The 136,565-nt window shown below is 58.3% G+C and overlaps 4 protein-coding genes across 9 annotated transcripts in view; 3 read left to right on the plus strand and 1 right to left on the minus strand.

Moving 5' to 3' along the window:
• Positions 1–4,359: 4,359 nt before the first annotated feature.
• On the plus strand, positions 4,360–57,502 carry ZCCHC14 (zinc finger CCHC-type containing 14). Of its 2 annotated transcripts, XM_044255593.1 has the most exons (13): positions 4,360–4,927; positions 26,287–26,410; positions 36,137–36,210; positions 43,925–43,996; positions 46,649–46,758; positions 47,372–47,466; positions 47,546–47,600; positions 48,512–48,791; positions 50,592–50,683; positions 51,320–51,447; positions 52,310–52,450; positions 52,537–54,033; positions 55,042–57,502. In XM_044255593.1, exons 1-13 carry the CDS (start codon positions 4,370–4,372, stop codon positions 55,095–55,097), a joined length of 3,282 nt encoding a protein of 1,093 aa, XP_044111528.1. In that variant the 5' UTR covers positions 4,360–4,369; the 3' UTR covers positions 55,098–57,502. The 2 variants fall into 2 exon arrangements, with proteins under 2 accessions (XP_044111528.1, XP_044111529.1); XM_044255594.1 differs by lacking the exon at positions 43,925–43,996.
• Positions 57,503–60,147: 2,645 nt separating this feature from the next.
• On the minus strand, positions 60,148–72,920 carry MAP1LC3B (microtubule associated protein 1 light chain 3 beta). The gene is made up of 4 exons (XM_044255595.1): positions 72,774–72,920; positions 65,494–65,549; positions 62,672–62,778; positions 60,148–61,900 (listed from the first exon to the last, which is right to left on the minus strand). The coding sequence occupies exons 1-4, from the start codon at positions 72,811–72,813 to the stop codon at positions 61,726–61,728; spliced, it is 378 nt and encodes a 125-aa protein (XP_044111530.1). The 5' UTR covers positions 72,814–72,920; the 3' UTR covers positions 60,148–61,725.
• Positions 72,921–79,883: 6,963 nt separating this feature from the next.
• On the plus strand, positions 79,884–119,549 carry FBXO31 (F-box protein 31). Of its 3 annotated transcripts, XM_044255596.1 has the most exons (10): positions 79,884–80,262; positions 91,678–91,749; positions 94,930–95,016; positions 100,763–100,839; positions 106,505–106,672; positions 107,293–107,367; positions 112,857–112,966; positions 113,568–113,721; positions 114,871–115,241; positions 117,968–119,549. In XM_044255596.1, the coding sequence occupies exons 1-10, from the start codon at positions 79,914–79,916 to the stop codon at positions 118,188–118,190; spliced, it is 1,686 nt and encodes a 561-aa protein (XP_044111531.1). In that variant the 5' UTR covers positions 79,884–79,913; the 3' UTR covers positions 118,191–119,549. The 3 variants fall into 3 exon arrangements, with proteins under 3 accessions (XP_044111531.1, XP_044111532.1, XP_044111534.1); XM_044255597.1 differs by lacking the exon at positions 94,930–95,016 and having other exon boundaries at positions 79,885–80,262; XM_044255599.1 differs by lacking the exons at positions 94,930–95,016; positions 100,763–100,839 and having other exon boundaries at positions 80,182–80,262.
• Positions 119,550–127,742: 8,193 nt separating this feature from the next.
• C7H16orf95 (chromosome 7 C16orf95 homolog) overlaps positions 127,743–136,565 on the plus strand; it is an 11,206-nt gene continuing 2,383 nt past the window's right edge. Inside the window, exons 1-5 of one of the 3 annotated variants that reach the window (XM_044255601.1) lie at positions 127,743–127,906; positions 128,678–128,779; positions 129,352–129,492; positions 132,738–132,884; positions 133,598–133,634. In XM_044255601.1, coding sequence (XP_044111536.1) covers positions 129,352–129,492; positions 132,738–132,884; positions 133,598–133,634 — 325 coding nt within the window. In that variant the 5' untranslated portion in view covers positions 127,743–127,906; positions 128,678–128,779. The other 2 variants (XM_044255600.1, XM_044255602.1) reach the window with 2 other exon arrangements.

The raw sequence follows: 136,565 nt of genomic DNA on the forward strand, positions 1-136,565 counted from the left end.
CACTGCAAAACTCGTTTCTTTGGGGCATTTGGGGTGAACTCCCAGTCTCTCTTTCTCTAAAATAGTATTAACGTATATTCCATTCCAGCTCTACGGAAAACATAGACAGACATACTGTTCTGCTCTAGACCTAGACCGTGAGCTCCCGAGGGCAGGGCCCACGGCACTGGGAGACCCCGGCTGGAGTTAGGCATGTGGCGGGAAGGTCCACTCCTGGGCGTGAACTTGCTCTTCCCACTCAGCGTCTTACTGGGAATCTCTCCTGGTCTCAACTCGTGGCCTGCTTCCCTTTTACCTAGAACGCCTCTGATGGTGTGGAGGAACGCCGTGCTGTCTGACTTACCCCACGCCGGCCCCCCAGCCCCCACCCATGGATCCTCAGGCCCCCCACTTTGAAGGCGGTGCAGAAATGTTCAAATCCCACTTGAAGCCAGGGGTCACCTTTTGCAGAGAGAAGGAGAGAGACTAGCTCCCTCAGAGCTGGAGGCTGTTTTAGGGAAGGAGCCCAAGGTGGGAGGGAGGGCAGCAGCGGGCTAAGAGAACCACAGCCTCATGGCCAGCGCCAAGAGACATTGTTGGGAGGGGCAGGCAGGTCAGCATCCGCTCTTGCCTCTGGGAGGCTCCCGGCTGCTTCCCAGGAAGAGGACAGTAGGCCAAGAGAAAGCTCCTGCAGGCGCGTGGGCTATCTGCTCCGGAGACGGGGGTGCAGGCCGTCTGTTCCTTAAAGCGGAGGAGCTGGGCTTCATTCCTCTTGGAGGGGCCCACGTCCTTAGCGGGGTCTGGTCCTGCAGGATTGCAATTCACCGTCCGTGGGGCTGAATCACACGGCGCTGCAGAAGCGTCCAGGCGGCAGCTGGGGGCAGCCGTAGCAAACGACCGCGGGCTGGGGTTTCACACGACCGAAGTGTTCTTCTGCAGTCGGACATCCAAAGGCAAGAGGCCGCAGGCCTGTGCTCCCTCCACAGGCTCAAAGGGAGGGTCCTTCCTCCCTATGCCTCTGTCTTCAGTGGTGTCCCCCGTCCCAAGTCTCTGCTTGTGCTTTCCTGCTACAAGGGACACTGTCAATTTGGTTCTTACCTAAAGTGTATCTGCAAAGACACTATTTGCAAAAAAAGTCCCATCCTGAGGTTCTGGGTGGACATTGCCCTTTTGGGGACCTCACCGTTCCAGCCAATACAGGCACTCAATAGCAAATAGCACACCTGAAAGTGGCAAGAAGGCAGGAGGAGGCCTCCTGCTACGTGTGGCTCAGTTGTCCCAGCTGTCCAGAGCCCCTGTTAGCCCCTCTGACACCCACTGCTGCCTGGGAGTGGGGTCCTGGCTTCCTTCTACTGATGGAGGCCCGAGTGAGTGGCCAAGGTCCCACAGCTGGCCAGAGCTGGGACTGGAAGGTGGGTCAGCTTGATGACCTGGGGCTTCACAGCCTGGGTGGGCTGGATTGGAGGAACCCTCCGTGCTGGAGGCCCCGAGATCCTTCCGCTCCGAGGGACCTAATTAACCAAAGAAGGCAAAGGTGTTGACTCACCTTGATGTTCACATTGCTTTACTTCCACATATCATAAATTTTGGAATGTGGTTACTCTCCTGGAATCACTTGAAAAGGTGAGGTCAAAGAGAACAAGGGTTCATTATTTATAGAAATTAGTCTGTACTGGGGACGTGAGGCAGGAAGACCCAATGAGGCCAGACTTTCCCCTGCTGTCCATGTGGATTTTTTTTAAAAAGATTTTATTTATTTATTTGACAGAGAACACAAACGCAGAGGGGCAGGCAGAGAGAGAGAGAGAGAGAGAGAGAAGCAGGCTCTGCACTGAGCAGAGAGCCCGATGCAGGGCTCGATCCCAGGACCCTGGGATCATGACCTGAGCTGAAGGCAGAGGCTTTAACCCGCTGAGCCACCGAGGCGCCCCCGTCCATGTGGATTTTACACTGCCTCAGGTTGTCCCACCAGATGCTGGCATGCCTGGGACTCTCACCGGATACCAGGATGTTTGGGGCTGTCACCCAGTTCCTGCGATGCTGGGAACTGTCACCTGGTTGCTAGGGTGTCTGGACAGTTACCTGGTTGCTAGGAGGGCTGGGACTGTCACCTGGATGCTGGGATGTCTGGGGCTGACACTAGGTTGCTGGGATGTCTCGGGCTGTCACTTGGATGGTGGGAAGTCTGGGGCTGTCTCCTGGTTGCTGGGATGTCTGGGGCTGTCTCCTGGTTGCTGAGATGTCTGGGGCTGTCACCTGGGATGTCTGGGGCTGTCACCTGATTGGTGGGATGTCTGGGGCTGTCACCTGGTTGTTGGGATGTCTGGGGCTGTCACCTGATTGCTGGGATGTCTGGGGCTGTCACCTGGTTGCTGAGATGTCTGGGGCTGTCACCTAGGATGTCTGGGGCTGTCACCCGATTGCTGGGATGTCTGGGGCTGTCACCTGGTTGCTGGGATGTCTGGGGCTGTCACCCGGATGCCTGCTCCTCCTGTCACTGGCTAAGAACCCCAGAGTGGCTCTGGGAAATCTGCCCAAGGAGTGGAGAGAGGTCAGGGATTGGGAAGAACATTTTCTTCTTCTCCCTAGCGTGGCTCTGCAAAATCTGTCCAACCCTGAAGTCCCAAGGCTGGAGGAGGTCCTGTCCGGAAGTGCCCAGCGTCCTGGACCGTGTCCCGAAGAAATCCGTGCACGGATCCGGTCCTTAGTCCCGCGCGCTGCCGAGAACCCGGGTGTGAGCTCCGCAGGGCCGGGAGGCAGGGCAGGGCGCGCCCCTCGCCCCCGGCTCACACGGCTGTGAACCAGTGAGCCCGCGCGCAGCTCATCGACACCCGCACGCGGGACCTGAGGGCGGGGGGGGTGCGGGGGCTGCACGGGGCAGCGGTCTCCGCACGCACGGCCGCCGCGGGAGGGGCCCGGCCGCAGCCCGCAGCCCGCAGCCCCGCAGCCCCGCACCGGCCGCGGGCGCACCTGCGCCGCCCCGGCTCCCCGCTCGCGGACCGGAGGCTCACAATGGCTCTCCGGGGGCGCGGCTCGCACGGGCGGGCGCCGGCCCTCTCTCCGCTCACGACCTTCTCGCGAGCCCCCGGGGCGGGAAGGATGGCCCTGAGCTTCCGCGGGGGCGCCCGGGGCTCAGAGAGGCCAAGCGACTCGGCCAAGGTCACACAGCCTCGCGGACGGGGCGCCGGGGCCCCACTCCAGCAGCTGCGCGGGGACCCTCGCCGGCTCCCGACGGTGACGCCCCGGAGTCGCCCGGGAAGGCGGGACGCCCGGCTTTCGCCTCAAACAATGCTCGGCGCAAATCTCCGGGAACAAAAGCCAGCGGGAATCCGGCCCGGGTTTTCCGGCGCGCCGGCCCCGCCGACCGCCGAGGGGCGGGCCGGGGCGGCTCCGGCGTGATCGACAGCCCCGAGGAGGCGTGGCCTCGGCGGGGGCGACTGGGATTGGGGGCCCGGGACAATCACGGGCCGAGAGGGGGCCGGCCGAGCCAATCAGCGGGGGGGGCGGGCCCGGCCGGCGCGGCTGTCGCGAGAGGCGGCCACCCCGCCCACTTGCGCCTCGTCCGGGCGCCCGTCAGCAGCGAAGGCGGCCGCGCTCGGCCCGGATCCGTCCGCGGCGCGGGGAGAGGCCGGAGAGCGAGGCCGCGCGAGTGCCGGCGCAGATCCCTCCGCCGCCGCCGCCACCGCAGCCGCTGCCGCCGCCGCCGCCGCCGCGCCCGCCAGTCCCTGCGCGCTCCGCGCCCGCCCGCCGCTCCCGACGCGCCCGCCCGCCGCCCGCGGCCTCCGACCCGGCAACGGCCGGTCGGCCCAGGCGCGGCGGCGGCGGCGGCGGCGGCGGCGGAGGACGAGGAGGAGGAGCAGCGGCCGCCGCGGGCGGAGGAGGAGCAGGCGGAGGCGGAGGAGGGGGCATGGCCCGGGCGGCTCCGGCGGGGGGCGGCCCGCAGTGACAGACCCTGCGGCGCGGGGGGAGATGGGGGCGGCCGCCTCCCGGGCGACGACGACGACGACGACGACGAGGAGCGGCCGCCGCCGCCGCCGCGCACCGGCCGCCGCTGGGGACGGGCGCGGGCCAGGAGCCCGCCCGTGAGCGGGGGGCCCGCGGCCGCTCGCCGCCCCCGGCCGCCCCGGCCGCCCCGGGCCCCCCCGGCGCCCCGCGCGCGCCCGCCCGCCGGCCCCTGGCGGGGGTCCCGCCCGCGCCGCGCGCCCCCGGCTCCGGCCCCGGCGCGGCCCGCGGCGCCCGCCCGCCCTCGCCCGGCCCCGGCCCGCGCGCCCCCGGCCCCGGCGCGCCCCGGCCGCCCGCGCCCCCCGCCCGCGCCCGCCCGCGGCCCCGGCCCCGGCCCCGGCCGGCGGCGGCCCCCGGCCCCGGGGCGCGGCGCGGCGCGGGCGGCAGCATGGTGGAGAAGCGCTGCCCGCTGCAGAGGGACGGCGTGTACCGCTGGTTCTCGGAGCTGCCGTCGCCGCAGCGCGTGGAGTTCCTGTGCGGCCTGCTGGACCTGTGCATCCCGCTCGAGCTGCGCTTCCTCGGCTCGTGCCTCGAGGACCTGGCCCGCAAGGACTACCACTCGCTGCGCGACTCGGAGATCAAGGCCAACAACCCGGCCGACCTGGGCAGCCTCACCAACCTGACGGACGAGGTGGTGCGCAGCAAGCTGCTGGTGTCGCTGGCGCTGCTGGGCTCGGAGCAGCGCGAGGCGGCGGGCGTGCTCTACCGCACGCTCACGCACATCGACTCCATCATCCACAACTACGGGCTGCAGCTCAACGAGGGCCGCACGGGCGATGAGTTTCTGCTGCTCTTCACCATGGCCTCCAACCACCCGGCCTTCAGCTTCCACCAGAAGCAGGTGCTGCGCCAGGAGCTCACGCAGATCCAGAGCAGCCTCAGCGGCGGCGGCGGCGGGGGCCACGGCGGCAAGAGCGCGCTGCCCACCTGTCCGGCCTGCCACAAGGTGCGCGACCCCCGCCCCCGCGTCCGCGCCCCGGGGCCCCTCGTGGGCGGCCGCGCCCGTCTGCGGCGCCTGGGTGGGGGGGCCCCTGCGCGGTCGGAGTGCGCTGCCCCTTTGTGCCACTCGTTCTTGCGTGCTGTGGTTGCGGGCGCCGTGAGGCCTTTGTCCCCTTCCTCGGGCCCTTGGGCGACCGATCAGTCGCGCTTGGCGTCGCCCCGGCTCGCCAGGCCTGGTGTTTCTTAGCGGGAAGGGAGGGCGCGGTGGGGAAGGGGGCCTCCGCGGATGGCGCGGGCGCCGTGCGGGGCCCTCCCGGCCCGCGTGTCCCTTCCCCGGGTGGGCCGGTGCCGCCGCGGGGCAGGCTGCCGCACCCGCACAGAAACACGTCCGCAGCCTTGGAGGCGTGCGGGCTGCCCGGAGTCCCGGGGTGCTGGTCTCTTAAGGGATGTTGGGTTCACGGCTCCGTCTTCAAACTAAACAGGAAGGGCCTTGTGGTCGTCCGCTTGGAAATGCAAACTTTTGTCTACATGTTTTGAAACTATGTAAACACCAAGCGTTTGGGGCTCAAACTCCTTTTTCAGAGCCCCCTGGGACCTAGTGCCAAAATGGTGCTCCGAGAGAAAGGGTTCCTCTGACCCAGTGTGGCCTGTGTTCAGATGACACTGGGACTCTGGGGGACAGACTGCAGTCAGGACCCCTCGGGCTGAGTGCCTTTCTCCGTGTCCGAGCCGTTCTCGGGGAACCCTTGGCTCCTGTCCCTTTGCGCTGGTGGTGGTCAAGCTGTCTCAAGCCTGCGCTGTAGCTCTTCTCCTCCAGGGTTTTCTTCTGAGATGTGCTTGTGCCGTCCGCACTGCTTTAACCTGTGTCTTGGCTTTCTCCGGCGAGGGGGAGCTCCGGGCCAGCGGCTGTTCTGGTCTGTTGTTGTTAGCGTGTGTTTAAATACCAGTGTGCACCTCACGCTGTGCCCTGGTCGAAGAACGGTGTTCCAGCTACCACAGCGGAGCAGCAGCGTCCTGGGGGGCCCTGCGGCTGTCTGTAGGTGCCAGTGCCGTGTCCCCTGCTGGGCTCTCAGGCCCCGACGGTCAGCCGCAAGAGCTGCCGGCCTCCTGTCGTGACGCCGGCCACTGAGGTCTGGGTTTCCCTGCGCCTGTTCAGCTCTTGAAGGCGATTCTTTGTGTCTACACGTTCACCCCTGACAGAAGGGGAAGATGGCGATGATGATCTTGGTGACGTTAGACTGAAAACGTGCTTTATGAGTGATCCCTTCCGTCAAGTGAGAAATCCCTCTGATGACCCCGGGGGCCAGGCTCCCCCTCACCCCGGCCCACGCACTCGGAACTGGTCACTGTGTGACCTTGGCCAGAGTCCCGCCTCCCCTGGGTGTTTCCCTGTGGAGTCGATGGCAGGTTCCCTGCCCCTGGGCCTGTTGGAGGGCGACTTGCTGTCTCGCATGAGGGCCCCAGCAGATGTGCAGGGGCTGCTCCCTTCTCTGCCAGGTCCAGCCCCTCTGGGTTTCTGTGGAGGAGTGCTGGCTTAGGCGAGGCCCGTCGTTACAGACTGGAATATTTATGTCTCAGAAGGTTCCTGTTTTCTAAATTGATTTTTGAATAGTCACTTGGAGCTGGCCGTGTTTTTTCTTCATCCCTGGGAAACAGGAGAATTCTGCCTGACCCTTACTAACGGCCTTACAGTGAGTAATCTTCGGGCTGTGCCTTCCCTGGTTCAGAGCAACCGCGGTGTCTAGCCCTCCCCACGGCCCTCTGTCCGTCTCGTCCGTGTGACTCTTGCTCTGGAGGCCTGGTGCACCCTCTGCGGCTTCCTCTGCTGAACTCTAACGTCCGAGCGGCTTCCCTTCTCTGGGTCTCGGGGTCTCACCTGTGCGGTGCCCCTGGGAGGGCAGCCCCGTTGGAGCCCTGCTCGCATCTGCTCTGGGAGCCGCTGTCCTTCTGTCTGCAGCTCTGAGCTCAGAACCCTCGTGTTTGTCCTTTAGGGATAAAGACACGGGTCGATTTTTTTCTTCAATTTGCTTAAAGCGATAGTTCTCATAACCATGTTTTCTGAGAGAGTCACAATTTGCAATCGCATCTCCCAACCCTCACTGTATTATTTGGTGATTTTTCCTGCTCGGCAGATGAGCAGAAGGCGTGTAGGGGAATGAATGAGGGAAAATAGACGTTTTCACGTCCAGAGAGGAGAGCAGTCGGCGCGGCCAGGCTGATGGTAGACGGCAGGAGCGCGGCTGTGCTCGCTGGCGAATGGGCGCCGGGTGCCTTAGGTACACGGTTTCTCGGGGTTCGGTGTGAGCGTGTGATAAAGGTCGCCTGGGACTCTCCCTCTCTTCCTAGTTAAGTAAAAAACTATACTTTGAGGAAAAGTTTAACTTCACCCTTTGCAGTCTTTTCTTTCTGTAAACGATCATGGATTAGAAGTACATGCTGGTATTTTTTTAATTTTCGAGATTTAATTTTTAAAAGTCATAAAACTCACCCTTTGAAAGTGTACATTTAAGTAGTTTTTAACATACTGACAGAGCTGTGTGTCCATTCAACCGTGTCCTTCCGGAACATCCTCATCACCCCCCAGAGAAACCCCATACCTGTTGGCAGTCCCTCCCCATTCCCGCTCCCCAGCCCCTGACAGCCAGGCCTCTGCGCGGTGCATTTGCTTGTCCCGGACGTTTCGTGGAAGCGGGGTCAGCCGGTGGGTGCCCTTCCGTGTCTGGGGGCGCTCTCAGCATCATGTTCTCCAGGTTGACTCCTGGGGTAGCGTGTGTCAGTGCTTCTCTACCTTCTTAGGGTTGAGTACTGTTCATGGTGTGGGTAGACCTCGTTTTGTTTCCCCACGTGTCCGTGCATGGACACTGGGGCTGTCGCACGAGCTCATTTGTGCCCCCGCCCCCACCGTGGGTGATAGGCGCTCGCTCTCCCCCTTACCCCGCACACGGAACCGGTCGTCTTCGGAGCGTCGCGCACACCTGGCCGTCCGAGGGACCTCCTGGCGGTGATGCGAGCCTGCCTGGGGGGTGCGGGCGCCGTGCAAACCATGGCTGCGGGTGGCGGGGAGGGCGCCGCTCTGACAGTCGAGGCCTGGCGCGGTCTGGAGTCCACATCGCGGTCCAGAGCTGGGTGGCCGCGTCTGCTGTCGGGCAGGGTGGCGGGAAGCTGCCCCCAGCCTGGCGTTTCAGGATCCTCAGGACAAGGATCATAGCCGAACACCCGCTCGAGGATTTTGCCGGGGTGCGGAGCCTCTCTGAAGGGCTGGTGGTAGGGGCCCCCTTGGGGGGGGCTGTTCTCTGGCGCCCACGTGGGGCGCTCTGGGGTAAGCGCAGTGGGAGCGGGTCCACACATCCCAGGAGCAGCGGCTTGGGTTCAGAGGTGGAAGCCTGGTAGTTTCTGCGTGGGTTGCCATGTGAGGTCCGTGTGGCCCTTTCTGGTGCTGCCGCTGACAGTGCCGCGGCCCTCCCCGGGCAGGACTTTGTCTGGGCCGCTGGTGTCCGGCTGGTGTCCTGGAGGAGCTGGGACCTCAGAGCACAGCGGGGGGGCTCCAGCTTCAGCCCTTGTGCTCTGGCTGTGGAGGAGGACGCGGGCCGGCGGGAGGACTCGGGCCTGCGCTCTCTGCTCAGTCTGGCTGCCTTTGCTTCCTTGGCTTTGCTGATGACGCTCCAGGAGATGATGTCCTCCCGCATTCCGGATGCTTCGTTTTGGGCCAGCCTTTATAGGCTCCCGGACTGCCCTCCTTTGATGGTGCACACGTGATAGGGTCGCTGAGACGCGCTGGCGTGCATGGTCGCTCGGTGCAGGGGCCTCCCGTGGTGGGGATGGCGCTCCTCAGCAGAGGGGCTGGGAGCTGGTGCCCACCGGAGGGGGAGCCGCCCCGTGACATCAGGACCCCCATGTGCGCTGGTGCACTAGGGCTGTGTCTGACTCTGCTGAGGCTTGCGCTCCTGCTGCTGTTCCGGAGCGCAGCGGTGGAAGCCACAGGTCACCTGTCCGCCTCTGCCAGGTGCCGTGGTGGTGTCCCTTAACGCGGTTAGAACACGGTTACAGACCCACGTCTGCGCTTGCCGAGTTCCTGAGGCGCTTGACCTTTACCCAGTATTGGGCTCGGGTTTGCACACTTCCCCCTCCCTCCTGCACACTTCCTTTACCTGCCCTTTGCACCGAGGACATTTGGGATTGATACATATTTCCCCCCAAATCAACAGAGGCGTCTTAGGGCCTTAGCGGCAAGCTAGCACAGGGGACGTTTTTGTTGTTCAGTTGGTGGCTGCCGACTGCCCTGCTGGTAAGAAACAATTTCTGTCACATTTAGGGAAAAATAGTTTCTCTATAAGTGCCCTCTTTTTTTTCCCCCTGCCTTAGATGGATTACATTTCAGAAAAAAGATCCTTTGGAAGTTCTTTCTTTTTTTCTTACTTATTTACTTATTTATTTTTGAGAAACCACCATTTAGGACACCAGTTCTCCCGTGAGTTTGGGACGCGTTGCCACCAGCTCTCGGCGAGTGCACAGGTCACTTGAGGGATTCTGGTCCTGGACTCTGGCCCGCCCTGTGTCCTGCAGGGATCAGTGCCCGCCAGGTGGCTCGCCCCGGGCTCCTTGTGGAGCTGCTTCCCCTCATGGTGCAAAGCCGTAATCAGGAGCCTCGTGAAGTAGGTTAATTCTTTCTCTTCTCTTTTGTTAGTGCAGCTGGAGTTTGTTCTGTCACTCTCGCACTGAATGGATGGGCGCAAGATAGGTTCATTCTTAAAGTCTGTGTCGCCCTGAGTTAGGAGGCCTGGGGTTCTCCAACTGAAGACCAAGGCGAGACTGAACACCTTTCCCGTAACGGACACGCTAGCAGCCACTTGCTAGCAGGGACCAGGGCATAAGGAGGTGGGCCTTCACTCGCCGTGGGGCCCCCAAGGACCGGCACAGACTTGGAGTCCTATCCCAGCAGCAGCGAGGAGCACTCCGGGCCTTGGGGACGCTTCTCACCGAGTCTTGCCTCTGAGTGGGGTTTGGGATTTTAGGTGGGTGTTTCTCAGGTCCATAGGAAAGTCACAAGCCCCTGGAAGGTCTCGTGTGTGCCTTTACCTTCCCTCCTTTTTCTCCTGGGTCTGAGACAGAGCGTTCTTTTGGTCACAGGCGAGTCCCTCGGTCTCTGTTTTGGTCACATCTGTTTCCTCAGGGGTGTTGCTGGCTCAGGTGTCTGAACTTTGCCATTTCCTGCCCTCCCTGCTTCCCCCAGCTCAGTCTTTGACCTCTCTGTTTTTCCCCTTGGCCCATAAATACGGTCATGGTTCCTCCCTTCAGCGTTGTCTGCCTCTGTCAGCCGCTCCTCTGTCCCGTCGTCACCAAGTCCTGCCCAGCCAACCTCATTCCTCCTTGGCAGGGGTGGTCCCGTTTTCACAGTCTGGTGTCTGTCCTTCTGACATTTTAATGCACAACTGTGGTTCTTCTAAAACATTCTGTGCACGTATTTAAATAATGCAGGATCTTCTGACGGGTACCCTTGTGCAAGCTGCGCCCGCCCCCCAAAACGGTGCACTGGAGCCCGCTCCCCTTCAGCCTGTGCCTTGGCCTCCTGGAACCTGGCTTTTGCCCCCAACTTCTTGGATAAAGTCTGTTTTTAGTAAAGGGAACTCCATGATCTCTTTAAATTAAAAAAAAAAAAAGATAATATAATCAGAGATAAAAATTGATAAGATACAAAAGAATATTCATTGAAACATCTCCCTTTCCCCCACACATTGGAGAAGGGCATGTGGGACGTTTCAAGGTGTGGGCAACGTTCTGTTCTTTTACTTGGGTGTTGGTTCCTGTTACTTTACCTTTTAAAGAACGAGATTTCCTACCCTTACCCCGGTTTGTCCCTCTCTTTTTTCCCTCTAGAACCTTGCAGAGAAACTTGCTTTGTATTTACAAATCGGTGCTTGGCGTCTTCCTCCTGACACAGGTGTGTGCCCTGCTTTCTTGTCCTGACAGCGCTGCTGGACGTGCAGTCTGCGGCAGGCCGTGGCCTGTCTTTCTTCTGGTTTCTGGCCAGCTGTTGCGTGAGTCCCTAGCGGTGGACGTGTGGTTCCCGTGTTACTCTTTCGAACAACTCAGTCATTTGCAGATTATGTTCGTGTCACCTGTATGGCAGGGTGTGTGGCCTTCTCGAAGCCTGGAAGTGGGGTTGATGATGGACCAAAGGGTGGGAGCCTCTGTAGTGATTTTGGACACGGTGGGGGCCCTGCCTCCGGCGCCCCCACAGCCGCGTGTGTGAGTGCCTGTCGGCACGCCTCCGAGCAGTTCGGGGGGTGTGAGCTCCCGCATCCCCGTCCCCGCCGGCGGCTGGCCCTGGCTGCGGGGGTGCCTCTCGGGGGCTGCGGTTTGCTTTGCGGCCCCGATGAGTGAGGTGGGACATTTCAAGCTTTGTATTTTTGGCAAGCTCCCCATAGCCTTCGCCCATTGCGCTGGAGGTGCTGGTCTTGGCTTGTTGTTAGGAGCGCCTTACGTTTCAGGGAAATTGTCCGTCGGTCGTTGGCAGAAGCGCGAGAACTTGTTTCCCTGCCTGTCGACGTTACCGTGCAGTTCCTTCTTACGGTCTTGCGCGGCTTCTGGGGCGCGCGTCATCGTGAGAAACGTGGCGCAGCTCGGGCCCGCGCGGGCTGCCGTGTGCGCGCCGGTCGGCGGGCCTCGCGCGGGCGCCGTGGAAGCGTCCCCGAGCGGCGTCTGGCACGGAGCTCCGGGGGCTTCTCATCTTCGGTTCCACAGACGCATCGGGAGTTTATCTGGTGGGAGGTATGGAGCGAGTTTTATGTCTCCCGAATGAAAACCCAGTCGCCCCAGCGCCACTTGCTGGAGAACCAGCCCTTTCCCTCTCGCAGCTGAGGTGACTGGACGGGCTCCCGGCTGCCTGGCCCACGGCGCGCTGTTCAGTCCTCAGCTCCCCTCGCTTCTGTGGGCTCCCACGCAGGGCAGTGCCCGGGGCGGGGACGGTGCTCTTCTCTACGTTTAAGCCAGTGTGGGTGTGGAGCTGCCTCCCCAGACGCTGGCGGGCAGGAGCCTGGGCGAGGCCTGAGTGTCCGCGCACAGTCCCGCCCCGTCCGCGCCCGGCACTGCTGGTGCTGCTCTGGCTTCTCTGAGCGTTCTCAGGGGCTCTCGGCTCTCCTGCCCTTCGCATGATGGGGTTCTCACTGACGAGCCCCAGATCTGCATGCCCAGCCAGGCCCGAGCTCCAGCGGGAGGGGCCAGGTGACTCGGGATGTGCGGAGGCAGGCTCCCCGGTCCGTGTGCGCGACTGCTCCCCCCGTGCCCCAGCCGGAAGCCCAAGCCTCTCCTCCGCCTGTCTTCTCTCCTGGCCCCCCGTTAGGCCCTCGGCAACTCTGCGGGCTGCTTTTCTGTTGACGCCACCACGACCCGAGTCAGTGTTTCCTCTTTCTGCCTGTCCCCTCTCTCTGTGTCTTTCTCCCCATCGCACTTGACATAATGGTCCCATACGTGGCCCACTTCTGTGGAGGCGGACTTAGCTTTTGGGCCATTTGCCAGAGAGCCAGGGTGTAGATTAAAATCGTTTTCAGGGAACAAGCACAGCTCTAGCCTCACGTAGCTTCATTCCTTCCCCTGAGTCAAGAACGCATGCTGGCCGGCGAGTGAGTGACCACCTCCTTTTAGAATTAAGCTGATGTCATTGTTTAAGGTCCACAAGAAATAACTTGTAGCTGTTCTGTTGGGTCTTTTAATGAAATGATCCAGAAACTTGAGTACCCTAACTCTTAGAAATAACAGTGACGTGTCAGACTTCTCATCTTGATCAAGACCCCTGGTCTGGCCTAGTCTGTTATGACAACCTGTCCCCCGGTCTGGGTCCAGTCTCCTATGACAGCCCATCCCACAGCTTGGGCTCCATGTGCTCTGACACCCTGTCCCCTGGCCTGGGTCCAGTTTGCTATGACAGCCCGACCCCCTGGCCTGGGTCTGGTCTCCTAGGACAACCTGTCCCCTGGCCTGAGTCCGGCCTGCTGTGACAACCTGTTTCCTGGCCTAAGTCTAGTCTACTGTGACAACTTGTCCCCTGACCGGAGTCTAGTTCATTATGGAAATCCATCCTCCTGGCCTGAGTCTAGCCTACTGTGACAACCCGTCCCACCTGGACTGGGTCTTGTCTCCTACGACAAACCGTCGCCCCTGGTCTGGGTTTAGTTTATTGTGGAAATCGGTTCTCCTAGCCCGAGTCTCGTCTCCTGTGACAACCCCCTCCCCGCTGGCCCCGCTCTTAGCCTATTGCAGCAGGTCCCATGGTGTCCCTGGAATGGTCTTGGTGTGTCCGCCGCCTGTCTGTACTCACCCTGTCTGTGCCTGAGGTCCCTTGTGTTTGCTGCCGTCCCTCCCCCCCGAGCCTTGCAGGCCTGTTCTCAGACAGGACACCCGGTACCTGGGCCCCCCCAGTTCTTGGCTCAGACTTACAAGCCTTCTGTGGCCGCCTTCTGTCCTAGACCTTGTCGTCGTAGTCCACTGAAGGTGGGTTTCATTAAATTTCCGTCACCGGATTGGACTTACTGGGGGGCAGAGACGGTCTCTTTCAGTCCAGAGCCTCGTGGCCCCGGCCACCCAACAAGGCTGCGTCCTGAGCATCTGTGGAAGCCGAGTGGGCAGGAGGTTGGGTGTTTATGAAAGGCCGCTCTGGGGGAAACGTTTTCTCCCTTCGTGCTTTTGTTCTCTGTGGACCAGCAACACCTGTTAGCAAGTGACAGTCTTCTTAATGGCGTTGGTGGGTGTTTCTCTTAGCCTGACATGGCGTTGGGCTCTAGTGGGTTTTTAATATCCAGATTCTACTTTGTTATTTTTCAAAAGTTGGTGTGCGGACGCTTCCTGGGGGAGCAGCGCTCTGGGAGCCACAGTTCCCGGGCGGTGCCCACGACACGGAAGCGCTCTGGGCGCTGGCGAGGCGCGGGCCGACCGGTGTGCGGGGCCCTGCCCCCGGCGGCCGTGCTGCGGGTGGGCTCCCCTGTGCGGCCCGCGCTCCCGTCCTCGCCTGCTTCCGGAAGAGGCGCTCGTGCTGAGCCTCGGGGTCCGAGTTGGCCGGGGAAGGTGACAAGGCCAGCAGGTGTTCCTCGTGCCCACCGAAGTGTAGTGTGGCCGCCGGCAGCAGGGACAGCAGAGTGAACAGGAGGGAGCGCTACGGAGCCGTGTCCTGACTGTGACTTGGGGTAAAAGCTTCAGTAGATTTGCTAGAAGGAAATTACATGCTCAGGTTTCTGCGTCACGGCGAGCCTCATTAAAACGTGCGCGCGCAGGCACGCCTTCTGCAAACACAGCCCGGACTAGAAGAAATTACGTTGCAGAAGGAGGAGCATTGATTGATGGGGAACAGGCTCCCTGCTCTCCTCTCTTTTGGGCATTTCCCCAAAATACGAAATCTCGGGACCAGTGCCACCGGCCTAAGCCCGATCCGGTCACTAAAATCCGGGCGCTCCTCGAGCGTCAGAGCGCGGGCGCCGCGTCCGTCTGTCCGTCCGGCTTGGTGACGTGGAGCCGCCGCAGGGCGGGCGCCGGGCCGTTGGGTGGAAGCGGTTTGCGGAGGTGACGCCAGAAGCGGCTGTTCTTACGATGTCACGACGTGGAGCCAGAAGTGTGTGTCCCAGCGTTTTCACGTCTTTGTGAAGAGTGAGGGGCAGAGCGAAGGTGGTGACATGAGAAGGCGTCTGGGGCCCTGGTGGCCCGCGAGCCCCCGTGCGTGGTGTGGGCCCCCGTGCTGGCGGGACCGCCGTGGTGTTGTCACTGTCCAGAGAGCCCGAGGGCTGCCCGTGCCTCCGCGGTGCCCGTTCCTGCCCCTCCAGCGGCCCGTGGGGGTCCTCGCCCTGGAGCCCCGCCTGCGTCGTGTGTATCACGTCGGTTGTTTCCGTTTCCGGAGCGCGGTGAGCGTGTGGAGCACCAGGACGCTGCCGTCCCTGCCTTTTCCTGGGCAGTTCCCAGGCCCCCCCAACCATGTTTTCCTCTGGGCGGTGGTTTCCGTGTCGGTGAGTGTCGCCGTGCTCGCTCCTCGCTGAGGTCGAGTCCCGCAGTCCCGCTCGGGCTTTTGGCTCCTGCGCGCCCCAAGGCCGCCTTCTCCGGGTCGGGTGTCCGCGGTGGCAGGTGTCAGCTGCCCATGGTGCACCCCCGGGGTGAGCACCGCCACCTGCCGCGCAGTGACACGCACCGCGACCGCCCGCCTCCCCTGGCCTTCACGCGGTGGTCCCCGCGCCAGCTCCTCGTGCACGCGACACCCCGTGGGGCGGAAGCGCTTTCTGCTTCCTACGAATGTGGGTCCAGAGATGAAGAGGAAAACGGGCGCCCGGCAGGCTCAGCTGGGGAAGCGTCTGCCTTCAGCTCGGGTCACGGTCTGGGGCTCCCAGGATCGAGTCCCGCCTCGGGCTCCCTCTTAACAAGGAGTCTGCTTCTCCCTCTGCTGCTGCCCCTGCTTCTGCTCTCTGTCAAGTAGAGAAATAAACTCTGGTTTACAAATTGAGAAGACACAGTCTTGTGTTCGTCCCCGGTGGCCCTTCTCAGCGCCGTCCCTCACCAAGAGCTGTTTTTGCCTCCGGCCCTTCAGTCCGGGAAACTGTCATTCAGCTTTTTTAGGGAGTCTGAGTCCATGGCTTAGAAATTCCCTTTGTCTTCTCTCAGCCAAGAATGTTTTGCTTCCACCTGTGCTGTGATGGGCACCTACCCCGCCCGTCGGAGTCTGTCGATGGGCTTTCTCCGGCCCTGAAGGGGGGGAGGCCGTGGCTCTCTGGTGGCCGCCGTCCACGTGCCTGTCCCCAGCGTCTGCCAGCCTGGCTACGAGGCGCCCGGGTGCTGTTGGCTTGAATCTGTCTTGCTTGGTGTTCTTTGAACTTACTGGATCTGTAAGTTTATGTCTTTTACTAAATTTGAGAAATTTTCACTTATAATTTCTCCATAGTTGTTCCTGTCTCAATGTCTCCTTACTTTTGGGACTCCCCATGTAGGGATGTTAAAGCTTCTTCTGATACTATGCTAGAGGTCCCAGAAGCTTTTCTTTCCTTCTCCAGTTTCCCCTCTCTCTTTCTCTCTGTGTCTGTCCTTTTTTGGATTGGATACTTTCAGTTGATCTGTCTTGAAATTCTATGTCACCTGTTAATTCTAGACTGCTCTTCAGCTCATCCAATAGATTTTTTTTAGTTCATAGCATTTTTTTTTTCATTTTAGAATTTCTATTTAACTTCTTTTTTATGATTTAAGGCTTTATTTATTTATTTAGAGCAGTTTTAAGTTCATGGATAAATTGACCGTCGTGATCCGCCAAAGTCTGTGGTGCCCGTCAGGTTCCCTCTCGCTGTCGTCCGGGTTCTGGGTGCAGACAGACGTCCCCCACCGTGGTCCCTCGTAGAGTATTTCACTGTCCTTACAGTCCTCCGGGCTCTCCACCTGCTTACCCCCGTCCCCCCCGATGTTTCTCCGTCTCCGTAGTTCTGCCTTTTCCAGAGTCATTCAGGTGAGGTCACGCGAGCGCAGACTGTCAGGTGCGCGTTTCGTTTTCCTCAGTGCCTCTCCGGGACCTGACGGCTCCTCTCCGGCTGCTGCGCCACATGCCTGTGTGTGGATGGACGCACACGTTGGGTGTTCATTTGTGTGTCCCCGGCTGCGGCATCTTGAATGCTTCTGGAATTGTCACATTTTGAGAGTTTCCCTTTTCTCTCCTGAAGTGTTCATTTGGTTCTCAGATCACAGATGTTTTTTTTCTTCTGCTGAGCTCTGTCTCACCGGCCGCGTCAGGCTGCTCGCCTCTGGTCCTGGCGTCTGACCCGCCTGGTGCCCGGCCCGGTGCCCTTGTGCGGGTCACGCTGTTCCCTTACGTGTCTGCGAGTTGGCGATGGCTCCTTGAGTTCGTGAACGAGACACAGTAGAGACCCTGGGTTGTGTTTGGTCCTGTTTGCTTTAGCAGGCAGCGAATGTGGCCCGATTCCGAGCCCGGAACTGCCTGCCTCCGCCGTCGGCCGCCACAGCCTCTGCTGTGAGCCTGCCTTCTGGTCCTGCCCCGCGTGGGCCTGTTTCAAGGGCTCACACAGAGGTGTGGGCAGAATTGATATGCAGAATTACACGTGTTCCCTTTCTTTTTTTCTTTTTTCCTTTTTTAAAGATTTTTATTTGTTTGAGAGAAAGCAAGAGCGTTTGCGGACAGGTAGGGGAAAGGGCAGAGGCAGAGGGAGAAGCAGACTCCCCACTGAGCAGGGAGCCTGATCTGGGACTCGATCCCAGGACCCCGATTCAGGACCTGAGCCCAAGGCAGCCGCTGCACCAACGGAGCCAGGCGCCTCAGGCACGTTCCCCTTCTAAGGCACTCTGGTGTCAGGGGCTCCTCCCTCACTCTGCCGCCGGTCTCGGTTTCCAGAATTCTGATCTTGGGCTCCTGGGATCAGCAGGACCATGGAGCTGGAGCCGCGCTTCAGCTTCTGCTTTTCCTGGTGCGTCTGCAGTGCATGAAACCCACCCAGTGCATCTCTGTTTCCACCTGTAGAGCTTCCTCTGGTTTCCGCCTGCTTTGGGTCACGTTCAGTTTCTACGTGGTCCGTAGCGTCTGGTCATCCGGAGGAGGCTGGTCCGAGTACTCGGCCCTTCTGTAGAACCACGTGCTTCCGGTCCCCGCGTGTTGCGGTAAATACGGGCGGTGCGCGGTAGGAGGGATGAATTCTCTGTAAGCAAGAATAGCTGGGAAGGAGGGTTTTACAGTCACTGTGACATTTGTCCTTACAAAGAACGAGGCTCCGTGTGGAGGAGAAACGAGCTGGCCCGGTGCCTCGAGATCAGAGGGCCGCGGAGGATGTGAGCGGTTATCGGGGCGGTTGCCGGCTTTTCTGGTCCGGAGTCGGGATGTGCGGAGGCGCTGGGAGAGCTGGAGGGAGGGGTGTGGCGGGGCGGCGTGGGCTGTGGTCCCCCTGCTTTCGCAGGGCTCCTGTGCTTACATACCTGTTCCCTGGCGGATCCGGGGATTTATATCTGCTGGAGGAGGTTAGTCTTTCCTGTCCGGTCCCGCTGAGCCCTTCCTGGCCTGACCTTTCCCCGCGTGGCTAACCGTGGACGCCTCGTCTCCGACTCCCGGTGCGGCTCTGCCTCGCTCCTGATGCGGTCCGGTCAAGACTCATCACGTGGACTCTGTGGCTTCTGTGGAAATAAAACCCAAAGGCGTGTGTTACTGACGCTCTCTGGACCTTTCATACGCTCTTGCTCGCATCCACATACTTTCTGGTCATTTCAGGCTTGTTTCAGTGCGTGTCCTTTTCCATCCTCGACATCTGGACACTGTCTGAACTGAGCTGTCACGGCCAGTGTGTCCTGGGGGTGCTGGAGACGCCGTCGTCTGCGCTGACAGCCCGGAGCTCCGAGCTGTCCGTCTCAGCAGTCGTGCGTCACGTGGGGACCCAAAGTGGCCGTCACAGCACTTGGCTCTCAGTATCAGACACGCGGCCGGTTTCTCAAAGAAAACCCCGACACTGAAACTCCTGTCGGCCAGAATACACATGCCAGCAGCACCGGGCACACTTCCTCAGTGCCAGAGGCTTGACGGTAGAAGCGACCTGCGCCGATGCCTCCCGCTGCCCTTTGGAGGTGGCGTGTGTGGAACCTGGGCCCCGCTTTAGTGGGCTCCGTGCGGCGGGGGAGGGGCCGCAGCCTGGGCACCCGAGGCTCGAGCTAGTGTTCACGTCTTCCACAGCAGGCTGGTCGCACAATTGAAGTGTTTCTGGAAGGGACTGTCTGTATTCACACACGGTGTTGCCCTCAAGGTTATTAAGACTGGGTTGTTCCCATACGGCTGTGCCTTTTAAGCGTCTGTCCCTTGTTGCTCCTTCCTCCTTCCTCTAGTAACCACTGGGTTCTTTGACTCCCCTGCCCTCACTTAAATCTGCTGCCTGTTCTCTGGAGAACATGGCACACCGTGTGTGGAGTGACCGAGATGCTGCTCCTGTGGCTGTTTGGGGGGAAGGGCCTTCCTGCCACACCTGCTCCCCAGCTGGGCCTCTGGCCTGGGTCCTGGGGGCTGTTTGTGGAGCACCTGGTACAGGACAGGCTCCTCAAGAGCCGCATCCTACGTACTAGCTGCTCTAACCCTGCCCAAGCCGAGGAAGTGCGTTGGGGTGCTGCTTTAACCCCTTTCCGTAGGTTTGCGTAGGTGAAAATACCGTCTTTGGCCAACTAGGGCCCTTGACTTTGAACCCAGGCTGAGTCTGCTCTGCAGGGTCTCTGGGGCGGGGGTTCTGGGCACTTGCGGAGCTGTTTGGACCTGACCCCTCCTCTCACCGCACAGGCTCTAGTCTGGTCTGGGCGGGGTGCGGGGGGTGCCCTGCGGTCTGAATCGGTAAGAGCTTCCCAAGTGGGCAGGAGGAGGGCCGGGAGCTCCAGGAGAGGCCGCCCTGCTCTGAAGGCTGCTGTTTTACAGTCACTTTGCGGGGCTCATGTAGCCAGGTACTCGGTACCTTTGCCGAGGTTTTGAGCAGTGATCTTCTCTTTTTTTTAATGAGTACAGCTCCAGGGTAAGAAATTTTAAAAGGAATGTTTTTACGTGGAGAATGGTTTCTGGTTAGCACTGGCTTTCACTTGGGCTAAGTCAGCAAATAGCTTTCACTACTAAACTATCTGTTTTCCTTTTCTGGTTTTTAGAGACACATAATTACTATTTTAGTAAGATGCTTACAAATCACTTTTCTTTTTGATTTCATGTATTTTTTCCCACTGAGTTAAAAGTATTTAACAGATGATATTCTTTCTTGTATGGAGGTGGGTTGCTTGGAAAACAGACTGAAAATAAATGAGTCCGTGTGTCGAACTCTGGGGCCAACACTCTGGAGCCCATGTCTGAGCCTGAGGGCCCAGGCCCCACTGCCCCTCAACGTTTACAAGCTTTGGGCAGGGAGGCCTTCTGCCTGGGGGCCCCACACTCTCCATCCCATGCCCCGAAGGCCCTTCCTCGGCCTGGCCGGTTCCTTCTCCAGTTCAGCCTTCAGCCGAGAGACCCTGCATCCATGGAGTCTGTGCCCTGCCCCTTGGAGTTGCCGTTGTTGTCGCCCGTTCTGTCCCCACAGCCGGTCCCCTGGTGGTGTCTGCCCCGCCCACCTGGGCCGCTCAGCCTCTCAGTTGGTTCTAGAAGCCGCTTCTGTTTCCCTGTGTTGTGTTCTTTTCTCATAGGAAGTTACTTACACTGAGACTTAGTAGCCTCTAACTTGTGTTTCCAGTTCTGATAGTAACTGTTTCTTGCAAAAGCAGAAAATAGAAGAATACTTTTTAGAAAAGAACCCAAAGATAGTAAGAGCTGTCAGTATTGTGGTGTATTTTCTTCTCTCTTCCGTGCTTGTGCGCACGCACCAGTGACCCCTTCTGCCTCGTTCCCAGGATCCGAGTATGAGCGTTCCCGGAAGCCTTTTGTTTTGTAAAATTATCTTTTAAAGGATGCATGATGTTTAATCATATGGACGTAAGTTTATTTATGTGTTTAGATATTAATCTTACTGGGTATTTCCAACGTTTGTAGATACATATATTTTGCTCTTTTAAAGCTAAAACGAACCTCCTTGTGTACAGACGTTTGACTGTATCACTGATTGTGTTCTTAGGGTAGATCGTTCCCAGATGGATTAGTAGATCCAGAGCTCCTGGACTGGCGTAATAAACCTAATTTGTGTGAAGAGTTGCCCCGTTTTGTCCTTGCTGGTTGGGGCTGAGGTTGCTTCCCCTGTAACAGTAGGAACATTGACTCTTACGAATGTTATGTCAAACTGTACTTTAAATGATACAGAATCTTCCCAGCTGCTGTGTGCTGGTGCTGGGATCGGCGATCACTGGTCGTGGTGCAGTCCGTGTTGCCGTGGCCTGTCTGTGGAGCGAAGGCAGACCCCAGCTTCCGGTAAAAGGCCATGGCAGGTGGTGGCCGTGGCCACAGACCGTTGACTGCTGTGTGCTCAGGGAGAGTCAGCCTTGAGGAAGCAGGTCTCTGCTGGGACATGGGAGGTGTGCGTCTCTTCCAGGTGTCCCCACGGAGCTGGTGTCCGCCGGGCGCTCCTGCTTGTCCCAGCCAGACTGACGGCCGTGGGGACAAGAGCAGCCAGTGTTAACGTTGAATGTTGACTGTTTGGTGAGCACGCTCCTTCCAGTGCCTTTTTTTTTTTTTTAAAGATTTTATTTATTTGCCAGAGATCACAAGTAGGCAGAGAGGCAGGTAGAGAGAGAGGAGGAAGCAGGCTCCCCGCCGAGCAGAGAGCCCGATGCGGGGCTCGATCCCAGAACCCTGGGATCATGACCCGAGCTGAAGGCAGGGGCTTTAACCCACTGAGCCACCCAGGCGCCCTCCAGTTCCTTTTTTATCTGAGGTACGTGTCGTTATCCCCGCTTTGTGCTGGGGGAGACTGGCCTGGGGCCACACGGATCCTGGCCACCCGTCACAGCCAGTAGGACTCCTGGAGCCAGCGCTGTGGCCTCTGTAGGCGGGCCCTGCTCTCCCTGGCTTTGGCCCGCAGCAACCACCGCATGAAGCTTAGTCCCTGCGGGGCTGCCCCCTACTGGTCCCGTGACCTTGGGGAAACTCCTGGTGGGCCCTGTGGCTCCTCCTGTGCAAGTGGCGAGGATTCCGGGGGTCGGGTGGCTTGGCGTGGGTACAAGCAGATTGTCTCCATGACGGGAACGCTGTGAGGTGTGCTCACACTCGGGTCGCTTTCATCCGTTGATCCTCTGTGGTCTCTTCCTGCGCATTCACGTCCTGGGCCTTCCGTGTGCACCAGCGCTGTCCGCTGAGCTGCTGTCCTCACCACCCCTTGTGGGCACAGCCCGGCTCGCCATGCCATGGGCGGCCCTGTTCGCACTCGGTGCACAGCCGCCGTCTGCCGCCCAGCCCTCGGGAACGCACTTCATCGCTACTGCGTGCCTCGCTGCTGGGGAGACCCTCACGGATGTCCTGTCGAGGGGGTTTGGGTGCATCTGAGGGCAGACTTTGGAACTGCTGACTTCATGGGGGGGGGCGGCCATCGTCTTTTGTCGGCGTTCCCAAGAGATTGTTTGCGGGGGGCTCGCCGTGGAGAACCATGCCCTTGGGGATAAGTACCTGGGGCTCTCCGTTGCCCGCCGCAGCGCCTCCCGTCTCTTACCTGGATTACTGAAGGCTCGTCCCCACGGCGGCGCGGCTGGGACGCTGAGTCTTTGGATTTTCAGCAGAGTCACTATCGCTCTGCCAGGTTTTCTTGAAAAGTCCCCAGTATTACTCAGCTGTTGAACGTTTGCACGCTTGCTGTCTGCTTTGCCCTCTGCCTGCCTGTGACCCACCGATGACTTTGAACGATCTTTAACGAAATCGATTTTTAAAACTGAAACCTTCTGCTAACAGTTGTGGTCCTGGTCCCTGAGTCTTTAAGTGAGCTTTCAGCGCAAAGCCTCAGGCAGCCTGTGTTGCTTTGGTCTCTCTGGCCAGAGCCCAGCGCTGAGGAAGCCTTTGAGGAAAGCACCTCTTTGAGGGAGCGGACGGACAGGCAGGAGCCCTGCCGCTGGCCCCCCTCACGTCTCCAGGCTGACGTGGTGCGCTTTGGTGTCTCTGTCCCTTACCCGTGGAAGCAGCCTCGGAGCTCATCGGATCTAATCTGCGCAGCGCTGGGTTCCGTTGCGCGTTTTGCCTGGGGAGGGGTTGTTGGGCCTTTGCACGTTCTGACCACAGCGAGCTGCTTCACCTTGAAGGTCTTGCGGGGCCAGCAGCACCTGAGAGGAATGCAGAGTCTCGGGCCCGCCTGACCTTCTCAGTCTAATACTGCACTTCAGAAACTGCGGAAGCATTGTGCCCACGGCCGTGCCCGCAAGAGGGCTGGCGCTCGGAGCTGCGACACTGGCTCCTGGCGTCCCAGGGCTGGCACTCAGGCCCGTTCCTGCTCACCGTGCAGCAGCTGGTGGGCCACGTCACTCCCTGGAATGTGTGCCTCGTGCCCCGGAGCGCGCTCCGGGGGCTGAGGGTGCTCACGTGAGGCTCACGGCCCTGTCTGTCCCGTGTCGGCGCCAGCCAAGTGCTCTGCCAGTTGTGTCGTGTGTCCCTGAGAACGCACACATTCTGCTTTGGAGTACAGGTGCCGTTTTTGTCTGGTTCATCCTGATTTCGCTAGAACTTAGGGAAATGGTCTGATTGTACAGACACCCATGAGGTGCCTGTGTCATATCAGGCACTGTTCCAGATGCAGAGGCTACAGCAGCCAGTGAAACAGACAAGAAGTCCTGACTTCATGGAGATTGCACAGGTCCTCACTGAGAAAGTCACACAAGTGTGGACGTGACATCCGTGAGGGGCCATGCAGATACATTCGGGGTCTGGGGCCGCTGCAGGCAGATCCTGGCTGCCCGGCCCACCCAGGTGGCCATAGTGCTTGCAGTGGAGGGGAGAAGGGAGAGATGACAGGTCCCCTGTAGGTCGTGGCAGAAGCTGTCTGGTGGTGGGACGCTGATGGGCTGGTCCCGGGGGCACAGGGAGTGTCCATCGGGTGAGAAAGCCAGGTGCTCACCGGACAGAGGGCCTGGAACTGATGGGAGTGGCTGGGTGGGGCCGGGCGGTGGAGAGCATCTTCTCGTTTGCCCTTTTGGCTACGGCAAGAGGCGACATTTGGAACTGATCAAGTCTTTATTCTCGTGTCCATCGGGCTCATGACTGGTGCTCTGCTTGTGAGCGTGAGTCACGGAGCATCTGGGTTGAACTGCGGAGGTCACATGGGGCAAATTAACTTAACCAAAAATAACCCCAAACACAGCATTTCTGGGAAATGCAGGGGAAGACCGCTTTCAGTGTAAACAGAGGAGCAAAGTCGGGAGAAAGGCTTGTTGGAAAAAGTGAGCATCTGGAAAACTCAGAAGAGACGCTCTGGGATAGCACAGTGGGGTGAACACATGCTTCCCTCCCGCTGGTTATAGTCTAGAGTTTTCTTCCGCGTGTTTGTGTTGTTGGCAGGGCCTGGGCTTCCGTAGTGTGGCTCCGAGGCTTTCCCCTTCTCCTGGGAGCCGGGGCGCGTGGACCTCCACCCTTACCTGTCCCGTCAGCCCACGGAAGGACGCGCTTCCTGCCCGCACCGCCGACACCTGGTCCTCACGGGCTGACCAGACCACGGGCCTCCGGTGCTTCACACCCAGGCCGAGGCGTCCGGTGCACAAGACAGAACGCCGCGGCCGCCGTCCCGCCTGCTCCAGAAGTGCTGATGGTTGGCGGTGGGGGCCCGCGCTCGTGCCCGACCTCGGGGGTTCCGCCCGCATCAGGGTTGAGAACCACCCGTCCCGGCAGCTGTCCGTACCTCCTAGGCTGTGCTTGCGGTTGGCGTCCTGGCTGGGCTCCCTTCTCTCCCCATCCCTGCTTCTACCCCCACAGAGGCTGGGTTTCTGTTTCGGGCTGTTTGGGCGCTTTCGGCGGGCGTCGGTGTGTGCCTGTGTTTGTGCAGGACCGGTTTGTCACTGGCGGGGCCGGCGCTTCGGTGGTTGGTTGTCTGGACAGCTCAGCCTCGCTGTGCTGCGGGCGAGGACTCCGCCGTGCTTCCCACGGCAGCCCTGGGAGCTGGAGGCTCGTGTGGGCCAGGCCAGACCCGCTGGCCTCCGCTGTGCTCACGTTCCTCGCAGGAGTTAGAATGTTAACCTCCTGGGCTGTTTCCCAAAGTAATAGCTCCCGTTTGAAACTAGGAACCTTGCTCTTCCTGTAATTACTTGTAACTGTTGCTTCTGTCACCTTATTTCATAGGAAAGACGTTCATTTCTGCAATACTCAGACCTTTGGATGAAACCTTGCCAAATCTGAGGGAAATAATCCAATTTAGTTAAATGACAAAAGTAATTTAAAATTTTAACTGTCTTGATAACATCTTGGTAATGTCATCTGAAAAATTGACTTTTTAGAGGAGTCGTGGATGGTTAGGATTTATTTCCGTGGGATATGTGAACTTCCACATTTAAGTAGACTGTGCTGGGCGGCTTTTCTCGTGTGGCGTAGGACCACAGTTCCTGTGCTGTGTGCGTGTGGGGAGGCTTCCTGCCGTGGCTCGGCCGTGGCGGGTGGCTGGGAGGAGAGGGGCTCGCCGGGTGCCCACAGGGGGCTGCTGTCGCGGCGCTGCAGGCTGGCGGCCTGACCGGCCCCTCCTGCTGGCTCTGCCTCTGCTGTCCTGGCCCTCCGTGCCCGCACTGGGCCCCCAGGCTCCGGCCGGCCGCCCCGTGCCTTCCAGGGAGCGAAGCCACTGATGACAAGCAGGGGCCCGCGAGGCGCGCGTCCCCCGCGACCACGTGAGGACGGAGGCCAGCCGTGACGCTCCTCTCCTGCAGACCTTGCCCCTCCTCGTGTGGAGCTCAGTGTTGCTCACCCTCTCAAACTCACAGCTCTCTTGATAAGCTTTAAAATCTTAACTTTCCTTTGAAATTTTTACATACTGAATTGTGACTGAGGAAGTCCAAGCGTTGGCCACTTCGTTCTCAGTCTTACAAGTACTAGACGCAAGTTGGCCGCAGACTTTCCAGCTGCTGATCCTTGCTCAGAAGGAAACGTGGAAGTTCTTGCCCCCGCCCCGGCTCCGGGGGTCTCGCGTCTCCTCCGAGGTCACCGCGGCTGACCGCCTGCCGTCCGCTCCCAGCGTGTGCTCGCGACGCGCTGCGCACGGCCGGAGAGCGGGCGTCGGGGCGGCCTGCGTGACCTTGGCGGGGGGCTGCAGAGCGCCCGGGCGCCTGCCGGCCCTTGCGTGGCCCGAGCTCTGTGCACGGCTGTTCCGGGGCTTTCCGCCCTCCTCTCTCGCAGAAGCTGCTGCCGTGAGCACCCCCGCGCCCGACTCGTCTCACGTGTGGGAGCTTTGTGTGATGGATTCCTAGACGTGGGGCTGTGGTGCGTCAGGATGTGTAGGATGTGCCCCCATGTCGATCGCGTTGTAGTCTCTTCCTGACTGCCCTTTCAGAGCATTTTGTGACTTATTCAAGATTTACAGGACAGCGTTAGGTCCAGCTGTATAATTAATTTTACAGGGAACTCTTGGATCTGAAGAATGAGAGAAGGTTTGGGATCAGGTGGAGACGGTCTGTAACTCACGGAGTGTGTGACTCCGTGTGCCCCGAGCGGGCGCGCGAGGCAGCGGCCCGGCCCGGCTGCGACGGGCTCTCCGCCTGCCGCCTGTAAACCTCAGTGGTGGGCAGGAGACGGTGACGTTGTTGTCTTCGGCAGGGAGGCCTTATTGTTGCATTACCGTGTCAGGGAACGGTCATGGTGACGCTATCGTGTGAGTGGCATTTTATATAAAAAGTTTGTATGTAAAATTGTTATATGCATGTTTTACGTGAAAATGGAAACTGTAAGAAACCTCTCACTCCCAGGAATGAAATCATTCCACATGGACCGGATGGAAGAAAATAGGAGTTTTCTTGTCCTTCCAGGTGACACCAAGAACCGAGGCCCCGATGGGCAGCGCGGGCGCCAGTCTGGAGAGCGCGCTCCACACGTCGGTCCATTCCACGGAGGACTCGCCGCCCAAGAGGACTGTGGGGAAACACGCCAAAGGTGAGCGCGTCTGTGTGAGGGCTCTGGGGGAGGCGGTGCACCAGGCCGGGGACACAGGTGTTTGTGACGCTCTTTGGTTCAAGGCCCTGAGAGCTTTCCTCCGCCGCGGTGTTTCTCAGTCAGGTCTCCTATGTGCTGCACGTGACATGTGAGCATTCCTCTGCTGTGGAAGTCTCAGATACGGGCGTTGACTTGGGGGAAAACGAAGGTTGTTACACTCTCCTCCCTGCCGCATACCACAGAAGTCCTGGGTTCCAGAGCAGCACTGTTCTGCGGAACTTTCTGCGGAGACCCGGAACGTTCTTTCGCGGTACTGAGTCTGTCGCCGTCAGCCACATGTGCCTTTTGAGCACTTGAAATGTGCCTCATGCAACCAGGGACCTGGCATTTTCTCTGTATTTCCTTTCCAGTGGCAGCGCGACAGCTCTGCGTGGGTCAGGGCCACCCTACCGGGCAGCGCGGCTCTGGGGATGACCGAGGGCACGTGTCACGCGAGGCTGAGTCTCCTTGGTTCCTGGGCTGGTGGGACAGTCCCAGCGTCTCACTTACCATACAGTGTAGGCTGAGTGTCGGTGACGCATGGGGCTCGTGAGGGCCGGGGTGGCCCCACCTGGGCCCTGGGATCAGGAGGCCTGGGGCACTGGAGGCCATTCACTCCCACCCTCCCTGGCCTCTGTTCTCCGTTTGTTCGTGTCTCAGGCACAGTGTGCCTCACGGGTGCCTCGTTAATGCTTCGTTTTCAACATAAAGCCCCACTGCGACGAGATCACAGAGCCGGCCGTCCCCGCCCAGGTCCGGGTTAGCCTCCGCACTGCTGCCCTGTGCCCGCGTGAGGAAGCGCGCGCTGGAAACGGAAACCGAGTCCTTGTAGCTCAGCTCCGGGGTGGGGCCGCCGTTGAGAAGACGCGACAGGGACGCGCCTCCCGGGTGGGTAGTTGTCACGCAGGCTTGGGGACTCTTCTCCCCCGACACGGCTCTTGTCCTTTTCCCTTAGACACGTCGCCCTGGGACACAGTGTCCTTTGTCCCTCGACTGTCCAGCGTGGGACCTGCATCCTCTTCGTGTCGGGGGAAAGGCTTCCTCTTCCGCACAGTGCTTTTTCCTCGAGACGTAATTACCAGGACCCCTCATTCTGTCTTCTAAATCTGAGCGCAAGATGTGGGACCGTTCTCGGTCCTTCCCCCGTCCGCCAGCTGCGGGGCGAGAGCCGGCGGGTGAGCCGGGGTGGCAGCAGCTGCGGCGAACGGAGCCTGGCGGGCCAGGGTTGTGAGTTGTCCTCCGTGTTCTCCATGGAGTGGGTCTAAGTAAGAAGTTTCTTCGCCCGGAATTCGGCGAGCGCGTGATGTTGGTTTGCTTAGTCACGCCTCCAGCGGTGCTCCGCCAGGCCCGGGCGGTCGCTCTTGGCAAAGCCTGAAGTCACTGCGACTGTTACTCCTCTAGGGTTTTCTTGCTGTCTTTTCTGTACTCCACTTGGGGTTCGATTTTTCCCTGCTTCTTTGGAAGTCCTCAGCGAAGAAAGAGGTTAGACTTAGGTGTGAAAGTTCAGGGGACGGCACTGAGGACAGCCAGAATCTGACTGCTCTCGTCGGGTGCCGTTCAAGGGGGCGGTCGCCCTTCCCTGCGCTCTTCATTGTGCGGATTTTCAAGCACGGGGGTAGAGGGACGAGGACAGTAGTTCCCAGCATGTGGCTTCAGTAGCAGGTGTGGGCCTGAGCTCCTCGACCAGCAGGCAGCACTGCTTGCCCTCGGAGAGCGCAGAGCTTCCCCCAGACCCACGTATCGCGGCCCACCTCGCGGACACGCAGGGGACGCCAGTAACGAGCAAGACCGGGTCGAAGTCCCTTCCGGTGACGCTGTCTGCGCAAGGAGTGGTGGGAGGGGTCCTGTAGCTTGGCTTTTGGGTGGGAGGGGGTATGTTTCCGAATTACCCCCGCGAGACGGAGTATGGCCGGAAGCGTAATGACCCGCAGACCACTCTCCAGACCTCTGTCATTCTTAGCACTTACGGATTCCTAGGAGCTTTTGTGTATGTAGGTTGTACCTGCAGGTGTTTATCATATGAGGAGTTAAAGCTGGGACTTTTTTCCCTAAATAAATGCTTTTTGTTGGGTGCCGCTGTGGTTTTGTGTTGGTCGTGCGGCAGCGTTGAGACACAGGGTAACGTCGGGTCTTGTCCACCACGGAGAACTGGAGTAGGGGTTCTGGTAAGAGGCGTGGCAGTAAAACCCGGCTCCGCGACGTGGTTGGCTGCCTTGCTGGGCGGCACTGGAGACCGGAGGTGCGTTTGCACTGGAAGCGTTTGGGTAACTTGATCCATTCGCTCTTTCAACATTTTATTAAGACTCTGAAACCTATGGTAGAGTTCAGAGGATTTTACAGTGAACCCCTGTCATCCGGATCCCATGATTTCATTGTATTTTACCTGCTTCTTCCCTTAGCCGTCTCTCCATTCATGAAGACTTTGCTTTTTTTTTTTTTTTTTAAGACTTTGCATTTTTTGGTCTGTTTTAAAGTAAGTTGTCCTGTAGCCTTTTTTGCTGTTTTCTTGCACCATTACTTTTTTGAAGACTGCTTGTTTGCAGCCTTCCTCAGCCAACGAGTTTCATCTGAAGTGCAGAACAAAGTTGTTTGAGTGACAGTTCTTGTCCCCTGAAGAGGGTGACTTGGAGAGGAGCAGCGGAGCTGACCATCCCACAACGGCTCCTTTCCGAGAGCAGCTCTGTCCGTGTCTCCGTCGGGGAAGCATCCAGAGATGCGCATCTGTACCTTTTCAGGCCTTACCTTGAACTCCCAGCGGACCGCTTGATGAGGGGCACAAGAACTTGCCGTGTGCTCAGGGCTGTACCGAGGCCAGGGCGTGCTCACCAGCAAGGTCAAGGCTTTTAGCCTCTTGATGATCTGTGGATGGCTGGAAATCAGCCGCAGCGGGAGTATTTACACCTTGGAAGTGGGTACAGGCCGCAGACGGGGTGCTGTCCCACAGCCGGCCGTGACGCGTCGTGCAGAGGTCCCCTGCAGCGGCCCGCGCCCCTTGCCTGTCCTGTCTGCAGCGGTTGTGTCCCTCCTGCGTGTGCGTGCTGTGCGCCCGCTGCCCGGCTCTGGGGGCAGCAGGTGGTGCTCTGTGACCTGTGAGCCCCGCACCCCGACTGCAGCGGCCTCTCTCTCCGGCGCTCATGAGAGGTCACGACAGGTCAGCCTCGGTCTTCGCTTGGCTGACTCTCCCCCCCACCACCACCCCTCTGTCTTCTCTTGGTTTCTTTCCACTTTGAAACCACGGACCATCGTACCTCCAGAAGCGCTGGGGTGGCGTGCTCTGTTGGTCCCCTAGTAACGCACATCCTGGTTCTCCTGCCTCTTCGTCTGCTCGTTTCCTGTGACATCCCCTCTGTCTGCGCCGAAACGCCGGTGAGGGGAGGGCTCCTCGCTGGCGCGCACTCACACTCTGTTCGAGTGTCTTCTGTGCCGCTGATGGCTTTGAGATGGGAGCCATCTGTCAGAGACGGAGCGATCTCTGTCCCTTGCCCGGGACTCCAGATCCCTGTGAATATTTCCATCAAGGTGGCCCGCTGGTGCTCCTGTCCATGTGTCCAGAATGGACCCATCCCTCCCGTAGTTTCCAGTATATGCGATTGTTGCCGACCTTCAGGCGTTGGGAGCCGCACCTGCAGGGCTGCCCCAGCTCGCTGCCCCACACGAGCAGACGCGTCCTCAAAGCCCTGGCAGGTCTGGCTCTGCAGGCCGTCGCTGATTCAGGCCATCCTGATTCAGGCCTCCGGCCCCTCTGCCACCTGTGGGTTCTCCTGTCTGCTCCGTCCCCTAGCAGGGACCTGCACTACAGCTGGACCACACTGTCCTTACATAGGAAGCTTGTCACAGGGCTCTCCGCGGCAGCTGCTGTCCCCGCACTGAACAGCATGAGGTGCCCCTCCGTGTGTGTGTGCACCTCGTTGATGTCACACAGGCCCGTGAAGTAGGGACCAGTCTTCCTTTTGTTCAGGGATCCAGTAACTCCCCAAGGTCCCTGAGCTGGAAGGTGTCTCGTCTCTAACAGAACCCATCTGACAGCAGAGCCCACGTGCTTACCTCGACCTGCCTGGAGGAGGCCTGCTGTGGGGTTTGTGGTCTGGCCTCATCCTGTCCTTGTGTCCCTGCTCTGGTCTCTTGTCACTCCTCTGCATTGGTGGCTCTAGCTATGAACAAACTTCCTTAGACGCCCTGCACTGTCCTACCTGGGCCTGGATCACCACGTCCCTCTGCCCGGATGGGCTCTTCCCTTTGAAGTCCAGCTCACATGTCACTGCTGTGAACTTTCTAAGTTTGGTGTCACTTTTGGTTAGTGCTGTCCCTAGAACATACTAATGCTGAATAAAATGTTTGCCCTAATATTTAAATAAGTGAAAACTCCTTGGGCCCTTAGGTTCAAGTGCCATATCACTAACCCTTCCAGCAGAAGATGCGTGTGTTTGTTTCCTGTCGTGCTGCTTGACGCGTGCCCTGTGTCAGCGTCATGTGTTCCAGATCACGCGATGCACTACTCGGGTTCCTGTTGATGTTTTTGGAGAATTCACAAGCCAATCAATGCAATGTAGCTAGATGAGTAACAAAAGTCAAAAACAAATCAGGGAAATCTTAAATATAAGGTGATGGGTCCTAGGAAGGTATCGGAGAGGAGGCAGCGCAGTCTGATCGGCAAGTAGCGGAGCCTCGGTTTTAGCAGGAGCTGAAAAGCCGCTTCTGAAAATGACCCCCACTAACCCGGACAACCAGACGGAAGGGAGACGCCCGTCGGTATTTGAGGAACATTATTACTTAGCTGAGACTTTTAAGAATATAGTTTTTACAGTTTTTAGATGAAAACTAGATTTTAGTTAAAAATTTAAGCAGGAAGCATCTTTTTTTTTAAGACTGTATTTATTAGGGGCGCCTGGGTGGCTCAAGGGGTTAAGCCTCTGCCTTCGGCTCAGGTCATGATCTCAGGGTCCTGGGATCGAGCCCCGCATTGAGCTCTCTGCTCAGTGGGGAGCCTGCTTCACTTCCTCTCTCTCTGCCTACTTGCGATCTCTGTCAAGTAAATAAATAAAATCTTAAAAAAAAAAAAAAAGACTGTGTTTATTAGCACACAAGCAGGGGGAGCGGCAGGCGTAGGGAGCGGGCGAGGCCGGCTCCTGCTGAGCGAGGATCCCAGTGCAGGGCGCAGTCCCAGGGCTCTGGGATCGTGACCTGAGCTGAAGGCAGAGGCTTAACCCACTGAGCCACCCTGGCGCCCCTAAGCAGGAAGCATCTTAAATGTTATTCTGGTTCCGTTTCTTTAAGTAAGAAGACGTTGAATCCTTCTGTGTAAGACTCGGGAGAAGGTAGAGTTTGTGCGGGGGCTGGTGTTGCATCTTCTCCTGCAGTCCTGACTGTGATGGCTTGTAGCGTCGTCTGGGTAAGTTTTGAAGTGGCTTCCTTTGTGGGGCACATCGAAATTCAACTGTTCGACAGAAGATCTACTTGATCGAAACCAAGTAAAGGATGCAGGGCAGGAAAGTGCCAGCAACTCTGTTTTTTCCAGAAGAGTTGAGGGTAGAAAGGGAAGAGGTTTCAGAGGAGTGACTCGTTCTTGGAACACATTGGAACTGTTGTCTGTAGGTGTCTGAGATGAACATGTCAGTGACCGCACAGGTCTCATAAATCACTTGAAGATGCTTGGCGTGAGGGTGACCCTTAGAGCAGTTTGGACTGGGAACTCCCAGGACTGTAGTCACAAGAGTGTTTCTGGTCCTGGTTTTGTCGCTGCTGGCTGAGAGGCCTTTGGGTCTGGCTCAGCCCCAAACCATCTGCGACTTTTTACCAGCCCCCTCCCCCGTTCAGATGCCCAGTCCTGTTTCAGGAGGTTTCGAACCCCTGGCTTGGACCGCTCGAGCAATGCCCGTGTACTTCCTTCCCACGCAAACTCCCTCCTGCCTTTTCCAATTACATCAGCACACTGGTTTTTGAAATTAGGTATTGATCCAATTATAAAAGTGGTAGTTGGGTGGAATTAGATGTTTTATTGAAGGCCGTGCGGTCTGACTTGCAGGACGGGAGGTGGATTGCTCACGTGTGCCTTGAATGAGAGAAGAATGAAAGTTGAAACAAACGGTCTTAAAAGGAGACTGCCCATCCCGCTTTGCTCTCTCAGTTCAGCAGGAGCGAGCAGGCCGGCCTGGACTCGGGTGCCCTTGCCTGGGCCCCATCAGTCCTTGAAAGACGTGCCTGCGTGCAGTCCAGACCCTCGCCTGCTTGCCCCACACAGGAGCCCCTCCTGCCTGCTCCACCTTCCCAGTGTGCCTCTGGCTGTAGCCCTTCTCTCGGGGAGTCTTCGTGCGCGGTGCGAATCCCATCCCTTCCCTATGGATCGATTTCTGGCCCCCCATACCTAGCCGTGACCGCTTGCACTCTTCAGAAAATCATGAGACTTCTCGTGCCAGTTAGATGACTCTGAGGGACTGACCGGCGCAGCGTGAGGCAGGGGTCACTGTCCTTCAGGAGAGAAGTGGGTCGTGGGCAGATGTTTGCGTGCAGATGGGAACAAGTGCCCTTTAAAATCATGAAACTGCATGATGGGAATTTGGGATAAACTACTCGTACTTCCACCACCAAGCACAGTGATTCTTGTCAGCTTTGATAACTTCTTTTTCAACTTTGTTTTGTATTTTAAATGACTCTGGCCATGTCACACATATGCTTTGTAATTTCTTAATTAATATTATAAGCTCTTTCATGTTTTTGTTCTTTTTTTTTTTTTTTAAGATTTTATTTATTTGACAGAGATCACAGGTAGGCAGAGAGGCAGGCAGAGAGAGGGGGGGAAGCAGGCTCCCTGCTGAGCAGAGAGACCGATGCGGGGCTCGATCCCAGGACCCTGAGATTACGACCTGAGCCAAAGGCACAGGCTTTAACCCACTGAGCCACCCAGGTGCCCCCATGTTTTTGTTCTTGAAATCGTGGTCTTTAACGTGAGCTCCAGAATTGAGAAGCGGCTTCGCCATCTTTGAAGCCTAATGAAAGGCTCCATAGCCCCACCCCACATTAGCCACTCTTGCCCCCGCATGCACTGCAGGGCCCGTGTGACCACACGTGCCTCCACAGGGACAAATCCCCTGCAGGCGGAAGAGCAGAGCCCCCCGCGGTGCCTGGCACCCGAGCCATACACACAGCCCACAGGTGGGGTGGTGGCGCCGGCCCATGGTGTGGCTCGCTTTGGTCACTGTCCTGGCCAGGCCTCCCAGACTGGAGCTGTGGAGTTCCAGACGCCTGGGTTCCTTGCAGACGGCTGAATGCGTTCATCTGCTTTCCATGCTCTCCTGTCCAGAGATGAGTCATTTCCGCCTTCAGTCCAGTTGGGGTTTTCTCGCTTGACTTTTTTTTCATAAATCCTAATATTACCCAGTCCTGGGACATTTAGGTTCACATCGCTGTCTCGTGGCAGGGAAAATGCTGATGACATTTTTCTGTGTTCATTGACTTCATATATTCTGTTGTTAAAAAAAAGGGGGAAGATCTGGATTAGAGTGATGTCACTGTGGGTCAGTTTTTAAAAAATACGGACTGGGAAAACATAAAAGCTATTTATTTGCTGACAGTCTGATGGAGGAAGCCAGACAGGAACAGCGAGTGGTTTCACTGAGTGAAAACAGGGAGGTGTGCAACCTCGAAATGTGTGTTCTTTGTTTTTCCAGAAAGGAAATAAACACCTTTTTTTTTTTTTTCTTAAGAGTAATTCCTTCCTGTAAGGTGCTATTTTAAGCTTAAAATACTTAAAACCGAGTGGGTTCTTGTATCTCCCAAGATGCATATTGACCCCGATGCGACTTTACAGAGTTAGGGAGGCCTAGGAGAGAAGAGTTTAGCAGGTAAAGGGTCTTCTCCAAAACAGCCAGTAGCCTCTGTGCGTGCAAGGACCCGTCTGTCCCGGTCGCCGCTCTGTTCCCAGCCCCTGGAATTTGACCTTGTGCACAGTGGGAATCTGATAGGACATGTCGGTGAGCAAACAACTGTTGGTTTTAGACAAAGATTGCACATTTTTCCGCACAGGTCCAGATAGTGAATATTTTTGGCTTTGGGAGGCACGGGGTTTCTGGCACAGCAGCCGGGCTCTGCTGTCGCGGGCGGACGGCAGCCACTGATACGTAAACAAATGGTGTGGTTGTGCGCCAGCAGAGCCGTGTACACAGACAGGCCCAGGGCAGCCTCCCGTCTGCCAGCGCCGCTTCGCCTGCGCCGTCCAGGGGCAGTCTCGCTGGTGATGGAATGTTTCATGTCTGCTGTGCAGCACGGCGGCCACTGGCCACATCTGGCCACATCTGGCTGTGAGCACTTAGGCTGAGAGAGGCACAGCCTGAGAATTAGATTTTAGTTCTGTTCGGTTGTAGTTACTACACGCGTGAAGAGTCACGTGTGGTTAGCAGCTGCGTGTTGGGCATGGCAGGGTTGGAACCTTCCAGAGCGCGTTGCCCAGAGCTGTCTGTCGTGCTGGGAGTTGTGTACGGTAGGGAATGAAGAGTTCTGTGGCCCAAAACCTGGGGACTTGTGAATAGGAACAGACTTGTGTCTTCAGGACTGCAGGAGCCTCTAGGATTTCGTTGTGCCCAGTCTCCCAGGAAGTCTTGGGATTTTGCCTCTGAGCTGCTTGACCGTGAGGCTTTCTAGGCGTGTCCTTGAACGCCTTAGAGCGCCGGCATTCTCGGGGAAGACCTTGGGAGACGCTGGCCTGGCAGGCCAGGACACCAGCTGTCTGCAGGACGTGGAGCTTCATGGTTTCAGGGGTCCTGCTGGGTGCTTGGACAGTTAGATTTGGAAGTTCTGTGGGACTCTCCGTAGTCCGTGGCCCAGGGTTGTCTGGGACCGGGAGCACGGACATGGAGCAGGACGTGTGTCACACGCACGTTCTGAAGCGCCTGGTCTGTGGTGGGCTGTCCTCCGTGGCCGCACGGAGTTACTAGACTGCCCACGTCCACAGACAGTGTCGACGCGTCGGGAATCCGTTCCCTTAGCACGTGAGACGTTGTCATTACGTGCACACCTCAGTGTGGCTGGGCAGCTGGGAGCCCGCACCACCTTTGTAAGGGGCTGTTCTCCGTTCAGCGGGTGTTTGTGCTTTCACCCCGATCTAAGTGCCGGAGAACTTAATCGCACGCTCCGAGAAGTTCTGAGGGGCTGCAGAGGCGGCCGGGTCCATGCCGGCGGTGGTTCGTGTCCGCCGGCACCAGTGCCCCCTGCCGCCACTGCCTTGCGGGCTGCCTGCATGGTCATGGGACAGTGACGCCATCGCTGGGGACAGGAAGCTCCCCCGAGACGCTGTGCGGGCGCCGGTGTCCGGCACCGTCACTGCCCACAGCCCAGAGTGTGAGTTTTGGCGAAGTCGGAGCAGATCCCCTGGTCTGCCCTCATCGCCGGGGTCTGTGCCGCAGCGATGCTGTCACCTCCTGCTTCTTTCCAAGGACCCTGCTCTTCCTTCTCTGTGATTTGTTTTGATGCTCAGCCCGTTGTCCCTGCCACCCCCATTCCTGCAGGTGATGACCGTCTGCTTCCCTCTCCAGCCGCCCCCAGCGAGCACTCGGCAGAGGAGAGCCAGCGGCTCCGGAGTCCGAAGCCTCGTTTCGAAAATTGCTAAAATGTCAAATGCTAACTAATGTGTACTTCAGGGTTTGATTTCATTTTTATAACCTTGTTTGTTGTTGTTGCTGTTTTCTTCTTTTACAGTGAGTGTCGAAAAGATAGACCTGAAGGGATTATCACACAAAAAAAATGACAGAAATGTTGAATGTTCCTTTGAGGTAAGATGCCAAGTTTTTTTTTCCCTCTTCTCCTCTATGGGGCAGGAAGGAAACATTTGCTCTGAGCGGACACTTAGATTGATCTGTGTGCTGAGGGTCGTCTGGACTCGTGTGTTCAGCTGCCGCTGACTGGTCACCAGAGTTGGCTGACGCAAAGACATTGTGTGACAATTGAGACACACTGTGATTTTGGATTGGAGGTCCTCAGGAACTGTGGCTCGTCGGCCTCACAGGGGGCCGGGAGCTAGGCTCCATGGGGTCCTTGGGGGCCCGGGCTCCCCGCCGTCGAGTACTTTGACACCCCTGGGGTGTGCGCCCTCAGCCTCACGGTCCAGGGGAGCAGCCAGGGCGCTGGTCTTCACGTTTGAATTCCAGATAGCAAGACACAGGATGAAGAGGAGGGAAAACTACTTATTCTTTTAAGAGAGAGAAAAGCGGCCACTAGACATTTCCACTTGTGTTTTGTTGACCAAAACTTAGTTTCTTGATTCTGCTTAGCTGCGGAGGAAGCTAGGAAATGTATCCTGGCTGACCATCCTCCGGGGTTCTGTTCCACGGCCGTCCCGTGGCGTGAGGCTGTCCTTTGACTGTGCGCCTGCCCGAACCCTGAGTAATAAGGAGCACTGCTTCCTGCGCTCCCAGGGAGGGTTCTCAGGAATCAGCTTCTGGTTCGTATCTAGTGTCCGTGGTCCGATCCCGTGTGTGGTTCACTGACTTTCCAAATGTATGGCTGCATGAAAATACTTCAAGTACTTTTGCCACCGAAAGGATAACCTCTTCATTTGCTTCCTGAGGGGGACCGCGTCGTGAGAAGCCCTTGTTCACCATGCATGTGTCTTCAGAATGTATGGGAAAGCTTGCAGGCTGTCGAAACTTGGGACCAAGTTTCAGGTCTCAGCACCTAGAGAACCTTGGATTCCTGATATCTTCAAGGCCTCATAGGGGTGGGAGCCTTGTGGGTATCCGGGACCCCGAGCATATTGGTCCCCTCCACCACGCTCTGCATCTCCTGTCCGGGCCTCCCCTCGCGGTCATCACCTCCACAGGCCTGAGCCGTTCTGGGGGCTGGGCCCCACTCAGCCCGTCTGGTCGTGCCCGGCTTTGACCCGGCCCCATCTGTGGGCCCACAGTCTGGGCTTGTACAATGTGAGATGTGGTGACTGTGGCCAATGTGACTGCCTGTAGCTTCTCTTTGAAGATGTGAGCTTTGGCAGGATAGACGCTTGGTCTCTTGTGGTCTCTCGTGCCTCTTAGGAGGAGATGGAGTTGTGGTCAGGAATGGGGAGACAGCAGGCCGATGAGAACGGGGACATGGTGCCCTGAGTCCTCGGCAAAAGGAGCCTGGAGCCCTGAGCTTGCAGCGCCAGACTCAGGAGTGTGGCCTGGTGTCAACGCCGTCACCCGGGGGGAGGTGTGTGGTTGAAGACCCTTCTGGCCCGGCAGGTGAGCCAGCGTGTTCTGAGACTTAAAGCCAAAGGTTCGGTTATCCGCAGATCTTACTTTTCTTGAAACGATAACTGACAGAAGTATTCTCATATTTAGGAAAGTGAGAATTCTTCTCTCCTCTAGAAGTCCAAACTTTTTTTCTTTTGGGGGTACTTTTTAAAAAGATTTTGCTTATTTATTTGAGAGAGCAAATGAGTGGGAGGAGGGGCAGAGGGAGAGAGAGAGGGAATGTCAAGCAGACCGCGCGCTCAGCACGGAGCCAGGCCTGGGACTCCGCCGCTGAGATGGTGGCCTGAGCTGAAATCAAGAGTCGGACGCTCAACCGACTGAGCCACCCAGGTGCCCTTTGGAGTACTGAGATTCCCAGCCCAAACTGTGTTTGTTGAATGGTAACTCCAGGCACAAAGGAAAGATAGGATCAGCGTTAAAAAGATTGTTACTTTGTTATTACAGTAGTAACACTGTTCATTTACGCAGCTGAAACTGCGTGCTTGGTTTGTGCGGGGCTGATGGGGAGCTGCTTGTGGCTGTCGTACACGGGTCACGCTGGGGACTCCTGGAGACTCCTCGAGGCTGTGCACCTTCGGGAGTGTAAGTGCGGGCGGCCCGCCAAGTGCTGCCAGCGCCACGCTCCGGAGAGAGCACAGCGGCAAGCCCGCCCTTCTCCCCTGCCTGCTGTCGTCTGAAATGACTCCCCTCAAAAATAAGCCCCAGTAGGATTTTTCTGTCTTAGAAATGAACAAGCTAGCCCTAAAATACGTGCGGAAGGAACGAGAGAGCAGTCGAAACAATTTTGAGAAGAAGGATTAAGTTGGAGGCTGCCCATTGCCTGTCTTGGAGACTCACCATCAGACTCCGGGGACCCTGGTGTGTCGGGTCGCCGTGAGCATGGGCCACCTGTGAGCGGGTCGGAGAGAGTCCAGAGTTAGACCCGCAGGTCAGTGGCCGACTGATGTGCACGCGGTTCAGGGAAGGAAGGACAGTCTTTTCAACAAATGGCTCCGGAACCCTTGACCAGACCTCTCACCTCATGTAGAAAACTAAGTCAGAACTGATCATAGTGCGAAATGTGCAACCCAAGATGATGAAAGTTCTGGAAGAAAGCACGCAAGACTGTGGCCAGGCAGAGATCCCTTTGCTCCAGTACTGAGAGCCTGACCCACGAAAGGCAACAGGAACACGCGAGCTTTGATCAAGTGTGAGACTTGCTCCTCTAAAGGCCGGGACATGGCCAAGCAGGGTGCAGTCTGGGAGGTATTTGCACGTTTTGTGCTCGACAATTTTCATCCCAAACGAAGAACTCTGACCCCTCGGTAGTGAGAGAGCAACCGGGTAAAAAATGAGCCGAAGATTTGAACAACACCTTAGCAGAGAGTGTTCAGAGGGTGCCGTCCCACCCGAGCGGATCTTGGGCCCCCCTCGCCAGTAGCAGGATGACCGTGAGAGGCACAGGGGGACACCGCAGCGTGCCTGTGGGATGGCCGAGCTGGGGACCCCGGGCCAGCGGGCTGCTGGCAGGGGTGCGCATGGTCAAGCTGGGCCCTCTCCAGTGGCCAGCGCCTGTGCTCTGGCCTGCGGCCTCGTTGCAGAGCTGTCTGGGAGTTTTATAAAAAGCTAAACGTTTCCCTAAAGTATGTCCCATTAGTTCCACCAGCAGGTACTGATGCACAGGAGAGGAACGCACTGGGTCACACAGAGACTTGTGTGTGACCGTTCACACCACTTGGATGTGGACCACCCTGAGTGGCCGTCCTCAGGAGAACGGATCAGCGCGGCGGTTCCAGAAATACTGTGGAGGGACCGCCCGGAGCGGAGAGCTCTGAGCCAGTGTTACATGAGCAGTGTGGAGAAAACTCCGATGATTACAGACACTGTGTGAAAAACCGGACCTTTTGCCCAAAAAATGTATGGTGTGGGCCCATTTACATAAAACTAGGAAATGCAGACTATGTCCAGCGACAGAAGGCACACAGTGGCTTCCTGGGGGTGTGGGACACGATTGTGGCATTGATGGGCGTGGTGGTTTCCTGGACACAGACACAGGCCTAGACTTAGCACTTTATGCCCTTTAGGTGGGTGTGGTTTATGGTCTGTTACCAATCAGTAAAATTTTAAAAAAATAGTTACCTGAGGATTAAGCCTTTCCTTTTGTCCACAGAATCCTAACAAATGAACATTATATAAGTTGTCCTTTAAGGAAGGTGTCTTTTCTACGTGGAAATAGACAGCTACCCTTCCAGGACCGGAGCCATCAAACGCCATTCTGGGCCGCGGTGGGACGGCCGTCTGGCTGCAGAGGGAGACTCAGAGACACCTTGCCTGCTGGCTTCCCAGGCTCCAGGGGGCCTGGTGGCCTCTGCCCACCTTCCTCGGTCCCGTTTATCTCTAGTTCTCCTCCTTATGGACCAGTGTTTTCCAGGATACAAATGAGAGGCTTCTCTTGTAGCGGAAGGGAGATGCTCTGGGACGCCGGCGGGTCCCACACACGGGCGTCCGTGCTTCCAGCTCGCTTCCGTGGGTTGGTGGGTTTTCACTGGCATTGGAGCTGCTCCTTCTTGGCTCCTGAGGGGTCAGATCTCAGCGTGCAGGAGCCAGTGCTGCAAACGCAAAGTCCGCGCGTTCAGACATGCGTGGGGGAATGTCCACGTTTTACCTGTTTTCCCATATTCACTGTTGAAAAAATGGAAACTTAAAAAAAAAAACTTTAATAAAAAGATTTCTCGTTCAAAGTGAAGGACAGAGAGGGAAAATACCAGAAGATGAGTGCAAACCCTTAAGGCGCCTCCTAGACTGCAGAATGTCAGCAGCGTAGAAAGAACTGTAGAACCCGGCTGAGGAGAAGCATTCTTTCCTAAGAGCCCAGGCATTCATGTTTCCTTTAGTGCTCTGTCTTTTCCTTGAAAGATTTATTTTTTCTTTTCAAGATAATCTTCCGTGCTCTGAATATCTTACTGCCATTAGCAGAGAGGAGTCCTTTTCATCAGCTGTTCTCGCAGAGTTCAGAGCCCGGTAATCCTGCGAACGTGGCCTTGAGCAGCCGGCGAGTGTCGGGACGCGCAGTCCGGTGGCTCTGTGGTGTGGCTCTGGTGTCCGTGTGCTGTGGGAGAGTTGCTGATCCCGGAGCCGCACGGTGCGCGTTCGGGCTTTCCCTCCAGTCGTCTCTTTGTGTTTGCCGGTTTGTTTCTTGCTTGGGAACAAGTACTTAGAAAGGACTTCGCTCCAAAAGTCCTATGATGATCTGCAAATCCCCCACCTTGTGCTCTGACAGGCCCGGAGCCCTGTTGGCTCCGTCTCAGAGCTGTGGTTCGCTGCCGCGTGCCCCGATGGTCCTTGGTGAGCCCCAGATCTGCCTCTCATCCCACCCATCTGACCCGCCCCTCCTTACGGGCACCATCCTCTGTTCTCAGGTCTTCTGTCATCCTCTTTCTGGTAGCTGCTTGGAAAGGGCACTGGGGAGGGTCCGCCTCTGAGGCCTTCCCTGTCTGCATGTGCCTGCTACCTCGCCCTCCCCAGGTGTGACCGGGAGCACCGGCGGAGCTGGGCGCCGCTCTTGCTCGGGGCCGAGAGCTCTGCCGACTTCCCGCCTACGATCCTGAGCTCGGGCACTCGTGCTGGTCTCCTCGGTCCTGGGTGTTTGCGTGCCGCTCACCCGCACTTGGCTGCAGGTCTGACTCCGTCGCGGTGCTGGGACTCGGTGGGCCCTTTTAACCTGAAAGCTCACATCCGGAATCGAGGGGTCCCGATTTGAATCCTCCTGTTTGATTTCCTCTGCTCTGTGTCTCTCTTGTCCTTGCTTTGGGACTCCTGCTCTCTGCATACTGGGTCTCACGCCTGGTCTTTGTTTGATTTCTTTCTCTGTTTTCTTTTCCTTTGATGTTCTGATCTACTTGATGGAGGACTCTGTCATCGCCCCCCTTCGTCAGTGGGATTTTTCACTCCTGTTCTGGTTTTGATTTCAAAGAATACTTGTTCTCTGACAATTCTTTCCTCGTAGCATCCTGTTCTTGGGGATGGTTTTCTTCTCTTAGACCCCTGAGAATATGAACGATAGCTTTGAGTTTTCTAAAACGGTTTTCTTCTCCACACAGCGTCTGTGTTTCTGCCTGGCTGCTTTGAGCTCTCCGCGGCCTGTGCTGGGTGATCAGGCGCTGGGCTGCCGGCTCATGGCCGAGGTGCAGCAGGAGCCGTGGGCCGGGCCTCTGGCTGGGCTTCTCCCTGTGCGGCTCCGCATGCCCGAGTCGGGTGCCAGCAGGGACGTGGGGGATGGAGCTGACCAGTGAGTCAGAGGACTGAGATGTAGCGTGCTGCAGTCCTGGGTGTGTGTCTGGGGTACGTTTTGATTTGGGGGTATATTTAGAGCATTTATGGTCCGGCTTAGTGAGGCTGTGTAGCTCTTGGAACGGGTACAAGGGACAGGAGAGCACAGTGCTGTCATGCGTCTGGCCAGTGTTTCCTCGGTGGCATATAACGTAACGGGGTAGCCTCCGTTTGGTGCTGCCTGGCGGTGACGGGCCGTGTGGGCAGCATGTGGCTCTGAGTTCCCTGCCCCCCCTGGGGCCTGTGCCCCCCTCTGGGGTGGGGGCCTGGCCTGGCGGTGAGGCTGAGGGTGAGCGTGAAGGAAGCCTGCGTCCACTGCGGGGCCCGGCGGTGCCGCGGGCGGCCCGGAAGTGAGCCCGTGCTCTCTGTCTGCCCTGGACTGGAGCTCCCGCACCTCTGGGGGGGACACGTAAAGTGTCAGGAGCTGATGGCCCGTGGCATCGGTGCCTGCGGGAAGCACGTCGTCGTTGGGGAGGAGGCGTGTCTGTCCGCGTGACCCGATGTGTCAGTGCTGCGCGTGTCGCTGGGGCATTGGATGTCGTATGTTGGGCTTCACGCCGCATCCGTGCCCTGTGAATGTGGACAGCGAGAGAACCGGGTTTGCTCTTGGTGTGAGAGTCACCGGGAAAGGGGGTCCTGCAGCACGTTCTGCAGTGGGACCAACCAGGATGTCGCCTGTGCTTTGGGGCCGACATGGGAGGGCCACGGAGTTTCCGCCTCTGTCTTCAGATGTGCTGGTGGTTCATTGGGTGGCAGCTTGCCCCACACAAGCAGGTGGGGGTCTGCAGCTTGGTGCAGGTCCCTCCGGGCGGCGAGGAGTGCGGGCGCCTGCCTCGTCAGGGAGCCCGGGCGCTGCGCCCCTTTCTCCCCAGTCTGTGAGTCCCCAGAGTCCGAGGAGACGGCCCTCTTCGCGGTTGTTCTATGCTGCACCCGCTGTGGGGACGGAAGGGCCGTGTGGGCTTCGGCAGGGGAAGGGGACGAGCGGTCCGGCGGCAGCCGCGGTGAGCTGCTGGTCAGAAGGCGCAGGCGGGGGCGGGCGCGGGGGGTCTTCCAGACCAGCACGCCGCGTCAGCTGCATCGCTGGGAAGACAGCGTTTTCTTTTTGGTCGTTTGACTTCCTGACTTGAAACCCTCCTGCAGCTTCAGGATCTGAGGGCCAAGTTCCTGCTTCATGGCCTCACCCTTCTTGTGGCCCTCCCCCCGCGCCCCTGCTCACCCCTTGCCGGATTCCCTATTGCCCGCCCAGCTCCCACCCTGCACCCGAGTCTCTGCTGCTCTCCCTCCTCCCCCACGGTCCCCAGCGCCCCGCGGTGGTCAGGAAACACTGGAGAAGCACCGGGAAGCCAGAGGGAGGAGACCTTCCCCCAGGACGCCTGCAGGCCACCTGGGGGACGGGCCGGGACACGGCGATGACACGAGGCTGCCCGCCCGCCACATGCAGTGTGGACATGCGGCCGTGTGCGGCTCGGGTCTCGGGCACCCAGAGCTGTTTGCTGAGCCCTTCCCACTGCTCCCTCCCGGCCCCCCCTCCCCTGGCCCCCCCGCTGCTCCCCGAGCGCTGACCACCCTCCGGCCCCCTGTTCTGTTGGGTTCCCGAGGGCGGGGGCCTCGTCTCATCTTCAGCTGCGAGGAGGTGCCGTTGAGGACGGTGCGCCCGGCACGCACAAGCCGTCGTGATTGTCAGTGACTGTGCGCACCTCCGGGGGCCAGGCTCCGCTCGGGGCTGTTGGCCTGATTGCACAGAACGGGAAGTGACGCCGGCAAAGGCTAGAGTGGCGTGAACTTTTTTCTCATGCGTCGGGGGCTGAGGAGCGACCCCGTTCAGCAGGTGCTCCCCGCGTGGGGCTCGCACGCTCACGGCACCTGTGCCCGCGAAGACTCCGCACAGGTGTGTTGTGAGGGACGTACATGGCGTCTGTTTTTAAGGTTTGTTTGTTTGTTTGTTTTTAAGGTCTTGTGGTCTGATTCTTCAGTAACATCAGTAACCAAATCTCCCTCTGAAGTGACTGAATTTATTTCAAAGGTAAGGTGGTTCAGGGCTCCTCTGGAAACCCCAAAGGCTGTGTAATACCGCAGTGACCGGATGGCCTCCCCCAGCCGACAGAGCGGGCGATGCGTGCGTGACTGCCCGGACAGGGTCCTCGATGCCGCGGTCTGTGCCCCTTGCCGTTGTTGCCGACGAGAAGCGGCAGGATGCTGAGGCCGGTGCAGGCGGCTGAGGGCGGTCGGCCTCGGTTACCCTGCGGAGACGGGCAGAGTCTGGTCCCGGCGCCATCTCTTGTCCGTACGATTCGTCCTCGGGTCGCTTCTGCAAGTGCCATCCAAGCGCAAGCTTCCGCTGCGCGGTAGATGCAGACCCCAGCCTCCCCGCACAGGCACGTGCGTGGCACCTCCACGGCTCACCGTGTCTGCTGCCCGCTGGCCGGGCTGTCGCGGTGAACCGCGTCTTCAGCGTCTGTGTCAGTCCTCTGTGTCTCACAGGCTGACGTGCTGAAAGTGTCCCCAAAGCAAGTGTCCGTCTCTGCGCTAGGGTCAGGACGCCGTCCAGTGGGGGGTCCGGTGGGCAGACCGTGCCTCGAGAGCTTGGGCAGGACTCGTTGGCTGTCGCCTGTCCTCTGGCCTGTCACCGCGCTCTCTGGAGTGACTGACCCCGCGCTGGCACTCGCGGTTCCCTCTGTGACACCGAGAACGTGGGGTGTCCTCCCTGCGCGCCCGCTCGCCTCTCCACCTGTGGAGCGTCCACGGCTCCGGGCTGCGCTGGCGCTGGCGGGAACGCCGAGCCCACGGGGCTCTGACGGTGCGTCCTGCTCCCCTGGCTTTGCCCTCTCTGAGCTTCCTGAGAATCTGGTTCCGTGTCTCTTGTCCGTTTTGGAGAATTCTTCCCGTTGTCTCTTCAGATGCCTCTTCCCTCCGCCTCTCGTCCTGGGACTTGAGCTCTTTGCACCTTTGATGTTGTTCACAGCTCTCGGTGCCCTTTCGTTTTTCTGGTTCTTTCCGCTGTGTGTTCTGGTCAGACGATTTCCACTGCCCTGCTCTCGGGCTCCCTGACGTCCAGCCCACAGCTCTGCCCGGGCTCCTGGCCTGTTGCGTGCTGAGTTCCTCATCTCTGGGACCGTGGTTTCTGTTGCTCCTCGGTTTTCCATTTGGCACATCGTTCAGTAAAGTTTCCTCTCTCTGCTGAGGTTTCCATTCGTGGTCCTGCGTGTTGTCCGTTTTTCACAGAACCCTTTAGTACGTGAGTCGCGGTCGCTGACCCTCCCGGCCTGGTGGTTCCCGCAGGCAGTTCTCTCTGAGCCGGGCTCTGGTGATTTTCGTCACAATACTTTTCATTCCCCCTTATTTTTTTCTGAATCGTGTAATTTTTGATGGATTCGACATCATGTTTAGAAAACATAGAGACGGGGGCAAAGGGTACATCCGTCCGGAAGAGGGCGTGCTGCCACCTTTCCCAGCCCCCAGTGGGTTCTCGATTCGGTCTGGTCAGCGTCGGGGCTGGGCTGGGTTTTGTCGCTGCCGCAGTTATGTCCACACACACCCCCACCCCCGGCCCTTGGAGGTTTCGGCTTCCTCTGGTTGACGGCAGCGGGTACCTTGAGCCTGGGGAGAAGGGCCTGCAGTGTCAGAAGTTCCTCTTGGGGGTGCGGCCTCACCTTGGCCCTCAGCTGTTTTGTGTCCGTGGCCTGGAGGGGCTCTCCTTGTTCTGTGGGGAGACGGCGGTCGCTTACTGCCTCGTGACAGTCCGGTGCCGGGGCTGAGACGCTCTCCATCCTCCTGGTCCAGGCTCAGTCCCGGGCACAGGGCGCTTGGGCTTCTCTGCCCCTTTCTTCGCCAGCAGCAGCTGGCCTCCTCTTCGTACTGATGCCGTACCCTCAGCCCAAGAGGGCTTTTGCCCTTTCTTCGGGGCCAGCGGGCCGGCTTGTTCCTTCCCCCAGAAGCAGGGCATCTTTGCCCATGGCCTGGTGCCGGGAGGACTCTCTCCACCCCCCGCCTCACAGAGGCAGGACAGGAGACCTTCTGCCTCATCTCCAAAAATGGAGGGTTTGCTTGGGCTCTGGGAGCAGGAGCGGTCCTGTTCCTCCCCGGCTTACGGGCTTCCGTCTTGCATTTAGAGAAGGCTCCAGGGAAGGCGTAGGTCAGGCTCCCAGGAGCAGCCAGCCGCCACCCCTGCTGCCTTGGAGGCTCTCTCCAGTCTCCTGTGGAAGTGAGCCTGGGAAGGAGGGCACACTCCCCTGCATCTGGGGCTCTTGGCCGACCGACGTCTGGCCACGCTCAGCCGGTGGGAAGTGTCCGTCTTCTGACCTCTTTGCCTGCTGGCTTGGCCGCACCTCCTCCTCGTGTTGCGCCACAGCAGACAGGGTCATGGGCTTGTCTCTCCGTGGCGGGGCAGGTCCCCCTCGGAGTTCCGCTCACGTGGGGGCCTTGCGGCGGCGTGTCCGTGGGCCCACGGATAGGTACGGTCGAGTCGTCTGCGGAGGTTTTTACTGATGCCGTGGTGGGCGTGATGTTCTTTTGTGGCTTTCCACGCCCTCAGTGGAGGTGGAGCCCCGGACGGCTGAGAGCAGGGCGGGTTGTAGCGTCCTGCAGGTGTCCGTACCTTGGCGCCTGCCGTCTCAACCGGAAGAGGCCCGTGTCAGGTGAATTTTGACGACGTCCCTTGCTTTTCCATCTGTTTCAGTTACCCCAGCTACACCCCGAGGACAACCTGGACAAGTTCACTCCTTGCTTAGCCGGCCCGGATTCCTTTTACGTCGAGCGAAACCACGTGGATCTGGAAGCGGACCTGAGGTGAGGCCACCTGCACCTGCCCGTGGGGTGACGTGGGGCGGGGCCGGAGCGGGGCTACGCACCTGAGCTGCCTGGTCATGCCAGCAGTCTGGGTCCCGGAGGTGTCCCTGGGGGTTTCCCTCGCTCAGGAGAGCCTGGTGGAGCTGCCCGGCACACTCCTGCTCCCTGTGGTCCTGACCGTCGGAGTCGAGTGCAGTCACTGTCTCTGTTCCACGCTGGAGACTTGAGGCTGCTGCGGGACTGCAGTGGGGCCCGGTGGAGTCCCCTAAGCCCGTGCCTCCTGGCCGTGGAGCACACTGTGGACGGGGCAGCAGGCAGAGGGGCCGGCCTGCTTCCTGGGTCTGGGCCCCGCGTCCCGGCCCCGGTGACGCAGGCAGGTGCAGCCTGGCGGCACACGCCACGGGACACGGCCACGGGCCCGACTCTGCCCTCTTGCCAGCCGCCCCCGGCTGCCGTGCGGTGCGCGTCGGGGATGGGAGCAGGGAGGACCCCGGGGCTCCCGGTCACTGCGCTCTCCTGGGCGGCGTCCCGTAGCTGAAGTCAGACTCGGGCCCTGGTTCGTTTTCGGTAACAGCGATTCTAATGCCCACAAACCCCTTTGTTTCATTTTTAGGTATTTGGCTTCATTACCTCCTCACGTGTTAAAAAACGAGCAGGTCAGGAAATTCTTCAGCTCTTCGTCTCCCACCCAACAGCTTCAAAGTCCAAGTGAGTTTGCGACGCGGTGACGTGAAGATGAAAACCTCTTTATCCCCTGCATGCTGATGGCGTTTATCTCGACTTGCAGGTGCCGGCACCCCTTCCCTCTCTAAAGTGGGCACCGTGCTGGGCGCGTCTGGAAGGTGAGGCGCCTGTGGCAGCAGCACGTCTCGGTCCGCAGAGAGACGGCTTGTCACTGCGTGGCGATGATTGTTTGTGCAGTGAGGCCGTCCTTGCTCTTAGTCTTGATACTGTCCTGAGGGCAGTGGGACGGCCACTCCAGTTGATGATTTCTCTGTGTAAAGAAAGTGGTTCTCTGAGCCCCCGGAGTTGGAAGTCCCCGGGACTCTTATTGCAAAAGCCAATTTCCGGGCCCTGCACACCCTAGGAAACCAGAATTTCAGAGACTCTTCATTTTTATAGGGTCCCAGGGAGCGATTGTGCCCATGAGGTGGCAGAGCCACTGCTCCAGGGGGTCCTCCGTCAGCAGGAGGCCTGACGGTGACAGTGGCGGTGCTCAGGTGACAGGCTGCCGTTGCTGTGGGCCAGTCTCGCAGACAGTGACGCGCGCGCACGCACTCTTTGTGAACACGGGGGCTTCCAGAGGGCTGCCTTTTCTCCTCACTGCGGCCTGCGGTCTCCCGAGTACACTGTGAACATGGGGGTGTGCGGTCTGAGCTGGAAGGGCCAAGGGCAGAAGGCAGGACGCCGGGCGCCCCTTCCAGTCCGCTGCTGGGACGCGCGCTTGTGCTAACGTTAAAGGGTCAGGAGTCCGGTGCAGCTGGGATTCTCAGCATCCTGCTCAGACAGAGTAACAGAGACCAAGCAGCTCGGTCCGGAGTCTGGCGGTGACACAGCCGCACACGTCCCCACATACAAACACATGCACACCTCCAGGGGGTGGTGTTGGGGGCAGTGGCAGGAAAGGACAAAGGTGCCGCAGTGGGCGTGGCCTTGGGTACGGCCCAGCACGGGGAGCCCGCTCCGGCCTACTGCCCGCCCATGTGGGGGAGGCTGCGGTCCTGGGAAGACAACCTGTCTGCTGTCCCCACAGGCCTGTGTGCGGCGTGGCCGGTGTCCCCTCGTCTCAGAGCGGCACGCAGCACCACCTGCAGCACGTGGCCAGCGCGGCCGCCTTGCCCCACTGCTCCCACACGGGGGGTGCGGGCTCGGCGCTGGCCTACCGGGCCCAGATGGACTCCTCGCCTGCCATCCTGATGCCCTCCGGGCTGCAGCCCCCTCAGACCCAGGAGCAGAACGGGATCCTGGACTGGCTTCGGAAGCTGCGCCTGCACAAGTACTATCCCGTCTTCAAGCAGCTTACCATGGAGAAGGTATGTGGGTGAGTGCGTGGGCTACAGAGGCGGCGTCTGCACTGTCCCTGATGGGGAATTCCCGCCGCCTGGTATTCAGTGCCTATTTGTGTGCCCCGAGTCCTGCATGCCACCGGGGCTGGGGGTGGCACTGGGTGTGCATTGGAACCCTTGCTTGCTCCTCTTGCTGCTGAGGCGAGGACTCCAGCCGGATGGGTTGTGAACAGCTCTGTTTTTGGTTTTTTGTAAGATAGGCTGGGGTCTTCATGTGATAGGTACTCTGCGTGATAGGAAGGCCGCTGTGTCTCCGGCAGCCGTTCCCGTAGACTTGGCGAGCTCCGGGCACACGCGCCCTGTTAGGTGCCCTCTGCCTGGGTCGTGCACGTGCGGGAGCGTGGTGCCCGGAGGGCCTGCTGTACCCGGCACCCAGGTGCTGGTCTCCAGGGAAGTTGCCGTTGGTGATCAACTGATTGACGATCACACAGCTCCAAGGAATAGACGAGTTTTATATGTCTTTGAAGCAGTCCTACAAAGATTTTTTTGTTGTTGTTAAGAGATGGGGGCAGGGGGAGGGGCAGAGGGAGACAGACTCCCTGCTGAGCGCGGGACCTGCCCTGGGGCCGATCCAAGGACTTGGAGATCACCTGTGCTAAAATCAAGAGCCGGCGCTTAACCCACTGAGCTACCAGGCGCCCTGGAAATTATTTTTTACAGCAGAGTTCTAATGAGCATTTTTTTGTTGTTAAAGAAAATTCTGGAATTTCTGAAGTCTTGGCGTCACTGAGCAAACAGATTTTGACCCATGGCCCTGTTTGAGCTCTGATGCCCCTGCTGGACACAGTCCCTGGGTGCTTCTATCTCTGTGAAAATCTTTGTCCGAAAATCTGCAGTTGAACCTGGAAGTCAAGCTTTTAGAACAAAATAGGCAACTTCTAAGTACATTTGTGATACTCTTGGCTTAAGATTCGTAAATCCTAAGAAAACAACAGATACTGCTTTAATGGAATGTGGGAGTTGAATGTTAGCCGTAAAACCACAAAGCGCGTGGTGAGCTGTGGTGAGAGCCAGAGTGTTCTGTTTGCTTCGTAGAAGACGCGCGGGTCAGTCGCCCGTTCAGTCCTGGTGGCTCCAGCGTTTCCCGACCACTCGCTTCCCAGCCAAGTTGCTTTGCCCCTGAAATGAGGGTGATTTTCACACGCAAGAGCTGTTGGGTCTCCCCTGTTTACAGAGGATAAATGGCTCGCACCGGAGGGGGTGGGTCCCTGGACAGCAGAGGTGCACCCCCACGGATGCGGGAACTGCGAGACATTTTCTTTAGTCCCCCGCACAGCGCGGCCCTTCCCGCTGCCCTGTCTTCTCCAGGCCGCGTGCGGAGGGCCCAGGGGACAAGGCCTCTGAGCCTCATATGCAAAGTGAGCGTTGCGTATTTTGAACAAGGGGCACCATGTCTTTAGCAGTGGACTGTTGTGGTGTTCCCATGGCTTTTTTTTTCTCCTCAACATTTTATTTATGCATTTCACAGAGAGGGTGAGCAGGAGAGAGATCAAACACAAGCAGGGGGAGCAGGAGAGGGAGAAGCAGGCTCCCCTGAGCAGGGAGCCCGAAGCAGGACTCGATCCCTGCCTCATGACCTGAGCCGAAGCAGATGTATCACGACTGAGCCCCCAGACGCCTGACCCCCAAGGCTTTCCTTACCCAGTTAGAGTTGGTCTGTTTGCATACGCTGTTGGCAGGGTGTAGTTATTAATATGTCAGGTGGTTCTTTGTTTTCAAGTCCTAATTGAGTCTCAATAACTTTGTGATGTGTTTCTTCTCTGGAAGTTTCTGAGCCTCACGGAGGAAGATCTGAATAAATTTGAGTCCCTCACAACGGGCGCGAAGAAGAAGCTCAAGACACAGCTGGAGCTGGAGAAGTGCGTGTGATGCCAGACGCCCCTTCCTCCCCGCGGGCTCTGTGGCTCCCAGTGGGTTTTTAATCGGATGGGGGCCCCATGGGGGTGACCTTCAGGTGGCCCCGGGAGGCAAAAGACTTCACCGGAGGCGGAACCCAGGGGCCAGAGTGCTGAGGAGAGGCCGTCCGCCGCAGGGGTGGGGCTTTATGGAAAAGGGGAGGGGGACAGTGTGGCTTCTCCCCCGTTTTTGGGACCCGTGCCGGTCGTAAGTCACCCAGGGGCCGTCTGGAGTCTCAGGGGGTTCTGAGATGGGTCGCCTCATGGGTCTGCATTGAGCCCGAGGGTCGTTCCAGAAGCCCCTTAGTACTGAGCCGGGGCTCACGAGCACTTCCCACCAAAGGCCCTGGATCAGATGGCCTGGATCGGGGATGGAAGCTTCACTCCTGCTGTCACGGTCACACGGTGTGGTTGGGTCCGCCAGGAAGGGCCCTTTGCATCCACCAAGTCAGAGTGCATCGTGTCCCACCTATGAGGACGGTTGGGGGCGGTCACCCTGCTGTGGCCCCTGGGCCCTGCTGCAGAGCCGGGGCCACGGGAAACACTTTTGTGGCCAAAGACCCAGATGCTCACCTGTTCGCGCGCTCTCTTGTGGCACAGGGAGAAGTCGGAGAAACGGTGTCTGAACCCTACAGCCCCGCCCCCAGTCACCAGCAGTGGCGTGGCCCGTGTCCCCCCCACCAGCCACGTCGGGCCCGTGCAGGGTGTCCGAGGCCCCCACGCTGCAGGTGGGTGAGGACCGGGCGGCCTTGAGCGGGGTTGGGCGCTTCCTTCGGAGGGGGTTGTCAGCGCGGCACGCACCTTCTCGCCACTTGCATCTTTTGAGCATTTATAGTTTGTTCATTATTGTAGCTTTTATCATTCCCACCATGAGAGAATAGAAGGGACATTTGGGTTAGAAGCTGGAGACCAGTGATTCAGCTGAAGTCGCAGAAGCGTAAGAATTAGATCCAGAAGCTGCAGCGCAGGAGGGAGAGGAGGGGGAGCCCCGAGCAGATGAAGATTCGCTTCTTCCCTGGGAGGGCGCAGACGCGCCCCGTGTAGGTCCCTGCCTCACAGGTCTGTGTCGAAGCGCCCAGGCTGCGTGTGCGCAGCCGCCCCGTCGCGGGTGCTGGGAGCCACGGGGCCGCCTCTGCTCCCTGCCTTCGCCCGCACGGTCGGGGCGCAGCGCACCCTGCACGCCTGGCAAGCATCGGCGACGGGACGCCAAGGAGCGAGACCCACAGTGTGTCTTTGCAGTGGTTACTTGACTATAAAGCTCTTCCGTCCCTTGGCCTCCTAAAATGCGGTGTCTCTCGGTGTTGGGGATGACTTCTTCTGGCCCGTGGTGGCCGGGGACCCTTGTCTCTTCCTCTGCGGCCTGTGAGCCGGGCAGTATCGCAGCGCCTGGCCGGAGCCTGGCTGTGCCCACACCTGTGAGGAGGCGGGCGTGGGGCCTCGGGCTGCTTGTTGCCCCCGCATCTCCGGGTCCCGTCACCCCTGCCTCCCAGGGCCGGCGCGGGGCTCCGCAGGACAGTGTGCTGGGCGGCGGGCGGGGAGGGCGCGGGAGCCGTGGCCGGCACGACCCACGCCGGCACCCCTTTTCTGCAGCGCTGCGGGTGGACGTGGAGCCACCGCCCCAGCAGACGGCGCGGGAGGGCAGCTCCTCCGAGTGCTCCAGCTCGTCACCCAGCCCCATGGGGCTGCAGGCCCGGGACGAGAGCTCGGACAGCGCCGAGGAGAGCGACAGACGTAAGGACGCCCGGCCAGCCTGGGAGCGCTGTGCTGCCCCTGCCCAGGCCCGGGCGCCGTGTTGACCGCTCTGTTTCCGCCCGCAGGTGTGGACGTGCACGGGGAGGGCTCGGAGAAGGAGAAGCCCGTCATGCTGCTGAACCACTTCGCGTCGGGGTCCACCAGACCCACGGCCCAGGTTCTCCCCGTGCAGAACGAGGCCGGCTCCAGTCCGTCGGGCCACCACCCCCTCCCCACCCAGATGATGGCTGCGGCCTCGCACCTGGCGCCCATCCGGATGCTCAATTCCGTGCACAAGTCGGAAAGGGGGGGCGCGGACATGAAGCTCCTCCCGCCCTCTGTGCACTCTCTGCTGTCTCTCGAAGAAAGGAGTAAACTCTCGGGACCAAGAGGCGGGATCAAAGTGGACAAGAACTTCGGCCACGCCGTGATCGACGCGGCACCCACGCCCACCCCCCAGCAGCCCCTGCAGGTTCTGTCTGCCCTCGCCGAGAGCAGCTCCGTGTCACCCACGGTCTCCTTCGGTCCCCGCACCAAAGTCGTGCACACGTCCGCGCTGGACAGGGTGATGAAGTCGGCCCCGCAGCCGGCCCTGGCGGGGGAGGCCAGCACTGCTGCCGCGGGCACGTCGGGCGCGGTCTTCCACGCGGCCCGGCCCCCCATCAAACTTCTGGTGTCATCATCTGTCCCCGCGGATTCCGCCATTTCTGGGCAAACTGCCTGTTCGAATAACGTGCAAATAAGCGTGCCCCCTGCAATAATAAAGCCGCGGGCTGCCGTGTGCGCCGCCAGCACCAAAGCTGCCTTCTCCGCGATGGGCAGTGTGCCCCTTGGGCCCCTGCAGGCCGGCTTCTGTGCGAGCAGCAACACTGCCTCTTCCAGCAGCCACCCCTCCGCGTCCTTCGCCAGCATGGCCACCGTGCCCAGCTGCCCAGCCCCCAGCTCCAGCCCCGCGCTCTCCTCGGCCCCTGAAAGCGGTTTCTACAGCAGCGGCGGCGGGGGCGGCGGCGGGGGGGCCGGCGGGGCCGGTGGGGGCGGTGGGGGCTCCCCCGGGAACCTGCCCGCCGCCAGCCAGAACCACCACCACCACCACCACCACCAGCCGCAGTCGGCGCCCCCGCAGCCCGCGCCCGGCCCGCCACCCGGCTGCGTCGTGTGCACGTCGTGCGGCTGCAGCGGCAGCTGCGGCTCGGGCGGCCTGACTGTCAGCTACGCCAACTACTTCCAGCACCCGTTCTCGGGGCCGTCCGTGTTCCCCTTCCCCTTCCTGCCCTTCAGCCCCGTGTGCGGCAGCGGCTACGTGGGCGCCCAGCAGTACGGCGGCGGCGCCTTCCCGGTGGTGCACTCGCCCTACGGCGGCGGCGTGGCCCCCGAGCCGGTGCTGGCCGGCCAGTCCGCCTTCGCCGTGCCGCCCATGCCTGGCTTCATGGCGGGCGCGGCGGGCGTGTACCAGGCGCCGGGGCTGGGCGGCGGCGGTGGCTCCGGCCACAAGAAGAGCGGCAACCTGTCGTGTTACAACTGCGGGGCCACCGGGCACCGCGCTCAGGACTGCAAGCAGCCGTCCATGGACTTCAACCGGCAAGGTAAAGGGGGGCGGCCGCCGAGCGGGCTGCGCTGGGGCACGGAGCGCCCCCGTGTGCGGACACCGTGGTCCGCGGGCTGCCTCTAGAGCACAGATGCTCCTGTGTCTTTGTCGCTGGGCTGGCCGTGAAGGCCTCCGGAAGGGTCGCGTGGTCTCCAGCTGCCCGTCGCTGCAGCCTGCTCCTCTCTCCAAGGGGACCGGCCGGCCGGGGGAGGACACGCTGGCCCTGCGAGCCGGGCAGCCCGTGGGGTTGACGGAGCACCCCGCGGGCCTGGTGGGGGGGTGCGGGTGCTGCCGTGGGCGGTCCTGCTGTGCTGCTGCCGCTGCCCGGGGGACCCGGCCGGCGGGGCGAGGAGGCTGCGTGGTGGTCCCTGCAGCCACACACGCCATCCTCCCTCCCCCCATTTTTACTTCCACTCGCTCTTTTGTCTCTAGTCCAGGTCCGGTGTGTGTGTGATGTGGGGACACGGGCGTGTTCTCGCTGTAGGCTTGGGAAGGGCGATGAAACCAGGCAGGAGGTGTCTCTGCCAGCTCCGTGGTACTCACGGCGTGGCCTGGGGTAGTCACCTGGGCTCTGGAGACGTTTGATGGTTGCCCCAGACTTGGGGTTCCACAACCCGCCTGTGCATGTGGTCAGCCAGAGAGTGTTCGAGGCGAGCCAGCTCTGGTGGTAGCTGGGGCGGGCATCGGTGTGCTCACCGCGTGGCCGGCTCCCGGAGCCGTCAGCCCAGGCCTCTGGCGAGGGTCAGGCCTCCCCAGCCCCCTGCCTGGCCGAGCTCTGGAAGCAAAAGAGAAGTGGCCGGGACCGGCCGTGTTACCCCCAAGGCTGATCCACCTGTACGGCTTAGTTTTGGGGGCAGGAGTGAGGAGTGGGGAGTGGGTCCGACAGGGAGTCCAGACTTGCCGCGCCTGCCTGTGGACAGACTCCAGCAGGAGCTTTGGGCAGCTCGGTCGTTGGTGGGAGTCGCACAGTGATTCAAATCTGGTCTCTTTTCCCCCCTCTCTCTAGGTACTTTTAGGTTGAAATATGCCCCTCCAGCAGAAAGTCTGGACTCCACAGACTGATACTTTTCTCTGGCAACAGAACACTATTAAGCCATGGAGACATAAGGAAACTTAAAACTGAGAAGTCTAGTTGCTGTTGAGCTTAATATTTTTAATCCAAAGGTGCTTTACTTTACTAGACTGGATAGAAAACCTAGCGTAGGAGTGCATCAAACTCAGTTTTATTGCCAAAATCCTAGATTGGAGCTTGACGTCAGGACTCGCCTGGTCGGGGTCTCCGCCGTGGCTGCGATGCAGAGACCTCCGTGTGCCGAGGAGCATTGCCGCCGTCGGTCCTTCCAGGCTCACACTAATTCCCGGGCAGCTACGCAAGATCGGAACCGAGACCTGCAGGTCGGAGCGCTCCGCGCGGAGTTCCAGCCGTCGGACTCTTGATACCCCTGCGCGAGGGAAAATGTCGCCCGTTTTGTTTTGTTCTTTGTTTTTTGTTTTGTTTTGTTCCTCAAGTGGTTGGACACTAATCTCTCTGGGCTTTTTACGGATTGCACTACCGAAGAATGTAAACTGACGTCACTCTCTGCCGTTCTGGGAGACAGACTCCCCGAGACCAGTCAGTGCAAGACCCTCGGAGAATCCGTTTGTAAGGAGTCGGCACCAGCAGGCCACGTGACTCGGGACGCAACGGAGATGTTGGCGTCTCCTTCCCTCCTGAAGACACTCGTAGCAGTTCCAAGTCTCTGACTTTTTTCCTGCAAATAAATTTAAACTACGTTATTAAGTAGAAATAGTTCCTCGCAACAACTTAACGTCTAAGGGTCCAAGTCCCAGAGTCCCTAGTTGTCAAAGCCTTGAGAATCCCTTCCCGGCCCTGCATAGCTTGAAGTCCTGTCGCCGCCCACCGCGACGAAGCTCTCGCAGAGACACGGTGACCGCTCGGCCTTCGTGAGCTGGCTCTGAGCAAAGTTGGCAAGTTCTTCCTCTCCACACGGATCTCCCAAGGACCCCAAGGCTTACTGCTAACGGATTCACACTCGAGACAAACATTTCAACAGTGATACAGTCTTAGCATTACGAGCAAAAGGTTTGAAATGTTCTCCTGTCAACTTCCTTTGTATGAGGCTGTGTATTAGTGGTTAGTTCTCTAAAAATTACCTGAAAACTACAATAGAAAAGTGGTAAGACTCTGAAAGAGCCCACACCAACAGGCTAGAGCTCCAAGATCTGCAGAAGTCTAGCTTTAGCCGAAGTGGGAGATCAGGCCTCACCATACAGCTCTGTTTCATCCCATGACCATGAAAGCTTCTTGGTCCGAAATTTAGGGACTTAAACCTTTAAAGCTAAAAGGGAATTTTCTGCTCAAATATTATTGCTTTAAACACTAAAGCCTTCAGTATTAAAATGTTGATTGGTAAGGCCTTGCCCAGGGATTTTGCAGTTGAATCTTTATTTAAAAACAGAGAAATGTAGGAATATTCAGACCTTTCTTAAAATGGGACAATCAGCCTCATGCCGAATTGGTGTAAATCAAAAGAATACCCTAGAATTTGAGGCTCTGTGATGTGAGGCTTCAAATTTCATGATCAGTTTCCTGGCTGGAGGGAAACTAGAGCAGAGTTGTTAACCTTTTTTTTTTTTTTTTTTTTTAAAGGCTTTTGGTAGAATTTTTTAGACCTTTATTTTAGTAGAGTTTCATTTCTATGCAATGCAGAATTGACAGACCTCTGTATGCTTCTCTCTCTTCCTGGTACACAGTATTACATACAGTTTTGAAGTGATGGTGATGCTTACAACAACTTTTTTGGGGAATGTTACATTGATCTCTTAATTATAAACACTACAAAATGTCAAAATAACGAGAACTGACACAACTTTGCCTTAAAGAGTAGGAGCCTGGAACTTGTCATATGATGTTAAAGGAAGACTTGGGAGTGTCCACTGATGTTTACGATTTTAATATTTCTGAAGGCCGTTATGGTGGCCTGGACATGTGCTGAAAGCCAAACTTTTAAATTTTTTGGTTTTTTAAACAAAGAAATATTTTAAATAAATCCTATTTCAACACAGTGAAATTGTTGAAAACTGTCTCATAACAAAAGAAAAAAAAAATCATATTTAGGGTTTCTGTTTTAGTGGTCAGTATCGGGGAATGAAAGTGTCTGTTGTTACCCTGATGACTATTTTGATAAATATTAGAGCTTAGTGTGTTCCATACAACAAAAAATTAAAATAGGAGCTTCGATTCGAAGTAGGACATTCAAATGGAGGTAAATAAGTCCAGACATTGTGCGGCTGTGTTCCGGTCATCAAAGGTCTTAGCAAAATTCCCACTTGTCTTTGAAAGTGCATGTGCGGTGTGATGTCTCCAGTGAGGCCATTCCAAGGTGAGAACTGAGAAACGTGAACAGGAGATACACGGGACACAAAGCCTCCAGCTGCGCATCCGTGGGACTCTTCCCAGGTGAACACTCGGACTTGGGAATGTTTGCTGGCAGCGTCATCTCTGATAAATGTCTCTCCAAAAGCAACCAAAGTCCGTAAGCCTGAAGAGCAATTTTGCATTTCCTCAGATGTCCTCATCTTTTTAGAAACACAGATCTGACTGACCCTTTCAACTACGTAGTCATTTCCCTGAAATCATGGGCTCAGTTGGCAAAGGCTGTAGCAGCCGGTAGGTGGGGCGCAGCCACTTTGCTCTGTGTCGTCTGTCATATATCAAAGTTTCTATCCCCGTTTTTTCGTCTCCAAGAATGGGGGAAGTGGAATGTACAGATGGAAGTGGAATACGATGTTGGGATAAAAGAACTATTGAATCTTTTTTTTTTTTTTTTAAAGCAAACACTCAGTTTTCTACCTTCTTTTCTAATTTTTATTTCATGGTAATATTGAAAATTGGAAACGCGTCTAAATGTTAAAACTTGTCATTGCTGAAGAGCACTGAGGAAATGGGAGCTAGCACTTACGAAGACGACGACAAATTATTTTCTTCGAAGCCGGTATGTGTGATTGGGTATGAAAAACCACCACCACCAACCAGCATCATCTGTGATCTCCAGATGACAGGAGTCGGCTTGTGAATATAGTAGCTAGTAGGTTCAGTGTTTTAATTCACTATTTAGAAGTCACTGTAGCTAGTTTGCACTACACCGTGCGGGGGCACGGAGGCCCGGTGGCAACCCCGCCCAGCGTCCCACAGCTGATGCGGCGCGTCCCTGCGGGGCACCGGCCGGTCTGATCCATCTGGATCGGACCGAGGCTTGCTCTGGGCTTGCTCCAGTGTTGCTGGAGAGTGCTGGCCCAGTGGAATCGGGCTGCGTCCTCCTCACTCTGTCATTTTGTACTCTTCCTGCTTCTGTGGTGGGTTCTTTGATGCCTTGCTAGTTTTACGTACTGGTTAGCGATGGCGTATGTATTGAGTCTTAAGGATGGTAAGGGAAACCGTGTCCCTCCCAGAGGATGGATGGGCCTGTGGAACCCGAGCAGGCGGATGTCCTTTTCAAAGTGCGGATGACTCCCAAAGAATGAGTCAGGGGACGTTTAAAGCGGTGGGTTCTGAAGAGGCTCAGTTTGCAAAATCCTGAGGTTCTTGAACGAATTCAGTCAACACTCACAAAACCACATACTTGCTGGTTGAGGCCAAAGGTCAACTTGACTACACTGTTCTTGGGGGAGGGGAGCTCAGTGTGGCTCGTCAGTCGGTCCCGGGGATTTTACAAGCCTCTCACATGCATTAAGTTCTTACATGCACAAAGATGAAGGCTTTGGTACTGAAACCAGAGACCTCGTGTACTCGAGAATCTTCACAGCTAATCTTGGACAGATTTTCTTTTTAGGAATGAAGGAAAATTCTCCCATTTTTGAGCCATTCTTTTATGTCAATTCTACAAAATTGCATGTAACTTTATAAATATTTTTAAAAGATATAGTTTTGTAAATATTTAATATTCTGCTAATTTGATTTTGAATTGTAAATGTTAAGTATTGTTTTTGAAGTTTTTATGTTTTATTATACTTTGTTAAAAAGGAAAAATTGTACATTTTTAGAATGTTTTTATGAGTAAATTTAATGTACTGAAAATAAAAATTTAAAAAAGCGGTTTCATTTTATTAGGTCTTTATCTCCTAGAGTATGAAGCACACGTGCTTTCAAATAAATCGCCAGGTCGGGATCTGCAAACTAGGGAGTCAGCCCTTTCTGCCTTCTCTACTTGGCAAGAGAGATGGATGGTTTTAAATCCATTCTCTGTCAAGTTTCCCTGGTTTTAGAAGATATCCTTGCTATGACCAGAAACATTAACTCTTGATTTGGGATGTTCCAGCTCGAGGTTCCGTAGGAAGTCAAGATTGGCACGAACTGAAGTGAAGTTTCTCTGGCATGTTTCCAGACACGGTACACGTGGTATGAACATGCCCGGGCACATAAAGCTCCGTCCTCCCGCGACTTGGGATGGTGGTGGTCCAATGAGCGAAAGCTGGCGCAGGACCACGGTGTTCTCGTGAGCCCTGCCAGCCACCAGAAGGAGAAACCTGGTGCCTCCCCCAACCCCCCCCCCCGAGGTCCCCAGCGCCTCTTGTCGGGCCTGTGGCTACCCAGAGGGAAATGTTCTTGCAGGCCCCGGGACTTGCTGTTTGGTCAGGCCAGGCCTCTGAGGATGGGGGCCACGCACACCAGAGCAGCAGACTCGGGGAAGCAGAACATCTTCTCTTGCCCCCACGTTCTTCCACGGACAGCTGAAGTGCCCGCGTAAACTGGGAACGCGTGGAGTTTTCCCAGTGAGTGATGCTGGCCACTCAGCCGACGTCTGTCTGTATCTTTCCCTGCCACAGCGTGGCAGTTTTCAAGTCACTTACTCCCACGAAACACCCAGGTCCCACAGCCGCCCGCTCACTTTGTGCCACGTCTTTTAGTTCTCAGGAGAATTTACTTATGCAAAGACAAGACCAGCTGGCAGAACCTTGACCAAGGTGAGGGAGGTGCCTGGGACAAAGCAGAGACCTTCAGAGGTGAGTGCCCCTGCGCCCCCCGCCCGCCCGCACCACCTGGCGTGGGGTTGCCCCGACGGTACACGGCATTGCACGCGTCCGACACTGATGCATTAAACTGAGCTTGAAGACAGTTTTTAGTTGTGCCTTTATTCACCTTAGTTCATTAAAAATGTACTTGGTTCAGAGAGCCTAGTGACCACCCACGGAAGTGGGGTAGAAGTCTCCCCTCCCTGCAAGGTACTTGTGTTTTTAAAAAGCAGGATTTCGTCTAGGAGTCTTACTGGCCACACAGCAGTTACAAGGACGTAAGCTAGAATGATGTGTACAATCGACACACGACAGGCCGATGCGGAGTCTACACACTGTGAAAGCACACGTGTTCCAAGGGAGCCACGTGGACAGACGCATGCAGCGGGAAGGTCGGGGGTCGAGTGCGCGCAGGCAGGGCTGTGGCTTCCCCCACCTCCGTGAGGAAGTGACGTCCACGGACGGGAGCAGGTGCGCCGCGCACGCCGAAGTACACACGCCGAGGCGTGACCTGCTGCGGTCCGGTCTGAAGCGGTCCGCAGGCTCCCTGCGCTCCTCCCACAGAGACGGGGCTCGGGGGGCCCCGTGCAGGCCGCAGGGAGCGCCGGTTACTCCCGCTGAACTCGGACCAGGTCTGCCGCCTGGCGCTCATCGTCTGAGGGACGCTAGGTCTCCTTTTGCTGCTGTTTCCGTCTGACATGCGCCCGGCGGGGAGGAACTCGGACCGTGGACGACCCGCAAGGACAACGGAAATACTCTTAACACGTGGCAACTTTTTAATAAGAGTCACACACTTAACACAGAACACGGATCATGTACAGCTTTAGGCCAAAAGGCAGGGGGCGTGCGTCCGGACGCGAGCGCTTCCGTCTGTCCCGCGGTGTCCGGCACTGTCCTAAGAACGCAACGGACAGAACCGCTGGTCCCCTTACGGACGAGGCGGCGGTCGGACTTCAGAGAGACCCCACCAAGCGGGAGAAACGCCGCACCTTCCTTCTCTGGGCGCTTTGAGAAACTAGACCAAAATTTTAAAGGATTCAAGGTTCGTACTAAGCAGCGGGGCTTTTCCCTGTTCCCGTCTGGGAAAGAAAAGGAGTTTGCCGGGACCGCGAGAACAAGAGCTCGGCACACGCACACGAGGAGCGGGAACCCAGGGCAGCGGTTCAGAGTTCTCCTGCCCCGTTTTCCCTGCTTTTTGCCCACGACTATGGCCAACTGGGTGGGCGGGGTGGGGGGTGACAGGACAACTCATGCTCACAGATCCTGTCACAGGTATTTCCCCCGTTCGACAGAAACCCTCACAGAACGTCCGCTGGGTCTGTGAACCTAGTCAAGAATGCGTCTCTGAAGGCTTAAGTACAGGCTCCTAATAGGGGAAGAGCATTAAAATAATGTGAAGGTCTGTTTTATTGGCAACTCAGAATGCAAAGTGTTTTATTTTTAAACTTCTAAATTTGAAAGCAAAACAGCCTAGGTTAAATAATAGAGTTTTCCAAAGCTGGATGTGCTCACCGAGCTCAGTTTTTCTGCTTGTGGTACAAAACAACGTCCTAAAACTCCTAGGCAGGAACACTACTGTCTGGATGATCTGATCCACCCTCAGTTGCTAATATCCCCCCCTTTTTTTTCCTTGGTAAAGGTTTAAAAAAAATTCAAGAACAGATGCATTTTTCTAGTCTTACACAGACGATTTCACTCCAAATGTCTCCTGAGAGGCGTACACCATATACAGGAATCCGTCTTCGTCCTTCTCACTTTCGTACACCTCAGAAATCGGTGTGGACACACTCACCATGCTGTGTCCGTTCACTAACAGGAAGAAGGCCTGGTTAGCGTTGAGCTGTAAACGCCTCCTGTTGTAAGACGACGTGAACAGACACCAGGACGTCAGTTTGCAAACGGGAAATGGAAAAACACCACACACCCCCTTTGATACAAAAGTATAAAGCTTCTGGAAATGCTGCTTCTGGCAAAATAATGCCTATGCCTACAGACTGACTGTCGTAGCTACAACTTCCCATAAAGTGCAGGACATTTCTAGCATCACGTTGGGACTGGTAGTGGTAATGCTTAAATTATCCTTACTGTGACCCCCGGGCCAGCTTTAAATCAGTATGCTCTCTGAACAGCCGCGAGTGTCCCAATGAGAGAAAGAGTTCAAACTATAATTTACAAACTATTTATTACGATTCTACCAAGTCTGCATTGTCTTTTACTACTTTTGCCATACAAAACTGATCTAGGGGGCGCCTGGGAGGCTCAGGCAGTTACGCCTCTGCCTCTGGCTCAGGTCATGATCCCAGGGTCCTGGGATTGAGTCCCGCATTGGGCTCTCTGCTCAGCGGGGAGCCTGCTTCTCTCTCTTTGCTATGGCTCTGCCTACTTGTGCTCTGTCAAATAAATAAAAATCTTAGGAAAAAAAAAGCATCTACACTAGATGTTATGATGAAAAAAATCAGAGGGACAGGAGATCCAGCAGATAAGAGAAGAACTCAGAAAGGAAGGAAACGTCTTTAGGTTTTATTAAGCTTGCAGAGATGTTCATCGGAACTGAAGCTTTATCTGTAAGTCTGATACATAACGAGCAGTCACCCAAAGAAACAGGAAAAACAGTGATTAAATACCTAATGATCTTGATGAGCTCACTCATGTTGACATGGTCAGGTACGAGGAATTTGGTTTTGTCCAGCACAGGAAGCTGCTTCTCACCCTTGTACCGTTCGATGATCACCTAGAAAAGCAGCCAGAGGAGAGATTTTAAAATAACCATTAACAATGAAGAGAGGAGATACTTCTGTGTCGTACCCGGCACATACCAAGTGGGGTCTGAGACAGAAACCGCACACGTCCGCTCCCCCCAGATCTGCAAAGAGCCATCGTTTACCCCCAACCCTCACAGGGAAGTGAGCCTCCAGGGAAGGGAGCAGGGGCTGAAAGGAGCCGCTCCGTGTTCTCTGTTATTCGGAGCCATGAAAACACTAACGGGTCCGAGAAATACAAGCAGATGCCGGCAGCCAGCTTGGATCTATGTCAACTGGGGAGCCACCGTCTCCGAAGCGCGAGCGACCGCGATTCCGCGGTCCACCCGCTTCTTTCACAGGAGACGGGTTTCTCCGCCCGATGTGGAAAAAGTCCCGAGTAAATATCTGGTAAGTAGAGACCACGATCAGCTGGTTCTGGAGACAAACTCTGTGCAGAAAGTCTTGGAGATCCTTTCATTTTGACAATATACTCCTAGTATTTCCTTGATGAGTTCTGAGAGTCAATCTTGCACGATGCAGGGAACAAAAATACTTCTGCATCAGGAACGGAAACAAACCCCTGAGCTCCTTCCCAGACGTCCTCTCCACAGAGGACAAACAACTTCTACTTCTCAGCCACTATCAACGTGGCCCCGGGGTGTTGACTGCCCCCTCCTCGCGGCACGGAGTCCCAGAGACCCTCCTCTCCAGGTGAAGCAACTCTCCAGCTCATCGCAACAATGACAAGTTGAGAGGAGGAGGGGAAATCTTCGCATCCTGTCTCTCTAGGAAAGGGGAAGACACTCGTCTGCACGTTGTTCCACTGTATGGGGCCCACAGAAGGTTCTGTATGGCCCAATCAAACCGCGTTCCCTTCCTTAGTGTAAGACCAAGGGCTGTTATCCATGTGTTCAGAACATGGGAGCCGCAGGGGGATTCACTACACAGACTACTTTTGCCTGGGTGTGACCAGCATCAGAGCTCAGAGGCAATACAGAAATCTTACATTACTGGCCCAGGAAGAGCAGAAGCAGAATGAGAAGAGAATCTCCTGACCTTAGACCGTATTCATTAAAGGAAGACGGGGCAGCAGCCTTGAGACCAAGGACAACATGGCCCTGGGCACCTCCCTCCCCCCTCAGGTGTCCCTGACTCTCCAGTGCCGCTGAGCTCCGTGAAGACAATCCCCAGTATAATGACTGGTTGACTTTTCGGTTATTTTTTCTTTTTCCTGAACTTTAATTTGGGAGAGAAGTCATGTTAAGTCCCAAGTAAGGCATCTGGCTAGACCTGAAAAGTGCCTTGTCAAGCGCTCCGGACAGGGTCGCAGAAGACAAAGCCCTCCTCGGGGAGTGGAGACCAGGGTCTGGAGAGCCAGCGAGCTGCCCTGCCTTCTCCGTCCGGCTGTGCCATTCCCAGTAAGGAGTGCCTCTAAAGCAGTTCGGTGGCCAGAAGCACCCATGGAAGTACAAGCCTGTGATTTCTGTAAACCCCTGAACCGCCAGCAGAAAGGAGGGCCACTAATGTTCGCAGATAATCACGTTTCAAAAGGAGACTGCAGAAGCAGAACAAATCCTAGCAGACTGCCGGGCTTTTCCAACGGCACCGAAAAGCGAAGACAACCTTAATGAGGAAAACCCCCAGGCCCTATGTTGACCCCCAATATAAGGACAGACTGAAATTTCTAAGCTGTCCAAGGAAAACAGAGACTGTGTCTTACTGCAGAGTTCTACAGCTGGGAAAATGCTGGGCAGACCCATCTTCTCCTTCCTGAGCACCTTACAGCCCTAACCCCTGGACCTTCTCTCTTTCCTCAGTTCCATGTGAGAGGACACGTCAGAAAGCCAAACGGGAAAGCTTCTACAGAATTTCTAACAGTGGAGTGTCTTTCTGAGTGGGCTGCGGCATTTCGAGAAGGTAACAACCGTGGACACAGAACTAGGCTGATCTTAACCAATACTGTGTGGGGTGGGAATCTCTTCCCACCTTATAGATTAGGACGTGGCAGCCCGTTTCAGAAGGTCAGTAATGAGCTCAGCATCCCTCAGCAACCTTGAACCTAACTAAGGCCTGAACTCAGCCTCCACCTGAAACCGGAAGCTCCTCTTACCCACTGCTCCCAGACCTGGCGCCTCAGCAGATACCGTTCGAGTCTGTCCGCAGAGGTTGGGGATAGAGGCGCTGCTGCCTGGGCACAGCAGGAAGCAACTGAGCCGCACACACACAGGACAAGGAAGAGCAGTGTTTCTCCTCCGTCTCTGCAAAGCAGCCAAGCGCAACAGGCCTCTGCGGGGCACCCAAACAGAGCCTGGAATGTTCAGTCCCACTTCAGTCCCGAACGCTGCTTTTCCCACCACAGTCCCCCTCCCTTTAGCAGAGCGGACCACTTCCTCCCACTGAAAAAACACAAGCAGTGCCGGCCCCTCCACCCCCGCCCCGCCAGACGGAGGCGTCTGACTTGTGTGTAGCATTCAGGCAGCCGACTCGGACTCGGGAGGACACAGAACGTGAGCAGGTCAAAGAACTGCCTCTTCAGACATCTCCACGCTAGGTCATGAAACGGACACGGGGCGTTCTTGTCTGAGGAGCTCTGCGGAGACCTGTCCCACGGTCACACACCGCGGCCCTGTCCTGGGGGACTTAAGCAGTGCTGCCCTCTGCGAACACGACCAACGACTGAAACACAGGTGCTGGAGGCCACCTACTGGGATCTTGGTAGGATGCTGCTCTCGGATAAGTCGGACGTCTTCTACTCTTTGTTCTGCAACGAAAAGGAAGAGACACAGGCATTATTAAGGGCCAAAGTGTAGCTTCTTTCCTGCATTTTTGCTGGTGGTTTCTGTATCTAAATTCAGCTATCCCTAGCTGTGGCAGAGCAGTAAGGACATCTTCCCTCAAACTGAGAGGAACCACGCACTGGCGCTTCGTTTCTGGCATAAGCTGATATTTAAGGTCAAATGCCATTTCCGTGTAAACCAACATGCAATTACACAGCTCTCGTGGGTGGTAAGACACAAGACCAAGAGTACAGAACTTCTGGTTTCAGGGGTTTGGGACCCCCAGCTTGCAGCCAAATGTAAACAGCAAATTAACAGCGTGGCGTTACCAATCTTTCCTCTCATGATTCCAACAACCTGTCAAGTTTTGTGAATTTTCCAAAGTTTAAGTTGGTATAGGAATCTCAGATAAAACATACGCTCTTCAATGCGGTTTTCTCTTACGATTTCCCGCTTTTCAATGATACAGTGCTTACTGGAAAAGAAACTGCCCAAAAAAGATGGGGGTGGGGAACAATGCTCTATTTGACTTTTAAATAGTTTTGCTCAGGGATGCCTGGGTGGCTCAGTCATTTAAGTGCCTGCCTTCCACTCAGGTCATGATCCCAGGACCCTGGGACTGAGTCCCACAGCAGGCTCCTTGCTTAGCGGGGACCCTCCTGCTCCCCCTGCTTGTGATCTCTCTCTGATAAATAAAATCTTTAAAAAAAAAAAAAAAAGTTTTGCTCAATGCCCGCCCCCTCCAAAAAGTTGTCGTTGTTGTTTTTAAGATTTTATCTATTTATTTGACAGACAGGGATCACAAGTAGGCAGAGAGGCAGGCAAGGAGAAAGGAAGCAGGCTCCCTGCCAAGCAGAGAGCCCAATGCAGGGGCTCAATCCCAGGACCCTGAGATCATGACCTGAGCCAAAGGCAGAGGCTTAGCCCACTGAGCCACCCAGGTCCCCCCCATCCAAAAAGTTTTAAACACGAAGTCTACTGCTGAATACTTTTTTTGAGAGATTATCTCTGTACTGCTCCCCCTTAGAATAATCACTTATATGAATGATCAATGTCATGGACTTCCTGAGAAGTCCTGGTGGCTTCAGAAAAAAAGATAATGATCTATATGAATATATTCTACCATTGCCTATTTTTTTAGATCTAAAAAAAAATACCACTTAGTATCATTCTTCATAAAAATGACTGAAATAATTCCCATGTTCAAATACAAGCATATAGCTTCTATTTCCATTTTCCCACCCAGCATTTCTAGATCAGCCTCTAAGATAAAATCACCAACAAATCTGCTGTAGAAGAAGACTGCAAACTCAGGCCTATTCGGTACGTGAGAATAGAGATAAATTTAGTTACTGTTAATAGAAAGCTTAGCCTATTGGTTCACAATGCATAACAGAGAGATCACTAACAAAAAAATATGTACTTGGTCCTGGCAGAGCTTCCAAAACCCTTGGAATTTTCTAAACACCAAGAGTGGTACTGATAAGCGCCATTTCTTTTTGTTCATGGCAAATCCTAACCAACCATATCTGAGTTTATGTTGAATCCAATAACTTCCGGAAAGCTCCTAAGGATGGGGGACTGGTTGCCATGGAGAAGGAACAGTGACTTGAGGTTTGAAATGTTTAGACCCACCCCAAACACCAGGGAGGGGAAAGGGGCGTAGAGGACGAACTAATCCCTGACGGCCAGTGCTTTAACCAGTCAAGCCCACGGAATGAAATCGCCATCAAAAGGATGGGACTCGGGGCTTCAAGGTGCTGGAACAGTGGCACATACCAAACTGCCCAGGAACAGAAGCTCCCGTGCGCAGGACTCTCTCAAGTGGACCCTAAGCACCTTTCATCAGGCCGTTCGTCGGTGTGCTTTAGTGTGCTTTAGTATTCTTCGTAACAAGCGAGTAACCTAGCAAATAAACAATTGTCCTGTGAGCCAGGGCAGCACTAATTAACACGAGGGGGTCACGGAACCTCTGATCGACAGCCTGCTGGTCAGAAGCACCGGCACTCAGTGTTTGCTGTGGGGGATGGGGAGGGCGGCACCTGAGGCTATCACCAGGCAGACAGAATCAGAATGGAGTTAAACTGTAGGAGTCATCGATTCGATCTCGGGGCTGCGAGTTCAAGCCTCACACTGGGTGTGCAGGGATTACTCAAAAAATAAAATTTAAAAAAAAATTTTTTTTTCAATTGTGGAACAGCCAGCTTGATTGCATGACTCTGAAAAACCCCCACTCCAAGGTCCAAAGTGAAGCAGCTGATTAGGAGAATCCGGAGAGTAGAGAAAGACAGGAGAAGGAGGATTTTTTCCATGGCATAATCCTTCAAATCCTTCAGTATTTGTGAGGGTATCACTGATTCCCCTTCAGGGCTCCTCTTAGCTTTGAGACCAGTCCCTAGGTCTGTCCTACCCCCCAAGAAAAGGTGCTATGCCACCTAGACTTAGCTATCAACCCTCTTCACAACAAAACTCTCCATTCTGTCAAGGACGTTTACTTCAGAGATTAGACAAAATCACAGTTAATTCACTCTAGCACATGAATGATAATTCCTTAATATACCCTGGACTCTGCTTCACACTTAAAAGCTTCCCCTAGGGGCACCTTCGGGGCTCAGTGGGTTAAGCTACTGCCTTCGGCTCAGGTCATAATCTCGGAGTCCTGGGATCAAGCCCCACATCAGGCTCTCTGCTCAGTGAGTAGCCTGCTTACCCCCCTCTCTCTGCCTGCCTCTCTGCCTACTTGTGTAAATAAAATCTTTAAAAATAAAGAAATAAAAGCTTCTCCTAACTGGGGCGCCTGGGTGGCTCAGTCGGTTAGGCATCCGACTCTTGATTTCCATCCTGGTCACAATTTCAGCATCATGAGACTGAGCCCCCTGTTAGTGTCTGCACTCAGCGCAGAATCTGCTTAAGATTCCCTCCCTCTCCCTCCCTCTCTCTCTCTCTCAAATTAAAAAAAAAAAAAAAAAAAAAAGCTTACCCTAATAAATCTAAAAGGTAAGTGGAAACATTCAGACAGAAGGCGGAGTTTCTTTTTAATACAAGGACACAGGTTTGTTTTGGCAAGTGGAAAAGGAAATAAGCAAAACAGGGTTTAGATGTGAGGCTTCAAATCAGAAACTATAATTTCTATACTGTTATCAAAAGTTTATTCTGATTTATCCCCGAAATATGGCCCAAAAAAGACAAAATCATTATTTTCATTAAAGGTGGAAAACCCAAGGTATGAAACGAGTTACTTCCTTGAGATAAAATCAAGTAATACCGAAGTCATGGTACGACATCAGGACTGTCCTGAGTATCCTGACCAGCTGCGTGAAAACCCCGTGGTAAGCCCGGAGTAACCGAGCGAGTAAGGTGTGCACCTGTGCCACACTCTTTCCAGCAGACACCTACTTCCAGAGACTGACAGTAAATTTAGTGAAAACATTACTAACAACACAAATCAAAGGCTCACAGGAGCAATTCTTTTACTCAAGTTTTGTTGTTGTTGTTACTGTTTTTTTAATTTATTTGTCTTTTCCAACAGTGCGCCCCTGGCAGCACTGCTGCTTCTGATTGTCTCTGCATTTGCCAGGGGCTCAGCCCTGCACACACAAGGTGGTTAATAAACAAATTAAAGTTGTACAATGGAAATAAACACTCGTCCGAACGTGTATAAGATACACTTTCTAGACTCCTTTTCTCCTGTCTCTGACAACCCTTGCGACTTACCTACGGGAGGAAAGCAGTCCAAGGTGTCTTATTTTTACCAACAGATCATTTGCAAAGCTGAGTCGAGACCCCCCAGGGCATTCCGAGTAAACTTTATTCCACAGAGTGAACGGAAGCACAACATTGCTGCCCCACCTGTGTGTAAATCACAGACCTACAGCAAGGAACACGCTGCGGTCCGTGGGGCACTGCCTGTTCTGGCATAACCCTTGCTCTACTGTCCACCTCTCGGAGTAGTCTGAGCTACTTGTTTTATTCTTTTTTTTAAAGATTTTACTTATTTATTGGACAGAGAGATCACAAGTAGGCAGAGAGGCAGGCGGAGAGAGAGAGGAGGAAGCAGGCTCCCCGCCTAGCAGAGAGCCTGATGTGTGGCTTGATCCCAGGACCCTGGGATCATGATCTGAGCCGAAGGCAGCGGCTTAACCCACTGAGCCACCCAGGCACCCCTGAGCTACTTATTTTAGACCAACATATAAACTTCCACCAAGACATGCCGACTTTTTTGATATTAACGGAGAAGCTTAAACCTGCCACCACTAAACCACAGCAGAGAAGTGTTATTAAGTAAACTGGGGCGATCCAGAAGCTGAAGCACATTACTCCACGTGAGCAGACCAAATCCAGAATTATTTGCTCAAACACAACTCTGGGAGTTCACGAAATTGTTCCACACTCCTGCAGACACACACTATGCCCCCGGACTTCGTGTTGGCCATCTCGTGCCCTGGAAATGATGGCCGCCTATGGGAGGCTGGGGGAGTGCCCGGCAGGAGTGGACGAGCAGGTCCAGACACGTGCTACTAGATGGACCGTGATCGTCACCTCTCTGGGCCCCACCCAGTTCTACAAAAAGGGGCTGTTCTGGGTAAGCCCCAAGGCCCACTTCAACCTTCTCAATCCTAGTAGAATCAGCAGAGATATATTCGATTCTGGATAAACCTAAACTGATTAGCTTGGAAGAGAGAAAGAACCGCTCAAGCTAAGTGGGGCCGCTCTTAGGTTCTACTGAAGAGGTTCTCTCCGAAGAATTGGTTTCCCTCGTTTACTGGGCTGCAAATCAGTGAACATGGTCAGCATGGGAGCGCGGAAAGGCAGTACCCATTAAATGATATCTGATCCTCTGCAAAATGACTATCAATGAGATCTTTTTCAAAGGGGGGAGGGGGGGCACCCCAGTGGCCCAGTTGCTTAAGCGTCTGCCTTCCGCTCAGGTCATGATCTCTGGGTCTGAGATTGAGATGTGCATCGGGCTCCCTCGCCCTCCACTGCTCCCCCTGCTTGTGTTCTCTCACCATCAAATAAACAAAAACAATCTTTAAAAAAAAAAAAAAAGTGGGGGAGGAGCAGCAAAGGTGAGCTAAGGGGCAAGCCCACAAACAGTGTACAGAAGATGAACTAATGGGAAGAAATGGGGGCACTCCTGGTTTACCCTCAGGGCCACCGGTTCCAGGTGAATTACAATACGATAGTCTCACTTTTCTTACTCCTACAATCAACCTCAGATATTTTTCTAGAAAAACCTAAAAATACTCTAAGCTAAAGGAAAGTATATTTCAGTCATGAGAAAATAACCATCTTTCCCACACAAATGTCCCCAGTTAACTTCTACCTTTTTTATTTTTTTTTTAGGTAAGTTCCATGCCCAACCTGGGGCCAGAACTCACAACCCCAAGGTCAAGTCACATGCTCCATCCACTGGGCCAGCCACGCACCCCTCAGTGAGCTTTAACGTGTAAGAGTCCGTGGGGAGGAAGCCAGACCCAAGAGGAAACGTGCTTCCGAGGCGGCTCTCAGGGCTGCAGGGACCCAAACAATGCCGAGTTCACAGAGGTCACCACGGCAGATCCACAGCAACGCACACCCCCAGGTGCCAAACGACACACCCCGAGGGCCTGGCCGCTCTGCGGACGGAGCCCTCGGTAGCTGCCAGCGACAGGGCTACAACCCACGTCCGCACTGCGGCCGCCCAGCTTCCGCAGACCTCCGGCGAGGGAACAAAACAGGACCGGGGCCCCTGGGCTGCGTGAACACCCCGACTGCACGGTGCGGGTGGGGCCGGCAGGCTGTCGGCCCAGAACTCTCCTGCTGCTGGGGACCCGGGTCACTCGGAAATACTGTGATGATGTGACTTTCAGTTTCGCCCGAGGCTGGGAAGCTCAAGTGGGTCTGAGCCCAGCCGCGGAGGGCGGACCTACCGCCCCGCTGAAGCGCCCGCCTGAAGCGCGCTCCGGGCAGGCCAGAGAGGCACAGCCCGGCTCTCCTGCCCGCCACACCCGGCCTACACCGGAGGGTGCAGGGGTGGGGGCGCCGCTCCGCTCCGGGCCACCAGCGCCCACACCCTTCTTCTCCGGCAAGGAGCGCTGGCCTGTCAGCCGCCACGTGCGACCACGGCCACTTAGCGGCACACTGGGGTCCTCCCTCCGCGGGACCCGGCGCAGCAAGGCCTCCCGGCCGGCCGCCCCCACGGACACCCTTCCCGCGACGGTCTGCGCCTCCGGAGAGCCAGCGAGCTCCAGGGCTGCAGGGCTGACGCGAGAGCCCATTAAACAACCGGGCCACGGCCGCAGGGGGCCAAAAAGGTGATTCAGCAGCTCGGCCGCGGCGCGTCCTGGAGGGACCTCGGCGGTGACCGGCCGGGGACGGGGCGGCGAGCCTTCCCGGGTCGGGCCGCGCACTGGCCCTGACCGCCACCACCTGGACCGCCGCGGTCGGCCGGGACACGGTCGGGGTGAGAGGGGGGGATGGCTGCCAGGGTCCATCGCGCTCAGGCCCCCGGCCCCGACCCGCAGCGGACAGACCGCCGCCCGCACCCAAGACCCCGCCGGGGGAGTAGGGGGAGAGCTTCCTGGGTTCGCCAGCGACACGGCCTCTGTGTTTGGGGGGACTCCGTAGGCCCCACCGCGCAGGCCCGGCCCCCCGGCCCCGACCCCAACCCGGAACCGACAGCCGCCCTCGCCGGAGATCGGCCTGGGGAGGCGGGGAGGGGGGGGCTCCCCGGATTCACCCGCGACTCGGCCGGCGGGGAGCTCCCCCCGTCCGACAGCTCCGGCTCCCCGTCGGCCCCGGGCCCCGTCCCGGAGCGGATGGACGGCCGCCCTCCCCCCGGAACCCCGCCGCCGGAGAAAGGGGGCTCCCACGGTCCGTCCCCGCCCAGCCCCCGGCCCCTCGGCCCCTCGGGCCTCCTCCGGCTCCGCCAACCCCGACGCTCCCCGCCCGCCGCACCACGCCGTCGGCCCTGCTCAGTCCTGCCTCTGCCCCCGGCCCGGCCGCCGCCATCCCCGCCCACCTTGGGTCCCCGACCTCCGCCCCTCCCGGGTCTCTGCCCGCTCAGCCCCACGTCCAGCCCCGTCCCCCGCTCAGCCCCACGTCCAGCCCCGTTCCCCGCTCAGCCCGCCGCCGGCCCCCACCCCGGCCGTCGCCGACCCCGGCCGACCCGGCTGCCGCCTCAGTCCCCCTTCGGCCCGCGCCCCCCCCCCCGCGGCGGCACCCACCGAAGGTGCGGCGCTGCTTGAAGGTCTTCTCCGACGGCATGGCGCGGGCGGCGAGGCGGAGGCAGTGAGGCGGAGGGTCCCGGGGGCTGCAGACGACTGCGACGGCGGCAGCGGCGGCGGCGGCGAGAGAAGACCCGACTGTGGCGACAGCGACTTCCCTTGTGTCTCTTCAGCCCTCAGCCGCGTCAGGTGACCGGCGCGGCGTCCCGAGGGGCGGGGCCAAGACCGGCTGCCTCCGCCGCCATGGCGGGCGTGGCGGAAGCGAGGCCGCGCGCATGCGCCGCGAGGCGTCCGCGGTGCGCAGGCGCGCGGGCCGCGGGACAGGCGCCCAGGTCCGGGAGCACCCGCGGGAGGGTGGGCTCGGGGCGCCCCCCCCCCCGTCCCCGCGCCGAAGTCCCGCGTGGCCCGGCTGCTTTGGCGGACCCCGCGTCACTCGTGCGCCCGCTCCGTGTGCCGAGGCCGAGAACGCTCAGCCCGAAAGCACGGTCGTTGCGCGCTCCCGCCGCGGGTCCGGGGCTGCGGGTCGCTCGTCCGGATCGCGCCCCTGTCGCCGTCGTGCGCGTGGGCAGCGGCTCTCGGGCGGCCCCGCTCACAGCGCTCCCGAGCCTGGGGGTCGCGGGCGAGCGCGCGGCAACGTGGGAGCGGCCGTGTGCGCGGGGGACCGTGCGCGGCCCTGGGCCGCCGCGCCGCTGTGGGACCGCCGCGCTGGGGAGCGCCGCCCGGTCCGCGAGCCGCACGCAGGGGCCGCTGGCGGGTGTCCGCGCACCCGCACCCGCACCCGTCCGGAACGTCGTCCTCGGGGCCGTGACAGCGGGCGGGCCGCGGGGATGCCCCGGCCGGAGCCGCGGGGTCAGCGGCGGCTCGTCCTCCCGCGGCCGACGGCGGTGTCCGCGGGTCCCCTCCGGCCGCGGTCCTCCCCGCGTGGTCGCGGTCCTCACCTTGCACAGCCCCGAGGCGGCCGCGCTGGGAGCGCTGTCCGGTGTCCGGAGTCGCGGAGGGAGGCCTCAGTTCCACGGGGCTGTCTCGAGTGTTTCGTGTTTATTCTCGGAAAACTGGAGGGAAAAAAAAGTCAGTCCGTGCCTGTTAGCACCTTCCTTCTGCCAAACAAAGTGGTCAGGGTTGAAGTCTTTTTTAAAAAATATTTTATTTATTTATTTGACAGACAAATCACAGGTAGGCAGAGAGGCAGGGGGGGCTCCATCCCAGGTCCCTGAGATCATGACCTGAGCCACCCAGGTGCCCCGGGGTTGGAGTCTTAAAGAGTCCTCGGGGGCCCCTGGGTGGTCGGTTGGTTGGCCAGGGGACTCTTGACTTTGGCTCCTGTCATGATCTCCTGGTCGTGAGATCCGTGTCAGGCTCCCCCGGGGGGAAGGGGGTCTGCTTGAGAGTCTCTGATTCTCCGTCTGCCCCCACCCCCCTCTTTCTCTAAAATAAATCAATAAAATTAAAAAAAAAAAAAGAAGAAGAGCATGGATTGTGCTGCTTTCTTTTCTGGAGTTCTGTTGTTGTTGCTTTTACTAAGTATTGACCGATGAGCTGCTTTCTTGGCTTAATGGCTATTTTGTAAGTAAATGGACTTTTCGTTCTCTCGCTGGACAGTTGTTCCAAATGCAAGACGGAAAAAAAAATCAATTATCCAGCATATGGAGTTTGGGGGAAGGGAAGGAGAGTTTCATATTTCCCCAGTCCCTTAGGCATCCATAAAGCTTTACCAAATTACCCCAGACCTTGGGTTCACAGCCACAGAGGGATAGATTTCAAGGGCTGTGCTGGTAATGGGACAGGATCACTGTGGCTTTCAAGTACTGACGTCCACGTTTACAGTGACTGCTAAAGTCATCCCCTAACCTTGAATTCCCGCTTGATCTGACACCCCGTCTCCCTATATGTTTCTCAGAAAATCATCCAAGGCTGTAGGCAGGTAAAGGTGTCTCATACACATAATCTCCATGTAAGAATAGCATATTTGTAATATATATATATTATATCTCTAAAGTTTATTAACTTACATTAACCTATAGATTAAAAAGTAGCTTAGAAAAATTTTGTGTGACCTCGGACTGCAGTTTCATAGAAGTCTGATGTAGTGAATAATTTTCAGAGTGGTAATATTATTCCTGAATTATTTTAATCTCCTTAATACAAGCATAGTATGATGTATTTTTTTTAAGATTTTATTTATTTATCAGAGAGAGAGGGAGAGCAAGCGAGCACAGGCAGACAGAATGGCAGACAGAAGCAGAGGGAGAAGCAGGCTCCCTGCTGAGCAAGGAGCCCGATGTGGGACTCGATCCCAGGACGCTGGGATCATGACCTGAGCCGAAGGCAGCTGCTTAACCAACTGAGCCACCCAGGCGTCCCAGTATGATGTATTTTTAAATGAATAACAATACTGTTTCTTAAAATAATCCACATAAAGTAGGAAAGCAAGAACACATCTTTAAATTTATTAAATGTTTTCTCCAGGAATCTGGTGCCTTTAAACTACCAGCATATTATTCTAGAAAGCCATATGGTGTCAGTTTTTAAATAACTCGACCCTCTTCCCTTTTCCATAATAGGAAATGACCATAATTGTGGACAAAATAAGGTAACCTGAAAACTGAATGTGCTGCCTCCAGCCTTAGTGACCTACCATGGCTGTAAATCGTGATGTCTAGCTATTTCTACAAATCTGTTAAACGAGGCACGAAACATTACGCGCGGTGCAGGACATATTATTTTTGCCACACACGACATGGAAGACAAGTCAAACCAAGAAGCCGTTCAGCTCTCCTGGCCGGCCTGGCCTGTCCCACCTCTCTTCCCTCTGATAGGAAGAGATAGTCCAGCCTTGGGGCCATCTGGGCAACTATTGGCCCGCTGTCCTATCAGTCCTGTGTCAGCTGCTCCTTAGAACAAGTACACAAACAAGTATTGCTCAAGAGCGGGGAGCAGGGGCTATTCTGAGAAAGGATTTGGTCAGGAGGATTGTGAGGCCGCCCCTCGTGGATGGCCGGTCAGAGCAGCGTCTCCACTGGGTGCTGGGTCCTCGCAGGCCCTGTCCGCAGCTGGGAGAGGCACCTTGGGCAGCCCGTCCTCTCCAGCGAAGCTGGGTCTGATGGACCTTCAGAAATCCGCAGGCAGTCGCAGGCAGGAAAGCCGTCTCCAGTCACCCACACAGCCTGGTACTCTTTCCGAAATGAGCGTGAACAGCTGACTTGGCATTGCACAGGTTTTCGTTGCAGCTTAATTCTAAGCAGACCCTCCAGGACTGCTGTCCGTCCAGCTTTTGCCCATATATGGGACTCTTACGGGAAGCATCTCTTGAGTGTCTATGGCTCTCTTGTTTGGCCTTTGAACATTTTCCTTTCCTTCCATTACCTCGGCTGTTTCTTCTGAGCAATGGGTAGGATGTCACTCTTCCTATCTGGGTTGTGAGAACCACAGTGGGTAAAGTTAACAGTTTACTCAGCTCCCGGAAACACTAGTTTCTGGGACTTCTGGGGAACCCACTGAGAAATAGCCTGCCCTGTAATCTGCTCATCTCCTTAGCCACGATCACTTTTCCATAACAAAGAGTTCATTATTATAATACCATCTAGTGTTATACGGTCACTTTTATCTAGTTTTTTTTTTCTCCTTTTGCTCTAACTGTATTGTCCTTAGTGTTCTTAGTATGGGATATGTTATACATAAGGGACTATAAAAGTGTTCAGGACACACAAAGCTTTCAGGGTTGGGTGTGTAATAATTATCTGCTACCCAAGACCTTTCCCCTTGGGTTCCTTCTTGCCTAGGGGTTACCCGCGCTCCCACAGCTACGTTTCTATCTGGTTAGCAGGAATTCACATCTTGGACTGGGTTATTGTACTCGGCCTTCTGTTAGTCCTGCTCTCAAGGATGTATAGATTCAGATAGGTCTGCCTACCTGCATAGTTGCATAATCCAAACCATAAACAGAATAGTTTAACCATTTGGGGCACCTGGGTGGCTCAGTTGGTTAAACATCTGCCTTTAGCTCAGGTTGTGATTGTGATGCCAGGTTCCTGGGGTAGAGAGCCGTGGGTCCAGCTCCCTGCTCACCTGGGGAGCCTGCTTCTTCTCCCTCTCCCTCTCCCTCTGCCCCTCTCCCTGCTTCTGCTTTCACGTGCATTGTCTCTCTCATGAATAAATAGAATCTTTAAAAAAATAGTTTAATGATTCTTCTGATGAAAATTTAACCAGATTACTCTTTACAAGGATACTACTCTAAGCTCCTCTGGGAGAAAACTGCCTACTGGGGGGTGGACAGAATTAGAAACCAAACCAAACAAAAATGTAATAGTGGCAAGGATTATCCTTTAGAATGTATAGATCTGCGCAGAACACAGCACACAGGCAGGCTAGTCGGGCATGCTGCAAAAGTTTATCACATGAGTTCGTGCATTTCTGCTCCCTGAAATCCTTCCGAGCTTGGATGGTAAGACTGTCCTACCAGGCTTCTCTAAATCTGTTTGGTTCATGTTTCTCACTTTTTAGTCTTTTAAGCCAGTTTTTTTTTTTGTTGTTGTTTTTGTTTTCACTCAGCATTTAGTAAACACTCCTTGACGGCTTGGTGTGGGTTAGCATATCTATCACGTGACAAGGGAGATCTCTAGGGAGATTGGTACAAAAGGCAACAAGTGTTTATAATAAAACAATGTGAAAAAGAGAACATCCTTCCTAGGAAATGCCATCTGGGGACAAGGAGGAGGAGGATTGGCTTTCTAGTGGCACAGGGTCAGGAGATGGGTCTTCCTGGTAGAGGAGATGTGACTTGGCTGACGACCTTGAATTATCGGATGGCTTCCCTGGAGAGATGGCTGTGGGGTTAGGCCTGGAGGGCACACTGGGCAATGGTGTGTGACGTGATAAGGAATCAGTGGGGCCATTAAATACCTTTATTTTTTATTTTTTTAAGATTTTATTTATTTATTTGAGAGAGAGAGACAGTGAGAGAGAGCATGAGCGAGGAGAAGGTCAGAGAGCGAAGCAGACTCCCCGTGGAGCTGGGAGCCTGATGTGGGACTCGATCCCGGGACTCCAGGATCATGCCCTGAGCCGAAGGCAGTCGTCCAACCAACTGAGCCACCCAGGCGTCCCCATTAAATACCTTTAAATAAGTAAGTGTCACAAGGAGTCTGCTTTTGGGTCTGTGTTACTACCAGCTCGGGCGCTGTGAAGCCGGTGGGGAGGCCGGACTGAAAAGGGGGTGAGGTGCAGAGAGGTCAGGTAGGTGTTGGCTTTCAATTGTGTGGACCCAAGCGGGTCAACATACTGTTTTGTCATTATTTTTTTTTTTTTAAAGATTTTATTTATTTATTTGACAGACAGAAACTACAAGTAGTAGGCAGAGAGGCAGGCAGAGAGAGGAGGAAGCAGGCTCCCTGTGGAGCAGAGAACCCGACGCGGGGCTTGATCCCAGGACCCTGGGATCATGACCTGAGCCGAAGGCAGAGGCCTTAACCCACTGAGCCACCCAGGCGCCCCTGTTTTGTCATTATTTATTTATTTGACAGACAAAGATCACAAGTAGGCAGAGAGGCAGGCGGGGGGGGGGGGTGCAGGCTCCCGGCTGAGCAGAGAGCCGGATGTGGGGCTCAATTCCAGGACCCTGGGATCATGACGTGATCAGAAGACAGAGGCTTTATCACCACTGAGCTACCCAGGTGTCCCAGTTTTGTCATTTTTCTTAGAAGATGTGCTTCCCTGATTACTGGATTTCCTCCCCACCTTGAGATCTCCCCACGGAGGCGGTCCTGACTACTGAGCAATTTGTGGGAACCGGCAAGGTCATTAATTTCTTACTAGCAAGACTGCCACCCTTGCCCAGAAAACACTGGGCACTGGCCGGGCATTCTAGGCCTCCCTTTAGACTAGGAAAGTCCCTTCGGGCTTCAGGGCTCTGTTCCTCGGGGCTTCAGGGCTGTGCTGGAGAGCGGTTCCTGTAACCACACCCACCATCGGGCCCACTCTCTGGAAACAAGCAATAAGGACGGGTTCTCGTTGCTGTGAGCTATTGAAGGCAAGCCGCGCTCTCGAGACGGCTGTACACAGTCTCTCCGGTTGGGCCACACCTTCTGGAACACACGTGCCCTGGGTCGCAGTAAGCAAGGTCACCAGGGCCACCGAAGACCGCTGGCTAACGAGGCCCGAGCGGGTGTCTTGGTCCACCAGCCCGATTTCCCCCTCCTTGCAGCGCGGGTGGAAGCGAGGGCACGTCGGGTCGCAGAGTTCAGGAGTCCGACGGGCAGACTTCGGGCTTCTCTCTGGCTTCGCGAGGTCCGGAGCGCTGGACAAGCCCGCCCCGCTGCCCTGGACAGGCCCGGGCACCACCCTGCGTACAGTCCTCGAGGCTGCGAGGTCCGGAGCGCTGGACAAGCCCGCCCCGCTGCCCTGGACAGGCCCGGGCACCACCCTGCGTACAGTCCTCGAGGCTGCGAGGTCCGGAGCGCTGGACAAGCCCGCCCCGCTGCCCTGGACAGGCCCGGGCACCACCCTGCGTACAGTCCTCGAGGCTGCGGTGCTAGCGCTCTCGGGACATCCTCAGGAGGGGTGCCGGGGGTCGGGGGTCGGGGGTGAACCTCCAGGGGGTCCTCAGGGACATTCTGGGGAGTCCTGGGGGACGTGGGTGCTCAGGCCGTCCTGGGGGTGTTATGGGGGGAGAGCGTCCGGTGGGATCCTCGGGCCGTCGTGGGGGGGCTCTCGGGGGACAACCTCGGGGCTCCTCGGGCCGTCCTCGCGGCGTCGGTCACGCGGGCCGGGCCTACGGCGCCGCGACCCGGGAGCAGAGCGGGGAGGGCGTCGGCCCGTTCGCTGCAGGCGGGGCTGTGGTCGGTCGCACACGTCGCCGGTCGGGAGGGGGCTGCCGTCGTGCGGGCTGGAGCCGCCGACGGTGAGTCTTCCCCGAGCCGCGCCCAGGCGCGGGACCTCGGCCCGAGACCCGAAGGCGTCAGGCGGCGGCTGGGCGGCGGGGAGCGGGTCGGCTGTGCCCGCGGCGGTGGGCGTGGCCGACGGGGGAGGGCGGGGGCGTGGCCCCGGCTCGTGGGCGGGCCCGGCGCGCCCCGCCCCGCTCCCGGAGGCGGGGCTCCGCTCCCCGGCGGCGCGTGCGCACAGGCGGCGGCCGTCCCTCGCGCCGGAATGGCGGTGTGCGCTCGGCTCTGCGGTGTGGGCCCGTCGCGGGGGTGTCGGCGCCGCCAGCAGCGCCGGGGCCCGGCCGAGACTGCGGCGGCCGACAGCGAGCCGGACACGGACCCCGAGGAGGAGCGCATCGAGGCGGGCGCGGCGGCCGTGGCGGGGGCGCCGGGCGGTCGGGGCGCGGGCCCGCAGCCGCCCCCGCGCTGCTCGCTGCTGGAGCTGCCGCCCGAGCTGCTGGTGGAGATCTTCGCGTCGCTGCCGGGCACCGACCTGCCCAGCCTGGCCCAGGTCTGCTCCAAGTTCCGGCGCATCCTGCACACCGACACCATCTGGAGGCGGCGCTGCCGGGAGGGTGAGCGCGCCGGCCGCGGGTCCCGGGGGGGGGGGCGCCCACGACCGGGGCGCGGGGAGGGTCCCGGCCGGCCGCAGCGGGGACTCCGGGCTCCTCACTCCCGCCCCCACGGCGCCGGGGCGCGGGGTCCGGGGGAGGCGGAGTCCCCGCTGCGCCGCGGGGGCGGGGGGCTCCGAGGGGACAAGGGCGTCCCCCGCGGTGGAGACCGCACGGCGACTCGGTGGCCGCCCCGGAGCTGGGGCTGCGTGGAGGCCGGCCGCGGGCTGACGCGCGTGGACGCCGCCGCGGGTCCCCGGGCCTCGGGGGGCGGCGCAGAGCAGGGCGGAGGGGTGCGGCGGGCGGCTGCGGGCGGCGGGGCCGGGAGTGCGGGGGCCTGCGGACGGGCGGGGGCTGGGTCCCCGCGGGGGGTCGGCAGGTCCCGGAGGAAAGGGTTGCGTCGCCGGCCTTCGGGGCTCCCCGCGTGTGCGCGCCGGTGTCCCTGCGGCCCCGCGCCGCGTGCGGAGTAGAGGTGCTCCGGGCCCGCCGCCTTCGGGAAGCGCACGCGTGGGGTCCGCGCGCTTGTCCGCGCGCCGGTCGTCGCCGTCACCTGTCCCCGGACCGCCGGGGCGCGGAGAGCTTGGGGGCTCCGCGGCGTCCCTCTGCCCCGGAGCGGCGCCCGCGGACGTCCGAGCGCGCAGCGTCTCCGTCGCCGGCGGCTGTGCGGGCTCTGTGCGGTCCCGCGGGGACGGCGGGGACCGGCTCCTCCGTGCGCTTCCTCCGAGAGCCCGGCCCGCTGCGGTGGGAGCCCGCTGCCCGGCGGTCGGAACGTGCGTCTGCGGGCGGTGCACGAGCGGCCTGTCCGCCCGGATTCCCCAGCGAGGGGGCGGCCGTCCTGTCGCTGCGGCCGGGCTCAGTGCTCAGTGCTCAGTGCGCTCAGGCGCCGGGTTGGCTCTGCAGGCGCCTGTGCTGGGAGATGCTGGACACGCTTCGCCTTCCTCCCAGGGGTTTTTGGGACGTGCTGCTTCTGTAGGCCCGCTTGGGTGAAAGAACACAAGAAGCGCTCGCTCCCTTGTTTGGAGACTTCCCGGCCGTTTTATTGCATCTCTTGTGATTCCTTATTTGTGTGTTGTTAATGCGTCTTTTTTAGGGTCTTTTTGTGTTAGAAATTTGTAAGACGGGCTGCCTGGGTGGCTCAGGTCATGATATCAGGGTCCTGGGATCAAGTCCCGCGTGGGGCTTGCTGGCCGGGGAACCTGCTTCCTCCTCTCTCTCTGCCTGCCTCTCTGCCTACTTGTGATCTTTGTCAAATAAATAAATAAAATCTTAAAAACAATTTGTAAGGCCTCTCTGAAGGTGAGCAGTATTAACCTTTTGTCACTACGTGGCACGTGCATTTCTTTGGACATTTCTCTGTGAATGCTACCTTTCCCTTTGCTTTGTTGTCCGCTGTCCTCTGCTTTCTGTACACTTCTAAGACCCAGACCCATCGCAGACGGTTGTTGTGCTTTAAGAAGTTCCTCAGTGGGTCAGCCAGACCTGGGTGCTGGTTTCTGGTGGGTTCGTCTCAGGGGAGCTGGAACACAACTAGCTCAACTGTAGGACCAGAGACTCACAGAGACATTTGTGTAATCAAGGCTTGAAGGTGTGGTAGGGGTTAAAACTCACTGGCAGGGGCGCCTGGGTGGCTCAGTGGGTTAAGGCTCAGGTCATGATCCCGGGGTCCTGGGATCGAGCCCCCACATCGGGCTCTCTGCTTAGCAAGGAGCCTGCATCCCTCCTCTCTCTGTACCTGCCTCTCTGCCTGCTTGTGATCTCTATCAAATAAATAAATAAATAAAATTTCAAAAAAAACCCCCCCACAACAAAACTCCCTGGGGTTAGAGTTCAGGCTGAATTCTCAGTGGCTAATGGGAGCGTAGGAAGTCCTGATGAAGATGTGGAAGGAAGCGGGGGACAGATTCGGGACTGCAGTCCTTACCTGCTGGGGCACTTCAGTCCCATTTTCCTGGGGTGGGAGACAGTGTGACGTTAGAAGCAAGGGCTCCTGTCCACCAGGGTGGCCAGGCATGCTAGGAATATTTCCATTTTCAGAAATTAAAAAGGGAAGAAAGACAAAAATGATAAAACAGTCATATTTGTAGTCACCCGCAATAAATGATCATTCTTTCATTATATTTGTCTTTGATTCCTTTACCTTTTTAAATTTTTAACGCTTTTTGCTTTTTTATGTTTCTAAAGACTTTATTTAAATGAGAGAGAGCACTTGTGAGAGTGAGCTCAAGCAGAAGTGGGGGTAGAGGGAGGAGCAGACTGCCTTGAGCCGGGACCCTGAGCTCATGACCCGAGCCAAGGTCAGACGCTTCGCTGACTGAGCCCTCCAGGCGCCCCCCTCTACCTTCGCATCAGCTCGGCCTTTCTGAGAAGCAGCCGCTCTCTGTGGGTTTAATTTAGTTGTGTGTGCATATGCCTGTGTACGTCCCCAAATACAACATTTTGTCATGTGTGAATTTTAGAAATAAATCATGCTGTAAGTCTTGTGCATCTGCTTTTTTCCTTTGTGAACTTGTGTTTTTAAGTTCTTCCCATGTGAATGCATCTAAGTCTGGTTCGGTCTTTTTTAAATGCGATGTGGTGGTTCGTCATTGGAAGGGACCACCCTTTTTCCTGCCCTTATTTTGATTTATGTGTTTGTTGTACTCCGTGAACAGTGCACAGTGTCCCTGTCTGTTGGGTGGGGGTCGCGGACATGTGGAAGCACGGCGGCCGGAGGGGAGGCGTGAGCCCTGCAGTTTGACTAGGTACGGCCGAGGTACTGGGAAGCTTACCCTCCTGACATGAGAGCGTGACCAGATGAGTCACGGAAGGTGACACACACGCGTTTGGCACGCACGGTCTCATCACCAACAGCTGTCATTTCTGGTCCAGCTGCCCAGAGTGACCCTATTAATCCAGTAACTGCCCAAATCTCTCTACTCTGAATGACCCATCTTTAATGATTTCAGTTTGGATGTGTTCAATGACTAGAGAGGGGGCACATTTAAAAAATATTACTGGCAGTTTGGATTTTTCTTATTTGCTTATCCTTACTTTTGTTCACTTTCTACCCTATGTTTTTGTTTGTTTGTTTTTCTTACTAATTTGTTGGTTTTTTTCCCACCTGGATACATTTCTGTTTAATATTTCAGGACATATCCTTAAAAGTCTGTAGTGATATGCTGGTTAACCTCATTTCAGATGACTTTCGTGAAAGTTACAGTTTTTTTTTAGATTTTATTTATTTATTTGACAGACAGAGATCACAGGTAGGCAGAGAGGCAGGCAGAGAGAGGAGGAAGCAGGCTCCCCGCTGAGCAGAGAGCCCGATGTGGGGCTCGATTCCAGGACCCTGGGATCATGACCTGAGCTGAAGGCAGCGGTTTAACCCACTGAGCCACACAGGCGCCCCAGAAAGTTACAGTGTTAATCAAAATTAGTGTTTTGGGCTTAAGTAATGATTTTCGCCAGAAAGTTAGGAAGCTGGTCGCTAGGTCTTTGACTTCACTAGTTTGTTCTGGTAGCCCCAGTTTCCAGCTTATCTGTGTCAAAAATTGGATGGCCGGCTGTCCCCTCTGGTATTCACAGATGTCTCATAGGGTTAGCCTCATTATTGTACGAGAACCGTCGAAGTATGGGATGGGTCTGGTCTTAGTTCTCTTAGCTCCCCTACTTCATCTTTCCTGATCTAGACATTTGGTTAAGGTGAGTTGATAGGGCCAAAGCCCCAGGTCCATTTAGGTAAAAACCAAAGTCCTCCCAGCCTTGGTGGGCAGGAGGCCGGATCTCAGGCTGGTTGAGGGGTGAGTTGGCTCCTCACGGTCCTGGAGTGGAGCCTCTGGGTCTGGTCTAGCCCTAATGGGTATGATGGTGGCTCCATTTTTTAGTTTCTTGGGAGAATGAGTGAGACTAATTAGTGAATTTGCATGTTTTCATGCTTGGTTTCTGTCTTGTGATAATTGGATTTCCCAGGACTGAAAACAAGCCACAAAATTGGGAAGTGGGAAAGAGAATAACACACACCCGTGTTTTACTACTTCGAAGAATTTGGGGCCATGATTGACTTCCAGGGTGCAGACGATGCGTGTGTGTTTAAGGGCCTGTCTTAAAAGGACAGGATGAGTTTGGAGGGTGGGGGGTAGAGCTCGGAACTTAAAACCAGGTATAGCTGTGTTTATGATGTTTGGTGAGAAGCTCACAATTTCCAGTGCCCTAGCAATGAATCAGTTATTTTTGTAGGACTTTAGCCTGTCCTGTGTGTTGCATACCGGAGTTGTTGGGTTAAATATTTTCTAGTGGCGTTTCTCTAGGGCGGTGAGAGGTGGCTGCTGAGCAGCCAGGTCTGCCTAGTCTGAGGTCCTGGTTTCGGGGCAAGCTTCGGGGCAAGCGCCGGGAGGACTAGGTGATACTTAATCTCCTTACAGGAACCAACCCAAACTCAGCCCAGCCCCCAGGGCAGGCCCTGGCCCGGGTGAGGGTAAACACTTTTTTGATGCATCACTCCTTTGGCTGTGGGCCGCCTGCAGTTACTGGCGTGTGGGGCTATAAATAAGTCATCATTTCTCAGACTTCTGAGGGTAGAAGCCAAGTGCGTTATTTTATTTTGCCTTTGACCCTGACAAGGCTTTTTTCTGTTGATACCTCACATTTACTTGGTGAATTTTGAAGTCTACATTCAGACCGTAGTTCTAAATCAGAATATTCAAACAGTAACAAAAGAAAATTAGAAACAAAGGAAATGCTCATATGTGTATATTCTCCTTCCATACTCAGCTTTAAATATTCAGATGCAAGGATTTTATATTATTCAGCTCAGTTCCTGTCGATGTCTGGTTTTGAATTTATAATATATAATACTACATATTATATAGTATTATACATTATATATTATAATACATAATATATAATATATAACTTGGCCATTTCTGCTCTTGATGGTAAGTTTTTTTTTTATACAGAACATTTGTATATAATATCTTGATTTGTTGTAAAGTGGGATTAAATTCCATCATAATTAGGAATAATTCTTTTCAAAAAAAAAAGAATAATCTTTTTCTAATAATGTATGGTTTTTATGACAGAAATGGGGAATTAAAAACCAGTATTTAATTCTGTTTTTGCAAACAAAAGAAAATGTTTCTATTCTATATGATACGCTGATTCAAAAAAATAAAAAATGTGGCTTTTGTTAAATACGACTGAAATTGGAGGGTTGTTTTGGGAAGAGGTACTGGGCAAGTTGTGCATTTTAAGTTTGGCTTTAGGGATTTCTATGATTCCTCTAAAGCGGATCCTTGCTCAGCCCACTGGTTTTGGCGGTGGGGAGGGCGGGTTGGCAGGTGGATAAACAGACTGTCCAGGCAGTGGGACACGGGTCTTAACCATGGGAAAGGGAAACCAGCCCGCCTGTTGCAGGATCTCAGAATTTGAGGGGGAAATCTTTGTCTTTTTCTTCTGCTTTGCCCTTTGGAAGGACTACAGTTCTCTGTACTTAGGCATTTGAATCTGTTCCTCTGTTTCTAGAGAAACCTCTTCCTTTCCCTTAGCAAAGCAGGAAAGGGTGAAGGGCAGTGGTGCCTCACAGGGAGCATTTTTCAGACTTCCTTTATTTCAGCCCTAAAAAAGTAAGCTAGAAAGTGAACCTGGTATGCAGAGAGCATCAAGTAAAGATTTCCCCCGGCCATATTTAATCGGACACTGGTGCTTTGCCAAGAAGAATGGATTGGTTGTTAGAGGTCCAGGCACGGCCATTGTCACTGTTTTCTTGTGCTTATAAGAGGATTACGTAATGCACCGAGGCTCTGGGTTTGTCTTTCTGGCTGGAAAGGGCATGTGAAGACAAGGGTGTCTTTGGGACTTTGCAGAGAACAAGTGTCCTCTCGAGAATGAAGGCCCTTTCCGGAGATGGGCAGGGTTTGGAACCGGTGAGTCAGCAGCCTTTGCCAGCGATACCCTCGGTGTCCACCCGGTGGCGATGGAGAGGCTGCTACACCCCACCCGGCCAGGCGGGTGGAGTTTTAGTGGAGGAGCAGGGAAGTGTCGGAAACAGCAGACCACGTCCAGGGGGAGATGGTGGCAGAGTCAGGCTCACAGGCTTCTCTCGTGGTCTCACACATGGGCAGTGGGACAGTGGGTGTGCAGCCAGGAAGGGTGGGTGTCTCAGGGTGACAGGGGCCTTAGTAGGCATGGGTCTCCCCTGGCCAGCAGGTGCTTGTCACGAGAGCGGGACTGCGGCCAGAGCCGTCTCGCTGCAGGCGTGCGGCTTCTCCCAGTGTCCGTTGGCACAGGGACTGTTTATCTTTACGTGGCCTGGACTCGTTGAGAACGAGTCCTGCTGATCTTGTAGGCGGTTTCAGCCGTCCTGGGGAACGGTTTGTTCTGCCTCCCAAGTGTTCCCAGTGTTTATCTGGAGACACCTGTGGGCCGTGTCCAGATTTTGAGTTTTACAGTCTTGCCTCCTAAGAAGGGGTGGCTGCAGAGTGTTTTTCCAGATCTCCTACGTTATTTAAAAAAAAAAAATTTCATCCAGTTATGGTAGTAGCTACGTAGAGCGGTTGAGCTCTGTGGGTGGAGGGGCGTCCTTGGGTGCTGGCACCGACCGCTGTGCTGGAAGCCGGGGCCTGGTGGCCAGACCCCTCTGTCCCGCCTGGTGGAGGCCCCTCTCCCAGCAGCCCCCATCCCTGCCTTTGACTTCTTTCTCATCCTCGGAAGTAAAAATGTGAACCATATTTTACTAAGGAGTATAATTATCCCCTAGTTGAGTGCAAACAGAGTTTTACTTGAGCACAGCAGGTGGGAGGGAGGCACACCCCGCAGCCCTCCTCCCTGGCCCGTCCTGCTTGCCCGGCACCACGTCTGGCTCACCGTCTCCGTTCCTCCGGCCTCACACATACCCAGTGGGGCAGCGGCCTCTTTGGACCCCCGTGCCCCCACATTTCCTGGTATATCGCTGCCTGCGTGGCAACCTCTGTCCATACCTGAGACCCTTCTTGTGGACTCCTGTCTGTGCCACCCAGCTCCCCGCAGTGCTGGGGGAGAACCTCCCTTTCCGGATGGATCTTGTCTGCCCACAGACTCGCAGCAGGTTGTGTCTTAGTGCCGCGCCCGTCCGGCGTGGCGGGGAGCCCCCCTCAGTGGCGGTGACCAGGTGACTGGGACTAGGTCCCCGCTGTGGCGGGCTCCCGGGACGACTCAGGGCCCCGAGGAACAGCGCCCTCTCTGTCAGTCACATTCTGCTCTGCGCGTGTGCACATCCCAGCCCCGCGGCGGCTGCCTCTCCACCTTCTCCGGGTAGGCCTGGTTCACCCGCAGTGGGGAGTGAGGGGGAGCGAGCCCACTCCCACCCGCAGACTCTGAGCAGACTCGGCATGTTCAGGAATGCGCCGTGGGGCCGGGGAGTTGCTGGTCTGGCCCTGCGGCCCTGAGCTCGTGGGAGAGGGAAGAGAGGAGGGCACTTGGCAGCCCCAGGCCTGAGGTCACACGGCCGTGAGGTCACACGAGGCGGCCGTATGTGTTGATCTTACTCTGCCCAAGTACTCAGCTGTTCCTCCCTCCTGGCAAAACGTTGTTCAGATATCTCTTAGGAAATTTTCCGATTGGAATATTTGAAGTGACAGTTTAATTTTTTGTTATGGTAGCACATACATAAGCAACAGCGGCTGTTTGGACCGTTGGTAAGCGCAGGGCCCTGATGGTCCGCCGTTCGGTAGGTTCACCTGGATCCCCACCCGCCCCCCTCGCTCGCTGGTCCTGCACACCTCGGCTCCGTCCCCTCACACACCTGCTCCCCTGCCCCCTCCCACACGCGCTGTCCCGGCTGTCTCTGGTGCCCCATACCCTTGTTTTTCCCTGAGCACGATGTCCCCACGGTTCATGCCTACTGCAGCGGATGACGGAGTTGACTGCCCTTTTTAGGCTGCGTAACAGTCCACCGGGTGGATGGACCACGGGGTTTGGTTTGCTTAGCTGCCCGTGGACACTCAGGTTGCTTCCATCTCTTGGATGTTGTGAGGTCCTGCTGCGAGTCGGGCTGTAGCCGTATCTGAGCCCCCGCTCTCAGTTCTTGGGGGCTGTGCCCAGAAGCAGAATGGTAGCTGGATCCTGTTCTGCACAGCACGGCCGTTTCATTTTGTAAATCCCCCAAGTCTGGCTGACCCATGCTTCTCCCTTCCCAGCTTTTTGTTGTGTTTTGTTTTTGCTTCTTCGGAGTGAATATTTCCAGAAAAGAATTGCTTAAGCTCCTTTATATAATAGATTAGCAAGGACTATTTTTTTTTAAATAAGTTTTTATTTACGTAATCTCTGCGCCCAGGACCCTGAGCTGAGGAGGCCCGCTCCACTGAGTGAGCTGGCCAGACACCCTGTCAGGGGAACTTTTTGAACCGACAGCCTGGAACACCAAATCCAGCGTTGGCTTGAGAAGCGCCTGTAGGCGGCGTGGTGGCGTGCCCGCTGGCGGTCAGCGGGGACAGGACCTGTGTCAAAGGGCAAAGTTCACACTTGTTGTTTTTCTGGAAGGAGACACGGTGCTGGTGAGTACCCGGGCCTTCCCGCTATTTTAAGGACCCGCTCCCTTGATGACTTATGGGAACGTGGCTAGAACAATCAGAGGATGTGGTGTTTTCTGAGTCCCTCTTTAAAAACAAAAAAGGTTTTCCCGTCAGGTGGAAAATAGCAGACAATTCTTGTAGGAACCGTTGGGTCAGAGTGACGTTTGTGGATTTAGTCTAACTTTGCGGGAACGTTAAGAAGAACCCACCGAGGACCGCTCTGTTAGCACCGCACCCTACTTTTGCTTTCCTTCTGGTTGTTGGAGGTATTTGTGGTTCCCTTATCTGCAGCTTTAGTTCCTGTGCCGCATGAGCAATACCATTTCTTGACACATGTGCAGAAATTTACTTACTTATTTATTTATTTGAGAGAGAGAGCAGGAGCAGGGGGAGGGGGAGAAGCAGGCTCCTCCCTGAATAGGGAGTCCCATGCCGGGCTCCATGCTGGGACCCTGGGATCATGACCTGAGCCAAAGGCAAACATTTCACCAGGCGCCCCGTGCGCAGGAGTTTATGATGAGGCGGCAGTCCTGGGTACAGCCCTCACAGCCGTTCCGAAGCGTCGTTCCTGTCAGGTTGGAGTGTGAGTTGGAGTCTGGTTCAGAACTCGTAAGCCAGGTCACGAGTCTTTACCGCCTGGGCCCAGAGACGTGCCCAAGCACCAAGAGCAGTGCCTCACAGGGGCCTGGCCGTGGGCCTCAGGTGCCGTCAGCCACGGGAGCACACCCAGGTGCGTTTCAGGGCTCTGACCCGTATCTGACCGTTTGCACCGAGAGTCACGGTGTCTTGCCCCCAGCACTACACACATGACAGAAGACCCCTGCCCCCTGCAGCCACCCCCTTCATCCCCGAGGCAGTAAGAGACCCGTGGGTGTCTGTTCCGGGCAGCGCCAGCGGCCCCTGGAGCCGAGAAAGGGCGCTGTCCGTTCAGAACCCCCGGGAAGCGAACCCGGCGAACCCGGCGGGCGCCGATCTTGCTACGCAGTTACAGGTTTGAAGTGCTTCCTTTGCACAGGAGAAAGCGAGTGGCTAGCCCAAGTGGTGGCCCCGCCCAGGTTTTCCGGGGGAGCCTCCTGGTCGCCACGGGCAGTAGCGGCAGGCGGTGCAGAGAGCTGACGGAGAGCGGCGCGCTTCTCAGTGAGAGTGGGGTAGACCGGCTCTTCCGGTGTGCTCTGCTGACCAGGGCGAGAATGGCCCGTTCGGCCGGTCTACGGGGGGAGCAGGACTTGGGACAAGCTGTGGTCTCTCATTGCTGGGGACCCCCTTGGACGGGGGTGTTGCTGTGCCCCTGCCCCAGGCGCACGGACGGCGTATTCCTCTGCGCGTGCTCTCAGGTTCCTACACTTGCATTGCCCTGTGGGAGAGAGTCCACGTTCTTGGCAGCAGGATGAAACGCATCCTTTTTATCTTTTTGCCTGATCGTGAGCAAGGCCGTGATTTACATATTAGGAGTCTTCAACTTCACGTCTCCCTGCCTCATGACGAGGTACGGAAAAGCGCGGCTCCCTGGGAGGCCTGTGGGGAGAGACTTTGCCGAGTAGCTCCCTCGCCCCAAATACCTTTTCCCCTCTGTGCCTCTGGAGCTTTGCCTCTAGTACTGCTGGACTCCGTCAGCGTGTAGATGCACTCGGGCTGATACCATCCATGTAGGCACCATCCGGAGTGACTTCATGAGGGGACAGCCCTTGGCCACTACTAGCCACGCTGCATGAACCCATGGTTCAGACGGACCACTGAGCTTCCCGCCTTGCCCAGCCTTGGCAGCCCTTCCTGGGATGGGAGGTGGCTGTGCGCAAGGCCCCGGCTGGACCCCGGCGCCCCGGATGAGCACCGAGTCCTGGTGGGGAGTGTGTGAGGGCTTGGGCAGTGGGGGCGCTGAGCATGCTTCCTGCCCCCGCTCTGCTCACCCGTGAGCGGCGTCCCATCGGGGCTTTGCTCTGGGTCCCGCACCACGACCTCTGCAGCTTTGTGCTGCAGAGTCCCGGGCCTCTCTGTGCGTGTGTTCTCCTCGCTGGCATGGACGAGGCGGTGGCAGTGCTCAGGCCTGCCAGCCAGGTTGGATACAGTGGTGCCTGGTCTGAGCAGAGGCTGGTGGTACCAGGCGGGCTGGTCGCTGTCAGCGCTTGGCCCCCTGGCAGTTCTGGATTCGTGGTGATGAGCTCCGTGTGGTGCTTTCCTTGCAAACCCTCACTGGGACCCGACCCAGAGGATCCGAGGTCTCAGCTGGGAAGCTGAGGTGGGTGACTTGGGGAAGTGGGGTGGGGTAGGGACAGGGAGGAGGAAGCAGGAAGGCGCCGTCAGCTAGGCGAGGCCGGGGAGGCAGGGAGGGCATCCAGGGTCTCCGGCGTGGGTTTAGGTCGGGGGCTGGTGCCGAAGGGATGTGGTGCAGCCTCCTCCTTCAGGCCTTCATCCGGCCTCTCGCCCCGGGCTCCCCTCACAGGCCCGCGGCTTTGTGTAATAGAGCCGGTGGCAAGGGGAGCCTCAGTGCAGGTTCGGGGGCCGTCGTGGGACCCTGACACCAAGGACAGTCTCTTTGCCACGGCAGCGTGCTGTTCACAGAACCCCGAGTCTGTGCCATACGCTTCATGAGCTGGGGGTTGTGTGATTTGGGGTTTGTGCATTTAGGCTTCTGGAGGTTCTTGGGATAGTGTGCATTGTTGCTTTGTCCAGTGTGGTCTAAACACAGGATGAGGGCCTCGCTGGTGAGTGTGGGTGCAGCGGCGAGGGACAGACTCCGTCTTGGAAGACGGGACCAAGGCTTCGGCGTGCACCTTCCCTCCCCCTTAGCCTGTCTGTCTCTCTGTGGTCTCGTGACTTCTGGCCTGTGATCTCCAGCACATGTTTCTTGTTGCAGAGTATGGCGTTTGCGAGAACCTGCGGAAGCTGGACATCACGGGCGTGTCTTGTAGAGACGTCTATGCCAAGCGTAAGTGAACCTGTTGCTCGCCACAGCCCCTTCGCTCCAGAGACAGACGTAGAGTGAGCACCCACGACAGGAGTGCGGAGAACGTGACCCACAGCCCACAGTTCCCTCTCGGACGACGGCGCTGGGAGCGGCAGCCCTCCTACGAGGGGCTCTTTCCTCCATCTCCGGGGATGTCTCGTCCTTATTTTCAGCCCGTCACATACAGTGGTGTCTTCTGTTAGGTGTGGAGAGGCGTTGGGGGTGAGAAACTGGCTGCACTGGGGCCAGACAAGCCTGGGGAGCTCCAGAGGTTCCTTTTCCTGGATCCTGGGCCTGCAGCCCAAGGGGCACGTGGACAGCAGCTTCACTGGGAAGTGTGGCCACTTCTGTAGGCTTCCTCGGCCGCCTGCCTGCAGGCCCACGTCAGGCTCCGCCTTCTGGGGCTCCATCTACCAGGCACCTCCCAGCCCCACGTTGAACACTCCGGTCCCCATTTCCTGGTCTCTGCTCGCTGGCTTTTCTGGAGTCACCAGGGACACGCCCCGAGTGCTCTGACTCCCCCCAGCCCCACATGTCTTTCCTCAGTGCCCCTTAGCGTGAGGCTCTGAAGATCTGTTCACACAGACACTGCCTAGGAGCTGTGGCCCGGCACCAACCTGCAGGGAGCAGCTGGTGGGTTCACCCCTGGGCGGCGGTCTCATGTGGTCTTAGCTCCCCGGGGCTGGGCTCAAACGGTAGAGTAAGAGATGATGGGGACCATCTTTGGCTAAAGTTGACTCTTCACTGCTCCTAAAAGGACCTTAAGGGGACGCCTGGGGGGCTCAGTCAGTCAAGCGTCTGCCTTCGGCTCAGGTCATGATCTTGGGGTCCTGGGATGGAGCCTGGCATTGGGCTCCCTGCTCAGTGGGGAGCCTGCTTCTCTCTCCGTTCATGCTTGCTCTCTCTAAATAAAATTTGAAGAAATAAAAAGGACCTTCAAGTTTCATTTTAAAAGAGTCTTGATAGATTTGGGTTTTCATATCTTTGGAAATGTATCCATTGAAAGCAGAGCAGGTTCTGCCCCTTCCCAGATGCCTCACCGGGAGCAGCGGCCGCGGTCTGACTCAGGACTGGGACGGAAGTGGGTCTCTGAGAGCCGCCACAGTGCTGGCAGCCCCCCCCCCAGGGTCTGCGGCGCGCCAGCCACTGCCTCTCACCGTGTCCCTGTTCTTAGCGGATCTGTCACTCAGGCTCTCCCTGAGATGGCCCCCCTTCATGTGGCTGTGGGGGAGCGCGGGGTTTCCACGTAGGGCTGGCTCTGTGGGGGACGCGGGCCGTGCTCCCTCCTTGGATGTGGCCGGTTTTGCCCCGTCCGAGGCTTCCCTCCGCACCGTGATCCATGGCAACTTGAGGCGTGCGGTGGTTGGTGTTCTGAGGGGACTCGCCCACATTGGGGAGCACTCCTGTCAGCGGGCTGGAGGTTCTTCATGGACCTTCCTCAGGGGAGCTGGTGCGCTCACGACTTGCAGAGCTCGTGGGGGCTGTGCTGTGATGTCTGACCCACCACCTGCCTCTGGGAGCCCTCTGCCTGGCCACGCCCAGTACCCCGCTTTTCCCTGCCTTCCTGAGGCCTGGGCTTCGTCCTTGCCCCAGCTGTCCCGCCCAGCTCGAAGTTGCCTCCTGGGCCCTGTCCTTGGGCTTGGTCCCAGCGCAAGGCTGACAGCTCGGGACCTGCCAGCTCCTCCTTCCCTGTGCCCGCTCAGACTGGCTTCCTTCTCTTGCCTCTGTTCCACATTCCACCAACTCAGGAAGACACGTCTCTGGGGACACGGGTCTAGGGGGCCCTAGTGGTCATGTGTCCTGATACCCTGAGCCCTTCCTGTCTTTTCATCTCCGCAGCCAAGCCGGTGTTGCTCTGCATCCCGCAAAGCCTAGAGTCCAGTTCTGCGCCCGCTTCCTGCCCTCCATGCCATGGGCGCCCACATGGCCTTGGCTCCAGCCTTGGTACCTCTGCGGCTGCCCAGAACTCAGCTCTTAAATCCGGCCAGAGAATGGAGTCGCAGGGACTTGAAGTGGCTGTCAGCCTTGGTGTTGGAGCAGGACCTGGTTCCGCCCACAACAGTCTCTGTGTGCGCACATGAAACTGTTGTCCTGGCTTTCCTGGATGGTCAGCTGGCTTCAGGGTTTTATGGCTGGACTGCCTGAGTTCGTTAGGTTCGGGATATCGGATTGGGTTGGATGTTGGACGATATCACCTGAAAGGCAGTTCAAGGCAGAGTTCTCTGCAGGAGCTTAGGAGTTACCATTCCAAACAGCACCTGGACGAAGGTGGGTGCGGACACCTGCCCGGTGTGGGGGCAGATGTGGGAATAAGGCCCCCATGGAGCTCAGCTCGGTTATGCTGTCTTGTGGAGCACAGGTGGGCAGTAGCCGTGAGCAGCAGATGGTACGGCCGGGCGTAAGCTGGGAGTGGGCGAGGGACGGGGCCCGGGCGAGGGGAGCCAGCTCGCCTGCACATCTGGATGGCTGGGGACTCGGACAGGCGCAGGATGGCATCTGGAGATTTGTTTTCATTGCTGAATCTTGACCCCTTAAAAATGGTTTCAAGATCCAGGGAATGATGACCCTTTTCAGTGTCTGGAAGTGTTGAATCTGCTCTGGTCAGAGCCAGCTTCAGTTTTTATGCTCATGATGCGAGAACTGTGTTTCTGTGAGTTTGCTCTGAACGCCTTATCGAGGAGAAAATTGCTTAGCCTCTGGAACAGGTGGTGGAAGAAAGTCAAGGTTGGTTCCTGGCATAGACGGGTTCAGGGGGGAGGGGCCTGAGCTAGGAAACATCACCCTTAGAAATAAAACAAACGCAGAGAAGTCAAGGGGAAAGCCAGGTGTGCACCAGGCGAGGGAGAGATCGGAGTCAGATACAGGGGTTCCCCCCAAACATCCCCTGGCCACAGCCTTGGCTTCCTACCTCCGTGTGCTCCCTTGATCTGTGGCGGCAGAGAGAGGAGGGTCCTGGGCTTGCCCACCTTCGTGAGTTTCTGGTGTGGCTCCACTGGTTAAAGGAAGATAGGTCACCCCTGGCAAACACTTGCACCCTGAGGTTCTGGGGGCTGAGTGTGCAATGGGAGATGTTCTTCGTCAGTGAGGGAGGGTGTCGAGTCACGGAAACAGACCGTCCTGGAAGCAGACCATCTTTACCCTTTCCCTGCTGTGTCTGTTCAGGTATAAACCCTCGCGTGAAGTCGGGACGTTTCATGAAAATTCTTCCCGATTACGAGCACATGGAGTACAGAGATGTTTACACCTGCCGTACGTACCTGCTGCTGGCTTTGGCTTTGCGGGCGAGCACGGCCGAGAAGCTGCATGGAGAGGGACCTCTAACTCCGGGCACGAGGACTGCTTGGGTGTTAAAAGCGAGCTGCCCTCCTTGGCTTCTGCTGTTTTCTTACCTTTGCTGTTTTCTGTGGCTTGGCCACAGCTGAGGCCATGCCTGAGCCGTGGCCCTGGGTCGGCTGCACACGTGGGCCGGGATTCCGCGGCCGCTCTGGGGTTCTTGGGCAGTACCAGCAAGACCGCTCCGTTGGTGCACATTTTAGTATTTATTGTTTATGGGGCTGAGAGGACAGGGTAGAAGCCTTGAAACACTTGTGCTCCAAAATGAAGTGTATGCGGTGGCTTCTGGATTTCGTTAGTCACATCGTGACAGCATATGTGAATTAAAAAAAAACACTGGGCAGAAGTGAGCAGAAGCACTTGATTATTTAGAACCTGCTTCCCCTCTCCATGGGTGTTACTCGAGTCTGGAACTTTCCCTGAGCCGTAACGCACACGTGTCCACGCTCTTAGGTTGAGCTGAGGCGGAGAGTGGGTATCTCTTGTCACGAAGACCTCGCACATGCCTGCTTGTGCTAAAAGGGGTTGTTACGTTCCTGGAAGCACACGGCCCATTCCCTCGTTCCCCCCACCCCTCTGAACCCTCCACGTGTGTCGCCTGCCTGGAGCAGACCCGCTTCTCAGTCTCATAGACACACAATTTCTGTCAAAACCTGTGGCAGCAGAGGAAACCGAGTTGCGCACGAGATCTCTCCTAACCCCCGTCTGATGGTGGACACACAGCCGAGGCGTGTTTGCTGGTCCTGTGGAGACCATCCCGGTGCAAGGGCCCTGGTTAGCCTGCTTCGGGGGGCGCAAGGATGGGGCGCAGCTCCTGACCACGGCCACCTCGCTCGGGTCATCAGGCCCAGAGCTGAACGGGGTGGAGGCGGGTGACCAGGGGCCTCATGGGGAGCGTGTCCAAGCGGCGTGAGGAGCTGGCTGGGCAGTCGGGGGCCGGGCGGCTCGGGGCTGGGGCGGGGAGGCACGAGTCGGGACCTTGCTGAGCGCTCTGGGAGGTCGCCTCCGGCAGGTTCCGTCCTCCGTTGACCCACGCTCCCCGTGAGCACCAGGGAGCACGGGTGCCTCATTCAGCCCAGCCTTCCAGAACTGTCCGCACTGCCTGGCGTGTGAGGACCTCGGGGCCTGGCTCCGTTGTTTCCCATGCCCACTTGCCCTGTTCGTGGAGCTCTTGAGAACCCATGTGCCCTGGTCCCCTGGTCCCCGGGTCTCTGCTGACCAGAGAGGCTCGGCAGCCTCAAGCGGACGACGGTGTCCGGGGAGAGGCAGGCCGGCCCGTCCAAAGCGAACCTCTGAGGAGCTGTGTGGCCCCATATGGGAGCTTCGGCGGCTCCCTTCAGCGTACTCGGTCAGGCCGCAGGCCGTTGCTGGCAGTCTGGCTCGTCCGTGTCTTGGAGGGCACCGCAGCATCTCGCGGGGAACGCGTCGTGCTCACGGCGTAGCCAACGTGGGTCGTCGTGCGTGACCTGCGAGCGGCTGTCTGTGACCGCGGGGCTCTGGGTGTCGAGGTCCCGCCGAGAGCTCTGGCGGTGCCACAGGTAGCTCCGGGGGTTCGGTGGGACATCGCGCACCCCGCGGCGGAGAGATGGAGAGGCCACGTTTAATGCTTGGGCGCCGGTGACAGGGTGTTCGGCTGCACAGGGAGAGTCTGACCGGAAGGCTCCTCCAGAGTCCAGCGGGCTGGGGGTGGGGGGGCCGGGAACGCACCAGGGGTGTGAGGAAGGGGCAGACCCCTGGGAAATCTGGAAACAGGACGGTGCCTGTGGAGGGGGCAGGGGCCCCGGCAGGAAGTGCAGCAGGGGACGGAGCCCACCTGCCCATCACCTGGCCGAATCCTGGAGCCCGTGGGGTTGTCTTCCTGCTCCCGCTCTGGATGTCGATTCTGGGCCTGCAGTTTGACGCGGTTCCTGTATTCGTTCCGCGGGCCGTTCCGCGGGCTGTTCCTCCGACGGTGTCACGTCGGCTGCAGATGGCAAAGGATTTACTTCTTTGTTTCCAGTCTGGATGCCTGTTACTGCTTTTTCTGACCCGTTGCTCAGGCCAGGACCTCCAGCATTGTGTAGGCTACAAGGGGGGAGAGGGGGCACCCCTGCCTTGTTCCGGCCTCAGACGGCAAGCTCTCGGCTTTCCCCGCTGCGTGTGACGTTCGCTGGGGGTTTCTCACCTGTGGCCTTGTCCTGTGGAGGCACAGCCCTTCTCGACCCTTTTGTGGAGCGTTTCTGTCCGAAGTAGATACTGGATTTTTTCAGGTGCTCTCCCTGCGTATGTCGAGGACGTACGATTTTTGTTCTTGATTTTGTTAAGGTGCTGTCAACTGCTTGGATTTCTGGATGTTGAACCATTTTTTAATCCCAGGATAAGCCGCAGCTGAAGACGGTCAGTGACCCTTGTAATGGACTGTTGAGTGGGATCTGCTTGGGTTTGGTTGAGGATTTTTGTATCCACGTTTATCAGGAGATTGGCCTGTAGGTCTTTGTCCTTGTGGCCTCCTAGTTTCAGTACCAGGGTCGTTCTGGCCTGACGAGCTTGGACATCTCCTGCTCTGATTTTGTTTGTCTCTAGGATGATTTTGTGGACCATAGTGACGTGCGGGAACACCTGTCCCCCAAAGCCCGGCTCCCCAGCCTCAGACGTGGTGGTTCAGGCACGAGTGAGGGCCCTACCGGCCGGGGCCCGGCTGTCTGCGCGCAGGCCACGGGGGAAGAGAGCCAGCTCCCCGCCCACGCCACGCGGAGGACAGCGGGACATTTGGGTTTGGTGTTGTGTCCTGTGCCAGGAGTTTCCCGCTTGCCTACTCCAGTGGCCTTCCTGCTGGTAGATGAGAGCTCACTGGCACTGACCAGGACGGACTGTCTTCCCGCCAGTGCTTGAGCGGGGAGGTCCCTTAGCCAGCTCAGATGGTTCCCCCATTTTGGGGAGCGGAGGGCAGTGTCCTAGAGCTGGGAAGGTTTTTCTGAGTATGGCCACACTGACCTCGGGGACTGGTGGTTGGAACAGCCTGCCAGTTGCCTTGTTTGGAAGAAACACGAATTATTCTGCAAGGCCTGCGTGGAGTGGAGCAGCGGCGTTTCTGCTGTTGTCCTGGGTAACGGGATTTTCCTGTGTTCAGGCTGTCTCCGCCCACAAACTGAAGTTCCCTAGCGTCCTAAAGCCCATGACAGTAAAGTACCTGAAGGGCCTAGCACAGTCGCCGCTACATCTCGGGTCTCCTGCCCAGTCTCTGTAATTGGACCCCTGGTCAGCGGCTGTTTGGAGACGTTGCAGGGAGGGCTCTGTGAGCTGGGGGTCTTCCTCTGGGTCTGGGGAGTGCCTTGCGCCATGACATCTCAGCCAGCCCTCCCCCCACCCCCCGCAGCCTCATGCAGGGCCAGGCAGAGGGTCCAGGGGGAGCGTGAGGGAGTGTGCATGGACACATGCTCTCTGCTCGTCTCGTTTTAATCCTGCGGGGAACGCGTCAGGGGTTGGCTTTCCCAGCGGGGCCTCGGGCATTAGATGGTAACTCAGTGCAGCCCCCTGCCGGTGTGGACACCCAGTTGTGTGACTCAGGTGGACACTGTCCGTCTGGGGGTGCCCTGGGCTCTTGCTGGACCCTGTTCTAGGTAGTGGTTGTTTGTAAAGTGTCTGCCCTAAAACACAGACCTTACCTGCATGAGGAAGCGGCTTGTCCGCCGAGGGGTCAGCTCAGAGGTCCTGCTTGTGGCCCTGGGGGCGATGCTGGGCTCCCGCTCTCCCCTGGACCGTCTCGAGGGTGGTCCCAGGCTGAGTGAGTCGGGGTCATTGCATCTGCGGGAGCCACGGGGGTGCACGGTGATTTTTCTAACATGTGTAGAGCTCATATGTCCAGAGAGGGCTGCCACGCCAAGCAGACACGTGGGGGCAGCGTGTTTACTGCAACAAGCTGTAGCTTCTAAAGCAAAACAGGGAACTCTTAGAATCGCCAAGAGTCTCGCATGTTCTTGGAGCTGTCCAGGGGCTCTGAGATCATAGACTGGTTTGGAAAAGAGCCAGACCCTTGCTGGCAGTCAGACTGAGGGCCGGGGGGAGGGGAGACGGGAGGGGATGCTCACGCTGGATGGGCCCATGTATTGTGCTCACCAGTATTTCATCGTGAAAGATTTAAAAATCTACAAGAAAGAAACGTGGGCGGGATCACAAGCACCCACTTAGCCTTAGCAGACCCTACAAGCCTCAGAGCACGTCCCGTCCCTCAGCTGTCCGTCTGCCGTCTCTCCATCTTTCCAGCTTATTTGTTTGATACATTTTAAAGTAAGTGCCAGATACTATCACGTTTTACCCCGAAACCCTTGAGCGTACATGTCACCGTGGAGTTCGTCATCTGCTGAGCCCCCGCGTGTTTATTAAACACAGAACTAATAGGGTATGACCGTAAGGTGATCAGACTGGGTTTCCTGTGCCGCTTGTAAACCGACTCAGAAGATGGCGCGCAGGACGGACGGCAGGTGTCTGGGAGAAGTACATGCTCGTGTAGGAACTTGTGTTCCTAGGCTGACACCTCGGGTCTCGGTGGTGGCCGTCCCCCTGCCCGCGTACTTCAGAGGCCTGGGCTGCTTCTGGCCTCCCTTGCCTAGTCCTTCTACCCCAGACCAAGGTGGAGGAGACCTGATAGCCGCCATCCTGTCTCCGTCTCTGTGTCCCACTTGGCCCTGCCAGCCGGGGCCCCCTTCCCTCGGAACGGAGTGATTGTGTACCTTCAGCGCTCCAGCCCGTCCCCGCTCCCCGTGTGCTCGCCAGGGTTCACCCGACAAACAGAACCAGTTTTCTTGGATGACTCTTTCATAAGGAATCGGGACCTGCAGTTAATACAGGCTGAGGAGTCCCAAGACCTGCTGTCATTAAGCTGAAGACCCAGAAGAGCCAGGGGTATAGTTGGGGTCTGAAGGCTGGCGGGCTCGACAGCTTGGAAGAACCCACGTTTCCGTTTCAGGTCCTAAGTTAGAAAAGACTGATGTCCCAGCTCACACAGACAGGCAGTCCCTGCTTGTGGAAAAGCCTTTTCTTTCCAGACTGTCAACTGATTGGATGAGGCCCACCACACAGGGAGGGTAATCAGCTTTCCTCGGTGCACTGATTTAAATGCTAATCTTACCTGGAAACACCCTCACAGGTACACCCCGATGTGTGACTGGATGTGTCGTCATGGGTCGTGGTGACACCTGTTGCCAGGACAGGGCTGTCGGGCTTGTGTGCCCAGCAGAGCGAGCCGTTCGCTCTAGTGATAATTTTTAGTCTGATTGCTATAGAGACACACTTCATGGGCAGATGCCAGGGTCCCAGCATTAGAAAAATCTCGTCCTGGCCATGCTGAGGAACGTGGTGGCCCAGTCTCTGACCCCCTCACTGATGGGAGGGTCACCATTTCAAAAGGGTGCTCACTCTGTGTCTTTCAAGGCAGCGCCATTGGTGCTGGTCACTTAGAGCCTGGGTTCAGAGTGGCCCAGTTGCCTGTTTTATTACGGTCTCGAGAGACATTTTCCTTCCTGAGATTCTTGAGAAACTTTTTGAACGATCTGCTGAAATCCACGTTTGTCCAAGGCTCTGTCCCCAGCCGTCACGAGTAGTTTGTCGGCGGTGCCCGCCGCGTCACTGTGGAGGGCAGACCGGCCGGCCCCAGCGTGAAGACCTGCTCTCTCTCTCCCTGTAGTGCTCCATCGGTACCGACACATCCTGGGATTGTGGCAGCCAGACATCGGGCCCTACGGAGGACTGCTGAACGTGGTGGTAAGTCCGAGAGCGAGAGCAGGCTGCCTGCCTTCGCAGGCCTTTCCCAGAGGAGCCGTCGCCTGCGGGATGGCAGCATGATCGTCGGGGGCCCGAGGCTGTTCTGTGATTGGTTCTCAGCCTTCTCTCTGCGTCCCTAGACTTTGTGGAGCTGCGAGGGTGTTTTCCCTCCTGTACCCTGGCCCCCGCCTCCTAGACTCCTGGGGCCCTTGTGCTCACGCCCGTGGGGCCCTCAGGGTTTGGGGTGTGCACTAGTTTGTTGTAAACGAGGAGCCCCAGGAGCCTTGGACACTTACCGTCAGGCCCTCCGGGCCACATGGAGTCATCACAGCGGCCTTGTCACTGAGCCCCGGGGCGCACCCCAGCTGTGACTCACCGACCGCCCCTTCTGTCCTTCCACTAACACGTGGGAGCACTTGTCCCGGGAGAAAGACACAGTTCGGTGGCTGGGGAGGCACGCCGGGCTGTCGGGTCAGAGTGAGTCACTCAGCAGCCACGGTGGCCTCACGACCAGGCTGGGCCTCAGAGCGACGTCAAAGCCTGGTTTGAAATCTTTCCTCACCCACTATAGTAGTACTGGGGTCAGGCCAGTGTCCTTGATGGGTTGGGGCATCAACGGTGGACAACTTTTGGGGGAAGCGAGGTTTCCACCATCTGAGGGCATCTCCCGCCTGTGCCTTACCGCTCACTGTCTTAGCTTCCAGCGGCCGCCGTACCAGTGACCACAAACTGCGTGGCGTAAAATGACAGAAATGTGTTCTCTCTTCTGGAAGCCCGACGTCCTCAGTCAGTGTGTCCGATGTTTTCATTGTGCCCAGTGTCCTCCGTGTGCCCAGTGTCCTCAGTCAGTATTCCTGATGTCCTCTGTCAGTGTGCCCAACGTTCTCATTGTGCCCAGCGTCCTCTGTGTGCCCGATGTCTTCAGTCCGTGTGCCCCACATCCCTGTCCGTGTGCCCGACGTCCTCATGCTCCGTCCGAAGGCTCCAGAAAAGGATCCTTCTGCCTCTTTCAGCTACAGGGCCTCGGTGGCCCTTCTGTGGCTGTACCCTGTGCCTCTGTCTCCATCCTCACGTGGCCTCTCCCCTTCCATATGTCTCAGATCTCTGTTCACCTCCCTCTCAGAGGGCTCCAAGTGATGGATGGCGTTCAGGGCCTGCCTAGGTGAGCCAGAAACCTCTGAAGATCCTCAACGTCATGTCTCTTATTTATTTATTTATTGGGCAGACAGAGATCACAAGTAGGCAGAGAGGCAGGCAGAGAGAGAGGAAAGAGGCTCCCCACGGAGCAGAGAGCCCGATGCAGGGCTTGATCCCAGGACCCTGAGATCATGACCCGAGCTGAAGGCAGAGGCTTCAACCCCCTGAGCCACCCAGGCACCCCCAACGTCAGGTCTCTTAATCCTTTCTTTGCGGTGTAAGGTGATGACATTCACAGGGATTCCAGGGATTAGGACAGGGACTTTCTTGGGAGCCGTTATTTAGTGATCAAGATTACAGGGAGGAAGTGGGGCCTTATTGGGGACAGATGTGGCCAACAGTACCCATCCTGAAGATCACATTCACTAGCCAGCAGTAGGACTGTTTTGGGCTCCTCCTGGTTTCACATGAAGCACAAGCCCCACTTCTCTCCATCGCCTGCGAAACACACACAGCCCGAGTCTAATCACGGGGACCTCTTCACACAGAGAGACCCCGAGGGTCTACCCTCTGCCTTCCGAGTATCAGGCTCACTGAAGGCCAGGAGGGCTGCTGAGCTAAGAGCCATGGTCCTGGTAACCATCCCCAGTGTAGGGGGAGAGGGGGCCGGGGCCCGCAGACCAGAGGGGGCAGCCTGCCCAGTGGGCGAGGAGGCTGCCTTGGAGGTGTCCTGCCAGCAGCCTGACTGATGTCCCATGAGGGTCCCCCCTACCCGCCTCTGCTGGGAGCACGGTGTTTCTGGTTTCAGCCGCCGTGTCTTCCTGACTCTGGCTGTCTGCTGCTTCCCCGGCCCCTGTGCGCCTGCCCCTCTCCCTGCGGTGGTCGACATCGTTAACGAGTTCTGAGCTGGATGACTCCTGTCCCTCAGGTGGGGTTGGTCTGGTCAGGCAGACAGGGTGTTCCGGAGGACCACTGGGCCTCTTAGCGATGTGCTGTAGCTCTGTGTCTAAGGTCCCAGTGCTGGGGTCCCCCTGCCCTGCCCTGGGAGTTCCCTGAGGACGCCTGGCCCAGCTTCGTGAAGCCGGGCAGTCTAGCGCACTGCGCAGCTGGCACTGGGCTCGGTGAGTGGTTGGAACCCGGGTCCCTCGGCAGCTCTTGGGCTCTGTCTCTGCACAGCTCCTTCCTTTCTGGGACTTTGACCCCCACACTCCAGCCCTGTGAGCCCCCCGAGCTCCGGTCTCTGGTTGCTCAGGTTGGAGCACTGCCCGGTTCTGCCTGACCTCTGAGCCTCTGGCAGGAATCCAGGGGGAAGCGGGGATCACCTCTTTCATTCTCTGGGATCACAGCCCTGTGTGGCCTGTTGTCTAGGGTCGCCTTGGGGTTCACGGCAGTCCCTGTTAGTCTAATGTGGTCAGGATGTAAGTCGGGCTTATTTTTTCTTGTTTGGTGACCTTTGTTTTCCTTATTGTGTCTTCCTGAATGTATCTGAGTTCTGTAAAGTCCGTGATCTCCGGTTCAGTTCACAGTTCCCTCTTACCCTCTGGGTTTTCAGGCGTGGCCGTGGGGCGGCTGGTGCGCTTGCACACGCGGCTGTGGACGCTGCTGCCCCCGGAGGGTGCCCGCCTCTGGCCTGGGGTCCCAGCCAGCAGCGCGCCTGGCCCCGACCAGGTGTGGTGAGGGCCAGTCTCATTCCTGGTGGCCCCTCCACAGCATGTCCCCAGGGGGCTGGGCGCCTGCCGCTCTCCAGGGCCTGCGTGTCCGCTCCCGGGGAAGGGATCCTGCCGCTCCGTCCTGGCGGGTTAGCGTCTTGGCAACGTTCTCTGCTTGGCTTCTACACCTCCCGCCCCTCACAGGTTGGGACCCAGAGCTGTGGACACTGTGGGGCCCTCTTCCTTGGGATCCTGCCCGAGAGCTCTGGCCTCTGTGGCGGCCTGGGGGTTCAGCACCCTGCAGTCGGGGACCTGGGGCAGAGGGCTGGGAGGCCCTGCCTCCTTGGGCTCGCCTCAAGCCTGTCCCTTGTTTTCAGGCTCTTGGTTCTCGTCGCGGGGCCACTGAGCGTGCCCCCTGGTGTCTTCGGGAGTGTTCAGGCTGCGGCATGGGTGGCCCTTACAGCCGGTGGCCGCAGGCGGGGCATCCCGTGTAAGGCCCTGGTTCTCGGCCGGAACAGGTCCTGCCGTCTCGTGTGTAGATTCTGTCCAGTTGCTTCTCAGCCGTGTTTTGAAAGGTAGATGCTCCTTGTTGGTGCTTTACGGGCACCTGGACCGTAGGCACGTTGCCGCGTCTCTCTGGTGCGGCCATCCTCACTCCACTGGCCTGCCGGGGGCTGTCTGCACAGAAGCCCTGGGACGCGGTGTCTGGGAGCCTGGCCCCATGTCGCTGCAGCGAAAGGCCCGCTGGGAGTGAAGCCTGGTGCCCCGTGGGGAGCGCTGGCGTTCTGGTCTTGCTCCCCTCTGGGCGCTCGCCCCTCTGCAGGCCGGAGGCCCTAGTCCGTGGGACCGGCCACGAGTGCGTCTCACAAGCGGCAGGTCGGGGCCTCGGTGTGGGCCTTTCCCAGCTTGCCTCGCGCGGGCGCCCGGGGACCCTGGGAGCTCGGACGCTCTGTCGTGTGCCCACCGGGTGGGGTTTGGGACGGGGATAAGTACTGCTTCGTGTTCCTCATGATGGCGGAGGCGTCCGTGACGAAACGCGCTTTCTGTCTGTGTCTGACGTCGCAGGGGAGAGCCGTGCGTTTAGAGCGTTCCTCGCAGGACGGGCCGGACCGCTCCGCGTGCGCCGCCGTCCGTGCTGTAGGCGGGGAGGGTGATCGTTGTCTTTCTCGCTCGCGGTGACTAATAAAGTGACAAGAGAACACTGCAGCTTCTGAAAGCAGGGGATGATCATGGAAAACGGAGTAACGCCAGGACAGGGCCAGGTCGCACTCGTCAGATCGGACAGATCGGACGGATCGCCGCGGAAGTGGGTGAGGCAGAGCCAGCCGCCAGACACCCAGGTCCCCGACCGTGGGGCTGGCCCTCCGGCCTCGGGGAACGTGCCGCGTGCTGTGCCTGGGGACCACTCCCCACTCTGACCCTACGTCCACCATGGCCACCCCGTCGGGTGCCTTGGAAGACTGACGGCAGAGTGGACGCTTCCTGTTGTCAGGCTCGGCAGAGCCCGTGGGACCTGCCTCCTCCCTTTGCCTCTGATTTCCAGGGTTTTTAGAGCGGATCCCAGGCCCGTGGCATTTCGTCTGTTCGTACTTCTGTGCGGGTCTTTAAGGGGCGTGGGTGTTTCCTTGCGTGTGGGCCTTGTCCCCGCCCCGCCCTGCAGATGTGGTGGGGACACTGTGACATGGCCTGAGGCCTGGTCTACATCGTCTTCCGGACGGCTGCAGAACGGCCTGCGCACGGCGGCTTGCTTGGAGCCGGGTCTGCGGTGCTGGCGTGCGGCGTCCGTGTGTGCCTCGCGGGGCTCTGCTGCCCGAGGCAGCCCCCTGACCCCGTGTTTGGCGGGTTTGGTGCTTCTTGGGCGCCTCCTGCTGTTGTCCAGCGCCAACCGGCCTGTCCCTCCGACTTCAGACCTGGGCCTGCTCTCCACGAGGTTTGCCTTTAGGTGTAGGTTGAACTGCTTTTTTTTTCACCTTATTTTTCAAACAAAACTTGCTTGTTTTTTTCTTTTGGAAATTTATTTTTTACTGAGGCGTGCTGACCCACGGCATTACATGAGTTTCAGCTGGGTGACATGGTCCGTTCGCTGCGCTCACAAGCGCCGCTGACTTACCCTGTGACCTGCTCATCGCGCCGCCGCCCGCCCCTCCCCTCCCCTCCCCTTCGCCCATCTTGCCCGCACCCCGCACCCAGGGACCGTGTCTTTGTTCTCTGTATCTGTCCATCTCTTTCTGCTGCTTTTGTCTGTCTTGTTTCTTAAACTCCCCGTGTGGCTGAAACCCGTTGGTCTTTGGCTGACGCAGTCCACTTAGCACACAACCCTCTAGGTCCATCTGTGTCATCGCAATGGCAAGATTTCGTCCTTTCTGACGGCCGAGCGGCGGGTCACGGTACATACACAGGTCTTTGTCGGTGGTGCTGGGGCTGCTCCCGCGTCTCGGCTGCTGTAGATCAGGGTGCAGGGTGTGTCCCTTTGTTTCCAGAGGGCAGGGGGGATGGTACGGTGTGTGGCGAGCCCCTCACCGCGGCTGGCATCTGTCCCCGCTGGGCAAGGATCCCTGCCGCCGGCGGGGTGAGCGCGTCCGCCCCTCATGCTGCGGTTCTCTCTGGGTGCGAGCACGTAGGTCCCGCTCTCCCAGAAGGTCTTGGTGTCGGCGCAGTGCTGTTGGCGACCGTTGCCGGTCTCCAGGCAGTAACCCCTTCTACTTACCGGGCGCTGGGTAGGTGGGCCGTGCTGGTTGTGCTGACCAGGTGGTCTCCTGGCCCCGAGAGTCTCTGTGGGGCTGCCGCGTGGAGGCCAGGGTGGGCCTGGGGGACCCGGTCCCGTCCCGGCCCCTCCTCCCGAGCCCTGCGTGGACCCGTGCCCGTTCTGCTCCCCGCAGGTGGACGGCTTGTTCATCATTGGCTGGATGTACCTGCCCCCCCACGATCCGCACGTGGACGACCCGATGCGATTCAAGCCTCTGTTCAGAGTCCACCTGATGGAGAGAAAGTCGGCCACAGTGGAGTGCATGTATGGCCACCGAGGGCCGCACAATGGCCACATCCAGGTGAGCGGGGCCCCCGAGGCCTGGCAGCCATGTGCAGGCGAGGGGCCGGGGCCCTTCTGTCCTTCCCGGTCCCAGGGACAGGCGGGGGGCGGTGCTGGCTGAGCGGCGGTGGTGTTCCCAGCTACAGACCCGTGTCCACACCGAGTGCTGAACGTGGGAGGAGGTGGGGCTCTGTCCACCTGGGGTGCGTTTCCCATGTGCGTGTGCTGTGATGCCCCCGCCCCCCCGGGATTGTGTGTTCAGTTGGAACCGATTGCTGTTTTTGTCGTGATTCCATCCCCTCTGGGCTCCTCTTTGCAAGTCCAAGCTCAGACTAAGACGCTCTGCCCTCTGGGACGGTCTGGCACACAGCTGCCCCGGGAAGCACGGGTGTTGCCTAACACATGACAAAAGCGCCAGGCCCCCTTTCCTGCCGTAGGGTGTTCTGGGAAGACGCACGTCACCTTCCCCTGGGAAGGATGTGCGTGCTCAGGGTGGCTCTGAGCTCCCTTCTTTGGATGGGCTGCTATTCGGTGGCCTCTTGGGCTCCGGCATGCATGTGGGGGGTGTGGGTGTGGGAGAGGCTGACCCTGCCGCCCGTGGCTGACTCGGTCCCCTCTCCTCTGTGGCGAATGCTCAAGATCGTGAAGAAGGATGAGTTCTCCACCAAGTGCAACCAGACGGACCACCACAGGATGTCTGGCGGGAGGCAGGAGGTGAGCCTGTACCCTTCTGTTCGCAGGGCACGGGCGTGAGGGCGAACGGTTTCACTTCGCCAGTGTGCGCCCAGCGGAGGGCCGTCTCCCCGGCTCAGCCCGGTCCGTGCGTCTGACCCTTCGTCAGGGCGTCCTGTGCACGTGTCCACGCGGACAGGCTTTCATTCCCCGCCGCCCCTCGGATTGATCGAGCCCAGGAGGAATCGTTCCCTCTGATTGGCTCTCTTTTGCCCCTTTGGCCAGAGTTCCCGTGCTGCTGGAGGTTCCTTCTTGGGTGTGAGGTGGCGGGGAGCCTCTGTGTCCTCCCCACGGACGGGCTTGGGGCTGACTCCCGGGTCTCGGCGGTGCTGCGGGGAGGCTGGTCTCTGAGCCACACCCGCGATTTCTTGGGATTTCCTTTTATCTGCATGGGTGCTATCTCCTCACCTTTGGGTTTGCCTTCCTGGAGGATCCAGGTCACACGTACGGCCATTCCAGAAAGTTCTTAAGAAAGCTGGACTTCGGGGGCACCTGGGTGGCTCAGTGGGTGAAGCCTCTGCTTTCGGCTCAGCTCATGATCTCAGGGTCCTGGGATCGAGCCCCGCATCGGGCTCTCTGCTCAGCCGGGAGTCTGCTTCTCCCTCTCTCTGCCTGCTTGTGATCTCTCTCTGTCAAGTAAGTAAGAAAGTGGACTGCGGAAAAGCAGGGTCCTTGTTGAGCAGACAGTTACTCGTTGGCTGCGTACTTCTCAGATTCTGAGTCCGACAGCTTCCCCGTCAGCTGCGGAGTTGCAAGAGGCGCGAGGTAAAGTCACACACACGTGTGTGTCTGCAGAGAGCACACGGGCTCGTGGGAATCCCTTGAAGGGAGACGAGGCCCTGTTTTCTCACATGCTCGGCCTGTGACGATGACGGCCGGGGCAGACGCAGTTTTCCCTGCGCCGGCGCCGAGGACGGCGGCTCGCACGGTCGTCACAGGCGGGTGCTCTGGGCCGCGTTGCGGTGGAGAGGACCAGTGTGTTTTCTGAGAACAGCAGCCCCTCAGCTGTGCACGTAAAAGGCCATGCCACGTATTTCTGGAAATACACGCACCGGGATCCGGAAAGAGTCTTGCAAGCCGTGTCTGAGCGGGCTCCCTGGCTGTGGTCTCTGCCGCGAGAGCCCTGACCCAAGGCCTCCCTGGAACGTAAGAGCATGTGCCGCCCGGGTGGGAGCAAAGCTCTGCTGGCCTCGGGACCGTCCGTTTGCATTTCTGTGACGGGACTGAGGCCGCGGTCGGGGCTTGGTGCGGGGCTCCCTGCGGCTGCTCCTCTGGGACGCGCTTGTTGGGAAACCGCCTCGCGGCTCTGGGTGCTTCTGTGTTTCTGGTTGATTGATGGGAGCTTTTTTCCTCTTAGAAAATCAAAATCAGGCATGAGTTGCCAGTATTTTTCCTCATGTTTTGTCTTTTAGTTTGGCTCATCGTATATTTTTATCCAGGAGTTTCTCTGTTTTTGTTCCTCTGTAGTCAGAGGCGTGCGTCTGTCCTGCGGAGTCCGTCGGGAGGGCAGGCTGGTAGACGCCACGTCTCCAGGCAGAGCAGAGGGAGAACTTGCCGTCCGGCCCTCCGGTCGTTTGTCCATCTCAGCTGCCCCTCGCCTCTCGCCTGCTTTTCTCTCTGTCTCTCCCTGTCTTGCCTCTCAGCCGTATGGGGAAAGGGTCTCCTGCCACTTCATGAGTCCGCCAGAAATGTCTTCACTTCCTCGCGGAGTCTTTGAGACCCAGGGGAGTGGTGTCAGGCCCCAGGGAGAGAGGACAGGCCGTGGGGGGACAGTGCCATGTTCCGGATCGCTCTGCACACTGAGCTAAAAGGCTGAGCCCTGCCCTATGACTCCTAGTGCTCTGATGGCTGATGGTCATTTAAAATTCTGGGGCCGCATGGCGCCCCTGAGAAAATGGAGGGCTCCGGCGGCCAGCAGGGCTAGCAGGGGAACAAGAGGGTGAGCACAGTCCCCTCCGCGGAAGGAGGGAGTCCTCTCATGCCCCCAGGAGCTGGCCCGGTGCTGTGCCCTCCTCCAGTCTCCGTGGCACTGTGTGACAACCCCCTCTGGAGGCCGTGGGCCCTGAGAAGTGCTGGCCCCAGACCCGCTGGGTGTGCTGCCCACGAAGGAGCCCGCGAGGCTCCTGCCCTTGCCCTGTGAAGGCCACAGCTGCCCTGCAGGTCTCTGGCTGACGCGCCCCGTCTTGCTCACCGGCCCTCCCGCTGCTCAACCCCAGCTCCAGGCCCAGTTTCTGCCGCCGTGTCCAGCTCGGAGCGCCGGTCCAGACCGCCGTGGCGTGATCGGATGCTCAGGCTGCGGTGGCCTCGACCGCCCTCACGCTGCCTCCGGGTGACCTGTGTGCCTTCACCGTGCAGCCCCTCTGTGGGGCTCCCCCAAGCCTGCCCAGACTCCTCTTCCCTGGCCTCCTTCCCAGGGACGGCAAGGCCCAGCTGGCACATTCCCTGCCCACCCTGTGCCTGTCCAGCCCTGCACCCTGAGGCTTCTGAAAACGGGGGCCTGCGAGGCAGAGCAGAGCCTGGGAAGAGAGGAAGGAGGGAGGACGGCGGCCCCAGCCCTGCAGTGCCGTGCTCGTCCCTCCTGACCAGGCCGTGGGCTTCTGCTGGCCGCGCTCGTGGTGCCTCTGGTGCCTCTGTGTTTGGTCATACAGAGAGGCTGTGGCACTAGACTCCTGTCTCTCTGCCTCATGCTGAAATGATACCTTCTCGCCCTCGTAACTGCAATCTAACTTCATCTAATTTGAGTCTTTTTTGTTTAGTTTTTTTTTAAAGCTTTTTAGCTCTTCCAGAAATATTTTCCAGTCTCATTAGAATTCTTTACTATCTTCATTTTAAAATCACGTTCCATCCGTTATCCATGGGGCGATTGCATGAGTGAACCTGCTCTCCTGTGGCCAGACATCGGGTTTGTGCTCCCCCTGCTGCCCTCCTGCCCTTCTGCCCGGTGACGTGCTCTCTGAGAGCCTCAGTCCTCTTCTCTGAAATGGGGCCATGCTGTCACCTGTGGCACGTGAGGGGTATGGAGGACTGAGGACACGTGAACGCCTTCACACCGTGCTGACCGCCTGCAGGTGTCCCCCCTGTGGCCCCTGCACTCTGCAGAAATCTTCCCTGGTGTTTGGACCATACGGAAGTGGAGTTGCCAGGAAAAAGGTCCTGAATTGCCAGGGAAAAGTTCCAAATTCTTGTCACATGTTGTTTCCTGGGCCTCCTCGACCACCCACCAGGGTGGGTGAGGCCCCGGCCTCCTGTGCTCCGGACAGCCTTCGTCTTGGCCGTGGCAAAAACAAGGCCACTTAGCCCATGGCCCGGGGAGTAGCTCTGACTGCCACGGACCAGCTGGGTTGCTCAAACTGTAGAACGGGGAGAGTGTGTGCACCCTTCTCCTGGGCCGGTGCGCACACGCAGGTGGTGGTTTCACGGAGCCGGCACCCGGTGAGCGAGCTCGGGTCGATGTTCTTCCCGTCTTGCGTGTTCTGGGCCCCTGTGATTTTTTTTGGGCATGTGTCACTCAGGAGATAGTTTTGTAATGAACATATCTCTGAGGTCTGTGTTCTGAGTAATTGGGTCTGGTATTTGGTTCCTGGGTAATTGGTATTTCTAATGCCTCTGACCTTGCCGGGGGAAGTAAATAAGATGATGACTCCTCACAAGCCGGGCTCGGGGCGTGCAGCGTGTCTGCTACTCAGCACGGGAGCGTCCGTGACTCGCTGCGTCAGCTTCCTTCCCTTCCTGGCTCTTCCTTATCCATTTGGTTTTTGGGGCCTTGCTCCATCTGAGTGGACGGGTTTGAAGTCTAATGTGTTAAGTTTTTTCTTGTATGATTGTTGTTTTCTGTGTCTTAGAAGACTCTGCCTGTCCCCAGGCTGCAGAGTCTCCTCTTGAGAAGTTGGGTAGCTCCGTGCCGTGTCTGCGTCCGTCCGTGCCGTGTCTGCGTCCGTCCGTGCCGTGTCTGCGTCCATCCGTGCTGTGTCTGTGTCGCAGTCCATCCGGAAGTACTTCCCGTGTGTGGTGTGAGGCAGGGATCGTGGTTCCTTTTCTCTGTGTGGATGTCCAGCTGCTGGAGCATTGTCTGTGGAAGAGACTTTGATTTCCCACGGGTGGACTGGGTGTATCTGTCGGAAGGCAGCGGCCCAGATAGCGGGGTCGGTCTCTGGGCTCTCTGTCTCGCTTGCTGGTGGTTATTGACCCCGGTGTCGGTACTGCAGTCTTGGTTCCTGCAGCTTCAGAGTAAGTCAGAGGTGATCTCGGTGCGGTTCCTCCGGCTTCGTTCTTTTGCACAATTGTTTCGGACGTTGTAGATTCTTTTCACTTCCCTAAGAATTTCACAATTGTCCATTTGTACAGAGACCCTGGACTGGGGCTGTCATGGCGTTGAGTCCTTGGATGACCTTGGAGAGAACTGCTGGCTTGGTACCGGAACTCTGGTCCACGGGCACGTGTACTGTGGGGTGTCTCCGTTTCCTTCCGCCAGGCCCGTGGCTGTCAGAGAAGGGGTCGTGCATAGGCCTGCTAACACGTATGCCCAGGCCATAAGTTCCCAGGAGGCTGCTGGAAATGGGGCGTAAAACCCTCCGCTGTTCAACTTTGTGCTGCTGGTATAGAAACGTGCAGTCGGTCGTATGTAGTGAGCTTGAGGCTCCAAAGCCAGGTGCTCTCGTTGCTGCGCTGAGGGGTTTCCATGTGTGGCCGGGGTTTGTGCGGGAACATACTAAAGGAACCTAGAGGCTGTAGCTCTCCTGGTTTGTCGTTGTTAAATCACGTTTGCTTCTGTTCGTGGAGCTAACTCAGGACGGTCCTTAGAAACACTGTATGGAGCTAGGAACCGAGCCGTGGATTAATTACAGATTCGTGACTGAGCTCTGGGGACACGGTGTTTGTACAAGCTCCCTTTTCACAAATCAACTTCCTGAACATGTAACATAACTGGGAAGGCACGTCTGCCCCACCCCCACCCCCGCCATACCTGTTTTGTTCATCGGCAGCGGCAGAAAGCAGCTCTCAGCGACAAGAGTCCTGCTGTGCTCCTGCTTTCCTAGAAGCCCCTGAACCAGGCTCGGTGTAGACACCGCATGTCCTGTGACTGGCCACAGAAGTGAGACTTCCGTGGCTGCTACCTGAGAGCTCTGGACACGGGCTGTGGCCCCAGCCTTGCCTGAAGGGATCCCACGGTCCCTGTTGTTGCCTGTTGACGTCTGGGCCTGTGTGCTCTGGGAAAGCGGGAGCATAGCCCCTCACCTTCCTTTGGTGGCTGACCTCCCCCGGAAGGAAGTCAGGGACTCGGAGAGCAAAGTGTGGCAGCCCCGTCCTGTCCAGCCTTCGTCTCCGTCCTGTCCGCCCCGCTGGGACTTGGGCGCTGCTGTGCCCGCGGCATCACCCCAGCGGTGCGGATGCTGCTTGTGTGTACCCAGTGCCACAGCGAGCAGTCCTCCCTGCTGGTCGTGGCGTTCTCGTGACCTGTGCTCTTTTGGAAGGAATTCCGAACGTGGCTGCGGGAGGAGTGGGGGCGGACGCTGGAGGACATCTTCCACGAGCACATGCAGGAGCTCATCCTCATGAAGTTCATCTACACCAGTCAGTACGAGTGAGTGCGGCCCCGTGGCCCCAGGAGCGCAGTCCCTGCCCCCTGCCGCCCCCTCGGTGTCGGGGGGTGTCGGTTTTCTGTCGGAGTCTCACCACCTTCCAGCTGTGTGCTCGGAGCAGCCCAGCCCGTGTGCTGGGGCCTCGGGGTGGTTTCCCCACGTCTGCGGGGGTGGGGGGGCAGCGCTCCTCTCTTAACTGCTCTCCCTGCCTCGGCCTCTGCCCCACGCCCTCTTCCTGGGACCCATTGAAATAAGCCTTGCGTGGTGATCGTGCCCTTCGCCATCTCCGGGGCTCCTGTGCCAGGCCGGCGGAGCGGGAGCGGCAGCCCCTCCCCCTTAGAGAGCGCCGCCCACCCCAGTTCCCTTGCCCTGTTGTAGCGCGAGTGTGCGCCCCTGCTCAGCCCTGGTGGGATCCGAGCAGGGGTGAGACGGGCCCTGCAAGCGTTCGGGGGGGGTGAGGAACGCGGGGCCCCCGCTCCGCCCGGCTGTGCTAGGCTTCCCTACCCTGCCCGTCCCGCCCTCCCTCACACAGCAGCTTGGCGAGGGAGCTCCGTACTTGGGCCTGCCCGCCGGGCCGCTCTCACGCCATGGTTCCCCCCACAGCAACTGCCTGACCTACCGCCGCATCTACCTCCCGCCCAGCCACCCGGATGACCTCATCAGACCCGGCCTCTTCAAAGGCACCTACGGCAGCCACGGCCTGGAGATCGTCATGCTCAGCTTCCATGGGAAGCGTGCCCGGGGCACGAAGATCACGGTGAGTCCAGGCGCTGCCTGGCGGACCCCGCTCCGTGACCTCAGTCTGAGCGGCTGCGCGGTATCGAGGCTCAGGCTGCGCCCCGGCTGCTCGGGGTGGGCTCTGGACCCCTGGCAGCCTGCGCCGGGGAGTGGGCTGGGAATGCTGATTGGGAGTGCGCCCTGCCCCCCGCCCCCCAGACCCACTGAACCAGAATTTGCATTTCACAACACCTCCAGGGGACTTGGAGCCTTTCCAGGGTGGTTTTATCTGCGACTCCCGGTCCTGGCCACACGCAGAATCCCTAGGGATGTGAGAAAACCCTGAGGCTGAGTCCTGGAGATTCTGATTCAGTGGGGAGGGGCTCCCTGAGCGCCCCCGGTGGCTCTGAGGTGCGACCCCGTTGGAGACTGCCCACACTGTTACACGGGCTCCTGCGGCCATCCTGGCCCGGCAGCTGACCAACACAGTCGGAGGGCTGTTGAACAGAGTAGGGGTCTCGGACCAGCCGGACACCGGGCCTGCTCCGGGGGCCCCGCCCACACCGCGCTCACCTGCCATGTGCGTACTTGGGTGTGTTTCTGACCGGCACACTCACGTGTCTCGGGGCGCAGCGCCTATTTGTTCTCAGGGAGCTGTGCTCTTGGACTTGGGTTGGCAGGGCCCGGCGCCCTGGGACGGCTTCTTGCATGGAGAGCCCAGCACTGGGTTCCCCAGTGGGGCCACCGGGCCTGCAGGTTCTCCCAGGTTCAGGCTCAGGAGTGTTTGCGTGTCTGGCGGACAGGTCGGGGCCTGCGTTCAGGTCTGCCCTGCCGTCCCTGGGAGGGTCTGTGCCCTTCTCTAAGCCCCAGTGTTCTAGAGTGTAGCTGTTACACACCAGGAGGTCCCAGGTGCATGCGAACCACTCCGCCGGGTGTCTGTGCGCCTCTCGAGGTTACTCGGGTGCCGTCAGCCCCTAGTTTCGAAGACGCCCTCGCAGACGAGGTGTGCGCCGTGGGCACGTTTTTTGAGGACTTCTGAAACGTTCTTACATCAGAAGGGGTGCCGCTAAGTCCGTGGGAACGCTGAAGTGAGCTCGCAGGGCCGGGGGCGTGATCGTGGCAGGAACCATGCAGAGTGTGTCGCTGCCGTTCCCTGAGCCCCGCTGACGGCTGCGTGCTCGCTCCGCAGGGTGACCCGAACATCCCCGCCGGGCAGCAGACGGTCGAGATCGACCTCAGGCACCGCATCCAGCTGCCTGACGTGGAGAGCCTGCGCAGCTTCAGCGAACTCTCCCGCCTCGTCCTGGACGTGCGGGAGCGGCTGCGCCAGGAGCAGCAGCAGGAGAGCGGGCTGGAGGACGGCGGGGCCGGAGGACGGCAGAGCCCCCGAGAGCCCCAGCAGGGCCCTGCCCAGCCCGGTGCGGAGCTGCCTGCCGAGAAGGTCGGGGAGGCCAGGGGAGCAGAGGCCGCGGGTGCCCAGCCCGGGCAGGGGCAGCCGTTCGTGTTGCCCGTGGGCGTGAGCTCGAGGAACGAGGACTACCCCCGCACCTGCAGGATGTGGTAAGAGAGCGGGGGCGGGGCGCAGCGGGCCTTCCGGGGAGTCCTGCCTCCCCTCCCGGTGTGGAGACGGGCTGTGGGGGCCGGCTCGGCCCTGGCCAATGTGGGGCTCCCTGCACCCAGGCGGGGAGCCCCTGACCATTCTGTGTCCCAGCTTAGGCTCGAGGACAGCGCCCTTCCCTGGGCTGCACAGACTTGGAGGCTCCCGACCTCTTACCCCCGGGGAGCCTCCAGGCTTACTCAAATCGTCGGGCTGGACATCTCCTCCTTCCTAGTGCCTTGTGTCGCCTCAGCGGTCAGGTGAAGGGTAGGCAGCGAGCCTGCGGGTGGCCTGGAAAGGGGCCGGTGAGGAGGGGCCCTTCTGCACCTGTTCCCCGGGGAGCCGGCTTGAGTTCGGCTGGATGTCCGTGTGGGTAAGGCCCCACTGAGCACACTCAGGGTCAGCCGTCCGTGTCTTCTGTGGTTTCTCTCCCCGCTCAGAAAGCGTGCGCAGAGGGCTGGCGGTGCACTCCTGCCCCGGGGCCAGCCTGCTCTTGGTTTGACTGCGGCTTTTACGGTTTTGTCTTGGGCCACTGTGAGCCGCTCAGGCCCCCTGCCCCAGCCCTCTGCACTTCGGGGCTTCTTAGGTGTCGACGAACCAGAACAAAAGAAACCACAGACTCGGGTCGTCCGTCGCTCTGGCCACATTTCAGGTGCCAGCAGCCACATGTGTATTTGGACAGTGCAGGTCTAGAACATTCCGTCCCTGCAGAAAGTTCTGCACCGTTGCCCTAGGGGATGTTCTGAGGTGATGACCTGTCTGTCTCCTGGCATCATAGCTGCCTGGCCTCCGTATCTGTCCAGTAGGGCGGAAAGGTCTGTTTCCTTGACTTCCGGACTGACCGCTGCTCGTGCCGGTGCTGGAGGTCTGACTGGCGCGTCACGTGCGGCGAACGTGTGGCCGAGGCTCTGACTCCCGAGGCAGGATTTAGGTGTCTGTGTGGGCTTGCTGGGTACACTGGTTCTGAGCACCCGGTGCCAGTTCGGGGGGTGCCCCCCACACCAGCACGCAGTTCTCCACGACGCCAGCTTGGTGTCCGGCCACTGGACTCAGTCCTGACGCCGCCCCCAGAGACGGTGTCAGACCCGGCAAGACTGCCTCTGTCCCCTCAGACACCGATCCGAAGTCGTCAGCTGTGCTTGTGACCAACCAGCTTTATGTCGGGGGTCCCCGCGAGCTGCTCAGGTTCAGTTCATGTGCTGGGGCAGCTCACAGAATTCAGGCAAACACTGTGCCATTTCGTTGAAGGAGCTGAGAAAGGAGGTCGGTGGACGGCCACCGGTGGAGATGCGTAGGGTCCCGTGTGCAGCAGCTTCCACCCCCGGGGACTGGGTGCATGTAGGGGTCCCCCACCTGGGAGCTCCCCGAGCCCTGTACTTGGGGATGTCACGGAGGTTTGGCCAGTCGTCAGCTCCGTGTCCAGCCCTTCTCCCGTCTGGAGAAAGGCAGGGCTGCTCGAGGTTCCAGGCCTCTGTTCCTGGCCGGTCCCCTCCTAGTGGTCCTGTCCCTTAGGACTCTCGGGTTCGGGAGCTGGTGCCAGGCCCTGGGGCAGAGGTCAGCACACGTACTCTTCCGTGTCATTTTCCCTCCTGTTACACAATTACCACAAAAGTGGCTGAATCCGGGTTTTCCCAGAGGAGGCATACAAGTGGTGTTTCCGTACGGTATCGCCTGTTGCGAGCTTCTCAGTGGTCATGAAAGAGAAGGGCTCTGCTGTCCTCACGAGACTGGACAGCTCGCAGTTCTCGGGGCCGGCCGAGAGCCCCTGGGCTCCGTTGGGTGCCGTCAGGCCCGCCCTGCGGTGAAGGCATGGGGTGGGCTGCACACTGGCCTCGGGACCTGGACGGGGTGTGCTGCGGCCCCTTCCCTGCCGGATCTGAGTGTGTCTGTGAGGCCTCACCGCAGTGCAGATGGGGGACGTGGCCGTCCCCAGCACGAACCTCAGCCGCATCACTGGCTCCCTGTGGGTTCTGGTGCCACTTTCCGCACCCGAGAGTCCCGTGCACCACACACGCTCAGCACAGGCCCGTTCTCGCTCCTGCCCAGCAGAGCCTGGGCGTGGTGGCTGGAGGTCGGGGTGCTGGGCGCCGTTCTGTGTGCTGGGAGATCGGGCCGGCCCCTGGCTCCTCGTTCTCTCTGCGACCCCCAGTTTCGGGCCAAGAAAGACAAATGCGTCTCATCTCAGTCTCACGTTGCTCTTGAAACCTGGGCCTTGGCCCTTACGGGCGTTTGAAAGTCCTGCGGTCTGAGCCCGTGACAGTGACAGTGACGCGCCGGTACGTCCGTGGTGACCGCACCGGAGTCGTGGACGTGCTGACGCGGCTGTCCCGGGAATTCAGGTTTCGGTACTGGGGCCGGCTTTACGAAGCTGGACTCCGGAGCAGAAGTACACGGCGGGGTTGCCCGAGACCCCCTTTCTTGGGCTGCGTGAGCTGGTGGGAGGGCGGCAGGTGGCAGGTCAGCCTGACCCGGGCCCACGACTCCGCGCGCTGGCGCTTCGAGTCGCTTGCCGGTCCGGACCATGGGCTGTCTGGGGCTCCGTGACGTGCTGCTTCCAGCTGGCGGGGCGGAGGGCCGGCCCGTGGTGTGGGGGCGCGGCAGCAGGGGGCCGACGGGGCAGGACGGGGCCCAGCACGCTCCTTCAGGCACTCACTCTCCTCCCGGCGCTTTCCCTCTTGTCTCGGCACAGCTTCTACGGCACAGGCCTCATCGCCGGCCACGGCTTCACTAGCCCCGAGCGCACCCCTGGGGTCTTTATCCTGTTCGACGAGGACCGTTTTGGGTTCATCTGGCTGGAGCTGAAATCCTTCAGCCTGTACAGCAGGGTGCAGGCCACCTTCCGGAATGCAGAGGCGCCGTCCCCGCAGGCCTTCGAGGAGATGCTCAAGAACATCCAGTCCCTGACCTCCTGACGGGCGGCCCCGGACCCTGCGCCTGGGAGAGGAAGCAGCATGCACTTTGGAGAGTCGGCCTCTGACCAGAGCACCCACGACGTAGAAGTCTCGGCCCAGCCCCACCCGGACTCTTTGTACAGAGTGTGACGTTCGCGTGTGTCCTGTCCGGAGCTCGTGGGAAGGCTGACTGAGCGTGTCTCACGGAAACAACCAACCAGAAGAGGACCGAGGGAGACGGCCGGCTGCAGAGTTTTGTGAACAACTCAAGTGGAGAATCTGGGTTTGTCCTCGGCCTGCGGAGTTCAGGGACAGCCCGAGCGACCCTGGGGGCTGCACAGAGGCCTCGTATGTGGGGACGTGCCGGCTGGAGGCAAGGGACAGGGTCTGCAGGCTGGCAGGGGCCTGGGGTGAGGGCAGTCTGGGTGGGGGGCAGAGTGTGCATAAAGGGAGCTCCGGGGAGGGTCTGGAATGCTGGGCCAGGACCCTGGACTGAATTCCCATTTCTCTACTAATCTGCTTGGATTTTAGACAAATGCGGTTCAGCTCTGACGGGTCTGGGCAGCAGCGCAGGGGGCCCGTGATGCGGGCCATAGGCAAGGGCAGCTTGCTCGCCCCGGTCTCTGCAGCTTTAGAGTCAGGACCTTCGCCCCAGCCAGTCCCACGCAGGTGTTTGTTCCCACACCCCCCACCCACCTCCTGCCCACGCGCTGGCGTCAGAACCCCGAGCTCAGCCACTTGTCCCAGGACCTGCCCCGGAACTCAGCAGGGCCACGTCCGAAACAGCCCCGCGTTCCCCATGTGCAGGGCGCGCCCGGGGCCTGAGCAGCAGAGCCGATGATGCGCAGAGGACCTCGGCCCCCTCTGCAGGGCGCAGGGCAGCTTTCTAGACATCACGCGCATGGACGGAATGCGCTGTGGACACCAGGGCCTCTTGGGATCCTCCAAGGCGGGGACCCTGATGATGGACGCTCCTGCGGGTGCTGTGCCTGTGTGTCCCGCTGACATCTGCTTTTGGGGCCACCGTAAGGTCTCTGCTGATCTCAGCGTCCCCTGAGAACAGAGCCCGGAATGCACGCGGACCCCCAAGAATTCGCTGCAGCTCCGCCTCCGGCCTGCAGAGAGCTGTCCCCTCGCGCACCTTCCATGGGGGCGGCTTCACAGGCGAGGCAGACCGCCCGTCCCCCTCTGTGATGCTCATCCTTGCTGGGCGGACTGCGCCGGGCCCCCACACTGGGGGCGAGGGTCCCCAGGGAAAGGGGCAGCTTTGTGGTGCCTTCCTGTAGAGACCAACGTGAGATGTCCCATGAAACCTGTTCTCCTGACAAATTTCTCCCTGACTGGCCTTTTTTTAAAAAATAAAAAGTCCCTATTGCTCTAGCTTCAGTACTTTTGGCAACTCTTGGACTCCGTTTGCTTCCCGGAATCGTAGAGTGGGTGAGCTCTGGGCATGTCCCTAAACGACGGACTTGTGAGGAGGTTCTTCCCAGCCTCCCGCCTCGGGAGGGAGGCAAGCCGAGAAGGGGGTTCTCTCTGGCCGGCTGTCAGAGACACCGTGGCTCACATCCCACATCTGTCCAGCAGGGCCCGAGGTGCTGTCCCAGTTTTCATGTCTTCCGCAGGACTGAGCCTCCAGGCACTGTCACCCCACCACCCTTGTGGCTGTCACTGTGTGACCTGTGGCAGGCATGGTGTCGCCGAGGCGTGAAGCCTAAGGGAGAACAGAGTGAAGGCCAGCGGGGCGTGCGGTGACCGCACTCCACGTTCTGCCCCAGCCTGCGGCCGCTCGTCTGCACGGCCCACTCAGGCTGAAGATGAGCCTTTCTGGTGAAAAACTCATCTTGAACCCAGACGGTGGAACCTGCCTCTGGAGCGCGGGCCTCTCCATGGGTTCCGCTAGCAGGGGCTGTTGGCTCCGTTCCCGTGGGTCCCTGTCTCTGGCGTCAGGCAGGGCCCCAGGGACCTATGGGGCTGAACGGCTCAGCAGTGTCCCGGGTGAGGGCCTCTCACTGCACAGCTGGGCATCCGGCGTACGTCGTTTCCCACTTGGAAACTGTTTGCAGTTCCGTAGGGGAGCGTGCAGAGCCCGTGCAGACCAGCCCCATTGGGTGTGCCTTAGGGCAGAGCAGGCAGCCGGCCCACCCGGGGAGCTTCCAGCCGGGAACTGGTTGCAAGTGAGGATTCGGAAAGGCAGAGATCGTGGTTGGAAGCCTGGAGGCAGCTGGGGGGTGGGTAGCGCATGGCCCCATAAGGAACATGAATGACCCAACTTAGGGACTGTCGTGCCCATGTGGTGCTTGATTCGGGGCAGGTGGCGGGGGACCTGGATGGGCCTGGCCGTCTTCCCCTGCTTGGCACCCGCCTTACTGGCCACTGCTGCTGTGAGGTGGGGGAATTCTGTTGCGGACGAGCGGCAGGAGGGGAGCCTCAGATGCGTGTCTGCACACCTGGGCACGCGGCGTTCGCGACTCGCTAGGGAGTGACGTGATCGGAGACGGCGGATGTCAGTCTGGAGAGTCTCATGCATCGGGGCAGCGTGGGCCGTGCGGGCAGCTTTTGCAAATGACCTTTTTTCTGGCTCTGACTCAGGCCTGGCGGTCTGTCTGGTTATGTGGCCTGCCCAGCTCAGACCGGCAGTGTCCGCTGCTGGATGGGAGCAGGTCCGGAGGCCTCGTGGTGGTGGGACTTCCAGATCCTCCCTCCCGCAGCCCAGACTGGGCCTCACTTCCCGGCCTCGCCCCTCGGTCCCTCGGCTGGGGCAGGGCTGCTGCGGCTGGTGCTCAGGGCGGCAGCCTCCCACCGCTCCCTCCCTCACCTCCTTCCCCAACCCGCAGCTTAGGCAGGGGGGTAGGGGGGTGGGGGGGAGGCGCCTGTACCCCCGGCATTCCTCTTGGGGAAGGAGGAGGACGGGCGTGCGCCCGGGGTGGGCTAGCTTGAGAAGCCGGCCAGGCCTCCATCCCTGCTTCATGCAGAACATGCTCTGAGCTGGAGCTGGCCTGTCCGACGTTCTCTTTGCCTGAGAACCTGGGGTGTGCTGCTGTGGTCTGGCCAGGTAAGGCCCATCGCTTAGCCAGCCCGTCTTGTGGCCCCGGCGGCTGCAGCGGTTCGGGGCTGGTGTTCAGATGGTGGGCGGCCTGTGTGTTCTCACGCTGCCCAGGTGCCCAGAAGCGGTAACGGAGAGGAGCCTGCTTTAGTCCCTCACCGTGGCGAACTCGGTCACGGGATCTCGGAATTTCTGAGCTCATGCTGCGCGGTCCGGCGTGTGGCAGAGGCGCTCCCCTTGTAGACCCGTGCTTTGAGGAAGCGGCCCTCTTTTGTCTTCGTGCGCTGACTTTGGGGAATGCTTACAGGAACGTTCTCAGCCCTCCCTGGCTTGTGGCGAACGGGAACAAGACAGCGCCCACTTACCGAGTGCTCCGTGTCATTAACAGCTCATGGGCCTGCGGCCAGCCTTCGGGAGGCGTGGGTGACCCCGGGGCTTGGCAAGCAGCCCCCCTGTTGGGCCCTTTCTGCGCTCACAAGGACACCCACCAAAACATAGGGAGGGGTCAGAACCCTTGCTTTTTCAGCCTAATTTTGCTTTTGGTTGTTCTTTGAGATCATGTAGCCTCCTTGGAGAAGAAACCCATTTCTGCTGCTTGATCTTAAATCCCATGGCCTGATAGCTGACCGGTGAGGTGGGGGAACAGCTGTCGCTCCGGGGCATCTGCTGTGGTGTAAGATGGGCTGGAGCAGGGACGGTGCCCCCGCGGCAAGGCCAGGACTCGAGGAAGCGGCTGCTGGGAGCCTGCGCCCAGTGTCACCGGGATGGGACCACCGTGTGGGGCTGATTCTCCGTAAATCAGTTTCTGAAACCTCGTTGTGTGCTTTGTAATAGTTTTTTTGGGATGTGATTCAGAAGGAGGCAGGAGCCATGAGCCGCAGGAGGTGGGGGCTGAGGGCCGAAGGACAGGACTGGATCCTGGTGGGGTGAGGGGCCCCGGGAGCCTCTCACACCTGGACCTGACAGCATTTTGAATTTCCTAGTTGTGGAATGAAGCGGTAAGTGATCCCCGGATCCCACCCTCTGACCTTAGCTTGCTAAGTGTTCCCGTCACCGACCCGGTGCCCCTCGGGGACCCGGGGCCGCAGTGAGGTTTCCTCAGGCTGAACTGAAGCGGAGTTTGCCTTTTCTGAAAACCGTAAGAACGGGACACATGAGGGCGGGGGCTGTGCTTTGTGCGCACACAGCTGGGGGTCTCGTGTCTGGGTTTTCTGTTTGTAAAGGTAAAATCCTTGTAAAGAAACGCAAGAATTTATTATTATTATTACTATTTTTTTGACAAGAGAGAGAAAGAGAGGTCACAAGTAGGCAGAGAGAGGGGGGAGCAGGCTCCCTGCTGAGCAGAGAGCCCGACGCGGGCAGGACCCTGAGATCATGACCTAGGCCGAAGGCAGAGGCTTAACAACACTGAGCCACCCAGGTGCCCCAAGAAATGCAGGAACTTATATAGGCAGTAAAAGTACCTCATGTTCCTGCTCACGGGTTCTGTCCGAGCGGCGGCTTTGCCCCGCAGCTCCCCTGGAAGGCGGCTGCCTGGTCCTTCGCCTGGCGGAGGCTGCGCTGGGCAGGGCCCTGGCCCAGCTCTCCATGCGTCCTGCGGGCCCCTGGCCCCCCTCTTGCAGCTGTCTGTAGCCTGGCCTCTGGTGGGGATCTAGGTCGCTGCATGCGTCCCCAGCCAGCACGAACAGAAAATCCGCGAGTGCTGAAGGGTGCCTTCCCAGCACCTGGTTTTTGGGAACATACGGCTGCAGGGGACGGTCGCTGTGCTCATGTTGAGGGCGGCACCCACAGTCCCTCCCCACACCTGGCCCTTCTGTAGATACCCAGCCCTGCGATGAACAGGAGCTTCTTGGGGAGCAGAGCAGAGAGAAGGAGGTCGTGGACTGCAGGACACACGTGGGGAGAACTAGAGGGAGGCCTGCGAAGTAACCCGGTGTTCCCTCCCCAGATGGTCCTGCTCTCCCTGGCGGGCACATGCCTGCAGCCCAGGCCCAGCCACAGACCCAGGATCTTTACGGGGACCAGCCCCCACTGCTGGCTCACCGCACGGCCCCAGGGCTTTGTCCCCAGCCCCGGCTGCTTGTTTGGAGTCTTCTCTACTGGGCACTGAGTCTCTGTGGGGGGGGCCATCCCATGCTGTAGGGCACTGAGCATCATTCCTCGTCTTCCTGATCATGGCAACCCAAAGCATCTGCCGACATGGCCAGTGTCCCCTGTGGGTAGTTACCTTGTGGAGAACCACTGGGTCAGTACCTGCACGTCGTGCCCCAAACACGGTGCCGCATGTTGTGGACACAGCAGTGAACAACCAGTGGGGTCTTTGTCCTGCAGAGATCACAGCACAAAATATCCCCCAATGGGCATGGTGGCCTCCTGTGCACACTTGTGGGCACCCTCTTAGGGTGTGGTCTGTCCCCAGTGCAGTGGGAGGTCAAGGCCAATGTGGGCGCGGGTGCACTTGGACCTGTGGTACCTAGCTCAGGCGATGCTTAGGCCAGCATCTGCAGGGCCATGGCGGTGGGTGAGGTGCTATGTCCTCACCTGTCTCCCTCAACCCAGAAGGGACATCACTCCCAGACCCTCGGCAGGGGCCCCGGCGCTGCATCTGTCTGTCTGTGCTTCAGACTGGGGGCTCCTCCCAGGTCCAGCAGCACTGCCTTCCCTGGCACACTGGCCCTGGCACCTGGTGGTCAGGTGGAGGTGAGGTCCATGTGGTAGAAGTAGTGCCGCCGGCCACTGGGACTGACAGGCTGGCCCCCTGTGGGGCGGCCGGCTGGGAGAGAGGGAGATGCCTGCCCGGGCCCTGGGATGCTGAGCCCCGGCCCCAGGGAAGAGGGTTTGAGCACTGGAAGCTTCCCAACTCATCCCCCCCAGGGTTCTGATGCTGCCGCGTGGTGACCTGCCTGTGGCTGTCCTCTCCTTTCCCAGCATCTTTCGGGAAGGGATGCAGAGGAATATGGCTTTCAACAAAAGCCATCCCTAGCTGTTCGGTGAGAAGCGGTTGAGCTGTCCTTTCGTTTCTTGGTTAGACTGTTACAGCGTATGTCAATGTGCCACGTGTCCACACCTTTCATGTGTGTGCGTATGGCTGTGAACGAGCCCCACAGTTGGGACCCAGGGCCTCCCATCCCCTTCAGAGTCCCCGGTGCTTCCCCTTCACAGCCGGCACCCCGGCCCGCAGCTTTGCCTTTGTCAGGAAGTTGGGTTTCCAGAAGAGCGTGGCGGCGAGGGGCGCTTGTCAGCCTTTTTCCATTATCCTCTCCTCCAAGGAGCCTTTCTAGACTTTTTTCTCCAATACTCCCCAGGACATTTTCACACCACAGATAGGCCGTGTGAATGTGTGGATCTATGTATGTGCATGTGTGTGCGCACACCCACACGGGCTCAGACGGCCGTGTCCTGCAGGCAGAAGGGAGGCTGGGGCTCTAACTGGGAGCTCCCAGGAGCCCTGACCACCACACTGAGAAGGGACTTCTGGTGAGAAGGTGGAGGTGGGAGGTGCCCCAGAGGCTGCGTGAGGGTTCGGGTTAGAACTGGCATGGCCTGGGCTGTGACCAGAGTCTGGATGAGGAGTCGTGGACAGTGGGATGTGGGGCTTGGGGAACGGGACTGGAGAACTGGGGTGCAGACAGAATTCTACTCTTGTCCGAGTGTGCTGCTCGGCCAGATGCTCTCAGGGGTCCCACCTGCTAGTGGCTTGTCTCTTGGGCTCGGCTCACCAGAGCCCCTGTGACCACCTGGTGGACAGCAGGAACCCAGATGCTGGCTCAGGCCTCCTGCCATCCCCAACCGAGGGTCCAGGCAGCAGAGGAGGGGAGCCCTGAGCCCTGCAGTGAATGGGCTGGTCAGCCCTTCTGCAGACTCCTTCAGAGGGTGGCTGCTGAGCACCCCCGTGGACCATGTTCCGTCCTTTCCTCAGGCTCCCTCCAGGACTCAGGCTGGGGACAGGCTGTGGAACCCGGGTGAATGGCCCTCCTCACCATGGAGCTTTGCTCCCCGTTTCTAACATTCCACAGTTCTGCTGGGAGGCAGGCTCCCACAGGGTGCCAAGGACGTGGGGAGACATGCTGTGGAGCTACGGCCCAGAGCCCCTCTCCTAGAAGATGCTGCAGGGATTTCATGGAAAGCATTACGATGGGAGTGCTTGGTGCTGGGGTGAGACCGTGACAGCTGTCTGCAAATGAACACCCTCTCCCTGAGCCTGGCTCCCTGGCGCAGCCTTCATCCCTTTCCTGGGACTCTGCTGACAGTAAGGACGGTGGTGGTGCTGTGTCCCCTGGCAGAGCGCAGGACATAGTGAAGGAGAAGGAAAGGGAGCCCGTGTTCCACAGCACATTGAGGACAGAGTTCTAGAATGTCACGGTTGCAGAGGCGGGGGGTGGGGGGAACAAGCGGGGACGGTAGCGCCTGCAATCCCACAAGAAAAGGTAAGGGTTTAGGGCAGCCACCTTGCACAGTGGGCACCGGTCACATACATAGGGCCCCAGTCAGAGTGAAAAAGGGAGTCCTGGATCCTGGGGGCCGTTAATACACCATCCAAGTCGGTGGCCCCTGGCGTGACTGTGACTCAGACTGGACTGATAAGGGATATTTCAAAGAGGCCCCAAAGGGCTCCCAGTGAGGGACATGAGCGTACATCAGGAATGTAACTTTGAGCCCCATGCTGGGTGTAGAGATTACTTAGAAAGTTTCAAAAAGTTTTTTAAATCCCATTTTTACCAAACCCACAGGATTGAGCATTGGAGAGCTCCCCGTGCCTGTCACGGGTCCATCAGGCAAGGTTGCTGCGTGGTCACAAACCCCACAGCTGCCCCACCCGCAGCACAGAAGCTCAGATACTTGTTCCAGGGACACGAGTCCCTGGCACGCTCGGCCTGCTTCCGGCTCCCAGTTGCCGCCGTTGGGCAGGCCCGCGCAGACAGCCATGGCGTGAGTGCTGTGGGGCTAGGGGCATGCCCTGTGCTGGCTGTGCCCGCCTCAGCGGCCCACCACTGGTCCGTCCCCTCGAGCCAGGTCAGATAGTCCCCTCTGGTCTGCTGGTCCTCCAGTGTCAGGCCTCTGCGGGGCCCTTGCTAGCCCAGGTTGCTCCTGTGCAGGTCATACACGGTGGCCTCTTTGGGAGCAGGGGCAGGCCCAGAGCAAGCCCCACGCATCATGCTTTCAGCCAGGGACCTTTGGTTGGTTCACGCACTGCACAAGTGCACCATGGCTCTGGGACTCCACCATCTCGGCTCCTCCTCCTCCCTGAGGGCTTTGGAAACAGCAGGAAAAAGCAGGGCTTTTGGAAACAGCAGGATAGAAGCCTCTGGCAGCCACGGGCTCCTCTGGTCCCACGTGCCTCCTCCGAGGTGGTGGCAGTGAGCCAGCCTGTGCCTGGAGGAGGGAAAAGGAAAATACAGGGAGGAAGTAGGATCCGCCCGCTCCAGTGATGCCAGCTGACTTGCACCGGAGGTGGACTGTTGGCCAGGACATCCGACCCCCCAGCTTCCTCAGTCTTCTACCGCTGGCCCCGGCCTTGGAGAAGTGGGGTGGCTCGCCCAGTACACACAGTGAGGGAGCGGCCGGCGGGGGCGGGGGTCCGGCCCGGGTCACTCTGGTTATTCTGGACCCTGCAGGCAGGTGTGCTGTGCGGGAGGCAGCGGGTTGCCGCCCGACGGTCATTCACGGGGCGTCCTGTGCCTGCTCTGCGGTCTGGCTTCCCCGCACTGCCCCGCGCCCTTCGTGCACGCGTCGTCCTTCCGTGTGGAAACGCCGCCGACCTTCCTTCCACTCTTCCCAGCCGGAGCGGCCATTCGGGTCGTTCCGGCTCAGCGCGGCCGACGTGGCGGAGGCCGCTGGCCTGTGCCTTCCGCTGCGCCGAGTGCGCCTTCTCCAGGCTGTGCCTGGCCAGGAGCCCTGGGCCACGGGCACAGGCTTCGGAACACCGCGGAGCGGTCAGCCCGCACCGAGACGCCGCACCGGGACGGGCCGCCGCAGCACAGCGCACACCGACACCCTTGCCCGCGCGCCCGCCCGCGTACCCGACGCGCGCACCGGGACCCCACAGCCGCGGCTCCCCGACAGGCGCGGCCCCCGGGCTCCCCAGGCTCGCCCCGCCCGAGCCCCGGGGGCTGAGGCACGACGCGGGTCCAGACGCGGGGCTCGCGGCCGAATCCGAACTCGAGAAACGCAACGGGCGGCTGCAGGGGGCCTCGCGGGCTACAGCCGGCGCCCCCGGAAGGCGGTGGGGGCGTTCCCCGCGCGGAGGAGCGGCCCTCCCCGTGACCCATCGACCCCGAGGCCCGCGCCGCCATAGGCCAATCAGCCGCCATATAAGGGCACATGCCTAGAAGGCAGCGCACGATTGGCTGAGCTCGGGGGAACCAGGCGGTGCTCCGGAGCCGTTGGGCCGGAAGGGTGGGGCCTGAGGCGGCCAGCTAGCGGAAGGGGCGGGGCCCTAGATGGGCGGTCCCCGTGAGCGTGCGTGCCTGCGTGCTCGTGCAGGCTCGTGCGTGCTCGTGCGTGCGCGCGCGCCGCTGGCGGGGGGAAGCTAGACGCGTGAGGGGCCGCTCGACTGTGGTCACCCGCCTCACGATGGTCACCACAGCCTCTTCCACAGCGGCCCGGCCGGCGTCGCGGCGGGCACTTCCGGGAGCCCTCGGGTGTCCGTTGGGTCTGTCGGCACGCACTCCCCCGAGCGCGGCGCGTCAGGCAGGTGCGTCCCTGAGCCCCGCTCGCCGGGCCGTGGACGCCGCAGCCGGGGCGGCCCCAGCCGCGTCCCCGGGCCCCGGTCACTCCGGCCCAGCGGTGGCCGGAGCGCGTAGGCAGGGCGGAGGGAAGCCCACGCTGACGTAAGCACCGGACGGCCGCGTCGTGTTTCCCGACCGAGAGCCCGGGGGTGGGGTCCTGAGGCTCGGGTGCGTCCCCCGGGCCGCGGTCAGGGACCGTCCGTCCGTCCGTCCGTCCGTCGGCGGCGCTTCCCCGGCGGGGGGGAGCTGCTGTTGCCCCGGGTTTGGCACGAAGGCCCGGGATGAGTCCGTCCGGCTGACCGGCGCGCGCGCCGAGAGAGCCGGCGTCCGGCGGGGCTGGGGTCGGGCCGGGCTGACCGGCGGCGCGGGGGCCCCGAGAGCGCGGGGTCGCGGAGAGCGTTCGCGTTAGGAGCAGGGGACGCGCCCCCGGCCGAGCGGCGCTTCCCGGGTCCCGGGTGCGCCCCGACCCCGGCTTCTGGCCGCGTGTGCCGGGGCGCGGGGCGGGTCCTCGTTGCGGGCCGCTCCGGCTTCGCCCCCGGCGCCCTGGGGCCTGTGCGTGGGCCGGTCTCTCGGCGCGAACGCTGCCCGGCGTGGCCCGGGGCCGGCGCAGGTGCCCGGGCGTGGGGGCCGGCGCGAGCGCCTCCCTCCCTGCAGCGCGGCGACCCCACTGACCCGGGGGGCGGTCCGGCGGCGCCGGCCCGGGTCCCCACCCGGCAGCCCCCCCTCCCCGCCCGCAGCTCCCCGCGCGGAGCCCAGAACTTCCTGAGCCTCGTGTCCTCGCCTTCCAGGGAGAGCCGGCCGCAGACCTCGGGACGGAGGCGAGCCCCGGACAGCCTTCGGTAAGGGCGGCAGGCTCCGGGCAGCCGCGGCCCCGGAGCGGGGAGAGGGGTCCGCGGACAGCAGCTCGCGGGGACCGTCCGGCCCGGGGGTCTGGGTCCCGGCGCGTGGGCGGGCCCCGTGGTTCCGTGAAGGGCCGCCCGCCGCCTCCCCCAGCCCGGGGAGGACGGCACCGTCCTCGGCGCACCCGCTCCGGGCATCAGCTTCTCCCTCTGACCCCGCCGGGGGTGACCCCGGCCCCTTCCTGCCGCGGCGTGGGTGTGGGGGCCGTTGGGCATGGAGAGCGCTGCCGGCGACCCGCAGCGGAGACGGCCGCCCGCTCCCCGCAGCCGGTTGCAGTCCCAGCGCGGCTCCCGGAGCGCGGCAGGACGGGCCGACCCGCAGGGGACTCCGCAGACTGAGCCGGGGTAGCCCGCGCCTGCCCGGCTGCGGGGGAGCTGGGGGGCCGTTGCCTGCCCTGGGCAGCCTGCCTCAGCCCTGGCTCTTCCGGCGTGGCTCCCTGTTCCGGGAGCTCCTTGGTGCCCGTCGCCCACGGGGAGCAGGTTTGACTCTGTCTTTTCTGTGTCTTGCCCAGATGTGTCCTGTCCCCAGCACCGTCCCTCGAGAGCCCACCTGCTGTGAGTGCCAGGCCAAATTCGGGGGCTTCCTGCCGGTGCCCAGGGTCCAGGTGGCCTTGCCTTACTGGGTCCCTTTGTCCCTGAGACCCCGAAAGCAGGTAGGTGACGTGGACCAGGGCTGCTTCCTCCGAGTCCGGGGTGAACCTCAGGGGACCGGTCACCCCTCGAAATCGTAGATGTTACGTGAGCAATTCCTTAAGATTCCGGGGAGACAGTTTCTATGTTTTTCTTTTAAATCCAGATTTTTCCAAGAATTAGGTGTCTAGGGTTACGACGGACGTGTGGTAAGTGCTCGTGTGGAAAGTGTTCAGTTTGCTGAGTCTTGGCAGATGTCCACTCTGAGACCGCTGCTGCCGCGGAGCTGTCCCGAGGGGGTTCCGTGCGCCCCTCCCCTCCCCGGCGTCCCCGGGCAACCACGGATCTGTTTCCGGCACCCCAGCTCAGTTGGCATTTCTTCGGGTTTTCTGTGGACGGAATCCTATAGCGGGTCCGCGGTGGCCTCGGTCACTCCCTGGGATTATTTCTGAGCTTCCTCCACGTGGTGGCCGCGGGGTGCCGGGTCGTGTCCCTCCGATGACGGGACCGCCATGTCTCCACAAGTTCTGTCTGTCGCAAGCCGAGCTGCTGGGGACGCGTGTGGCCGAGTGTCTGTGTGACCGCGCTTTCCTGTCTCCGGGGCAGATACCTGGGAGCGGACTTGTCGGACCGTGGGGCGACCCAGCAGCGGGTGTTGAACTGTTCTCCCGAGGGCTTCTCACTGGACGTTCCCAGCAGCAGCGTGAGGTGCCACTTCCTCCGCGTCCTCGGACGCGCGTGGCTCGGTCAGTCTTGTCGGTTGTAGCCGTCTTGGTAGGTGTGTCTCCCTGTGCCTCTGTTGGGTGTTTCTGTAGTCACAGGTGACGCCGAGTGGCCCCTCCGAACGCTGTGGCATTGGCACGTCTTCCTTGGTCTGTGTCTCTTCAGATGTTCTGCCCATTCAGAAACGTTTGGTTGGGGCGCCTGGGGGGCTCCGTGCTGAAGGGTCTGCCTTCGGCTCAGGTCATGATCTCGGGGTCCTGGGATCGAGCCCCGCATCGGGCTCTCTGCTCCGTGGGGAGCCTGCTTCTCCCTCCCTCTCTGCCTGCTTGTGATCTCTGTCTGTCAAATAAATAAATCTTTAAAAAAAATTTGGTTGTTTGGTTTTTTTTTTTTTAAAGTTCCGGGGTTTTGAGAGTTCTTCGTGTATTGTGGGTACGATCGTACCTCCTGTCGTACCCACTCGTGTGTTTGTAAGCATTTCTCCGTGGTTCTGGCTTGTCCTTTCGATCCGTGGCTGGCGTTTTGCACAGACCCTCAGTTTGAAAGCGGACGAGCCCACTTGATCCGTCTGACCCTTTCCCGGACCCCGCGGTGCTGGGACGTGCTGTCCAAGGATTCCTGAGAGATCCTAGCGTGCGCCAAGGCAGGAGGGTCTGCCCGGCATTTTCTTCCAGACGTGCTCGCGCTTACAGTCACGTTCCGGTCCGCCATCCTCTTTCGGTTCGTTTCGTGTGCGGCTGAGGTGCGGGTCGAAGTTCCGTGGTTTCCGTCGTGGTGCCCGGTTGTGCCGGTGCCACACGCCTTCTCCACGGGCCGGCCCTTGCACCGTTGGTACAAACGAGCCGTGCGTGTAGCCGCGGGTCTGTGTCTGGACCCTGTTCCGTCCGCTTCTCCGCCCGCCTGCCGCTGCGCCGTCTCCGCCACTGGGCTTCACACGGGGCCGGTGCCCTCCGGTGCTGGTTCTCTTCAAGCCGCTCATTCTGGTTTCCTTGCGTTTCCGTGTGAGATTTGGAGTCCGTCTGCCAGTTTCCACGGCAGCTGCCCTAGCCTGGGGTGTTCTCCCTGCTCCTGCTCCCCTGCACCCCACGCTCATTCTGTGTGCAGGACGGCGCCGCGTAGCGAGGTTCTGGGCAGGACGGGTCTGCACTCCCAGCGCCGTGCCTGCGGTGGAGAGCGTGCCCAGTGAGCACCATCGCTCGCTTGGTGGGGGGCGGAACTGGCCCAGATGTGCCTGTCCCGTTGGGCTCTTGTCGTGCTGGCAGGAGGTAGGGGTGGACAGAGTTTCCTGGGTTCTCCGGGGCCTCTTCATCTCCTCCTTCGGATGAGCTTTCAACCCCTCGGCCCTCCCCTGTGGGGCCTGCGCTTTGCAGCATGTCGCACGCCTGCTCTGGGCCACATCCCCTCCACCTCGGAAGGTCAGCAGGGCCTGTGCACAAGCAGGTTTTGTGCTCTTTCTGACATGAGACGTGAGCGCGTGGCGGGAACTTGACCGTGGTACAGGGGGGTGCCTGACCTGTGCCTACACTGAGGCTTCCCCGTGTGGCCCGGAGACGGGCTGTGTGTGTCTCCTTTCCTTAGGGACATGGAACACATTGCCCAGCTGCCTGGACTTCAGACTGCAGTCCCTGTCATGGTGAGGGGCTCAGCTGGGTGGCCCGGCCCCACCTTCCCCTGATCTTGGGGCCACTGTGCAGGTTCAGACGTTGTAGAGGCCCGTGTGGTCTCTTTGGCCAGACCTGACTGCTATCCCGTGCCCCTTGGCCATGGGCCAAACCAGTGCATGGTCTAAGGAAAGTCCGGGCGTGGGCTCCACGCTGCCCTCCTGCCGGAAGGAGTGGGGGTCACAGGGCAAAGGGCAGGGCTGTGGGGAGGGTACAGAACGGGCCAAGGCCGTGACCCCCCACAACTCATGCTCGGGAATCGTGGCACACAGATTCTCTGTGCAGACGGCACACGGCAGCGTGCTGCGCCTGCAGACTGTTTCCCACGCCACGTCATGCCTCTGCATTCACTCGCGCCAGGCACACAGGTCTGCCTCGCCCTTTCCAGAGGCTGTCCCATTCCCTGCTGTCCCCGTGTCCCTCCCAGACAGGCCCCTGGGCCACTCCGGCCGTGCTGCAGCTAGTGTAGTCACGAGCGTCGTTTGGCAGATGCTCACGTGTCCCGAGTGAGGTTGCTGGACCAGACGCTGTCCGTGATAGACCCTGGCCCGTGTTTTCGGGAAAGCTTTGTAGCCAAGAACCCTGAGGCTCAGAGAGGCTAGATGTTGTGCCCAGGAGCCAGTCCCGGAGGCCTGCAGGCTCAGGACAGAGCCATGTCGCCTGCCTGCGATTCACATGTCCCACCATGGCAGCCGTGCAGACCTTCCACGGCAGAGATGCAGGCGGCCCCTGGGAATAAGTGGGGGGAGGCTTCTCCCTCCGCTGGGTGGTTGGGGTGGGCCTGTGGGAGGGCACAGAAGAGGAGCTCCCCAGGGCCCTGTCCCAGGGCGAAGATTTCTGGGCCACAACCCCTTTGGACCTTCTCTTCCCTCCCTCTTTGTTAGATCCAAAAGATGGTCCGGTTTTATATCCCCAAAACCTCCGAGGCATGCCCCTGCTTATGCCACCGCTTTGGGGGCCGGCTCCCAATGCCTAGGGATCAGGCCGTGATGCCCTACTGGGTGCCCCAGATCCTGAGGCCTCACAAGAAGGTAAGAGGGAGGCTCACGGTAGCGAGGCCCCAGAGGGACCGCGGACACCCAGAGGGCTCTGGTGTCTGGGGTCTCCTGGAAGGCACAGTGAGGGCAGTAGAGTGCAGGAGGTGGGCGTGTGCAGGGGAGGACCAGCTTGGTGTCCTGGGGGTGCCGGGAGGGTGGGTCGCACTGCTCTCTGGAGGGGGTCCCTCATTGCTGCCCCCAGTTTTAGTGCCATCTCTCCTGCCTCCTGCTCTTCCTTCTTCTGCTCCACCTCCCTCACCTTGCCTCAGTGCCCTGTCCAGCCCTCTGGGCATCCCTGGAGGCAGAGGGCAGAGCCAGGAAGGGGCAGCGCTCTGAGTTACTATTTCTGGTTTTCTGCTCTGTCTGCGTTCCCAAGGCTCTGGGTTCCAGGGCAGTGACTACTGGGGTTGCTGGCCAAGTCCAGCCCTCCTCAGTCCCACGGCCCCTTCTCTCCCATGCTTTCTGGGTGTCCTGGGTGGTCGGGAGAGGCTTCCTTTCTGCCTTCACCCACTTATCATTTGCTGGTTTTCTCATTAAGAAGCAAACTGTCCCCAGAATTAAGACTCAGAGGCACATTGGAAGGGGACCATGGCTTGTATTCTGAGCCGGCCACAGCCCTTTCCTGGTGTCCAGCCAGATCCCTGGGCCCACCTTTCTGTAGGCCACCAGACTGGGCTGACACATCTGCCCCCATTCTTTTCTTTCAGGTGGTGAAAAGGCCGCAGAGTTGTAAAGGCATCCAAGGTAACCGAGCATACATGTCTCATCCCCTCACTACCCGAGGAAGGTGGGGTCTCATGGTGGGGATGGGGAGACTTCTCTCATCCCCAGATGTCTGTAAATCAGAGACGGCCATGTGGCACACAGACCGCGTGTTCACCCCCTTGTCTTACCAAGCGGCACTAGCCACCTACCATTTTCCCGCAGTGAACGAGAGAAGCCTTACGCTCTGACGGTCTGTCTGCGTTGGCTTCCAGGGTGAAGCCGATTTGCAGCCTGGAGTTCGATGGTGTCTAAAGCGTATTTTCTTTTAAGGTCAAATCTTGCATACTTTGTGACGTGTGTGTGTGTGTGTGTGTCCAGTGTATACGTACGCACGCATGCCAGTGACCTAGTCAGTGTGTTTGCTAACGGTCTGGTGCAGCTGCCCGCGCTGACACACGCAGGACGCACTGGACGTGCATGACGGCGGACTGAGCCACTTGTCCCTTCTGCGGTACACACACACGTATGTGTTTGAGAGCTAGTGTGCATGCGTGCGCATGTTTCCGGCAGCGGTAGTACACACCTCACTTCCGTGTGTTGGTGGTGTAATGCGTCTCTGCAATAGAGCGTGGTCGGAGAGGCACGTGTTTGTGAGCTGGTGTGTTCTCGTGCACGCGGGTCAGCTTGAGGGATGACCTCTCCATTCCACCTTTGCTTTGTCTCTAAAACAAGTGGGTTGGATGGCTCTGGGAGGCCATGTCCGGCGCCGATGGCCAACGTGGATGCTTCCTCTGTGTTGCGTGTGAGCCAAGGAGTGGGCGTGCTGGGTGGTTTGGATCAGGTCCTTCCCTTCCCAGCTGTTCCCATGCTCTGCGTGGTGAGCCCCTTTGCTGGAATCTGGGAAGGAGGGGCATGGATGGACGCCGGGCTAGGACTGGGAGCCTGTGATGGGTGAGCAGTTTGGCCTGCCCAGAAGCCAGGAGCAGAGGGCTGAGTGGGACAGTGCCCAGGAAGCGAGTGGCCACCAGCCAGCAGGCCCACCTTGTAATGCGGCACAAACACATACTTTCCCGGGTCGTAAGAGTCACATGATTAGGAACAGCGCGGATGTCCACGGCTTTTGTCGGGGCAGTTTAGAGGCATCTATCGAATTATTTTTTGAGCTATAATTGCCATAGAATGTCATATTAGTTTCAGGTGTACAGTGTAATGGTTTGATACTTACTTTTGATACATTTTTGTGAAATGACCAACATGGTAAGTCTAGTTAACATCTGTCACCTCATATAGTTACAAATTTTTTTTTCTCATGATGAGAACTTTTAAGATCTATTCTCTTCACAACTTTTGAGAAATACAATACAGTATTATTAACTCTGGTCACCGTGCTGTACCTTAGAGCCCCAGGTTGTATTTATTTTTTAACTGGAAGATTGTATCTTTTGACCACTTGACCCATTTCTCCCATCTTTCGGTTTTTGTAATGTGCGTCGTCTTTACTCCGGCAAGCCCTTGTCAGGGTGACGTCTGGTAGACACTCCGGCGTGCGTGTCTCTCTGCAGCAGTGGTGTCCTTGGCAAGGTGTCCGAAGCAGCTGAAGTGTGTCCCGGGGGAGGATGGACGTACGTGGGTGTGTGTACGAAATGTGGCACCTGCCTTGGAGAGCTCGCAGCCCTCAGGGACGACGGGAGGGTGCCCCAGACACACTGCAGCGACGAGAAATAAGTTGCTGCCGGCTGCGGAGTTGCCCCCCATTCCCGTGGCCCCGAAAAGCTGAAGCCCTGTGTGGCTGTGGTTGCGGGCTGGGGGTGTGTGTCTGGACTGACAGTCACGGTTACCGTGTGGGTGGGAAGACAAGAGTTCAGGAACCCATGAGCAAGACGGGGGGCTGGACTTCCAGCAGCAGAGCCAACAGCAGCAGGCTGGCTCCGGTTTGGGGGAGAGAGCCAGAGTCCCTTTACGAGAGGAACCACAGCGGGAGGACGAGAACAGTGGGAGAGACTGCTCTTTTAACTGTATAGTCACACAGGTACGGGTTATTTTTATTGGTGGCTTTTGGCTTTGAATACTCTGCATCTTTAGGAAAAGCTAAAAGCTCAGCTTATTGAATCATGTGCACCAATTTGATATTTTCAAAAGCCAGTATTAACTTTTTTCCAGTCCTTGTTTAATAGCTCAGGCAGTTTTTACGGACGATGAGTCGAGCCCTCACCCATTCAGGCCAGAAGGTGTTCTCAGGACAGGACTGAGAGCCCGGGTCTCACTGGCACCAGGACAGTTAGGATCGGTCTCCCTTGAGCTTTGTACAGAGTGATTTAAAAATATGATTTAAGAAAAGCAATATAAAACTACTTTCCTTAGCTTCAAACCCAGATTATTTCCATTTTAAAGAGAAGAATCTGTATTTCTCATCTTGTATTTTCTTTGTAAAGAGGGGGCTCATCTGTTTTTCTTCCCTATGTTTTTGTAGTAGGATTAAGAAAATAGTGTATTTTATATCAAGCATGCTTTTACCCATTAGTATAATTGGAGTAGTAACATGGTGTGCGATGTGACAAAGTTGGTGTGTGGTGTGTGTAATACATGAATGTGGTGTGACTTGTGGGCCTAGCACGTTAGTAGTGTAACCTAAGTAAGGTGTGGTGTCCGAAGGCTCCCATGCTGACCAAAGCAGATGTCAAAGGCTCGTGTCCGGGAAGTGGAAACACTGGAATCCCATTTGTGGTTGTGGTTTCCAGATACTCAAACCCCATGTTTCCATCACTGAGTTGTACTCATTCTCAGCTTCTTGCCCATCTGTTTCATCTGAGCTGCATCCACCGGTTCCCTCCTCCAAAAACAAAACAGAAGATTAATGGGAAACACATGCCAGCTAAATTCTGAATTCTCTCATCCATAACTGGTTGGTCGTGTGGCTGTAAGGGATAGAGGCGCCGGCGCGAGCCCCACAGTCAGCCCAGAAGGAAGTAA

This window comes from Neovison vison, chromosome 7 (genome assembly GCF_020171115.1).
Source record: "Neovison vison isolate M4711 chromosome 7, ASM_NN_V1, whole genome shotgun sequence".
Lineage (NCBI taxonomy): Eukaryota > Metazoa > Chordata > Mammalia > Carnivora > Mustelidae > Neogale > Neogale vison.

Bases quoted from the DNA above. Each gene is read 5' to 3' on its own strand.
- ZCCHC14 (XM_044255593.1), top strand. From the start codon at position 4,370: ATGGTGGAGAAGCGCTGCCCGCTGCAGAGGGACGGCGTGTACCGCTGG. The intron at 26,411-36,136 runs GTGAGCGCGTCT...CTTCTTTTACAG, and splicing joins TGTGGGGAAACACGCCAAAG to TGAGTGTCGAAAAGATAGAC. The intron at 47,467-47,545 runs GTGAGTTTGCGA...CTCGACTTGCAG, and splicing joins CCAACAGCTTCAAAGTCCAA to GTGCCGGCACCCCTTCCCTC.
- FBXO31 (XM_044255596.1), top strand. From the start codon at position 79,914: ATGGCGGTGTGCGCTCGGCTCTGCGGTGTGGGCCCGTCGCGGGGGTGT. The intron at 106,673-107,292 runs GTGAGCGGGGCC...CGAATGCTCAAG, and splicing joins CGCACAATGGCCACATCCAG to ATCGTGAAGAAGGATGAGTT. The intron at 113,722-114,870 runs GTGAGTCCAGGC...CTCGCTCCGCAG, and splicing joins CCCGGGGCACGAAGATCACG to GGTGACCCGAACATCCCCGC.
- MAP1LC3B (XM_044255595.1), bottom strand. From the start codon at position 72,813: ATGCCGTCGGAGAAGACCTTCAAGCAGCGCCGCACCTTCG. The intron at 65,550-72,773 runs GTGGGTGCCGCC...TTTTCGTTGCAG, and splicing joins CAAGCAGCGCCGCACCTTCG to AACAAAGAGTAGAAGACGTC. The intron at 62,779-65,493 runs GTAGGTGGCCTC...CTGCTTTTCTAG, and splicing joins AGCATCCTACCAAGATCCCA to GTGATCATCGAACGGTACAA.